General features: G+C 50.2%; 1 protein-coding gene across 2 annotated transcripts; it reads right to left on the bottom strand.

Moving 5' to 3' along the window:
- Window positions 1-13,043: 13,043 nt before the first annotated feature.
- On the bottom strand, window positions 13,044-83,570 carry HIP1 (huntingtin interacting protein 1). Of its 2 annotated transcripts, XM_032789682.2 has the most exons (31): window positions 82,985-83,570; window positions 62,537-62,600; window positions 57,998-58,140; window positions 56,742-56,798; window positions 51,742-51,822; window positions 47,744-47,820; window positions 47,309-47,370; window positions 39,711-39,851; window positions 37,227-37,284; window positions 35,959-36,034; window positions 33,134-33,268; window positions 31,548-31,645; window positions 30,175-30,247; window positions 28,427-28,610; window positions 27,935-28,023; window positions 27,505-27,621; window positions 27,133-27,234; window positions 26,602-26,796; window positions 25,941-26,088; window positions 24,027-24,113; window positions 23,184-23,291; window positions 22,958-23,094; window positions 22,483-22,593; window positions 21,776-21,834; window positions 18,978-19,071; window positions 17,750-17,850; window positions 17,321-17,426; window positions 16,575-16,698; window positions 16,251-16,312; window positions 15,911-16,022; window positions 13,044-15,213 (listed from the first exon to the last, which is right to left on the bottom strand). In XM_032789682.2, the coding sequence occupies exons 1-31, from the start codon at window positions 83,000-83,002 to the stop codon at window positions 15,203-15,205; spliced, it is 3,030 nt and encodes a 1,009-aa protein (XP_032645573.1). In that variant the 5' UTR covers window positions 83,003-83,570; the 3' UTR covers window positions 13,044-15,202. The 2 variants fall into 2 exon arrangements, with proteins under 2 accessions (XP_032645573.1, XP_032645574.1); XM_032789683.2 differs by lacking the exon at window positions 27,505-27,621.
- Between the last annotated feature and the right edge of the window lie 60,209 nt (window positions 83,571-143,779).

Consider the following 143,779-nt stretch of genomic DNA (forward strand, 5'->3'; position numbering starts at 1 on the left):
GGCCACTATCAGAGACTGAACACTGGCCTGGATGGACCATTGGTCTGACCCAGCCTGGCCGTTATATTCACCTAGGAGCGAGTCTAATGCTTCCCCATCTCGTCCCTTCTTTTCAGCCACCTTAGTTCTACACTGTAGCCCGTTGGCTTAGCAGGCACTGAGTTGAGTTTGATTCGTAAATATGGAGTGTTCCTTGCGGCCCCTCAATGGCAGGAAAGAGGGATGGTTATGACTCTTTAGGTGTTGCTGCAGAAGTGGGTTCAGACAGCTGGGGATTTCGCTGCTTCTAATGCCATAGCACCAAGCGGGGGCTGCGATGGAGCCTGCATTGCAGAGGCTGATGTCCTTGCACCACTTCATGGTCCCTCAGGGGCTGGCGTTTATGGAAGAAATACTCCGCATGGAGCCCCAGGTTCTCCTAGCTCTGCTTTGGGAATACAATCAGAGCAGTCTGGGAGGTACCAAGGCCTTGATTTCTAGGAGGGCTGAGCACCCACAGCTGGACTTGGAACAATTTACCAAGAGTCTTGGTGGGTTGTTCATCACTGGCAATTTTTCTGCCAAGAAGGGATGCTTTTCTCAGAGCTCTGCTCTAGGAATTGTGTTCAGGCAGGTCTCTGGCCTGTGCTCTACAGGAGGTCACACTAGAAGGTCACAGTGGTCCCTTTTTTCCTTGGAATGTATGAAATCGAACTGAAGCTAACGGGAACTGCTGGTTCTCGGCGTCTCTGGAAATGAGGGCACAAATGGCCAGAAACAATCCTTGGGAAGAGGTGCTCACAAGCACAGAAAAGTATTTTTTAAATTGGCCCCGAGAAGGGTTCTGATGTCTCTAAAAAACCCCAAACTGCCACTCCCGTCCCTCCAAAGCAGATTGCCAAGAGCTACAAAGGGATCTCACGAAACTGGGTGACTGGGCAACAAAATGGCAGATGAAATTCAGTGTTAAATGCACGTAGCAAAGTATAATCCCAACTATACATATAAAAATGATGGGGCCTAAATTAGCTATTACCCATCAAGAAAGAGATTGTGGAGTCACTTGCAGTACTCTGCAAATGTTTAAAAATCCTTCTCACTGCCTGTATCATCCTGAACTGCAGAATGCTCATTCTCCAGCTTCAGGAGTCTTAAAAATGATCTCCAGTCATCAATGGGACAGACACAACTGAATAGCGTAGCTATCCTTAATGTGCATCAAGACCATACCAGGGAACTAGATGAGAATAAGATTGCTGACAGTTTCATCCAGAAAGCTGGAGTGAGACATAATGTTTTAAACTGGGACGTTAGTGAAGACAGCTTGTAGGGATTGCAGTGGTTTTAATATACTGTAATTTAGGAGAACGTAATTATGCAGTTCATAACAATTTAATCATTATTAAAATAGTAAAGCTACCAATGATAGACACATTCAGTAACTAGAATATGAAAGACGTTTATAAATATACTGAAAATAGCCCCCCCAACACACACACCTCTTCAAAAGCACCCACTGGCAAAACCAAAAGTCAGTGTCTATGCAGTGACAGCGACAGTTTGCCAGCGCGCTTCTGCGCTGCTGGTCTGGCAGAGCATCAACAACAGACGCCTGGGAACCACGGAGCTTGCTGTTTCCTCTGGCTGTTCAGGAGCCGCGGTGCCTGCCGTGCTGGCTCTCCAGCTGTGGGGCTGAGGACAGGGAGACTTGAAAGAGGAACAAGCTCCCTCTGCGCTATCCGATTTCCTCCCCAGGGCTGCGGCTGCTTGCCAAACACAAGCCAGCAAGTTCAGCCACCCAATCGAGCCGTCCTAAGTTTGCCGAGAGGCAGCGGGGGCTAGCCCCTCATTCGCTGCCACTAGCACTGGCTGACGAACCGCTATCCCGAACGCAGGATGAGGAGCCACCTCCACCGCTTCGTCAGGGCACGAGGTGCAGGTTTCCCCTCAGCCTTTGCTCCTGGCCACCTCCTCGAGATCTCCCGTAGATGTGGTGCACCAGGCCTGCCGTCTCCGCATTGCTGTGGGTGTTGATGTCCCACAGCACCAGCAGCGCAAGTATTGTATTGTATATTCTAACGTTGTTGGTCATATTCAGTCACATCTTGTGTATCAGTTTTTCCCATGTCTTTAGGTTACACATGAATCACAATTAGGTGTTTAATTAGCCTACTTGATACATTAGGTGTTTTCTTACTTTGTGCTTCCTTAAATATTTGAGATATTAATTAATTTCATTCCATAATGTATTTATTTAATTGAAATATGCAATTCAAAATAACAAATTCAACATCTTCTATTTAGGCTCACAGTTTGTTTAATGCTGGTTCTGTAACTGGGGAAAAAGCAATGCCACAACTTATATATAGCGGATTCGAATGTGTTCTCAATAGGATAAAATGTGGTGTCATAAACCTCAGCCATCCCTTTCTGGGGGCCATGGCCGTTCAGGCCTGTCGGCAGCCGTTCCAGGCCCCAGGGCAGAAGGGGACCCCCAAAGCGTCGGGGAGCAATGAGACATGGCATTGATGCTGGCACACAGTCCTTGACTGTACCATCAAAATAACCCTTGGATGGTGGGTGGGGGTAGGTTGTGGAGGCAGAAGATGCTGTATATCTGGCTCTTTGCGCCCTTTGCTTCTCCCACGGGGTGGTCACGTAGGCATTGCCGATAGAAGCCCTGAGGACGTGGTCTGGGCCTCTAGGGTTGCTGGTGATTGTGACGCTGGCAGACTAGGTGCGAGCTCCTGCCAAGACCACAGGCGTTAGCTAAGAACTAACAAACTCATAGCTGGAGACCAGACCTGTTCCCCTGGATGTTAGTTTTGCTCAAAATAGGAATTCGTTTTTTAAGATTGTATTTAGTGTTTAGGCCAGGGGTCTCAAACACGTGGCTCGTGGGCCGCAGGGTGCCCATGGAGTTATTTGGTGCAGCCCGCCAAGCTCCCCTCCCTGCTGTCCCAGCATGCCGCATCCCTGCTCCTCTGCTTAACTCCAGGTGCTTCCCACCACCAAACAGCTGTTTGGCGGCGCCTAGCGCTTTCAAGTAGTGGGGGAGGAGCAGGGAGTCACGCGCTCAGGGGAGGAGGCGGAGAAGAGGCGGGGCAGGGGTGGGGATTGGGGAAGGGGTTGAATGGGGGTGGGAAAGGGGTGATAAGAGGAGGGGCAGGAGCGGGCCCTCATGGAAGGGGTGGAGTGGGGGCAGGGTCGTGGGTGTCAGTGAGTTGGTGCCCATGTGGCCCTCCTGGTGATCTGAGTTTGAGATCGGTGGTTTAGACTAGGAAATGCTTGGAAGTTGCTGCCTGCATTAATCTCACATGTAATGTCTGGATTCCAGGCTGTAAGAACATCTGTAAGTTTTGCTTTATAACTTCGAGAATGTTTGCCCTGAACTTGTGAATCCAGGAACGGGAGTCATCTTCCCCCGCCCTCCTGGCCCATCCAGAAGGATTATCAAAATCGAATGGGCCATCAAGGAACATTGCAATACAAAGGATTGGTTCTTGACCCTACCGCCCCTGGGAAATACAAGGAAGCTCATCTTGTGGACCTGGAAGCTGAATGAAGGCAAGGAAACAAAGTCACATGAACATTTTCCATCTTTCTTTATTGTTTGACTCTCACCGGGCCAAAGCCACCCAACTGCAGCCAGAGCTCCCATGGGTTGCCTTCTGGGTCCACCCTGAAGACACTTTGGATTGACAGATCACAACAACTCCCTCACTCTTAGGACTTAGATGGTAACTCACTGGTGTGTCGATGGTTGCTGGCTTGAACCTGTAAATAACTCTCTGATTTCCTTTTCCTAGTTAATAAACCTGTAGATAGTTTGTTACAGGATTGGCTACCAGCATCTTTGGTGTGAGATCTAAGGTACCGGTTGATCTGGGGTAAGTGACTGATCTCTTGGGACTGGAAACACCCTGAACGCGGGGTGATTTTGGGGGTAAGTGACCATTTATCAGTAAGTCCCGTTTGCCTGGGTGGCACGATTGGCTGGGGAGTGTAAGGGGACTGTCTGTGACTCCATGGTGAGACTGTTGGAGAGATCCAGGCGCTCACATCAGTCACTGGCTTGGTGTAATCTAATGACAGAGCACAGCACCGGCATGGGGCGTCTGCCCTGTTCGTGACAGTCTGCCCGGAGGCTGGCGCTCATGGTCGAGAGCCACTCCAGACAGTGATGTTTCCTCTGTGGGGCATGGTGTAGGTGCCCAGGGTGCAGTCAATGGCGTAAGTGCCCAGGGCTCTCGCTCTGTGGTGTTAGTCTCTGGGGGTGTTAAGATTCCAACCGTCCCCGAAGCGGCCAAGGATGTTGAGGACATGGACCTGCCTTTACACCCTACGCAGACACTGCGCTTTGATGGGATGTGGGTGTCTCCAAATCCCCAGTGACGGGAGTGGTACCTGTCTCTAGAGCTGAGGCAGGCCTGGCAGGGTGCAAACCCCGTGTGCCGGTGCACTGAGAGAGAGCCCTGAAGAGGGGGAACCTCCCTGAAAGCACAACTGTGCTGAAAGAAACGAAACCACTAAACAGAGAGCGCAGGAAATGTCCGAGTGAGCGTGGAAAGGCGGGAAGCCGTAGAACAGCAGGCACCAGGTCTCTGTCTCAAGCCGCAGGCGAGTGAGACAGGACTGAGGGGCAAAGCATGGGGAGCTCTGCCAGGGGGAGACATCGACCCGTCTCCCCCTGGCTTGGCGAAGTGAGCTAAGGACTGTGTGACACTGTGAATATGGAGCTGCTTACCTGTGTGTGGGTGGTGGGGAGAACACGGTGAGCTCAGCCATGAGGGTTTGCCCAGAAGAAGGTTCCCTTTGTTGCATGAAAGGCCAGAGGAAGGCCCTCCCCTGTCCCTCCTTTTTATGGTCCTCCCCATCCTTTGGAGAAGCACCTCCAGCTGGGAGCATGGCACCAGCCAGAGGGCGTGGAGGGGAACCCCAGGCTATTTCTTCGCTAAGAGGCTGATTTTTCGCCTGTGTCCCTTTCCTGCCAAAGAAAGGTGAGTTAGCAGGTGCTGGCCCATTGACCTTGCTTACACCTGCCTGAGGGGGCAGCTTGCCCTTTGTCTTGGAGGAGCTGGCTTGGCCACTCCCCAGACGTGGCACATTTCTTAGTAACACCGCACAGTGGAATCTTAAAACTAAGGCTCCGAGTTTGTCACGGATTCTTATGTTCTTATTCCATAACTTTCTGGGACCTGTGGGACTTCTGCAGCGGCTGGCCCAGGGGCCGCCTGAGCAGCTCGGGCAGCCCCTGGGCCAGGCGGGCTGGCTGCAGCTGGGGCCCCTGCGAGGGTAAGTTGCTCAGGGTTCAGCTTCAGCCCTGGGTGGTGGTGCTTGGAACCTCAGGCTTAAGCCCCATGTGGTGGAGCTTTGGCTTTCTGCCCTGGGCCCCAGCAAGTTTAACGCCAGCTCTGCTTGGCAGCCCCCTAAACCAGCCCACGGCCCCCTGCTCCAGAACCACTGCAGATCACTAAGGGCCTGGTAGCTCCCTCTGAGTCGTCCCTTATTTCTCCGTAAGTCCTGTCGATTTCAGCAGGACGAGTCCAGACGTTGTGCTCAAGGCGGGCGAGGGGCTCAGGGAGTGTCCCTATGGAGGAGCGGGTTTAACGCTGCTCTGTAGCCCTCACCTCACCTCTCCTGTGTGTGACATGCTCTCAGCTCTGCCCCGACCCTGTCAGCAGCAGCACCGGGGACAATCGGCCCCCAGATTTAAGGGCCCACATATGTCCTGAGGAACCCGAGTGTGACAATTTTGGTCCAGTTGTTTGGTGATTTTTTTTCTTCTCCAATAGTTGCCTTATTTAAATTAGGGATTAGGCCTGGCCAAAGTTTTTCCATTGAAACTGGTTTCTGATGGAAACTGACGCTGTCAAGTATGACACGTTTTTTGCAAACACTGTCGCTTCCCATGCGGAAAAAATTGGTTTTGGTTGAAACCCTAATCACTCAAAGGCCAAAATAATGTGATTTGGAACTGGTGCTGCTGGGCCTCCTGGGAGTTGTAGTTTTCAGTTTCCTCATGGGGGCTGGGCTCCCTGCCTACACTCCATCTCCCATGAATTTTCTTGAATTTTCACTGGGCATTTCTGCCTCCTCCTCCGGCTCCACTGGCTGCTCCCTGGTCTCAGCTCTGTAACCTGCCCCTTTCCTCTCCTTCACGCTGAGTCCACAGCCTCACTGCGCTTTCCTGCTCCTTCCGCCAGCCGCCGAGTGCGTTCAACCCTCTGCCCCTTCCCAACTGCCAAAGAAAGGGGGGAGTCCAGCCCCTGCTGCTCTGAGGCCCAGCCCCCGCCCTGCCCACCCACAGCAGAGGGGCGAACATTATCAACTGAACTGCCAGCCCCTGGCCCGGCCCAGGAGGACAGTGCTGGGCGCTGCACTGAGACTGGCTGGTAAAGCGAAGGTTCTGGAGGTGCCAGGCTGGTCTATGGGGGTATGAGACAAAGAAGGAAGGTTCTCTTAAGAACCTGTTTGTGCCTCAGTTTCCCCTAAACGCTGCATTGTTACTCAATGGGGGCGGGAAAGGGACTCGGCTCTTGCACCAGGCTAGGAGACATGGGTCTGGGTTGCACCTAGTTGGCTAGGCCTTAGTCCCCATAGCAGTGGACTGTTTGAGAAGACAATGGCGAACTCAGTCACCAGGCCTGTGCCCCCAGCACCCAATGGGGTCTGGATTTCCCTTGCTCTCCGCAGGAAGGTTGAGCAGCGCCCCCAGCTGGAGAACAAAGGACTGCAGAGGTGGGAGGAGAAGAGTTGGCTGCTGGAAGGAGGTGGGGCTCTCACACGGAGCCTGACCAAGGTCAGAGAGAGACACGGAGCTTGCAGAAAGGGGGTTGCTGCAGCCTGGCCGGGCTCTGGGCAGACCCTGCTTTACCCGTCAGAGCTCTAGGCCACCCTGAGGGCTTCTCCCGGGGCTGGGTGCTGGCTCCCTAACAAACCTGCTGCTTGAGTGTCCCTGCCAGTGCTTCCTGAGATGTGACGAAGTGGGACTGTTTTTAACGTTTCCTCTAAATACTGAGTGCCTCAGTTTCCCTTGTGCATTTCTTAAATCTCCAGCATGCATAAATTGCTGACACACTCTCTCCTGGCCTTTCCCCCCCCCGCCCGCCCGCGCAAGGGGATGGCTAAAGGTGAACAAAGAGATAAGGTGACCTCCTGCCCCGGGAAAGGAACTGAGCAGAGGAAGGGCTGGAGGGGGTGTCAGTTTGGGGCTGGCTGGGGATGAGGAGTGAAGTGCAGACGTGGGGGTCTGGCTCACGGCCCTCCAGAATGGACCTGGCCGAGGGGTCCGGTTCTCTGTACCTACAAGCTCTGTTTTAGACCATGTTCCTGTCATCGAATAAACCTCTGTATTACTGGCTGGCTGAGAGTCACATCTGACTGCGAAGTGGGGGTGCAGGACCCTGTGGCTTCCCCAGGACCCCGCTGGGATGGACCCGCTGTGAGAAGCGCATGGAGGGCAGAGGATGCTGAATGCTCCAAGGAGACACCCAGGAAGGTCGAAGCTCCGTAAGCTTCTTGCCCTGAAGACAGTCTGCTCACAGAGATGAGACTTCCCCAGAGTCCTGCTTGGCTTGGTGGGGAGCAGTTCCAGAGCATCGGCCGGGGACTCCGTGACAGGTGCATGGATCCCTGAACGGATGGGTCTCTGCAGGGCTCTGTCTGCGGGGTGAAGCGAGATGCTGACAGCCCAGAGGTGGTGAAGCCGCGTGACTGACCTTGGAGGAAGAGGGAGATGCCTGGGGGCTCTGGCACAGTGAAGGGGCCTCCCAGGGACTGTTCCAAAGCTGGGGGCAGAGCCCTGATCCTGCAGCTCCCTGACAGCAAGCACCAGCTGTTACTGTGCCCTGGTTTAAATACAGGGAACGATACAGAGCCTGCAGGGAGAAAGGAAGAAGCCAGCACCTTTCACCTGGGGAGGTTCTCACCGGCAAACCAAGCCCTTGGCTCTGTACAAGTAACAGCAGAGGGGCCCATGGGACGCAGGACACCCTGCGCTGCTGGAGGAAAATGCAAACACTGGCAAGGCCTTCACCCCCAGGACACGCGGCTCCTCGCCCTCAGCTTCTTCTGGGAGGAGAGAGGAGCAGCCCCTCTGAGGCTCCCTTGCCCTGCTGGGGGCTCCAAGCAGTGGATCCTGCTCACCTCTTCACCCCCCCACCTTGGAGATGCCCAGGCCACGAACGAGGGGTGGCACATCAGCCTCAGTAAGTGTCCTGGTCTCTGCTGCTGGCCCTTCCCCACTCGTTTAGTCCCAAGACGTTCACCCACTTCCCTGCTCTTGGGCAGGGCCAGACAGGGAGCAGGGCAGGTTGCTGGGGGTGCACAGCAGCATTGTCAGGTTCGTCTCTTTCCCAGGGGATCCTGCCCCACCCTGGGTGAAATCCTCATGATGGTACCAGGTTCAGCGAGAAGGGAGCACACAGCACCCTCAGGGAAACCAATGCCTGCAGCCAGGAGGCAACAGCCTTGTGAGCCAGACCCAGAGCTGGAAACGGGATGCAACTCAAACCCGGCACTGGTTAGGTCAGAAGGTGAAATAACGTCCCAAGCCCAAGGAAATGACCCCACTGCAGTGAACCTGCAGGCTCAAGGAGATACCTGAGCTGGAAAGAGCCCTTATGCCTCCCAGCTAATCCACTGCCAGAGGACTCCTCGCACAAGAACCCAAGAGGTGTGAGCTAAACCCCGGGAACAAGGATGCAACAGAAGAGTGAGGAAGGGACCCAGTAGTGCCGAAGTGAAAGGGAGGCACAAGGCTGGAGCTGGCTCCCCCTGACCCCCAGCTGCTGGGAGATACGGGGCCTCCTGTGTGACTGCAAGAAATGAAGCCCAGCCATTTACGCAGCAGTGGCACTGGGTTACGGCCCAGAGGCCCCTGCCCCTCGCTCATAGCTGCAGAATGCTCCCAGCAGCTGTGGCCCCCCAGGCAGGTCTGGATCCTGTTGCCAACAGAGGCAGGGAACCCCAAAGGCAATTATGCAAGGAGCTTTCCCAGAGGGGAGGCTTCCTGGCTCCGGGCAGACAGTGGGTGGCTCATACGCTAAAGGCTGCATGTTAGCAGCCTTTGAACATTTATACCTCAGCTCACAGATCTCTGGCCCTTCTCATTATCCATGTCAATGTACAGTCTGTAAGCATTGGCCATGCGGCAGTCAGTTCCACAGGTTAACGATACACTGGCTACAAATGTCCATTCAGTGGTTTTAAACACGCTACCTTTCTGGTTTTTGTATGAGCACCTTGCATGCCTGCTTCATCTCATCTTTCTCCTTCTCGCCCAGTCTTTTCCATCTCCCTTCTCATGTGCTCAGGAAATGAGGGGGCCAGGCAGGGAACATAATGACTACTTCTTAAGGGAGGCAGTGTTGCCTAGTAGGCAGAGCAACGGGCCTCAGGAAGTTGCGTTTAATGCCCAGCTCTGCCACTGGACTGCTTGCTGACCTTGGGCAAGTCACTTCCCCTGTGTCTCAGTTTCCCCATCTGTACAATGGGACTAAGCACACTGACCTCCTTTGCAATCTATGAATGAAAACTGCTATGGAAGGGCTGGATACTATTCTCACCGAGGACTTTTCATCTGCAGCAATCACAGGGCTTTACAAAGAAGGGTAGAATCCTGGTCCCCATTTTAAATATGGGGAAACTGAGGCACAGAGACATAAAGATGTTACTTGCTCAAGGTCACCCAGCAGAGCCAGGACTAGAACCCAGGTCTCCTGAATGCCAGTTGTGACGTTGTAGCCTATACAGTTTTATAAAAAGATGCTAATGAGTGAATATAACGTAACTGGAACATGCTTCATGCAAAAGGTCTTGTGTAAGGTATCATTACAAAGCTAATTGTCTACTGAGTAGGATCATCCTATGTGTATAAACGTATCATTCTTGTATCTGAAACTAGAAATATGAAACCTAACTCTTGAGGGCCTATTGTAATTATGCAAAGTGTGGGCCATTAATGGTGGCTTGGAATCTTGATGACTCCCATTAACCAGGACAATTGACTGCAGATGGCTCTGTTTTACTGGTAAGTCTTCCTGTAGGCGTGTGTGCTGGCAAGTGGGTAATGTGACATGGGATCATGTCACCTGAACTGGATCTATCTTTAATTTGGTGCTTTTCCATTGAGACGGAGGGGTGGGGTGTGAACCCAGAGAGGGACAAAGGATTCCCGCCTTATGCCATAGATATATAAAGGGGTGGAACAGAACAAAGGGGGCTGCAATCCTGGGAAATCCCCTAGCTACCAGCTGCGCTGGAACCAGGGCTGTAGCAGGGGAAAGGATTGTGCCCAGACCTGTGTCCAGTCTGAGGGGAAAAAAAAAAACATACTGAAGTATCTCTGAGGGTGAGATTCTCTATATTCAGATTGATTAGACAGATTTGCGCATTTTATTTTATTTTGCTTGGTGACTTGCTTTGATCTGTCTGTTACTACTTGGAACCACTTAAATCTACTTTCTGTATTTAATAAAATCACTTTTTACTTATTATTTAACCCAGAGTCTGTATTAATAATGGGGGGGGGGGGAAGACAGCTGTGCACATCTCTCTCTCAGTGTTATAGAGGGCGAACAATTTATGAGTTTATCCTGTATAAAACGGATTTATTTGGGTTAAGACCCCATTGGGAGTTTGGGCACCTGAGTGTTAAAGACAGGACCACTTCTGTAAGCTGCTTTCAGGTAAACCTGCAGCTGTGGGGCACGTGGTTCAGACCCTGGGTCTGTGTTGGAGCAGAGGGGCATGTCTGGCTCAGCAAGACAGGGTGCTGAAGTCCCAAGCTGGCAGGGAGGGCAGGGGCAGAAGTAGTCTGGGCACATCAGGGGGCAGTTCCCAAGGAGGGTTCTGTGATTCACCTGCTGTCACACCAGTGCACTCTCCTTTAGGCCACGCTGCCTCCCTTTGGCGACCTGCAGGCCTGGCTACAGAGCCCCTTTTTCGCTGTATTTTTTTCAGCTGTGGTGAGCAGAACAGCCCATAATATCCCATGTGACGCCACACAGAAAATGCGTCGCAGCCCGAACAAGCCACTTCAGTTGTACCCCAAACTGAACAGGATGCTGCAGAGCGACTGCCACTGCTGGGCTGAAAGATTTATTTAAAAATAGAGACACACAATCACCATCTGAGACCATGAACCCTCCCTCCGTACAATCATTAAAAGCTCTGCTGGCAGCAGCTGGCTGCCCGAGCCCTGTGCGGGCCAGACGGCGCAGTGAACTGGCAGCTGCTCCGGGACCTGCTCCCAGGGACGCTCAGTCACCCAGGCTCGGGACACTTCAGAAAGGGACGAGGGAAAGTCACTTCACTTGGAAACAAACGTTGGATTTCCCCGAGATTCATCTGAGATTCCGGTCAGCCCCCTCTGCCCCCATCCTGCCGAGAACCCGTCAGCCCCCCCCATCTCCGCCGCCCAGAACCACTCCGTCAGCCCCCCACTTCTGTCCTGCTGAGAACCCCTCCTGTCAGCCCATCTCCTCCATCCCCTAGAAACCCTCCATCTGCCCCCACTTCTATCCTGCCGAGAACCCATCAGACCCCCTCCATCACCCAGAACCCCTTCATCAACCCCCACCTGTCCTGCCAAGAACCCCTCCCATCAGCCCCCCTCCTCCTCCATCCCAGAATCCCTCCATCAGCCCCCCACCTCTCTCCTGCCAAGAACCTGTCAGCCCCCCTCCTCCTCCATCCCTCAGACCCCCTTCATCAGCCCCCCACCTCTGTCCTGCTGAGAATTCCTCAGCTCCCCTCCTCCACCATCCCCAGAACCCCTCCCATCAGCCCCCCACCTCCTCCACCCCCCAGAATCCCTCCATCAGCCTCCCACCTCTCTCCTGCTGAGAATCCATCAGCCCCCGCCCCTCCATCCCTAGAACCTCTCCATCAGCCCCACACCTCCTCCAACCCCTCTATCCCTGCTCTTCCTCCTGGCTCTGTCCCTGTGTCACCAGCCTGGAGAGCTGAGGTAGCTGGGGTTGAGCTGCCCAGGTGGGACCCCGCCCCAGCCGGGGGGAAGGGGGTGTAAGCATGCCCCCACGCCTGCCTGCTGCAGCTCCTATTGCTTCGGAGGTAGTTGCAGGCCAAGGGTGCTCCTTGGAGCTGGGGCTGCATTTGGTCTGTCGGCCTGCAGCGGGTGTGGCGTGGGGGTGGACCATGATGACATGGAGACAGTGAAAGCACCAGGCACAAAGCCCTACGGGGCTGGGCGCCCCTGCAGGGCAGGGCCATAGCACCACATGGGCTCCGTCAGGAGCAAGGGTTAGTGTTTAGTGTCTCAGAGCAGAGATCCGGGGCTGGGGCCGGCGCGTGGCGGCTTACGTGGTGAACACCCACAGATCCACATGCTGCCTGCCTGAAGGCTGGGGCTCTGTTTTCTCCTACACGGGCACAACAGGCGCCCAGACTGGCACGTGGTGCCACACGCCAGAGCCAGTGTGGACAGAGGCTGGGCTGTCCCGGCTTGTCCTGCTATGGCTTGGGCTGGGCCATGGCTGTCAGCTTAGCTGGAGGCGGCTGGGCCGTGGCCGGCTCCTGAGAGAGGGGAGCCAGTGCTGCCGGGTGACTGGCTGATTGACAAACTTCAGTCCTGTTACTGGCCAGACAGTAAGAGCGCCACTCCCAAGTCCCCAGGCATCCCGTGCAGATCCGGCTTAGACCTTCCCCAGGGCCCGGCTGCAGCCATTGCTGACAAGGGGTAACAGTCACGTCCCAAAGGGACAGACTCAGTCCCGGGGGGTGGGGGGGCAGCAATGGCTTCCATGGATCTGAACACAGACTAGGTCTGAGTTGGGCCCAACTATCGCTACTGCTTGAACCAGCTGGGTTTCAAATTAGACACTAGGGACCAACTAGGTGGCAACCCCATCCCAGCCAGAGGCATGCGAGACCGGGCACTGACCCGCAGCCACTGGCCCTGGCAGAGGAACCGGCCACACACACCCGGCACTGACCCGCAGCCCCTGACCCTGGCAGGGGAACCGACCGCACACACCGGGCACTGACCCGCAGCCCCTGACCCTGGCAGGGGGAGGGAACCGGCCACACGCACCGGGCACTGACCCGCAGCCCCTGACCCTGGCAGGGGGAGGGGAACCGGCCACAGGCACCGGGCACTGACCCGCAGCCCCTGACCCTGGCAGGGGGAGGGGAACCGGCCACACACACTGGGCAGCCACGGGCCCTGGCAGGGACAAGGGGACCAGCCACGCACACGCAAAGCCAAATTCACCTCCACATCTCACAGCAGTGGGATTCCCACGGATGGAACTGGTCGCGATTTGCATGAACTGCCCCAGTGCAGCCCAGGACTGCCCGGCTGTGGTAGCAGGGAGGGTACTTCACTGACTCCTTTGTCAGCACTGGCTGAGAGGCAGGGCCTGAAAGCCCCCTCCCTGTTAGCAGAGCAGGACGGTGTTCTGTTACTGCTAGGGAAGACTGTCCCTCCATCCCCGGTGGGGGCTGCCTGAGCAGGGACGGGGGAGGATCTCAATGATGGGGTGGTCATGTTCTGAGCAGCTGGCTGGGCTCCCAGGGAGGGGTGAGCTCAGACCCCCACACTGAGCTCCTCAAGGAGTTCAGCGGGGAGCTGAAAGGACCCCGGGTTGCCTTTGGATTCGCTGCCTCGAAAGGGGTGAAATGACACAGGCCCCCAAGCGGCTTCAGCCTCCTCTGCCCCGTCTAGAAGGGAAGGGAGGTGTTCCCCGGGGTCGCGGCTCTGCTCCCATCCCTGGCTTCCCAAGCAAACCCTACAGCAGCTCTCCAGGCCATGGGCTGCCCCCGCGGGCTCACAGTGCCCAGATGATGCCCAGCTGTGCACCAGCATGGAGGGCAGAGAGGCAGCGAAGGGGACCGTGCTTGTTCCAAATTCTAGAGCAGCCCCCGGAGGGCACCGAAGGTTAGTCCAGCACCAGCCGCCTGCAGTCTGCACCAGCCATGCTGCTCAGATCAGTGAGAACTGGCAGCTGGGTGCAGGCTGGCGGGAGCCAGAGTCCAAGTGCCCCTTTCCACTGCGCGGGGATCAGAGCCGCGTACTATCCGGGGGGGCGGCCCGGGTAACTCTCCCCACTGGCAAAGGCAGAGGCTGGGACGGAGCAGCAGGATCTCAGAGACGCCTCCTGCTTGTGCCGGGCCAAGCACCTCAGTCAGTGGTTTATTGCTGGCACTAGAACAGTGATCTGCTCCAGGCCCCAGGCTGGGACAGCTCCCTGCTCCTGGGTGGGGCTGGCCGGCTCCCAGGACCAGGTGAGGAGCTCAGCGGACCCTCTTCCATGCCGTCAGGCCGAGTCACCGGGGGCTCAGGGGCGGGCGCTGCTCTCTGCTTGGGGGAGTGTCTCCGCAGCCCATCCCCGACCGGCTGTCTAACACATGGCTTTAAGGGACCAAGCTCCCCCAGACTGCATGCCGGGGCTCTGCTGGCAGCTCGCCGCGGCTGGAGGCCGGCTGCCCTGGGACGGCCCCGTTCCAAGTGCAGTAAGACACTCGCGGATGAGGTGTTATTGTGGCACGCTGGCCCTCTTCCAGCAGTGAAAGGCACTCGTCGTCCACCCCCCGGGTGCAGCACGCCCCCCACAGGCTCTCAGCTGCATAGGCCAGCTTAGAACAGCAAGTGGGAGCGGGAGAAGGAGCGTGGGGGTGGGGAGGGCAGTGTGCCCAGCACCAAGCCCAGAGCCCGCCTAGCCTCGCCAGCAGGAGAACCGGCTTGGCTGCATTTCCATGCCCTGCCCAGCGTGACACAGGCGCCGTCTGGCGGGGGGCTGGAGAAGCACAGTGGGGTCAGAAAGCCCTAGCCCCCCCCCCCACCAGATCGGAGCTGCTGTCGCAAGGGCACAGGGTGCGTCCTGGCTCGTGTCGCCGAGGCAGAACCGGTTCAGAGTCTGTGCAAGAACGAACCAGGGCCTACAATCGGGACCCAAAGCAGCTGCACTAAACACGTGGGCAGAGTTTGTGTCCTGTGGCCGCGGGGAGCCAGCGCTGCCATGGCTGGGAGAGCCTTGCTCCGGGCACTTCAGGCCTCCGCACTTTCTACTTGCCCAGTCGAAGGTGGGGCAGCTGCCCGGCCGGGTGCGCTGGAGGAGGGTCCTTGGGAACGCAGAGGACATGTGCTTCAAGGCGGATTTTGCACCGGTTTATTTTGTATCTTCAGAAAGAGCTGCACCAAGCTGGGTCACGGCCAACTGAAGGGGTGCCCGCCGGTCGCTGATTCAGGCGTGGGAAGCTACTCTGCAGCTGGAGGGGGAGGAATGCCAGCAAGGGCAGACAGAGGGTCAGAGGGCTCTGGGACTGGGGAGAGAACAAATACTATCCCTGCCAGGCTCTAGGGACTTCTCCTCAGAGGAAATGCATGGTCTCCTCAGCCACCGTCCCTGCCCCACTCCCCACAGCACCCCCTGCTTGCAGAGGCAGGACCGGAGTAGCCAGGAGTTCCCCACAGCCAGCTCCTGCCCCGCTCCCCACAGCGCCCCCTGCTGGCAGAGGCTGGAAGGGAGTAGCCGGGAGCTCCCCCACAGCCAGCTCCTGCCCCGCTCCCCACAGCGCCCCCTGCTGGCAGAGGCTGGAAGGGAGTAGCCAGGAGTCGCCCTAGCCCAGCTCCCACAGCACCCCAAGAGGAAGTCTGTTTTGTGGTGTAATTTCGCAGTGCCATCTAGTGGGTTAAGCAAGGGACGCAGACACTCCTGGGTGCTACTCCCAGCTCAGACGCTTTGGGTGGCCCTAGGCAAACCACAACCTCTCTGCCTCAGTTTCCTCCATGAGGACTGTGGGATAATGATCCCTGACCCCCCGCATCCCGGGGCGGGAGTTTTCCGGCTGCCTGGGCTCTCGCATCTCATTGGCTTCGTGCTTGTATCAGATTTCTCCAGGGTAATCCTCCCAGCTGGTCTGCTTCCTGTATACTTCCCTGCCTCCCGCATCCCTTGGCACTTACCGTCCTCATCCCAGCCCTCCGCCACGCCCGCTAGCTTATAATGCTTCTTGCGGAGTTCTCCCAGCTTCTGGCGCTCCTTCTGCAGCTGGTTTTCCAGCTCCAACACTCGCACCTAGTGGGGAAGGGGAACGCCTTCTCATCACCTAGCCCAGCAGCTGGGCCTCCTCTGTCCCACCACACATCTCCCCATCCCCACCCCGTCCTGGCCCGAGCCCCCTCTGAGCCACCCTCAGCTCCCCAGCAGCATGTGTGTCTGTCTGCTAAACCCGCCCTCGTTAACGCCGAACAGGCCAGAAACAATGGCGCAGATGTTAGCCAGCCTGAGAGACGATGCCCCTACCTGCGAGTCCATTTCCTGGCGCTTGATCTGAGTTAGTGTCATGCTGGAGAAGTCCATACTGTCTGCAGGGGAAGAACAGACAAGTTGCAACCATTAGGAGCTGATCCCCAGCGCCCAGGACTCCCCTGGATGCTGGGCTGAGAATACCGAGCGGGCTCCCCAGCCGACAGATGAGCACACCGAGAGGAAGGATTGGCCCGATGGGCGAACAGAAGGAGACACTGAAATGGGAGGGGCTCTGATCTGCACAGCGGCTGGAGACGTGACGAGCCCTTTAGGGAAGCTGGGCAGAGATTTCCCCATCCAGATGGGCCTGGCACTCACCTTTCTCCTCAATCTGAGACTTCCCTGACTTGGTGGAGGCTACCACCCCAGCAGTGGCCTGGTTGACTCCTCGCGATGCCTGCCGGAGCTTGGCCAGGTTAGCACTGTCCTTATCCGCTTTCACCTGCCGGATCAAAGAGAAGGGTCACGCTCGCCTCACACAGGGGACGGGCCAGGAGAGGAAACAACCCGTTTGCTGGGGCCGTCTGATCACAGCACTGCATGTTCAGTGCTCCGGGGGGCTGCGCTCTGTGCCTACGGCCGCCAGGAGCCGAAAGCCACGAGAGTGGCTAGCACGCAGGGCCAGACCGAGGCCTGCACTGAGCTGCGGGGCTGGGGGGGAGTGGAAGGCATAAAGAGCCTCCTCTTTGCACAGGTGCATGGAGAATTGATCACCAAGAGCAAGGATAGTGTGGGGGTGGGACTTGTACCGCTAACTCTCCACCCAGGGGGAGGAGTCATGCTGCCAGCCCCACCCCCTGCCCCAGGGGGAGGAGCCGTGCTGCTAGCCCACAGTGAGTAGCTGAATTTGGGGAGCAGAGGGGGTTGGTGCTCTCACTTGCTTGCTCCTGCATCCATGCTCTGAGCATGGGAGCTGACCAGGGGACAGTTCACACGGGTCTCAACTGGCCACTCCTCCCACCCCCACCACTGGAGCCGCCCTATTGCAAGCAGGCCAGCCAGCCAGCACCCCACACATAAGACCAGGCTGTTTACAGAGGAGAGTGCCTGGGCAAAGCTCCTACCTTGGAGGCAGCCACCAGCTGGGCAGTGCTAGCCGCGATCTCATGAGAGCACACCATCAGCTCCTCGAATTTGCCTTTTCCTTGCACTACCAGGTCAGCGGCGTCACTGTGGAAGGCAGCAGATGGAGTGGCTGGGACCCCAATGTGCAGGCTCCACCAAAAAACCCACACTCTCACCAGCCTGGGCAAGGGGATGTCACTGTGGCACTCAGCTCCCCAGAGCCGAGGCACCAGCAGGGCACAGGCCTGTCCCCAGCTCTCTGGCAGCAGTTCACTGGGCATCACATGGGAACTCTTGGGAAGGACTCAGCCAGGACTGGCACTGCACTTCCCAGAGACTTCACACTTTCACCGCCCATCTCAGACCCCTGGTTGTCTCACTCACAGTCCCCACAATGTGAAGCCGCCGCTGCTCCAACGGGCACTTACACCATGACGGTGGCTCCCCAGCCCACGGCTTTGGATGCGGAGATCAGGCCCTCCGTCCAGCGGGAATTCCTGGCGTAGAACTCCTTGGGGGACGCCGCACCCTGTCGTTCAAAGGAGAAACACCCAAGGGTCATGCATGGGAGGCTGGGGAACGGCAGATGCAGCTTAGTCACTCTGGCCCTGCCTTGTCCCTAGCCTGCGGGGATGGTGACTGGGCTGGGGAAGAGCACCATGGTCGAGGAGGAGGAAGAGTCAGGAGCTCCCAGAGCAGCTAGGGCGGAGGTTTGTGGAAGAAGCTGAGCAGTAACCCGGGTAGGGTTTATGTCCCAGACGCACGGCCCCAGGAGTGAGGACTCCATAGACAGCAGCCCTTCCATGGCAGTGGGGAGGGGTTTACAGCCTTTGGTTCTCTGACCTGGCCTACAGTTCTGCTCTCACTCTTCCCCTCGGCCCTCCTGGCCACCCAACCCCTGGATCTGCTTCACTCCTCTTCTAAACCCCTACTTGCTTCTCGGGGGAGGTCTCTGCCCCGGCTCAGAGCAGCATGTCATCTGTCAGACCCTCAGGACCCAGTCCTGAGCACCCCACTGCCACTCACAACAGGAGACTCAGTGGAGCCAGGGAACCTCGCCCCAAATCGAAGGATGCTGCGAGCCATGGAAAGACGATGGTGTCCATTGCCAGTGGTTACCAGTGGCTGGCACTGGTGCCCCCAGCTGCTTCGGCTGCTACCGTAGGTCTCCATCACTCCCTTAACGATAAACGTCTGCTGGCTCTGTGGTCATTCCATTCAATTGCATTCAAACTCGCCACGGCTGGGGAAGCAGCTGCAGGGCAGGTCTGGACCCACACAGCTCAGGGCGGGGACAGGCTCTGACGGGCACAGCAGAGGTCTTGGCCTCGCTCTTTGGGAACCGGATCCCTCCCAAACGTCTCTGGAGCCTGAAGCTGGCCATGTTGGAAAGTGCCTCTGGGCTTCCTGGCTGGTGCCCCCCACTTCCGGTAGCTGTCTCCATAGCTACAGGGTGTGTGGAGCTCACTCCCCCAGATCTTGAGGAAACACCTCTCTCTGGCCCTCTGAATCAGTGGCCTCCAGCTACTGTGGAGACCCTAATCTGCCCCAGCTGCAAGAGAAGGCTGGGAGCTGGTGTTAGCCACGGAGTGACTGACACAGGGCTGCCAGGAGCAGCTCTCCCAGGGGATGCATGCTAGCGAGTGCCCAGCTTACCCTTCCGCTCTCCACAATCTCCCTTTGGAGGTCCTTAGAAGCCAGGACTAGCACCTGGATAGCCTGCATCAGGTCTGTGCAGGAGCCCAGAATCCTGCAAGAGAGAAAGGCAGCTCGCGAGAAGGCAGGGACCAAACAAGCTAAAGAATATTTAGCTAAGTTAGATGTAATCAAGTCGGTAGAGCCTGATGAAATTTATCCTGGGGCACTGGAGGAAACAGCTGAAGCAATTGTCGAACCATCAGGATTATTTTTGAGAACTCCTGGAGGAGAGGCCCCCCGAGGACTGGAGAAGGGCAAATATAGCATCTGGCTTTAACAAGGGGAACAAAGAAGACCAGCGGGATTATAGACCAGTCAGCCTAACTTCAATACCTAGACAGATACTGGAACAAATTATTAAACAATCCATTTGTAAGCGCCTAGAGGATACTAGGGTTATAAGGAGTAGGCAGCATGGATAAATCATGCCAAACCAATCAAATGTCCTTTTCTGACAGGGTTACTGGCCTAACAGGGATGGGGTAAGCAGTAGATGTGATACATCTCGATTTGGGTCAGGCTTTTTACATAGTCCCATGTGACATTCTCCTAAGCAAACTAGACCAGTGGTTCTCAACATACCTACCCCTTGGGGTACACAGAGGAATTCTTGATACATCAACTCCTTTAGTTATTTGCTTAGTTTTACAACAGGCCACAGAAAAAGCATGAGTAAAGTCAGTGCAAACTAGAATTTCATACAAAAAAATGAAAGTAAACGATTTGTCAGTACTGGTGTGGCTGTGACACTTTGTCTGATTTTGTAAGCAAGTAGTTTTGAAGTGAAGTGAAGTGAAACAAACCAGACTCCTGAAAGGCGTACAGTAGTCTGGAAAAGTTGAGAACCACTGACCTTGAGAAATGTGGTCTAGATGAAATTACTATAAGGTGGGTGCACAACTGGTTGAAAGATTGTACTCAAAGAGTAGTTATCAATGATTTGCTGTCAAACCGGAAAGCATATCTAGTGGGGTCCCGCAGTGGTCTGTCCTGGGTCTGGTACTATTCAATATCTGCATTAATGACTTGGATAATGGAGAGGATAATGGGGAATTATAAAACCTGCAGATGACACCACGCTGAGAGGGGTTGTAAGCGCCTCGGACAACAGGATTAGAATTCAAAACAAAATGGAAAACTGATGTGAAATGAATAAGATGAAATTCAATAGGGGCAAGTGCAAAGTACTGCACTTGGGAAGGAAAAATCAAATACACAGCTACAAACTGGGGAATAACTGGCTAGGCTGCAGGATTGCTGGGACGCACCAGTGGTTATAGTGGAGCACAAACTGAATATGAGGTAATGTGACGGAGCTGTGAAAAAGGCGAGTATCGTTCTGGGGTGGTGTATGTTAGACCGAGGAGGTAATTCTCCCTCTCTGCTCAGCACTGGGGAGGCATCAGCTGGAACACTGAGTCCAGGTCTGGGCCCTGCGCTTTAGGAAAGATGTGGACAAACTGGAGAGAGACTAGAGGACAGCAACAAAAATGCTCAAAGGTTTAGAAACCTGACGTGTGAGGAGATGTTAGAAAACTGGGCTTGTTTAGTCTGGAGAAAAGGAGACTGAGGGGGACTTGATACATTCTTCTAATACATTAAGGGCTGCTATAGAGACCAGTGCTCAGTCATTCTCCATCCACTAAAGGAACAAAAAGAAGCAATGGGCTTAGTCTGCAGCCAGGGAGACTTAGGTTCGATATTAGGAAAATCTTTCTAACTCTCAGGGTGGCTAAGCTCTGGCACAGGCTTCCCAGGGAGGCTGTGGAATCCCTGTCACTGGAGGGTGGACAAACACCTGTCAGGGCTGGTCAGTGCAGGGGGCTGCACCAGAGACCTTCCAGTCCTACATCTCTACAACTAGGTAAGAAACTAATTCTCATTCGCTAATTCCCCTCATGGCTCCACAGACTCCTCTCCCCCAGCAGCTAGACTGACAGGAAAGACAGCGCCCATGGGGCTCCTCTGCTGGGCACAGCTCTCCCAAGCACTGCCCACTTGGAGGGCGAGCACCCAGCAATGTCACCCTCCCTACACGATAGGCTCCTCAGTGCCCTCTGGCCTCAGCCCATTGTGAGGGAGAAGGGCTCCGGCCGGCAGGCGCTCCGGGGAGCGCGCTCGTTCCCTTGGGGTGCAATTCCCCATTGGGTCGAGGGTGCCCTGCATGGGGAGCAAACCCACAGCCAGTGCTGCCGGCAAACACAGGGCTCTCCCTCAAACAGCGCATGAGAGATCATGGCTACATGCCTGGCCGCGTGGGCATCGGGGCTTGGATACTGTGTGCCTCGCGGCGGTACCAGTGCTGCAACACAGGGTGCTGGGCCTGCGGGGTGGGGGGAGCACGCTGCCCCCCGACAGCCTCCCCACTTTCCCTGGAACATAGCGAGGTCGTGGGAAACCCCAAGCGCGGTTGTCTTTATTGCAAGCACCGCTGGCCCCTCCCCCCACTGTTCCTCCTGTTGTATGTAGCATCTCCCTTTGCTTTCGCTACTTGACTGTGATGTTTTAATGGTTTTACTGTGGCTCAGCATGAATCAGCCCTTGCACCGCGATCACAGGCAGGAGCCCTCCCAGCCCTACTGGGGCGCCAGGCCAGGGCCGCAATCCCTGCTTGCAGAGGCAGGCAGACAGTCCCCTCGCAAGTCAGTGGCGGGCTCGGCATTAGAACCCTGCAGTTCCTGTGCTCACGGCACCAGCCCACAGAGCCGCTCTGACTGCAGACAGCAAGCAGGGGTAGAGCTTGGCTTTGTACTAACCTCTCATTGACCTCCAGCTTGACCCCGGTGTCCCCAGCCCGAGACTTGCTGAGCATATCCTGTTTAGAGCGACAGAGCCATGCTGTGAAACTCACGGTCAGGGTGTGCACGTGCGTGGACACCCAGTTACACAGGACAAGGCAGATCCTCATCTATCACCAAGCCCACCCACAGCCCCCCTATCACCCCACATGGGGACCAGCTCCAGGCGCTGTGACTGAGAGCCCACGGCAAGGGCCTGCAAGCCGCATTTCCTCGCCCCACTGCTCTCCTGCAGCTCGACCTGCAAGCGCTCTCCTGAAGTGATGGCACCGGGCTGCACACCTGCCCAGAGCTTGAGGGGGCAGGAGATGGGTCTGGAGCAGCCCTCCAATGGCTCCAGTTCTGCCAGTGCAGCATTAGCCTGTGGTGCCCGGGCCCACAAGGGAACATACCAGATTCCAGCCTCTGACACCACCTGGCTGCAACATCTGGCTGGTCAGAGACCTCCAGTTGGTGCAGCTCCTTGAGAAAGCAGGAGTCTGGGAGGCTCCTGGTGGGTGGTGCAGCTTTCGGCTGCTCAGTGTGGGCTCTGACTGACTGGAGCCTTCCCCATGGCGTCTGTGTGACCCTGGGGTTGCTAGTCTGAGTCACTGCAGAGCAGGGGTTGCTGCGAGTGAAGCCGCACAAGGAATAGCCCCTCCCGTCCCCCCGCCCAAGCCACTCACCTCTATCCTGGCAACTGCCGTCTCGACAGCTGCTGACGTAGCTGCCATCTCCTTGTCCACCAGGTCCCCCAGCTCCTCCTGCTCAACGTCCAGGCCTTTGGGCCGAAGCTCCTGGGAGGAGAACTCGGGAGAGTGAAGGGCTGAGCAGAAAGGGGCAGCGGAGGGCTGAAAGGCAGGTCACACACACTGACACAGCCCCCAGCCTGCCAGGGCAGCCACCTCAAGTCAGAAGGTGATGGGGAACAGAGCAGGGCAGATGCCTATCCCAGGAGTTCCCCTCTTGGACCGTATCTCTTGCCTCTCTCAGAGACCCTCACCCCCACCCAGAGGGATCCTCCCAACCCCCTGCTTGCTGCCCACTGCCCACTCTGGAGCATTCAGTCTCCTATGGCCCTGTCCCAGGCCGCAGCCGCGACAGGCCCCGCTGCCCAGAGAGGGTGTGTCTCCAGCTCGTTCCAGCCCCCAGTCCTCTCACCTCTCCAAGGGCGCTGATTCGGCTCAGGCAGTTTCTGACGGCGGTGCAGTCGGCGCCCCCCAGGGAGGCCTTGTCTTTCAGGGCACCAAGGTAGTGCAGGGCCTCGCTCCCGCACTGCTTACACATCTCCGACAGCACTGAAAGCAGGCCGGGCAAGAGCCGGTGAGGAAGGCAGGAGAGCCCAGCGGGAACAGCCCCAACCCCTTGCCCCAGTGGGGATACTTACGGTCAGCAGGCTCCATAGGGACCATGTGGGAGGTGGCACTGCCCTGCAAGATGGTGTCACTGATGAGATGGGCAAACAGGGCCACGCATGGCAGCAGGCTGCTTACATCTGCGGGCAAAGGAGACAGAACGGGGAGATGGCCTCTGCCAAGTCACTGGCCACCTCAGCATTTCAACCAGCCCCATCGCTGCCCTCTCAGTGTCTCAGGCAAACAAGACTCGCAGGTTTGAGAGTCAGATTCAAAGGGAGCTGAGCAGGTACGTTCCTCACTCCCTCCAGGCACCAGAGCCAGGCGCAGACCCAGCCCTGAGCTCACTTGCTGCACCTCAGAGATCCCCTTCCCAGGACAACGTCCGCAGCAGCCGTGTGTGCACACGCTGGCAAGCATCAGGCCAGTACAGGCACGGAGGGCGTGTGCAGCCCCAGTGCACGTGGCCTCGCTGCGTCCTGGCTTTGGGAACTACAGCCCAGCCCCCCTTGACTCAGTTTCCCAGTCTGCACTGCAGCTGAGCTAGCTGCTGCCCTGCTGCGGCCAGGGGATCCTAGGGCTGCTGTTGCTTTGCTTCTTGGGTACTGCGGGAAGGGGGAAGCGTCAAGTGCATCGTGTGACATGCTGAGAGCAGGGCTCCAAGGGAGGCGGCTGGCCCGTGGGCTGCAGGGTCTGAGGCTTGGCACGTCCGGAAGGAGGGAGGGTGGGATCTTCTGGAGGGATCCCTGTGGAAGCCCCCACCGTTCGCACTGCCAGCACTCCTCAGCCCTAAGCAACCCTTGGCGATGGCGGGCAGAGAAAGGTGCATTGTGAGCCCGCAGTGAGGGGGCTCAGGGCCCCGGCAGCTCTCTCACCTGAGCGGTTAGAAAGGTATTTGCCATGCGCGCCCTGGAGCCGCTCTATGCAGTCGGAGGCAGCCAAAGTTCTGCACAGGAGATAATCTGCACACACAAGAGAGACCCAGAAGGAACTCAGTGGCCTGCGCAGAGTCTGGGGCTACACACAGACTCATCCCCTGCCCATCTGTGTGATGCCAACACTGCGTAAGGGGCTCCCACTCCTGCCCCCATGTTACAAGAAGCCCCCTGACTGAGCAGTGGAGAGTGCTGCCCAGAGGGGCTGAGCTCGGCTCTGCGATCCAGCCCCTGGTTCGCCAGTTACACAATGAAACCCCCTTAAAACCAGAGGAGAGGGAGGCAGCACGACACGGCCAGTCGGCTCCAGCTGGGTGCATGTTGCTCCTGCCACCCGCCGGAGCAGAGCACAGCACTCGGCGTGGGCGCTCTGGAGCGATGCCCTTCAGGGAGTCTGCCCAGCTCTAGGAATACTGGACTGCAGTGCACTGGGGCCCTTTCCAAAGGCAAAACATTTGCTCTCCAGAAGAGTTACTATGAGCCCTGAGGAGCTGTCGCCTCTGACAGGGCTCCCCAGTGTGGAGTAGGGGGGGCTCCATCACGGGAAGGGCGATCACCCCAACCTTCCCTGCAAGCTGGGGCAGAATATGAACAAAGGGCTCCTGGGAACCCCCAACCCACCCCTGCTCCTGGCCTCCCGATTTCGGTCCTCAGCCAAATCCCCACACTATGGCTGGAGCCCCCTCCTTTTACTCCTCAGGACATTCTGCACCAAAAAATTAAAAATTCTGTACACAATATTTTAAAATTCTGCAAGTTTTATTTGTCAATAAATAAATGCAGTGGCTCCAGCAGGGCAGTGGGGAGCAAAGGCCACTGGCTGCACGAAGATGGGAGATCACCCTACAGCCTCCCCACCCCTGGGACACAGACTCAGCGGTGAGGCTGCACCCAACCCTGACACAGCACAAGCCCTGGACCTGCCCCAAAAACACCTTGGGGTCCTGCTCTGCTGCACCAGGCCTACCAGGTGTGGGGCAAGCAGGCTCAACCAGGCAGGGCCAAGTGTGGAGGGGCTCAGTGTGGGGGGTCCACGTGTGGGGTGAGGAAATTCTGTGTGGGACAATCAGGGTGCAGGCAGCTCAGTGCAGGGGTCTAGGTGTGGGAGGATCTGGATGCACAGAGGCTTGTTGGGGGGCGGTTCCAGGCGCAGGGGCAATGGGTCTCTGCAGAGGCTTCCAGGTGAAGGTGGTTGGGGCTCAGCACAGGGGTCTAGGTATGAGGGTCTCAGCAGAAGGATCTGGGTGCTGGGGGAGTGAGACTTGGTGGGGTGGGGGTCTAGGTGCAGCTAGCTGGGGGTCAGTGGTGTGGGGAAGCAAAGAAATCTGCAGGGGACATGAATTCTGCACACACGCAGAGGTGCTGAATTACCCCAGGAGTAGCCTTTGCACTCATCTGTGCTGAAGATTTTAGGGAGGGACAGCAAATAATTCCTTGGGAAACCCCTGAATGTAACTGACTCAGTTTACTGGACACATACGAGTCTGTATGTGCACACACACTCTACTGCAACTCCAGAGGTGTGGAACACTTGGTGAGATACCCCTGAAATACCTGGCACTGGCCAAGCACCGCCTGGGTGAGGGGAGTGGGGTTATGACCCTGGAAGCTGCAGTCAGTGGCACTAGCTCTGGGCCAGCTCAGCTGCCTGGGAGCAGTCCCAAGGCTTTACCCTCAGCAGCTCCTAGGAGAGGAAAGTGGCTAGCCAAATGCTGTGACTGAATTCCAGGCCGGTGCTCCCTGAGTGGCACCCAACCCCCATTTATAAGAGCTTCCATGCCGTGTGAGAGAGCAGCTAGAGGTCAGTGCAGGTGGATACATCCAGCATAGAGAAAAGAGCCAGCCAGGCCATACCTGCAGAGCTTGTGCAGCTGATGTGGGCGGGGTCATCGAGTCGGTTCAGAGAGTCCTGCACCATCTGCTCTGCCTCCTGCACCGTGCACTGCAGCAAGGCAAACTGCTCGTCCAGGAGCCGCTGCTGGAGGGCTTGCTCATGGCTCTCCTGAGGGACACACAAAGAGAAGAGAGAGGTCAGGGCCTTCCCAAGCCCCAGCCAGGCCATCCTGGCACCCAGAAGGCCCTGGGCAAGAACGGCAAGGCCACTGACATGCAGGAGCCATGTCATCAAAAGCGCAACAGCCATCCCTGGCTGCTCTGTCCCAGTTCCTTCCAGCACGAGGAAAGGGGGCAGAGGGGGACCAAAATGCCACATCCATGGGGTGTTCCCCATATCTTTGCATTTAAGGAAGAACAGTTTGGGGGGCTATCAGTTCCTAGCGTGCAATGCTCCATCTTGACCTGAGCAACCAAGCAAGGAGGAGTCCAACCGCACGGCATGCTGGGACATGCACCTCTGCAGATCACAGCTCCACGGCATTAGCTTTACTGCATTTCACACAAGAGCTGCCCTTGGACTCCTGTCAATGCACTGGGTGAAGTCAGGGTGCCCTGGGTGCTCAGGGGATGTTGCTGTCCACCTCGGGCACCCCCAGACTGGCAGACAGGAGTACTGTACCTTCTCTCCCAGCCGGGTCTGCAGCGTCTCCAGCGATTTACTGCTGCTCTCCTTCTCGCTGTCTAGAGCGTCCTTCAGCTGCTGCAGCTCGGCCTGCAATGCCGTCACCTCCTGGCTACGCTGGGTCACTGCCACCACCAGGGTGTCCCTCTCCTGCTCCAAGCCCGCTGTCCTGGTGCTACGCTCTGCTTCCGACTGCAGGGCAAAGGGAACATAGAGAGGAACGAGGAGAGAAAAGATGAGGGTGGACAAAGCGCCCTCATTCTGGGATCCCTCCTCCCCTACTATATTCCAAAATTAAACCACCTCAGAGCCTGGTGTGCTGGGTCAGCGAGTTTCTGCCGCCCGCGATGCTGGCACTGCTCCCAGCGCAGCGTGACAGCCCATCCTGCTGGCAGGCTGAGCACAGCCAGACTTGCCAGTAGATACCCACTCACGCTGCTGCTCCACCAGCAGCACGCTTCCAGCCAGGGCGTGGGGCCGGACCGAGTCTCAGAGGCGGAGATCTCACTGCGGGAAGCACGCGCTCACCTGCAAACTGGATTGCAGAGTGCTTTGTAGGGCCTGCAGCTCCTGCTTGCTGGCTGTGAGCTCTCTCTTCAAGGTTTCCAAGACCTCTGCCTGTTCCTGAGTCTGCAGACAGAGCAGAAGTAACCCTTGAGCGTGCACATCACAGGTCTGTTCGTTACTCACTGCAGACCTTAGCTGAGAGCTCAGGATCTGATCACCTCACCAATCTGCAGCCTTCTCCCCTCACTCCTCACTTGTATCGTCCCGCGGACACAACGCCGTAGACCTGTCTACTGCACGGACTCCCTTACGCTGGGCTCTAACCCACCCAGCACCCCCAGGTGCTCCCATGCTCCAGGCCTTCCCTGCTCCGCTCTGCACACTCAGACTCACCTTCCTCTGGGCCTGCTCGCTCACGCGCTGGAAGGAGTCCTCTAACTCTTTCTTCTCCCGCTCCACATCGCCTTGGGCCTGTCTCGCTACCGTTACCTGCTTGGTGACCTCTGCGTTCTGGGGAACATCAGCAAGAACTCGTCAGCTGCGTCAGCCCCTGCTCGCCACCCACCCAGTCACTGGACAGGGCCGATGCCTCACCTCTGCCCCATCCTGATCTCAGAGCACAATCCTGTTCCCTGGTGTGGTGTAGGGGGAGGGGATCCCCACAGGGGATCTTTGCCCACTAGCCTCCGGAATAACAACAGAGCTGGCTCTCCACAGGGCACGATGGCACATGGGTCTACAGTGGCAGACCTCCTGCTACTGACCCAAAGCCGGCAGGAGGCTTGGCAGGGGTGGAATGAAGGAGAGGGGAGCTGGGCCCTACCTTGCGCAGCAGGTCAGCATGGTTCTGCACCAGCTCGCTGTACTTCTCCTTCAGCTTGGTGTACCGTTGCTCGTTAGCCTGCGCCTTCCCTGCAACACAGACACACACGGGGTGAGCAGCCTGGGAACACACATGGCAAGGACGTCTCCCGAGGAAAATCCTGTCTCACTGGGGCAAATGAGTCACCCCATTCCTACAGCCATTCCAGCTGTGAAACGTGGGTCTCCACAGCGCCCCCTACTGAGGGAGCCTGGGACTGGATGACCTGGAGCTCCGCCCACAGCCAGCCTGGCTCCCTACAGCACCCCCTGCTGAGGGAGCCTGGGACTGGATGACCTGGAGCTCCGCCCCACAGCCAGCCTGCCCCGCTCCCTGTTGATAAAGGCTGGGGCTGGAGTAGCTGCAAGCTCCCCCTACAGCCAACCCTGCAGAAGAGGCTGGGCTGGGGACTCAGGGGGCAGACCCCGAAGCAGAGCAGAGGTCTCTCCTCACTCTCAATCTCCGTCAGGCTCCTCTGTGCTTTCTCAGTGTCCTCCCACTGCTTCTTCAGCTCCTCCAGCTCAGTGCGCAGGAAATCGCTCTCGTCCAGGGCCTGCTGCTTGAGGTGCTGCTGCTCTGCTAGCTCTGCCTCCAGCTCGCTGATCCGTCCCCTCAGCTGCACTCCTAGGCGATGGCTCTGCAGGTCACCAAGGGGGAGAGATGGGCTGGGGCGGGTCAAACACCCTTCTAGCCTCAGCTGCCTCGAGGCCAGCTGCCCTTTGCAGGGGCAGTCTGAAACACAGCTCTTACAGTGCTGTAGCTAGTTAGACCTCGGCCAGCCAATCAAAGTGCCCAAGGCCCATAACTCCTACGAAACCCATTAACAAAAGCACCAGCCACTCAGCATGCAGGGATTCTGTGGTGAGTTATAAAACAACAGCACTCGTGTAATAACTGAAGGGGGGAGCTCCCTTATGGACACCCAGCCAGCCAGTCAGCTGCAAAATCCCTGGTGTCTATTTTCTGCTTGCTTTACCTGGAAAGGGTTAACAAGCCACCAGGTCAAAGGAAAGGAGTGGGCACCTCACCAAAAGAGCCAATGGGAAGGTAGAACTTTTAAAACTGGGAAAGAAACTTTCCCCTTGTCTGTTGTTCCCTGGGCTGCAGGGATGGAGCAGCAATGCTGTGTAAGGTTTGAACCAGGTATGAAAATTCATCTTCCATCCCTTGGAGAAATTATTTAAATAGGGAATGTTTAGTTAGAATATTTAGTGATTGGGTTTAGTTCTTATTTTGGCATGTGGATCTCCTTTGTGCTAACCCCAGATGCTTTTGTTTGCTTGTAACCTTTAAGCTGAACCCCCAAGAAAGCTTTTTTGGGTGCTTAATTTTTGGAATTGCTCTTCTAAAATCTAGCAAAAGCCCAAGTTCCAGATGTATTTTCTTCCTTTTTGTTTTTAATAAAATTTACTTTTTTTAAGAACAGGATTTGGATTTTGGTGTCCATGTTGTTTGATTAGCTGGTAGCCACAGGTAATTTCCTTCGCTTTCTTTCTCAGCTCTTCCCCGGTGTGTGTGTGTGAGAGAGAGGGCAGGGGCGGGGGGCTTGAAGGTACCCCACAGGGAAGAATTCCCAAGTGCTCCTTCCTGGGTTCAAAGGGTTTTTTTTGCATTTGGGTGGTGCCACCTCTTACCAAGCCAAGGTCAGAGAAAAGCTGTAACCTTGGGAGTTTAATACAAGGGTGGAGAGGCCAGTATTAATTTTTAAAATCCTTGTTGGCCCCCAGCAAGGAGAACGACACCAGTTGCGGGCCCCCACCTTCTGCACTCGAAGTGCCACAGTGGGGATTCAGCCGTGTCAACTCAGCATAAGCCAGTGCCTGACTGGCAGTTGTCTAAGCAGCTATCAGTTGACAGCACTGGTATCCCTGTGACAATGAGGAAACCCAACTCCTCCCTAAGGTGGGAGAGCAGAAATACCATCCCTGGCACAGACCCTGTGCATAGAGTAACAGCCGCAGGGTCTTGGAAAAGTGGCATCTCTGGAGCTCGGTGCTCCCTAGAGCCAGGCTGGGCCCCTGGTTCAGTGTGACCCAGCATACGCCCTGCGTGTTTCCCATCCAACGTACGGGCTAACAGCTCTGACCCTGCCCTGAGACGCAGTGATCACACCACAGAGGTGCCAGATCTGCACGTCACTGGCCGCCCAGTGCACAGCCTGCATACTGCATTAACGTGAATAATATGCGCTACATACTCACCTCTGCCTTGAAGTTCTCCAGCTCCTCCTTCAGCGCACTGATCTCCTGGTACAGCTGCTCGATCAACCGGTCCCTGGCAAGGAGAACGACACCTGTCGCTTCCTCCGTGCTGTGTCCATTAGCCCATGCCCCTGCCACCCCGCGCAGAGGTGGTTTGGGGATCAGATGGGAATTACACCAAAAATATTATGATATTATATAATATCCCTCCCCTGGGATCCTGCATGCAGCACTGGTCCCCAGGTCTCAAAGGATACTGCAGAAGAAGAGGGGGTTCAGGGACAAGCAATGGTCAGGAGCCTGGAACTCTCATATCGAGAGAGAGAAAGAACGGGATTGTTTGCCTTAGAAAGAGACAGTTCAGAGAGGACACGATGGGGTATACAAAATAATGAATGGTCTATAACACTGGTTTTCAACCTAACACATTTTGAACTGAGGTGCGGACCCCTTTGGAAATCTCAGACAGTCTGAGGACCCTCACGGGTCCGCAGATCACAGGTTGAAAATCACTGGTCTAGAGGAGGGAGACTGGGATCTTTTATTCCCTGGGTCTCATAACATGAGAGCCCGGGGGCATTCAATGGAGCTGAAAAGTGGCCAATTCAGAACTGTTCAAAGGAAGTATATTGTCCTCCAACACTGTTAGCCTGTGGAACTCACTGCTGTAAGATGGAACTGAAGGCAAGAGCTAAACAGGGTTGGACTGTTACGTGAACATAGAGAAGAGCTGTAAACACGAACAAGAGCTCTGGAAAGGATCTCAGCCTGCCTGCTTCAGGGTATGAGCAGATCTAACTACCGGGGTTAGGAGAGAATCTCCCCTGGGGGCAGCTTATCCCATCACTGCCCCCTGCAGGGTTTTAGCCTTTGCAGCAGCTGGAGCTGTGCATTGTCAGAGACAGGATACTGGGCCGAATGGACCCCAGGGCTGTTCCTAAATGACCCACCGAGGTCCCGCCCCTGCTGACTGCCAGCTCGCAGGGGCAAGTGTCTGGGGCTGGAGGAGCCTTTCCTTGCCTGTACCACCACAAGGAGCTGCACGAGGCTAAGTGCAGGGGCCATTGCCAGCTGCTGATTATGTGCTTCAGCTCCTAGCCCACTTGCCCAGGTTCCAGCCTACGGCCAGGCATCCAGCTCCTATCACAGAGCCAGCCCAGAGTCAGAGAGCTCAGCCTGCCGCTCAGCACCCTTCACAGATGAACCCTAGAGCAGGAGACCCTTCACCAGCCAACCCCAGGATGCCATTTCCAAGGGAGGCCCAGGCCTTCCCCACAGAACTGGCCTACACCCTGCCTCCGCATTCACAGCTCCTTCCCCTGACACTGAACACGCCCCACCAGCAGCTATGGGGCCCCTGAGCCAGCACTCACTTGTCATCCTTGTTCATCCCATTCTGACTGCTGAAGTTGAAAGGATCGTTACTGAATGAACTGCCAAAGATGTCATCAAACTTATTGTCAAACAAGCTCTGGAGGGGGAAACAAATACAGATCCCTGGAGTCAAACCTACTGCTGCTCTGCACATGGCCAGGGGCGCATGTACCCCACCCCTTGTCTCAGCGCCCCCCCCGCCCCCCGAGAAGATCCCTCCCCCATACACCAGGACCCCACCCCTTAGCAAGAACGGCAGCTGCCCCAGGCCCTCTAAGGGACAGCTAACCCTTCCCCTTGCAGGCAGACAGCTCCCACCAGGCATGGGCCCCTATCTTCTATGCAGCCTGACGCAGCTGAGGGCAGTTCTACTTGCTTTATTAAACACCAGGTTACTGCAGCTAGTCTAATTCAGCTGGGGTCTGACTGGGACAGACGGACAACTGCAGCAGACAGAAGGCCAGTCCTGTCTGGAACAGCAAGCAGAGCAGCTACTTACGAGGTACTTGTAGTGGTAAGAGTTAGCTGCATTTACCAGCAGGCAACCACTAGCTGCCAAAGGATTTACTGGCATGACAGAAATCCCCTGTTCTCTTCATATGAAATACCCCCATTAGCCACAACAAGAGGCAATGGGCCAAATTTGATGCCCCACAGCTGGGCAGTCATTTATCCTAGTGCAAAGTGGGTTTAAAATCCCACCATAACAGAATGGCCGTGCTCCACGCTGGTGCAGGAGAATCCTCAAGATGCAGAGACTCAAACCCAAGAGCTGCAACTAGGGCAAGCTATTGTCTGCTCCAGATGGTACAGCCTAAATAAACATCATGGGCAGGAGCGCTGACAGCTTTTTTGGTGCCCTAGGTGGCGGAAGGTCCCGCCCCTGAAACACCTCCGAAGACCAGGGCGGCCGAAGATCTGGCAGCTGCGGTCACCCCCGCCCCCCAAATGTTAGTGCCCTAGGTAATCGCCTAGGTCGCCTAATGGGTTGTGCCGGCCCTGATTAGGGGTATGTATTTACCACCCACAGCCCCAAAAGCCATTACATTAACAGGAGATGTAGGAACCACTTCACCTGCCACTGAAGTGGAGCCACCTCTGGGCTGGCGTATTAGGAAAGGACATGAAGCATGCCATGGGGATCTAGAACTGGAGGGGAAATGCAGGGGAAGCCAAATGCAGTCAACCAATCGTCACCTGGCCAGGACACCAGAATTACTCCCTGGGATTTCTTCCCTGACCCTTGGTTTCATGTCAAATTAGGCAGACAGCACCTTTAGCAGCATGGCACCCCCAAGGGCGCTGACTCGGTACTAAGCCCATGCAAATAAGCAGCGTTGATGCTGCTTCCTGTAGTGCCCAGGCTTTTCGTTTTCCATGTGTCATACAGCCAAACAGGCACCAGGCCGTGAGTATGTTAGGAGCTCTGAGGAGATCACAGCCCTGGCAGTACAGCCCCAGAGCCACGGCAGGCCATGCTAAGGCCAGGGATACTTCTTCTGGCAGCTGAAAACCTTGCCAGACATAGGCAGAGCCAGTCGCGGGCTCAAAGAGAGAGACTGACGTCAGGGGGCCAGGCGCTCACCTGTTGTGACGCTGTGTCCGTCTCCACTAGATCGGTGATGGGCTCGCTGTCTGGGGACGAGGCCTCAGCCGGGATGACCACCACGGGACTGATGTGCTCCGAAAGAGCCGAGGCCCGCAGAAAGTTGGGAGGATTCTAGGGTGGAAAGGGAGAACTTGATGGCGGGATCTTGAGAAAAGCAGCTCTGTGGGATGCAACAGGCCCAAATCCACCCTCCACACCACCGCAGGCAGCCCTAGTGCCGTCATAATGGTGCTATGAGGCAGCACTTCGCCCCCCTTCTCTAGCACCATAGGTGTGCGCATGGGGTGTGCCCAGGTACACCCTAATGCAGGGGTGGGCAAGCTCATCCTGCCCGGCTTGCCTGAGCTCCTGGCCAGGAAGGGTCCCCCCGGCCCTGCCATCCCCCATCCCCCATCCCCTCAGGGTTCCGGGTCCAGGAGCGGCCCTGGACAGAGCTGCAGCGTTGTGACTCTGGGGGGACCCGAGCTTCCTTCCGCTCAGAGCTGCGTGGTAAGAGAGCAGGGCCGTGAGCTCCAGCGGGATCCGAGCTCCTCCTGCTCGGAGCGGCGTGGTAAGGAGGCGGGGCCGTGAGCTCCAGCAGGATCCGAGCTCCTCCTGCTCGGAGCAGCGTGGTAAGGGGGCGGGGCCACGAGCTCCGGCGGGATCTGAGCTCCTCCCACTCGGAGCGGCGTGGTAAGGGGGCAAGGACATGAGCTCCAGTGGGATCTGAGCTCCTCCCACTTGGAGCCACGTGGTAAGGAGGCGGGCCGCGAGCTCCAGCGGGATCTGAGATCCTCCCACTCGGAGCAGCGTGGTATGGGGGCGGGGCCGCGAGCTCCGGCGGAATCTGAGCTCCTCCCACTCAGAGCAGCGTGGTAAGGGGGCAGGGCTGCGAGCTCCAGTGGGCCGAGTGGCAGGAGCTCAGATCCCACCAGAGCCACGCTGCTGCAGTGCTGTCCAGGGCTGCTTCTGGACGCGGCATGCTGAGGCTCTGGAAGAGGGGGGGAGGTGGGGGTAAGTGGCATGGTAAGGGGGCTGGGGCCCGAGGGGGTTGGATAAGATAAATGTCTATCAGGGATGGTCTAGACAGTATTTGGTCCTGCCATGAGGGCAGGGGACTGGACACGATGACCTCTTGAGGTCCCTTCCAGTCCTACAGTCTATGAATCTATAAGAGGCAGGGAGCCCCGGGGACAGTCAGGGGGCAGGGGGAGGAGGTGATTGGATGGGGCAGAGGTTTGGGGGGGGGCTGTCAGGGGATGGGGAACGGGGGGTTGAATCGTGGGAGTTCCGGGGTTTGTCAGGAGGTGGGGCGGGGGAGTGGATAGGGGTTGGGGCAGTCAGGGGACAGGGAACAGGGGGAGTTGGTAGGGGATGGGGTCTTGGAGTGGTGGTTGGGAGGGTGTCAGGGGGGCGGTCAGGGAACAAGGAGAAGAATGGGTTGGGGATTCTGAGGAAGGCGGTCAGGGGGGCAGGAAGTGGGTGGAGGTCAGATAGGGATCAGGGCCAGGCTGTTTGGGGAGGCACAGCCTTCCCTACCTGGCCCTTCATACAATTTTGGAACCTCAATGTAGCCCTGGGGCCAAAAAGTTTGCCCACGTCTGCCCTAATGTCTTCAAAAAAAGTGGCTTTGCGTTTTAATTTAATCGCATGATACGCTCTACATAGAAAGTCCGCGTTTGCTCGCAGCATGCGTCCTACTACTGCGACGCCGCATTGCCATTGGTCTTCTCCTCCGACTACTATTCTAGAAAATTCTTTGACCTATATAAGTGGCCGTGTCAGCCATGCCCAGCACAGTGTCTACAGTGTTTGTAATCTTTGTCGCGTGTACTCCACTGAAATAGCATAACAAGCCCGTGGCTTTACGTTTTAATTCATTCATATGATTCCCCCTTTTCATTTTAAAATATGGCTCAGTTCGTTGTTAAGATAAGAAAAGGAGCAGACAAGCTGTTCACGTGGAAGAATCTTTTGGAAACTAGCCCATGTAAAAAACAAACTAAGATGTACAGTGTCCCAACAGCGCCTCGATTCACTCATGATTTTGTACGTTGAACAAGAATTGGCTTTGTCAGTTAATTACAATGATGTGATCAAGGACTTTAAGTCCATAACACCTGGTGAGCGACGTCTCATTCTCTAAGACAGGAAGATGAAGAAACCTTAATCTGTTTTGGTCAATTTGGGTTAGCTTATTATCTGGTTAAAGATAAAGATCATGAACATTGACTGTATCTTTGTATACGCCTGCTTATCACTACGGCAAAAATTTGGTATTTTGTGTCTCATTTTTTAAGTAAAGTTTAGTTGTTAATTTTAAAAAAATTAGTTAAGTTTTAGTTTTTTCAGTGTGATGAATAAAATAATGTCCTTTATGACTGAGTATTCAATAAATGTTTGCTTTTAAAAAAGAAAAGCAGCCCTGGGTGCACACCCTAATGAAATGTGCTACACACACCTATGTCTAGCACAAACGGGGGCCAAGTTAGTGAATAGTGAAAAATCTAGTGCATTTTTCAATGAACTTATTCTTTACCAACAAAATTTCACCCAGCTCTAGCAGAGATCTCTGAAAAGCAATCCCCTGTAAGTGCAAATATGGCTTCCAGGGCTTGGCTGCAGGCACACAGCATTCAACGCTGGGGTTTAACTGACTTGCCCAGAAACCGCAGTGGAGCTGGGAATAGAATCCAGGAGTCCTGACTGCCGGGGCCCTGTTCTAACCACTAGACTCCACTGTTTAGTCACACCAATGGTCACTGCAACCCCTCCCTCTTAGTCTGTGCCCAAGGGCAAGAGAGAAGCCATTTGGGTCTCACCTCTGGGAGCTGTGGGATCTGAATCAGCCGTTTAAAGTACTGCAGGTTGCTGGAGCGATAGAACAAATCTTTCAACCTGGAAGGAAATGGGACGTAAGAGAGGGGACTCTGCCGGCTGGGGCAGAACCGGGAAGTCGCAGGATGCGGGTGGCTTCCCTGCCACACTCATTTAACAGAGCCCATCGCTTGTGGTTCCAAACCAGGCATCCCACGCAGAGAAGGAAAGGCAGCCCTTGACCTCAGCCACATGGATGTCATCTTGCCATACAACTCAAGACGGGAACCCTGGGAAGAGAGCCACCAGCTCTGCTCCGTGGGACAGTACCCAGACATCTGCCTCAAGCCAAGTGGCAAACACACTCGTAAAAGTTGAATCCAGGGGGGTGGGGCCCCTCCCCCATACACCTAGGGAGGGAGGGGCCGTCCTGTCACTGATGCAAATTGCAGCTGCGACTAGGAATGAAGGGGAAAGAATTTACCAGCTAAATCTTAGAAGAACCAACCACCAGATCCATCTCCCCTGAGTTTCCGGCTTCCCACCCCAGGGTCCGTTCAGCATATCACAACCTGCCCCTCCCTCCAGGCTGGGGAAGGCGAAGGGGAAACGAAAGCCAGAGTGTCTCGGAACAGAAAACGCTGTTCTACATTTCCAAGGGAGGAAGGATTGATGGACCCAGCAACACATGGCTGCAGCATGTGCGCACCATCAGGCTGAGGAGCCAGCCCCGGCAGTACCCTCTGGCACATAGCTGGGCTGCGGCCAAGCTTGAAAACCATTGTTAAACCCTGATTATCTTAGCCCCCAAAGGGCCTTTATACGAAATGGCTCCAAGACGCCCAGGAGAATAGGGCTGCACCTTCACATTTTCACCTCAGCGTGACGACTGCACACAGCAGCCAAACCGCAGTTCAATGGCTGGCACCTCCCATACAATGCCACTAGAGCCCGAAAGTCTCCTTGGATTTAATAAGACGATTATTATTCAGTGCCAAGGGGTTATCCCAACAGCATGGGGGCAGAGAAGAGGCCAGCTCTGCTCCAGGATAAACATTTGGGAGCTGGGGGACCCAGAAATCCGGACTTTTTTCATTTCTCAGCCACAGATGGTTCATTTCAAACCCAGGGGGCTCTTGTCAGCCACGAGCTGCCTGCAGACTAGGGCTGAGTGGCCTCAGTTACTTAACCAGTAATGAACGTTGGAATAGCCGCTGTGAGCATGCAAAGGATCAGCGCCAAAGGTGACAGGCTGGGCATTCAGGGCACTTACTTTCTGAACTGCTCCAGGAAACGGTCCCTGTGGCCCTGTAGTGTGTCAGCGGGGAGGCCTGAGGAAGAGACACAGAATGGGATGCAAAAGAAAGCTCTCAGCTCCCGGGTCTCCTCGCCCACCACATTCCTTTCCAGCCAGCCGAGCAGCACCGCACAAAGGGACCAGGCTGCACTGGGGAGCAGCTAGTGCTAGACCAGTTCATCGCTGCAGCCTCAGACTCAGGGCCTGAATTACGGAAGGGCCTGGGGGCAGGCCCCCTACTACTTTTAGGGGTTACCCCACTTCTAACTTATTGGAAGGGGTGTAGAGGGTGTGTTTTTGCCCCTTACTTCTCCCTGCGTGTCTAGAAGGGAGAACAGCGACGGCAGCCGCCACTGCTGTCCTGCGGAGGGAGTCAGGGTAACAGGCAGTCGGAGGAGGCAGTCAGGGGGAGGGGAGGAGGGGGCAGAAAGCAGGTGGGTAACGGGCAGGGGGAGGGAGCAGTCAAGGGCAGGGGAGGAGGAGGCAGAAGGCGGGTAACGGGCAGGGGGAGAGGGCAGTCGGGGAGAGGAGGAGGGGGCACAAGGCAGGGAGGGGTAAGAGCAGAGAGGAGAAGAGACTCCTTTTGCAGCTGGGCTCAGCGCAGAGGATGCCAGCACAAGAGCCACCCAAGGGGCACCCTGGCATCTCCAGGCCTGTCCGCTTTCCCTAAGGGCACCCCCACTTCTCCCGGTTATTCGAGCACTGCTCAGACGCTCCCAACAGGTGGCACTGCAGGGCAGGAGCACTGGCTCTGAGACGGCTGCCAGCTGGAGGAGCTGGGGGGACTGGGGGAGGAACCCTGGCTGGGGCAGATCCCTGGGGTTTCACTCATGGAGGGGAAAGGGCCTTCGCTTGCACTCCGCCGGGGACCTGGCAGCAGCTCTCTAAATCCAGGATCACTGAGGTGCCGCTTTCTCATACTGCAGGAATCAATTTGAAGCTATTAAGCCAACCTCGCCCAAGTCAGAGCGCCTGAAGTGATCTTTGCAGATCGGTGCACAGCTTGGATCTGTGCCTTGGGACTCGCCGAGGAAGAAATGCCACAGCTCGGCATGGCCTGGGAGCTGCGGTCTGGTGGATGCTCTCATCTGGGGTATCTAAGGTGGGGGGTGGTGGTGAACATTTCTCACTGCTCTCTGCTTTTACTCCTCCAGATGCAGAATCCCCCTTGTGGCTACAATTCCTTCAGGGCTGGACTGGCGAGGGCACAGGGTCCTGGCCTAGACGCACTGCTGAGTACCTTGGCATGGCCAGGGAGGGAGGCCAGCGCCCTTGCAGGGAAGGGGCGGGCTGGGGCATTCTGAAGGGAAATGTGCTCCTTGGGGGTAGCTTTATGAGCCATAAGCACAACTCTCCTCCGGGTGCATGCAGAGGGACCCCCCCAGGCCATCCCCCCACCCCCAATGCTTCTCGGGCTTCCACCTGCACCTGGCCAACCTCACTGACCCAGCCTCCTTGCTTCCCTTCCTCTGTGCCCTTTCCCCTCCTCCGCTCCTCCTGGCTGCTCCCTCTCTCCCCCCCATCATCTCTCTCCCTGCGTTGGCAGCTTGCTGCTGGAGCATCACTGCTCCATCCCCGCCTCCCCTCCCTCTCCCCATAGCTGGTCTCTGCCTCACTCTCCCTGCTCCCACAATCTCACCACTTCTCTGTTCAACCCCCCCGCCTGCCACTCTCCAGCTGCCAACATCTGTGGTGGGGGGAAGGGCCCCAGTGGGTAACCCACCATCCAGTCTTGGGAACAGAGGGGAAGCATGCTGGTGTTTAGACTAGCCTCCCCTGGCCCGTGGGGTCTCCTATGCCCTGCCCTGAAGGGTAGAAAGGGGATGCCTTGCTCCCTTCTCCTGGGAGGGGGCTGCCAGTCAAGCATCCCTCCTCCCCTCCCCAGGGAAGGGCACAGCTGGTGCAGCAGGGGCTTCAGCAAATGCAGGGTCCAGCCATGAAGCTAACGCGTCATTGGCCCAGACCAGGAGGTTCAGCATCAACCCACAGTTAATGTGCCACATCCCTCTCCCTGGGGACGATTCTCTCTGCACTGATCACAGAGCAGGCTGGGCTGCAGTTCGACACCTGTCAACACAGCTTCCTCATCAGCTAGAGGGAGCCACCGATCTCCAGCCTGCCCTGACTCAGTAGCACTTCCATACGCTATCAGTCAGACTACAGACAGGAGTCAAACCTGGCCTGGTCTCTGCGCATGACACAGAGCAAGCCAGTGGGCCAAGCTACTGAGCCAGCCCCCACCAGTGTTTAAAACCAGCTCTTTGCCTGGGCACCCCTTGCTCTGGGAGCAGAGGAAACACAGACAGGGCATTTCCCTGTGCTTGGCGCACCTGTCACACGCACAGCCTTGGTACAGGGCTCCGTCTCTGAAACCGTTGCTACAGAAACTTTACATCGGCTACAGCAAAACTTCTCAGGACATCCCAGCAGTGAAATGGCAGCTGCTTGCTGTGTACTTACAGGAGTGCAGCTTGAAGAGGAGTTTAACAGTGTAGTCATAGAGATGGCTGCAGTCCAGTATCACCTGTATCAGCGGGGCCAACCGGCACTGGCCAGTGGCAGTGACCGACACGGAGCGAGACATGTCCAAGGAGCTGAATACTAACAGGAGAGAGAGACAGGGCACTCAGGGCTTGTTCCATGAAACTCACTGATCTCTCTCTCACCCCCACCCCATCCCAGGGGGTTATGCTGCATAGCTGCTCATATCACTACACTGAAGCAGCCAGACTATTACGGGACACTTGTATGTCTCGGCTGTTGTACCTTTCCTCCCCTCCATGCTAGCCTAAGAGTCTATCCTCATTTCACAGGAGTGATCGGACACACCAAATTTCATTGTTTTAAACCTAAAGGAGGAAAGCGAATGAGGGAGCCGACAGAAAACCACATTAGCCCACTGTTATCCATGGCTTTGCTAAGGTAACCTGTGCACAGGGGAGCTGCATGAAACAGTCCTGTACTGTGAGTCACACGGCCATGGTCAGAGACACCTGGGAACCAGATAACAGACGTCTATAGCTAAGGGACATTCAGATAGTTCACTAGCAAAACCGGTTTTCAGTGGACAAAGCTGGTTAAGCGTTGGACACCGAGGAGGGCTCTCTCCCCCCATGTGTATATTACATAAGTTGTGATCAATTTGCTGAGAGGGGATTCACTGCTTTCCCCCTTTACTGATGGGGGGGGGGCGTAGTGCAGCAGGAGGAGGAAGTTTCCATGTCTGCTGGCAGCAGGGTTGCTCAACAGTGGGTCAGGCCAGCAGGGTCTCTTGTGGGCTGGGAGGAGTGCAGCGTTTGAAGGCAGCTGAGGGGTGATAGCTCCCGTGCAAGGAGCTGGAGCAGCTGCCCTAAGTTGGATACCTGCTGGGAGGAGCTGCTGCATTGGGACAGACAATGTGAGTGGCCCCCCAACAAGACTCACTATGGAACAGAATCCAGGCCAGGGGACCTGCAGGGCTACCTCACTGCTTATCAGAGAGCAATGAACCAAAAAGGGGCACTCCGCCCCCCAAGCCCGAGAAGTCCTAACTCTCGTGGGTGTCCCTAAAGGGCCATTCTAGGAATTACTTGGAGCCATTGAGCATAGAGCACGTGACCTCTTCTGCCTGCCCTAGTACATCACCCTTTCATTTGAGTGCCTCCTGGGACTGCCAGGTGCTAGAGCCAACAGGGCCTAGCAGCTAATATATCTTCAGTGCTTGTATTTGAATCTTGGTACATCTGGTGTGCTACCAAGAGTCTGCTGTAACACAGCACTCAGCAACCCGATCAGGTGGGACAATACACTGAGCAGGCATGCAGGTTAGTCATCAATCCCCCTTCCAATCCCAGATGCTCAGTGTATCCACCAGGGTTCAGCGGTTGCAATGTTCAAATCTTAGTTTCATGGGAGAAGCACTGAAAGCCCAATGCTAAGCCACCTGCAAACCCATGGGCTAGCAGATGTGTGCCCCACTGAAGAACCTGCCTCTGGAGATGGGTCACAAGGGGAGAAGCAGGCAGGGCCCCAAAGGTAATGGGCCAAATTCTTTCCCCATTCAGGCATATCAGGCCCAGCATAGCTGTAGCTGAGGCAAGCCTGGAGCCCAGTGTCTGGCCCATTCCAGTGCTCCAGTGGTTTAACAGACTAGCACTGTGGAGCTGGAATGTCTCATGCTCTCCCTCTTTGCCTCCCAATGATCATTTAAGTATCTACCCACAGGGGAATGCAACATTCATATGGCTCGATCCTGAAATCAGAAAATACCCAGGCTCACTCAGCAGGGGGCTCAGGCTGTGACCTGAAGCAAAGCTCTCACTTACATTAGTGGAGTTTTATTTTTTTTTCAGGGGGGAGGGAGAGCTCAGTGGTTTGAGCATTGGCCTGCTAAACTCAGGGTTGTGAGTTCAATCCTTGTGGGGGGCATTTAAGAGATTTGGGGCAAAAATCTGTCTGGGGATTGGTCCTGCTGTGAGCAGGGGGTTGGACTAGATACCTCCTGAGGCCCCTTCCAACCCTGAGATTCTACAATTCTATGCTCAGTCTCAGCCCTGAAGGGAACTGGTTCCGAATGAACAGCGCTCTGAACAGGTTGCCCCGTTAGCACCATCTGCCAATATAACTGCCAACCGGACCAGCTGCAATGACCGCTGACACCACTTGCAGAGGCTCTGACTGGCCCATGGTGCAAGGGCAGCACCGTCCTATTAGGGACAGTTACTTCCCTGAGTCAATACTGCAGACAAACCATTTTGCAGTAACTGTCTAGGACATTTCTTAGCTGTTTGTTTGTGCTCAGGTGACCTGAGCAACTTTGCTTTAAGGTGAGCTGCAAAGGAAAATCAAAGGGAATTTGGTGCTTAACTCCCTTTGAGGAGCTGGGCCAAAAGTACTGGCGCCATGTCCTTCTCTGCTCCCTCCTGAGGGGTAAAGGAGGCCCGGAAGGGATTTTACTTTTATGGAGATGTTGTTTGGTTCTGCTTGGTTTTCACTTTAGAACCACCAGGCATATCAGGCACCAACAGCTCTCTGTACAGCCTGGGTGCGCAGTCCTGGAGCCAAGCACACCCAGTCCCCTGGCACAATTCTACCATCCCCCCCTCTTTGGAAACAGTTTTGAAGGGACTAGCTGGGCTGAGGAAAGCTGGACTTTTGTTTACTGGACACAGGCTTGCTGTGGTAAATCACACCAATGGCCCATTTCATGTCCTGTCCATGTTCCAGCACTTGGACCCTGCCCTGGGCTGAGAGGTTACTGGGATGAATTTACCCTTCCATTTCAACAGGGACATAACAGGATCAATATCACTTACCATTTGCATCCCAGTCAGCATCAGGGCAGATGCTGCTTCTATGCAGAATAAAAGAATGAGGCCAGACCTCTTTCCTTTTCATCTGAAGCTCTGATCCCATCCCCAGTCCATAGCCCCTTCAGGCAGAGCATCAGTCACCCCTCACTTGTACCCAGCAATCATTCTCTGCCTGCCCTTTGTTTCTCACTGAACAGAAAGGCAAAGCATTGCACGATGTTAGGTAGGGAGGGAGCCGGTGAGGCGAGAACTGGTCACATTCTGATCACAGAAACATGTCCCTGGTCTGCAATGAGCATGCAGGCTGCTCTGGCTCAGAGATGCACCGTGCATGCTAACGTGAGGGGACTCCAGAGACATCTCAGAGCGAGCAGAATGCTGGCTCATGTCTACGCTGATTTGCAATAGACAGAGAAGAAAGACAACAGGCAAAATCCTAGGCTCACAGAAATCATAGAAAATCTATTGACTTCAGTGGGACTGGGATTATACCATATCTCTCTTCCACGTCTGCCTCCTCCAGCCTGGATCAATTGAAGGACTGGGTCCTTAGTCTGGAAGGGGAGAAAAGCATCTGTTTCCATGCTGCAGCCAGCAGGGCACAGTGCCACCACAACGGTGGCACTCCCAGGCTGCTAGAGGCAGCCAGCGCTAGATTAGCTAGGCAGAAATTAGTCGGGGTGGGCAAGGCCCTGTGTTCCCCACTGCCCTTGGCTTAATTAAATGGACAGTTGGAGAACTCTGCTGTCTATGCAGGTCTGTCCAGAGCTTCTCAAAGTGATGGCTGCCAGTGATCTCTCCAATGGCTGCATCTGCACTAAGCAAGGAGGCCACTGCAGGCGCCTTGACCGTGGTTCTCGCCTGGCTGCCGGCTCACTCTGCCAGCACACTCCGATTCCTCTCCCACGCAGCACAGCATTACATCTGGATGCAAGGGCTGTAGGGTACTTTCCAAACGCACAGCAGCTAGAGGTGCTGGCTGAAATGGAGCAGCTTTGAGCTTCGTGGCTTCCTAAGGAGTAACTGCTGCAGATGGGGGTGGGTCAGCTGGCTCTGAGTGGAAGGTACCGCTCCCCCCAGAAAAGCCAGTGCTTGAAAGCTGGGCCTGCCGCTGCGTGTGGGCACAGGGCACTGCACAGACATCCCTATCGGGGCCCAGGTCTCCTCCCTGGTCCTGTCTCATCATGCACCCAGAGCAAGTCACTCCTCTCCCCTTCCTGCTGGAGCGCTCCGGAGTCCCATATTTCCTCTTCTTTCACCCCTGCCCCTCTAGCTGCCTTTCGCACCCCCTCAGTGCCATTCTGTGGCTGGGTGGAAGGGTTGCTGTTCAGTGACTTGAGGCCTAGAACTCCCACAGGCTGGGTGCAGGGAGCTCTATGAGACATTTCCTCCTTTCCCACAGGATGAATATGCTGCTTCCAACAGCGGCCTCTGCCTGAGAGCAGCCTGCTCTCCCATGTGGCAGTGCAGAGCCACTCGGCCAATGCCAGGTAGTCAGGGTACAGCCATTCCACTCTTGTTAAGCTAGAGCAGAAATCTAGGGGCAGACATCAGCATCCCTCTGGGGATGCTAGGAAAGGGCGGGATAGACTTCATCAGTGCACCAATGGCACAAGGAAATCCTTCCGAGTGCACCAGCGCCTGGCAATGAGCATAGCTCTCCCCCTGCAACCCAGACCTGGCTGACAGGGTTAGCAAGTGCGTGCCCCTTCTGTTTCTCCATATGGGCGTCGAGCTGCTAGCTTTGGGGTCCTACATCATTCTCCATGGGGCACTCATACCTGCCGAGCCACCTGCCTGAAGGGAGAGGTCCTGTATGACATCCTCGCTATGCACATCCTCTAAACTCCTGCTGGAGAGTGGATGCCTGGAGAGATGGGAGAAGAGATAGGGAGGACCTGGAGAAAGATCCCTTTCCCCTGGTGTCTGCCCATTTACTGAGTCCAGTGCCAACGTCTCAAGAATTCACCCCAGAATCCCCGTGCTGAATGCCAGATGTGCCCCCAGCGAACGCTAGAGAGATCCTTGAGTCTGCCTACGCTGGACAGACACAACCCCTGCTCCTCTGTAATGTGTTATTCCTAAATGAGGCAGGCATCGGGTGGCACAACACAGCCTTAGGGACACACGGATCTGTCCCTGTCTCCCCCCTTGGCGGCAGGCCCCACCGACAACAACCATCCTGCTCCAGAACGAAAGGAAGGCCAAAGGACCTCATGCTGAGGAATGAACAGCTGCTGCGCTCTGGCTCAAAGGGGGCTGCACATCAGTGGTGGGTGGAATCACAAAGACCTTTGGGATCCAAGGGGAGTGCAGGACCCCAAAGGAAGATGAACAGGGATCAGCGATGGAGTTTGAAAGGCAGGCAGGCAGGGAGGCTCCACGTTTCTCCACATCCCCAACACCACCCTCTCGTGCCTCCTGCAGGCCTTGCTGCTGGGGGAAGCCGTTGACATCACACCTGCAGCCGTGCTCTATGCACAGCATCAAATAGAGACTTGCAGGCTCTTCATCTCCTTCCTTTGACAGCTGAAGCATCTACGCCCCCAAGCGGGAGCACAGGGCCTTTCCTTGGGGACCGTGCCAGCCTGTTCTCTCCTTAGCAGGGGATGCACACAATGGGACAATTAGCAATGTCACCCTCGCCCAGGCAGCAGGAGGCAGGGAGTCAGTTTGGATTTCCACCAGCTTGCCTGCCTCCTCTCCCATTCGGATAATCAAGTGACATCTCTGGTAATTAGCAGGGAAGTTGAGCAGCGATTTAAGAGTAAATCAGAAACTAAGCTACACTAATGAGATGTAAAAAGGCAGAGATGATATTAGCCCTGCTTAATTCACTTAAGCTAGCAGCAGAAAAACAAAGCCAAATTCATTACAAGGCCTCCCTCCTTCCCAGTGGGGCTATGAAGCTGATGGATCAGACGAGTACCTGCGCATGGCTGTAGAGGTGCCAGCACAGAGCCCTGTCTCACTCAGAGGCACAGCAGCATTGTACTGCTCCCTTGCAGACATGGAGGAAGGGAAAGGAGGAGGGGCACGTGCTGAAGCCCTGGACTGGCAGTCAGGAGATGGAGGCTCTGCTTCCAGGGCTGCCACAGACCTGTCTTATGGCCCTTGGGCAAGTCATTGATCAGCCTTGTGTCCCACCTTCCCCGTCTGTACAATGGGGCTAGCGAAGGGGGCTCGGTTCAGTGGTGTTCGTGAGCCATCATGGCAACGCTAGATGCTGCCTTAGTTCAGGTCAATGAGACTCTGATGTGACAAACTGTACAAATGTTACCAAAGTTTGTGAAAGAAAGAGACTCACCCTGCAGGTTTGTGTCAGGAGTGGGTATGGGCCCCCCATTATGGAGTCCCACCTTGTTTGGGCTTTGATTCCATGAGTTTAATTGTTGTTACCCTCGGTTCCCGTTCTGGTGGCAGGGTGCATATACTGGAGCATGGTGTTACCCCCAGATTGGCCCTGTGACTGCAGCCCAGCACACCAGGCCTGCCCCTCCAAGGATTACTGCATTACCCATGCGAGCCCACGACACACAAAGGCACCATCTCGCCTGCCCTTATCCTGCACTATCACCGTGCGTGAGCCAGTAACAGACATGACAGGATCACCCAGGCTACATCCCAGGGCAGACCCAGGCCACTTGCTGTCTGGAGAGACACCTGCCTCCCCCCACCACATTCCAGCACATGTGCCCAACTGCCCTGCTAGAGATGCAGTAATGCCAGTGGAGTAAAGCCTACCACAACTAGGCCCTGACAGTCCCTTGCAACAGAGCCCTTCAGCACCAGGACGCAACCGGATTCATCGGCTGGACGTGCCTTTAGCACTGCGAGACAGCTGCACCACGCTGACTCTATTAAAGCACATCCTCGGGGACCCTCCGTGCTAGGACCCAACCGTAGCACTGCTCATATGAAATGGCAGCATCCAGGAACCGCCGTACGCTGACATATGGCTTTACGCCTGCTCCAGCGCAAGCAAAGCCCTCCACTCTATTACAGCCACCGCGCCCAAAGCCCTGTGTGGCACAGCGCAAGCAGTAATCACCCTGCTCAAACTCAGCCCAACAAGCAGAATCCTACAGCACTATACGGAAGCACATGGCAGCTGAGCGGAGACTGGTTCGTTATTTTCTCTCTGCTCCACTGCAACCCGTAGGAGCACACGCCGCAGAGCCAGTTGCCCCCTCATCACAGCAAGCCCTGAAGCACACAGCATCTCTGTGATGGGTTTGCAAGGGGAAAGCTGCTCTCTCGTCATGACAGCCATAAACCCCAGAGCTAAGGGCAAAGGAAGAAATTCAAGCCTGGGAGAACTCAGAGATGGGAAGCAAACCAAGGAGAGGTACGGGGAGGAAGTGCAGCATGCCACAGGGTGGAGGTGGTTCCTGGAGGCTTGGCACAGCCGGATGGAACGGAGGGCAGACAGGCTGCGGCTGGGCAGACTGGGAGGAGCCAGGCACATTTGGTCTGACATGAAATTATTTCAGCTAATAATAACTCTGGTGGAGTGCATGGAAAACAGATGACCTCAGACGCCCTCAGCCAACTCCCTTCCTACACCTAGGCAGGACAGACGGACACACACACAGAGCGAAAGCAGCTTTAGACTGGGACCCCAAACACTCTGACACCCACCCCCATACACACTGGCCATCAGGGCTGCACTCAGCTGGGCAGAGAGGGACATCACCGCAGCAGCCGGTGAGGCTGCTCCTGCCCCACAGCTGTATGTCAACAGTGCAGAACAAGTGAGAGCCTTACCCGTCTGGAACAGGTTCAGCTCACACTCCAAATAGTCAAACATCTCCACCGTCAGCTGGAAGCTAGGAAAGAGGGCACAAGAATGTTACAAACAAAAGAGAGGTCACCCAGCCCCCTCCCCCAAAACCCTGGGGAGTGGAGGGAGTTGGCCAGCAGCCCGGGAGGAGGGGGGCATCCAGCCAACCATTACTGTGAAGTACTGTTTTATAAGGGGTGGTCAGGAGGGATGTCCCAGCCTCAGCCAATGGGCACGCACGGCACCAGGGTTCCCGTTAGCATGGCCAAGTCCTCTGCCCGTGGCTCACAGCAATGCCAGGGAGAGACCCTGATGGGGTCCTGGAGATTCCCCGTCACATCTCCTGTGGCTGGGTTCTCGGCTACGGCAGGAGTAATTCCCATCATGGACGTGCCCGGATTCATGTGCTCTGGACTTACAAGTTATTGACGTCGTTTTCTCCTGCCTCATCGAGCTGCCGGTCAGACATCTGGAGATTGCCTGGGAACCGGGGGTTCTGCACGAGGAAAGAGAGGGAGTAGTCAGAGCAAGGGGCCCCCAGGCACCCATGTGCCTTTTAAACTTGCCCTTATCACAGTGGAGACCAAGTAGCCACCTCTGATTAGAGGCAGATCCCTGATACCCCGGGGGTGTTTGAAGGAATGGCTGTGTGCGCCCGGCAGGGATCTCCAAACACCCAACGGAGGGGCTCAGGTCAGAACTGCCCTTGTCTTTGGGTCTGGAGGGATGGCTCAGAGCTGGCTCCGAGACCGTGGGGCTGTAGGTAGAGGGATTGTATTTCTCTTGCCACGTTTTGCCCAGGTGTGCAGACTCCCTCAGTGACAGTGCTCACCGCCCCCAGCCAACGTTCCCTCTCTGGATTTGAAAAGCCACCCCGCTGGCTCCCACCAAAGCGCCCAAGGGCAGCGTTCAATGCAGGAAAATGCCGCTGCAGTTTACACATACACAGTCACACAATGAGCTTCAAAGAAACTGAACAGTGACGAACGGTCACACATCCATCTAGTTTCTGCCCAGCTAGGCACAGCTGCACAGCACAACCTCATGCCGAAGTTTCACAGCAGGGCCACACTTTACGTGGCACAGCTGCTCTGACCTGGGCAGCGACTTACAGGAGAAGGGCTCTGGGGCTCCCCTGGCAGCTGCCTCCTCTCGTGCCCCACATGTACTGTGTCCCATCTGCTGCTGGCTGCGCCTACCTCCTCCAGCTGGCTACAGGCTCTGATGCAGGCTCAGAGGGTTAACTGTGCTTTGGACACCTGTTCACTCAGAGGCCACCAACTCTTCAAAGAGGCCACTGCACAGCCAGCAGGAGGCAGCAACTTTGGTTCCTATTGCCTCACTCCGCGTTCGAACCAGTGGACTAGAATCTAACAGCTCCTTATCTCATCACTACTGCCCTGAGCCCTCCAGCCTCCCCATTCTAGGCAGGGTGCCTCTATTGCTCTGCCTAGCGGCTCTGTCTCCTGGGGAAGAGCGATACGGCCATGGAGGTAGGATCAGTATCTGTAGCTGGCCTGTATGTTGGAGACTCCTGGGTTACAGTGGAAGATGATGGAGCATGTAGGACACATGATCTTCCTAGCTGCAGAGAGCCAAGCAGAGAATCTGTAACCTCATCTGTCCCAAGCACATGGGGGAGGAGATAGCTGGTAGCACTGCTCCAGAAGATGAAGCCTTTTCTACATGCCACCTTGGTAACCAAATGATCATCTCCAGGTGGTTTTCAGGGAGGGCTAAATTACAGCCCTAATTAGATTTAGATCTTGGGTAGGTAACATCGGCCTGGCATCAAGGCAGCTTTAAAATAGTTGTTTAGAGGCAATTATAATCAAGAGTCCTGAGAGAGAATGAGGCCAAACCAGCAACAACCACCCCATTGCCATCAGGTGGAGCAGTAAGCGTCTGTGTATAGGGAACACAGCTGCAGCAGGCCCCAGACTGCAGCCCCGAGAAGCAGCTGCACCCTGCCCCTGCTGCAGAGCTCACCTGCACCACAGCGCAAGATGCTCAGAAACCCACAGATGTAGGGGACACTTGTGTTTGTACAGAGCTTTAAAGCGGGAAACCACTCCAAGTACCAAGTAAGTTATAGCCAGTTATTATTCCTGTTGCTGCACTTTACGATCCAGGGATCACAGGAGCGATGTAAGTGCTCAGCATTCGTTTTTTACACACATATACAGAGACTGCACGGTACATTCTTTTACAAAAAAGACCATCCTTTATTTTAATATCACAGGCATAAGAAAGCAGCTGCCTTAACAATACGCTCAATCCACACATTCCTTCTCAGTACTATGCCAGACTCCTTCCTATAATACTCTCTCCATCACCCACTGAGATTGTTGCTAAAAAGGCTGCAGTGGTGGTGAGCTGGCTGGAGGTACAACGGCAGGCCGGAAGCTAGCAAACCTGTGAGGAGTCTCATTCTAAACAGATTCAGGAGGAGCTTGTGATGCAAACAGACCAGAAACAGGAATACCCTAGTTCGGGCTGGTTCCCCACTCTCCCACAGAGCAACCAACGTTCGCTCAGCACCTTTCAGCCCAGGAGCCCAGAGCTCACCTGCACACTCTGATTAGAAAACGATGTACAGAGATTTCTTCATCCATGCAGCCACTCACCTTAAACAGCTCACAATGCACACGAGCTTGGGACAGGCTGTGCGGCATGTGATTAGCCATTGTGTAATGGGCCAGGACAACAGGGCTATCACCCCAACTCTTGTATGAGGTGCTCTGGAATGTTTACTGAGCACAAGTGGGCAGCTGTAAAAATCTTATTGCCAGGCTGGCTTCAGGGCAGCACAACAGCCTGCATTCAAGCTGCAGCAGATTTGACCAAAACGCTATCCTCTCCCTGAAACAAAATCTAATCCACAAATCCAGCCGGGAAAAGCGATCTCGGAGCACTGAGTGGGGGTCACAGAGCCAGGCACTGCCTGCCCCTGGGGAACAAGGACTGGAGCTCAGCTCAGCTCCCCCTTGCAGAGGCACCCTGGTTGATTACAGACGGTCTGCTTAGGAGCCAGCAGACAGAGGATGCTTACTGGGAGGCTGGGCTGCTCATGCTGGGTTGAACCCCGGCCCGGAGGACGTGTTCTTGTGTTAGCTTGTACTGCTATCTGCTGATAAACAGCACCCCCCTCAAGGAAAAGCCCTGCTGACTGCACCTGGCCATTCCCACCTGCGTCTCCCGTGTTATTCATACCTGGCCACAGGCACTTGGGTTAGGTTTCACTTCCCCTTCAACACTAGAGGCCCCACACGTCTCCCTGCTTGCATGAGCCAGTCACAGAGCACGGCAGAAGAGGAGCAGTGGCTCCATGGGATGCTTCCCTAACCGCGCAGAAGGCCACACACCAGCACTCTCCACAGGTTCCAGGCTTCGCAGCTGTACAGGATACAAGGCTGCTCTCTATGGCATCAGCTCTGCACAAATCCACATGCGCTTCCTTCTGGGGACTTGCTGCCAAGCACAAGCTGCCATTGGTTCCGTGCTTGAAACTGCCCCTGGGAGGGGACTGTGGGGGCAGGGGCGGTGTCATCTCCAGAAGAAGCCACGCAGCCATGGAGTCCTAGTGTGAGTGCCCCATCTCTGCGAGAGTCCAGAGAGCTGCGACCCACCATAGCCCCAGTGGAAGGCTTCCATTTCCTGAGCCCTGTGCGGTATTCCCCGCCCATAAAGCGGTTACACCCAGGCACCTGCTAACTCAAGCTGCAAGGCCTCGTCTACATGGGGAAGTTGTTCTGATTTCATGTCAGGGGTGAATTTAAAGCAGTGCAGCTACCCCATTAAAACCCCTCTTTAGCTCATGGCACGGGAAGGGGTTAAGCTAAACTGAAGGAAGAAAAAAAAGGCTGCTCTTCTACCAGATTGCGAGTGTCCCCCCGGGGTCACCCCAGGATAACTCTACCCATGGAACTGGTACAGCTTTCCCCACTGCACCCTAGCTCCCGTCCAGCCCTGTCCACTCCCCAAAGGGCGTTCTTACTGCACTTACACTTTGAATCCAGCAGTCAGCTACCTGGCAAGGCTGGATTCACGCCGAGGAGCTGCACTGCGTAACGGGCGCCCTCACCCACACAGCACACGCTAGTCACCAGCTCCATGAGGCAAATGGGCTAAGCAGGCCTCACATTCACCAGCTGCTCAGCACTCCCGTAGGAGAATGTACCCCTGGGGGACTGAACGGGTAGAGCTGCAACAGACCCCAGCACCAGACCTCAGCTTCCTGGAATGGATCATAGAATCTCAGGGTTGGAAGGGACCTCAGGAAGTATCTAGTCCCACCCCCTGCTGCAAGCAGGTCCATTTCCCAACCAAATCAATGGATCAGATGTGGGTGGGAAGAGAATGGTCTGTTTGGAGGGGAGGAGGGAAGAAAGGAGGCGAGGATGAGAAGCGGCCTTACTTTCGTATGGAACTCCATTTTGGTTCTCAGCAGTTTGAGGTAGATGCTGCACAGCTGCCCATAGCCCTCACTCAGATGACTCTGTGGAACAGGAGAAAGCAGAAAATGAGGCACCAGGGTCTGATGCTGGTGAGACACCTGCTCTGGGATGCCAAGGTTTGCACCTTCCCTACTGGAGAGGCCGGCACTTTATGGAACTGCATGACGCCTTTAAGACGCAGGCCTACAAAATCTCCCCTTGTGCTTTATACATTCCTGTCCTCCCTCTAGTTTGGGTTTGTTTATTCACCCCAGTACACAAACGGACCACATGGCTCAGCAACTGGGTGCGTCACCCCCTGTATTTACTTAAGTTGCACATTTCAAGTCACTAATCTTTCTACACCAATAAACTATCTGCAGCCCACATTCTCTGTTTCCAGGGCTCCCTGTTTCCCAAGGCACTCACTGCAGGACAAGGTCTCTTTGCTCCCAGCTCCTGAGCTCTGCTGGCTGCCCTCCGAGCAGGGCGGCTGCTGCTTCAGTACTGGACACACACAATAGCATTTCCCCATTGTTTCCCAAGCTAGCCAGGTCACTGCATGCAACACAATTGCTGACAGTGCCAGACCAAGCCAAAATGATTGGTGCTTACCATGCTCATCTCTGTCTGCTAGACAGATCGATCAGCATGTTGTTAAAAAGCCCAGGAAAGGGGAAAAACCTCACAGCAACTAGGGAATGAATCTTTACAGCATGTGGCATACACCAGAGCATACATCACTGATTCAGAATATTCTCCCACCCACTAGGAGAACATTACCCACAAGCTGAGATGCATCTTGGCAAGAGGGCTGTTGTCACCTTTGCATATACCCTGGACTATGGCATGATAAGGCTCAGAAGAGTTAAGTTCTGATATGTGACCTCTACCCACAACATATCCCTGAAGATCTTGATACCATGTTTAAAAATCAGGGTGAACAGGCTCAGGCAGCCTCTGGGAGGGTCTCAGGATGAGGTGTGCACCAGATGTATTCACTCAGAGACTAACTGGCATGGTCCCCTTCTGCATGAAGCATTATTCAGCCAAGTTAGCTGCTGGACTGGCAGAACCCCTAGCCAGACTAGCTGGCCCTGGTACCAGCGTTGCAATTGTAAGTCTCCTGCTTCTGCAGAGCTGGGGTTTAAGCGCCACCTTGGTACAGGGGAGGGGGGGTTAAACACCTTAGATTTGTATTTGTTTTAACAATTCATACTGAAAGCAAAATTCTGAAGCTGAAGTGAGTGGAAGCTCTTCACACGCATCTGAGACTGGCTCTGGCCCCACGTGCACGCTAGGCTCTGAGAGCACGTGGTCCCCCAGCCTGCCAGGCTACAGTTCACAGTGGGCCCCCTTTGAGCATCTGTTGCTTCTGGGCTAACCTCATTGCCTGGTTCCCTAGCAGAGCTTTATGCCACCACTTCCAGGCACAAGGCTCACAGGTGTGGGCAGGGAACAAATGGCTGAACTAACTTACAAAGCGACGAGATGGCAACTCACCTGTTTCCAATGGCAGCAATTTGCACAGGGCTGGTTTAATGCTAACCAAAGCAGGCAATGAGTGCATAACACCTGCTGCCCAGGGAGGGGGATGGGAAAATATTCACAATCAAAGAAAAAGGAAAGGTGCCACATTCAGCCCCAGCAGAGAAGAGTCACTGGAGTTGCTTGGGGGTGGTGGGGAGAGGGAGGGCAAGCAGAGATGTGCTGGGAGCACACGAAATCTGCTGCCCACTGGTGAGCATCACACGAACACATCCCTGGGAGCAGAAGGGAAAACCTCAATGAATGGAACCTGTCAAAGGACAGAGCGGAACCCAAAGCAAGACAAAAAGTTGTGTGCGTGTCTGTGCACCTGGTCATGCAGGACTCTGCCTGCACGTCTCTCTGGGTGTGCACGCTGCCAATTCATTTGCCTCTTTTCGGAATTCGTAATCCTTCCTGTTTGACTCATTTTAATGACAGTCACTTAACGCCTCCCAGCTCTGGCTCTCCATTCTGCACAGAGGGTACTGGGGTTGGGGGGAGGGAGTGTTATAGCAGAACCACGGAGAACTTTTTTTTTTTTTTTGTTCCTTAGTACCGTACAGCACCCAGGAGCCTTTGTGGGGACAGGCTTAGCCTATTAGCAATAAGTGAATTCATCTCTGGCCTGTGGAAAGAGACTGGTCATCTAACTGCAGCCCATTTCTCCACAGCGTGGTATAGGAAAAGCTGTCAAAAGAAGTGGGGTTTGCTGATGACACGGACTTCCCAGACAGAGCCTAACACTGGGCTGCCTCTGCCCCATGCGCCTGTTGCTCTCTCTGGCTGCAGCGTGTGGATCCTGCTTGCTGCTTTTCATTCTTCTGACAGTTCTGCTTCATAACCCAAGTCAACCACATGCATTTTCATGGCATCAGTTGGCTCAGCACCTGCTCGGGTAGCTCCTTGGTCTTTCCTCTGAAATCTCGTCTGCCACATTAGCTTGAACGGTCAGTGGTGGGACGCCACAACAAGCCATGGAACTGGCAGCAGCCCAGCAGGCTTTCCTGCCACCCCGGCTCAGGTACCAAGGAAATCTTACAATATTAAGAAACTGTACTCAGCAGTGGGGAGAGGAATCTCCTAATGCCACCCCCTCCCAAAGAGGATCCTGCACAACCAACTGCATTTGCTACAGGACTCCTGATCTGCTCACATCAGCTTTGAACCAAACCCACCAGGACAACACACTCCTTGTGATGTGGCTAGAGAGGGCAGCAGGGCAAGCGTGGCTCATTCTAAACAGCTCCTATCTCAGCCCTTACCCCAACAGTAGGCACCATGGCTGGTGTACTGGGCCCCAGTTCTGCAATAGCGCCTATGCAGCTGACACCTATGCCCTTGTGGAGCTCCACTGACTTCCACAGGGCTCTGTTCATGCAGCCCCCTGTGCAAAGAGCCATTACTGAAGGCAATAGGTCCCCTGCAAGTTGCTGGTCAGGTTTGACTTGTTTTCCGCCAGGTAACAGAATGCCCAGTGGCTAGATTTGGCCTTCCCAAAGCACCTTAGGTTGTGAGTATAGACCAGGGGTCCCCAACTCGGTGCCTGCTGGCGGTGCAGAAATTCGGCAGTGACGCCTCTCAATGACGCCACTTGCCACCGACAAGTGACGTCATCGAGAGGCGTTGCCGCTGAAATGCTGCAGAAATTCAGCGGCATTTCGGCGAGTGCTCCACTGCCGCCAAGGTTCTTCATCTGGTGCCCGCCAGACAAAAAAGACCCTTACCCTCTCGAAACTCTGTGTTGGGTGAAATTAGCTGTTAGGATTGGAATCTTTTGTAACTGATTATTGGAGAACCCCCGCCCCCACCCCAAATGAGCAAACATCCATACTGTCCCCAGCGAGACAGGGAGTGAAGCAGAGACACTCCTGCCTTCACAGTCACTCAGGAGAGACTGCACACTGCTAGCAGATACATCAGGAATATGTCAAACCAAAATAATCGCCATTCACGTATTAAGAATGAGCTGGTGCCTTTCCCAGCCTCCTCAAAAACAACAGTCCACACCCTGTGCAGAGTCCAAACTCACCCCTTTTCTGACTGGACATGGACCCCGGGAATGAGAATTGGGATTATACAATTGTATCATCTTGATCTCTGTGTAAATTTTGGCCCAGTGCATCAGGAGGCAAAAGTTAAGGCTGGGTGGACATTGTGAAGGACAAAGAGTAAAGAACTGGGTGACCAGGTCCTTTAGCTGCCAGCATCCAGCCTGTCTAATATCTGGGTTATTAAGGGGCTGGGGTGTTTTTGTGAAGCCAGGGTAATATTTTGGGTGTTCGCTGGACTCCAGCGAAACTAACTTCAACCATAACTTGCCTTCCACATAGTTTTTGTTTATGAATTTCTTGTACTGCCCCCATCCATTTAAAACGAGCTCCCACAGCTCATCCTGAGTTTCTGTCTGACCTCTGCAGGAGAGGAGCTCTGCTCCATTTAGGATCTTTTACAAATTTTGTGAGGCTCCTCAAAGGATTTCTCTTGGCCAGATGTTCGCAAGCCCACGGGAGGTCCGCGTGAAGGCCCCTGGGCAGAGTATCAGCTTAGTGGACAGCATACAGGACAATGGTTCAGGGAAAGAGGCATCTATCCATGCTGAAAATTTTAACCCCCATGCCTTTCCTTGTCTCCCCAGGTTCCCTGCACTCACCGCCTGCCATGGCCTCTCTCACCTGCCCCATTTCATGTCCCCCATCTCCACTAGGCTACCGAGGCTCCCTGTGCCCCTCCACGTGATATGGGTAAGCACGGACTCCCGGCTACTCCAGCTGCCCTTGTGACCCTGACACTCTCCAACCCCCCTCTTGGAGGCCAGCCTCACCACCTTTCCGTTTGCTGTTTAGCGCCCCGCCTATGGCTGGGCCTAGCAGCAGGAGCTCTGTTATAAATGTTCTTCACAGTAAACTCAGCCCAATGCACTCAGGCTGGGTCCCTCCTCTTAGCAAGGCCAACCCGGCCAGACAGATCTGGCGTTTCTAGGCCAAGCCATTCTGGAGCAACGAGGAGCCAAGATTTTAGAAAGTCAAGCAGAGCTCTGATTTCCAAGCAGCGTTGACTTTAAGTCTCCGATTTCGACCCCGCCTCCTAGAGTCACAACACAAGGACACAATGATCCGAGCCTCGTCTCTCTGGGGGGAGACGCGAATCACACTGACAACGGGGAGCGAGCTTCAGCTTGAAACTGCTTCTCCGTGATACAGGCTTCCACCACTCGCAGCCGGGGGAGAGAGACACTCTGGGCAGCCTTAGGGCAGGGGAAGGAGGAAGGCAGCTGTCTGCCTAGCTTCAGTCAGGCTCTGCCTATTGCTTCATAGACAAAGTACCTGGCAAACCACCACCAGGGCTTGCTGTTCTTCCTTTAAGAGGCGCAGGGCTTCCTAGCACCACCTCCCAGCATGAGCGCCAGTTGGCATCCAGGAGGAAACTCCCCCATGGCAAGCCAGCCACTCACCCACATCCTGCTCATGTCGTTCAGCTCGTTCTTGTACCTCACAGAATCTTTGAGGACCTGGAAGGGAAAATGAGAGGAGGCCATTGGAGAGTAAAGAAGGGGCACAGAAGCTGCCAGAGAGCCAGCCATGTTCACGGGCTCCTGGCCCCAGAGGGGAAAGCTCTAGCTAGTGGGGCAAGTTTGATCTACTGATTAGAGCAAGAAATGAGGATCAGGACTCCTGGGTTCTATTCCCAGCTCTGTCCCAGACAAGTTGTGTCATCATAGGCAAGTCACTGATACTCCATGCCTCAGTTTCCCCATCTGTACAGTGGAGAGGACCATCCCATCTTACCCACCTCATACAGGGCTTTATTTTGTCACTGACTGTAACTGGCCTGAGACTCTCTGATGGAAGGGGGTGGGAGGCACAGCATTACTGTTGTTGAAATCCACATGGCTGAGGGAGTGGGCTTTCAAGGCCTCTAGCAGAGCGGAGAGGAGAGAATGAGGGTGAGCAGAGCGCTGGTTGACTGGCAGGGAATGGTGAGGGCTGCAGGGTTAGTCCTGGGGTGACTACTTGTCTCCTCCTAGGGCTCAGCTTTTGGATTAGGGGGGCAGGGGAGGCGGTGATGCATTAACCTTTTCTACTCTTGTCATTGGTCTGCTGCAGAGCTGGGCCTGACAGCACTCAGGAGTGTGCAGGGGCCACGGCACAGCAGGACAGAGAGGCTGGGGCTCATCAAACTCTAAGGAAGTAGGAGTCGGAAACATATAATGTGGGGCAGGTTAGAAAGCTGGGGGTGGGGGAACGGAGGCAATAAATGCAGACATATTCCCACTCTGTTCATCTCCCCTCACTCCCCCCACTTTCCAGTGACGAGTGCACACTGGCAACTCCAGGAGTGCACAAATCATGAGACCAGCTTAAAAATCACAATATTTTTTAATAATAAATGGTTGGAGGATTTTTTGGACCTTCCCGGCTTTGGGACCTTTAGGAATTGTGCTTTGCTCTGCAACTGGTACTTTTTTTTTTTTAAATGCAAGCTGACATTCTCATAGTCACAGGACTCCAGGAGCTGGGGCCTTAAGAAAAACACCAAAATATTGCAAAGCCCACAATAAAAGTCACAAGAGTTGGCAACATTTGGGTGGCCTCTCAGGTCTTCCTATTCCTGACCCAATAGGGGCTGAAAGCACTTGAGGCAATCACAGTATTCCTTTCCTGTGCCGCCCCCCATCTGGGACTATCAGCAACACGGCCGTGCACGTACATTTGGGTGTCCATCGCGGAGGAGCTTGTGGAACACGTGGCAGAACTTCCAACAGAGCACGGCATTGCTGGAGAGGGGCAGTCGGTTGACGACAGACCAGAAGGTCTGAGCTCCTTTCTCGTGGTGGGTTCCCAGGATGCATGGTGAGAGGAAGGCTAAGGAAAAGCCAATGCCTTAGCTCGGAGTGCACAGGAGTGACAGGGACACCAACAAAACACAATAGCCCAGAGACAATAAGGCTTGCTGGCTGTCATGGGATAAAAGGGAAGGTCCTTTCATGGCTAGAGAAATGGTTAAAAAGACAGGGAAAAAAGGGTAGGAATTAATGGTAAATTCTCAGAATGGAGAGGGGTAACTAGTGGTGTTCCCCAAGGGTCAGTCCTAGGACCAATCCTATTCAATTTATTCATAAATGATCTGGAGAAAGGGGTAAACAGTGAGTGGCAAAGTTGCTGATGATACTAAACTACTCAGATATGTTAAACCAAAGGCAGAGTGTGTGAAGAGCTTCAAAAAGATCAAACCACAAAAACTAAGTGAATTGTGGCAACAATGCAAATGAAATTTAAATGTGGATAAAATGTAAAGTAACGCACATGGAAAAAATACACCCCAAACTATATATACACAATATGATGGGGCTAATTTAGAATTACAACGAATCAGGAAAAAGATCTTGGAGTCCATCGTGGATAGTTCTCTGAAGATGTCCACTGAGTGTGCAGAGGCGGTTCAAAAAAAGCAAACAGGATGTTAGGAATCATTAAAAAGGGGAGAGAGAATAAGCTGAGAATACATTTATTGCCCTTAGTATAAATCCATGGTACGCCCCAATCTCGATACTGTGTACAGATGTGGTCTCCTTCACCTACAAAAAAGATATCTAGTACTAAGAAAAGGTTCAGAAAAGGGCAATTAAAATGACTAGGGGGTTTGGAGAGGGTCCCATCACGAGAAGATTAAGAGGCTAGGACTCTTCAGCTTTGGAAAGAGGAGACTAAGGGGGGATATGATAGAGGGTATATAAATCATGCGAGTGATGTGGAGAAAGTGGATAAGGAAAAGTTATTTACTTATTCCATAATCCAAAATAGGGTCAACCAAAGTGAATTAACAGTAGCAGATTTACGAGGAGAAATAAAAGGAAGTTCTTTTCACATAGCGCAGTCACGTGTGGAACTCCGTACCTGAGGAGTTGTGAAGGCTGGGACATAACCAATAGTTTAAAAGGACTGGATAAATTTCATGGTGGTAAGTCCATAAATGGCTATTAGCCAGGAAGGTAAAAGAATGGTGTCCCTAGCCTCTGTTTGCAGAGGATGAGATGGATCGGCAGGAAAAAGATCACTTGATCATGCCTGTTAGGTTCACTCCTCTGGGGCACCTGGCATTGGCCACTGTCGTAGACAAGATACTGGGCTGATGGACCTTTGTCTGACCTGGTTATGGCTGTTTCTTATGTCCCAAGATACCCCCTCCCATCTTCTGGATCACAAGGCAGCGTGAGGTAGAGAGCAACAAGGAAATCCCCTCCGTGGAGAGGTTTCTACACACACAATGAGGGGGAAGGATAGCTCAGTGGTTTGAGCATTCCTGCTAAACCCAGGGTTGTGAGTTCAATCCTTGAGGGGGCCACTTAGGGATCTGGGGCAAAAATCTGTCTGGGGATTGGTCCTGCTTTGAGCAGGGGGTTGGACTAGATACCTCCTGAGGTCCCTTCCAACCCTGAGATTCTATGAACCAGCACAAGTCAGCAAAAGGCACTAGGTACCTGGAGTGCACAGGCCCTGCTGTACCGGGAAAGGAAGCAGGATACTTTCAGGGCACCAGCCAACAACGTGCTTCCAAACCCAAACCAGTCAGCAGAGCTGCTGGAACCCACAGCCGCTCTTCCTCTCTCCTGGCTGCTTTCTTCCCCAGCTGTCACTGGAACTGCCCAGAAACCCCCTGCCGTACACACACCTACTATGTACCATCTGCCCCTCATCCGTCCTGGGCCTTCAGATCCCCAGCCCAGGCTGCCGAGCTGAAGCAGCAGCTGCTCCCCCCTGTGTGGGCCAGCCACTAGAGGGAGAACGTGACACACACTGCCTGTGGATTACTCAACTATTTGCTAGAGCAAAGGTGGGTGGGGCGCCACAATTCCTGGGTTTGATCCCGGCTCAGGGAAGACAGAAGGATAGCTGCAGATAGGACAGCAAAGCTCACAGATTTGGCACCGTCAGTCTAAAAAGCACCATGGTTGAGTGACTGAAATTTGGGTGTGCTAAATTAAAGATCTGGGGTCCACATCAGTTCTGCCTCCAGCGACCTTGTGCAATTTCTCAGTCAAACTGGGAGGGGCTCATCCTTGTCTGTCTCAGAAGGCAGGGGGCTGAAGCCTGGGTCAGCAATACGGGGTGTGAAATGCACAGAAGCAGAAGTAGCAGTGAATGGAAGAGATGAGACTTGGACTCACGATCCCTGGATTCCAGCCCTCTCTGCTCTCCCTTGACTACAAGCTGTTCTGCAGGGGAGGTGAAGCAGTTTCTCACTGCCCACCTCAGTAGATCAGGCATCGTGATGAAGTGTAAATACAGAACGTCCCATTAAATCTGGTACACTTGAGAGCTCTGTTTACAGGCCATGCAGGTCCTGTCATGTGAGGCCAGTGCAGACCCCTGCGTAGTGCTCTGGGGAGAAGAACAGCCATGCTAACTCTTGCTATAGACTGGGAATGCAGAAAGGGGATCGGCCTGACAGGCAGCCTGCTGCACCAACAAGCTAAGAGCCAACAGGACCACAGCGGAGCTTTATCTCCAGGCCTGGGGTCCTCGGGCACTAACAGCTTTCCCACTGAAAACAGGCCTGAGACAAAAACAAAAAGGCCCCATGCAGAATGCCAGACTAGAAACAGCCCTGCAACAGACACCCCACCGTCAGATAAATCAAGGCGGCTGCTTCTGTAAGCCGCTGGAGCTTGTTTCTCTTCAGGAAGGTGGAATGAGCATAGCCCCACCAGCTGAGCTCCCCATACAACAGCCAGCCAACCTGCAGCCCAGAGCTCAAGCCTCAGCTAGGCAGCAGAGAACTTCAAACGGCTGGGGACGTTCTGGTCTTTCCCAGTGAGGGAGAGGCGACAGGCCGTTCCCAAGTCACTGCCTAAGGCCCAAGGACACACTGTGCCATGGGGGTTCAAACCAAGCAGCCCCGCTTTCCAGCGCCACGCCCTCTCCCCTCCAAAGAGACTCCCCCCGGGAAGATCTCCCCACGCCCACACTGGGGCTGAGCCCCCAGAGTGTCTAGGAGAATTCGGTCTGCCACTGAGTCCAGGCTGGTCTGGGGCCCTGTCTCTCCAGCTAGGGGAAACATCAGCTCCCAATTCCCAGCAGTGGCAGGTATCGCTCGTCGTGAACCCTTCCATGCTTTGACAGCAATGGCCTAGGAGCTTCAGCTACACTCTCAGAGGATCCACCAGTCCCCAGAGCCTCTAGGCTGAGGTCTCGCCTGCCCCCACTTGCCTGGCCCTGGAGCTGGGATCTGGGTGATGCCGAACCTCACGGGTTCAGAAAGCGAAATGCTCCCCAGTTCTTCTCCCTACAAAGTGGAATGATTTGGAGGGCACCTGCTGCACGCTCCTGGCTACCGGTCAGCCGCAGAGCTGCCAAAATACATTCTTCTTCAGAGGGATCTGAACTATTCAGACCTTTGGGCTGTTCAGGCTTAAGCACACCTGGTATTTATAACCGCACTAAAGCTCATTAAGGTGGAGGTAACAAGCAAGGAATGACAACACCCTCCCTCTTCTTGCAACTATGGCCCCTCTGCCTGGCTAGGCCTTTCCACGCTAACATTTACCACCATTGCTACCATTGGGGCAGCTCTGGGGTTGGGGGAGAGAGGGGGGAAGGGATAGCAGTGTGGAAGCACCAAGCCTGGACACAACTTCAAGCAGCAGCTGGCATAGACCTGCTCAGAGCAAGGCTACAGCACTGGGAGAGAAAGGATAGTGCCGTGCCAGAATTACTCACCACCACCCTCCCCTGCCCACTCGGACTCTTCCGTTCAGGAATCCCACTCTTCCTCCTGCTGGGTAGAGGGGATCCCAGTGGGGTTTTGGCTCTAACCCCTCCATTTAGCAGAGGGGAACCCTGAGACATCTGTCACAGCCAATCCATGAGGGGCTCTTGCTATGATGGCTGCTCTCTGCCCAGGGCCGGCTTTAGCAGGTGTGGGGCTCAATTCGTACTCACCCGGCAGCACTCCGAGTCTTTGGTGGCACTCAAGGACTCGCCGCTGAAATGCCGCCGAAGACCCGGAGCGATTGAAGGGCCCACTGCCAAAGACCCCCCAGAGTGCTGCCGGGTAAGTAAAAATTAAAAAGGCGCCGGTGCGGGGCCCTCTTAGGCATGGGGCCCGATTCCAGGGAATTGGCCTAAAGCCGGCCCTGTCTCTGCTCACTTCCACACCTGTACCTCCACCCGGCCCCAGCTGCCTTCCAGCCAGTCTCCAGTCGACTCCCACACTCGCCTGTGCTGCGGCCAACTCTGAAAAGGATATTTCTGGCGTGTTTCTCCTTGACAGCCACTTCCTGTGTGTTAATGGCCTTATTGATGCTGACAGTCTGAAAAACAGAAAAGGGGTATGTGAGCATTAGCTGTGAAGGGCATGGGGGTGGTCAGGGTCACAGGTTGATTCAAATCCTCCCACGGCCACGTACACAGCTCCCTTTGCTTCCTGCACCTGTTGATGGCTGGTATCGATCCAGGCGCCTGTCTCTGGACGAGGCCATTCTCCCATGTCAGCTGGACTCTGCCAACTCCAGAATGCATTTCTAGGAGCGGTCACGCTCAGCTGATGCCAGGATTCATTTGCTCAGCACAATAACGAGGCAATTAAGCAGTGACTACAAAGAATAATCCCTCACACCTGCCCCTCTCCGGCAAGGGAAGGGCAAAGAGAAATGAAGCCAGTCAGACCCACTTCCCTGCCCTGGGACAATGGTCATGGAGCCAGCAGGCTCTGGCTAATGGGGGGGCAGGGGGGGCTGGGAGTCACCATGCTGTTGGTGCCAAATGCAGAGGGCAGCTGCCCAGGATAGCAAGGACCCAGTCCTAGGCATGCAGGAAACCCAGCCCTTGGATCCCTGGCACATTTGGGAGGAGACAGGCTAAGTACTCTAGTGCTGGCAATGCAGGCTTCAAAATGCAAAAGGAGAACTGTGGGGTAATGGAGCCCAGGACAGGGATGGAGGAGAGAACCCAGCTCCTGGTTGCCCACTATGCACGGGGAGATGAGGCAGGGCAGGAACCACCCCGTTAACCTTCCCCAAAGAGGGCAAGGAGGGGAGCCAATGGTGATGCTGTTGCTCAGCTTCCCCCCAAGCCTGCACAAGGAAGCAGATAAATCCTCAAACCACTGGGCAAAGTCCCCTCCTCTACACGCTGCTCACCTGGCACCTCGGGTGATCCCAAAACCAGGGAGACTCACGGGAAGGAGAGGGAGCAGCAGCAAGGGCCACCTGTCTGACTGACTCCCTCCTCCTGATCCGCCACACTCCTATAAGCTCAGAGAGCCACGCAACACATAGCTTGGCCCAAAGCCTGCAGGGCTCCTCCACTTCTAAATCTGAAAGCTCCCTGCCCTGTGCTGAGGAAGAGCCTGCACACAAAGCTGAGACAGGGCAGTGCTTTGAAGTCTGAGCCAGACCCAGTCCAACAAGGGTCCCTAGAGCAGGGGACTCAGACAGCAGAGATCCGGCAGGTCCCACTTAACCCCACTGCTATGTCTCTTGGACCGACTGCACTCCAGGGGCAGGGCTCTACTGCTCCCTGAGGAGATGAAGAGGGAACCCCTCCTGACAGAGGAATGGGTTTGGTTAGTCAATCCAAGTTCCTCTTTCCTTCACACGGTCCCATCTCTCCTGCTTTCACCCTCTCACATAGTCTGGGCAGATCCTCCTCTGAGCATTACACCCTTCCCACGCTTTCCCTCCTTGGGCCTTCCACCAGGGACTGAACTAGTCCTTGGGGCTCTGCTGCTGCCTTCGAGAGCCCAGGTCCAGCTTTGGCTCAACCCTTTGTTGGCTCCCTCCGGAGTCTCCACAAATCAGTTTCACTGCCCTGTCCCCTAGCTGTGGGAGGGAGGGCTGGAGAGCAGCCCCTGAGCCTGGCAGGGCAATGGCCATTAGACCTGCCCCAAGGGGCAGCAGGGGCTCTCTGAGCAGATACAGCTGCAGTCAGACATGCCTGCCACACGCCTCCCCCTGCCTCCCATCAGTCATATTACGGTAACACTTGGGAACCCCAATTGAGGACCAGGGCCCCACTGTGCTAGAGGCTCTATAGACGTGATGATTGAGCCAGTTCCTACCCCCAAGAGCTCCCAACCTGCATGGCAGACAGGCCACAACCCCCAGGGGAATCTGGCAAGGGGGTGAGGCAGGAGGCTGTGGTTGCGATCAGCCCAGCGGAGTTTGGCAGCAAAGTTAAGGTCTCAGTTTGCCTCACACCCAACCCATGCCCGACTGGAGTGATCGGTTGGAGGAGGTGAGCTTTACAGGAGGGATTTAAACAGGATAAGGTGGTAGCCTCCCTGCTCCAGCCCTGCCCACCTCACAGCCCCAGCTGCCAGAAGAAACTCCCCTATCTTGGGAAAGCTTCCACCTGTACAAGGCAGTGCTTCTCCCCAGTGACCACACCAGCCTAGAGGAATGTAGCCACGACACTGCTTGGGCCTGCCCATCCCTGCCTGCTAACAGAACTCAGATTGTGCTGGGCTGATGCACTCACTGGGACACAGCACAGTCCTAGTGATGTACCAACCGGGCAGCACGGCCTGGGATTTTACATCCCTCCCCAGGAACAGACAGTGACGCAACGGGGAGAGGGGCAGATTTCTTCTGGATTCAGCTGTCCCCTGACACAGTAGTACCCCTCTCAGTTCAACAGCCCCAGCTCTGTTCTGCTCCATGTGGTTTCCAAACACAAGCTGCCTGAAGAACTAGTGTCTGCCCACTGTTAAGCATGGGTGAATCTGCTCGCCATGGATCAGCGTTCATGCCATACTCCCCACCAGTACCCAGCCTGAGACAGGAAAGCTAGTGATCCGACCAGTGAGCAAATTCGGTGAGGAATCCTGAGGTGCACTGCACATACGCCAACAGGAAGAATCTGCTCCAAAGCCCAGCAGGAGCCGTGCAGGGCAGGGCAGAGAGCTCTCCCGCACCGGGAGCTATATACAGAGGAGCTGCCATGGTACTTAGTTACAGTATGTCCTCCCTCACTCGACCAGGGAGTGCAGTGCAATGTTCCCCCTAGCCTGGGGGTGCCCACAGCATCCTGAGCCCACCCCCAGGGAAGGTGAGCTTCTCAATGACATAATAGGCAAGATCAGCCTGTGAACCCTGAGAGGATCCGCTTCCACAGAGTTAGAGGAGGGGATTCCACACCTGCTCAGCTGCAGTAGTGAGAAGTATTACAGTGAACCTGGGCATCAGGACCCCTGGGTCCTTATCCCTGCTAAGTTTTATTAATCTCTTCTCATACAGAAGCAGTTCCATACCCCTAATAATTTTTGTTGCCCTTTTCTGAACCTTTTCCAATTCCATTAGATATTTTTTGAGATGGGGTGACCACATCTGCACACAGTATTCAAGCTGTAGGCGTAACATGGATTTATATAGAGGCAACATGATATTTTCCGTCTTATTTATCCCTTTCTTAATGATTCCCAACATTCTGTTTGCGTTTTTGACTCCTGCTGCACATTAAGTGGACGTATTCGGAGAACTATCCACAGTGACTCCCAGATCTCTCTCGAGTGGTAACAGCCAATTTAGACACCATCATTTTAGATGCATAGTTAGAATTATGTTTTCCAATGTGCATTACCTTGCAGCATTGAATTTCATCTGCCAATTTGATGCCCAGTCACCCAGTTTTGAGAGATCCCTTTGTAGCTCTTCGCAATCTGCCTGGGTCTTAACTATCTTGAGTAGTTTTGTAACATCTGCAAATTTTGTATAATCTGTTTACACCTTTTTCCAGATCATTTATGAATATGTTGAACAGTACAGACCCCTGGGGGACACCACTATTCACTTCTCTCCATTCTGAAAACTGACCATTTATTCCTACCCTTTGTTTCCCATCTTTTAACCAGTTACTGATCCATGAGAGACCTTCTCTCTTATTCCATGACAGCTTCCTTTGCTTAAGAGCCTTTGGTGAGGGACCTTGTCAAAGGCTTTCTGAAAATCTAAGTACACTATATCCACTGAATCCCCCTTGTCCACATGCTTGTTGACCTCCTCAAAGAATTCTAGTAGATTGGTGAGGCATAATTTCCAGTTACAAAAACCATTTTGACTTTTTCTCAACAAATTCTGTTCATCTACGTGTCTGACAATTTTGTTCTTTACTATAGTTTCAACCAGTTTGCTCAGTACTGAAGTCAGGCTCACCAGCCTGTAATTGTCGGGATCACCTCTGGAGCCGTTTTTAAAAATTGGCATCACATTAGCTATCCTCCAGTCATTTGGTACAGAAGTGGATTTAAATGATAGGTTACAGGCGACAGTCAGTAGTTCTGCAATTTCACATCTGAGTTCCTTCAGAACTCTTGGGACTTGTTACTGTTTAATTTATCAATTTATTCCAAAACTTCCTCTAATGACACCTCCATGTGCGACAGTTCCTCAGAACTGTCACCTAAAAAGAATGGCTCAGGTTTGGTAATCTCTCTAACATCCTCAGCCGTGAAGAACAATGCAAAAAATTCACTTAGTTTCTCCGCAACGGCCTTATCGTCCTTGAGCGCTCCTTTAGCGTCTCAATCGTCAAGGGGCCCTGTGGTTGTTTAGCAGGCTTCCTGCTTCTGATGTACTTAAAAGTTTTTGCTATTACTTTTTGAGTCTTTGGCTAGCTGTTCGCCAAATTCTTTTTTGGTCTTCCTAATTATATTTTTACATTTCATTTGCCAGAGTTTATGCTCCTTTCTATTTTCCTCACTAAGATTTAACTTTAAAAATGTTCCATGCAGCTTGCAGGGATTTTGGTGCTGCACCTTTTAATTTCTGTTTAACAAAGTTCCTCATTTTTGTGTAGTTTTCTTTTCTGAAATTAAATGCTACAGCGTTGGGCTGCTGTGGTGTTTTCCTTGCCACAGGGATGTTACATTTAATTATATTATAGTCACTATTATCAAGCGGTCCAACTATATTCATGTGTTGGACCTGATCCTGTGCTCCACTTAGGACTAAATCAAGATTTGCCTTTCCTCTTGTGGGTTCCAGGACTAGCTGCTCCAAGAAGAAGTCATTTAAGGTGTCAAGAAACTTTATCTCTGCATCCCATCCTGAGGTGACATGTACCTAGTCCATATGGGGATCATTGAAATCCCCTATTATTACTGATTTTTTTATTTTTATAGCCTCTCTAATCTCCCTGAGCATTTCACAGTCACTATCACCATCTGGTCAGGTGGTCAGTAGTATATCCCTACTGATATATTCTTATTATTTGAGCATGAAAGTACTATCCATAAAGATTCCATGGTACAGTTTGGTTCATTTAAGATTTTTACTTCATTTGATTCTACGCTTTCTTTCACATATAGTGCCTCTCCCCCGCCACCCGCCGCCCTCCACACAACCTGTTCTGTCATTCCGATATATTTTGTACCCTGGTATTACTGTGTCCCATTGATTATCCTCAGTCCACCAAGTTTCTGATCAATATCCTCATTTAATATGAGGCACTCTAGTTCACTCATCTTATTATTTAGTCTTCTAGCCTTTGTATATAAGCACTTTAAAAACTTGTCACTTTTTAGCTGTCTAACATTGTGTGATGTAATTGAATGGGACTCTTTTTCATTTGATTGTTTCTCATCACAACCTACCCTTATTTTATTATCTTCCATCCTCTCTTCCTTACTAGGATATAGATAATCTCCATTAATAGATCTTCCCCTAAGGGATGTCTCTGTCCGAACCACATGCTCTTCCACATCTGTCAGCTTTCCCCCAGCCCTAGTTTAAAAATTGCTCTCTGACCTTTTTAATTTTAACTGCCATTAATCCAATTCCATTTTGGTTTAGGTGGAGCCCATCATTCCTGTATAAGCTCCCCCTTTCCCAAAAGTTTCCCCAGTTTCTAATAAATCTAAACCCCTCCTCCTTACACCATCGTCTCATCCACGTATTGAGACCTTACAGTTTGCCTGTCTAACTGGCCCTGCGTGCGGCCCTGGAAGCATTTCAGAAAATGCTACTATGGAGGTCCTGGACTTCAATCTCTTACCTAGCAGTCTAAATTTGGCCTCCATTAACCTCACAGTACGTTAATGGGAGAAACAGGCTGGCTCAGCACAGTCAGGAGATAATTACTGACTCAGCCAATTAAAGTGGTGGGACTAATTCCCTCCTAATGCCTGATGTACTTATAGTCCTCCCCAAATGTTACTAACATCCTCGGTCTCAGGATGGCCCCCCCTGTGGCTTCAGCACAACAGAAAAGGACTGAGGAGAGTGCATTGGGGGCTTTAGCAGTTACACAAAACATATGTCCCAAGGCACAGCAGACAGAGACCCTTCTGCACAAGCACAGTTGGGGGGCCAAGTGCCTCCCACAGCAAACATCTCTCTGCCACTTGCAACAGCGTAGCATTTACAGGTAGCAAAAGCTCCAGTCAAAGCTGAGACGCAGTTTCCAGTTTAACCCACACTTTACAGTTACTCAAATACTGCACAGGAATTCCTTTTAGGGTTGAAATGCCCCCCACCCCACCACTGTGCAAAGGTTCTCTCCCTCCTGCATCTCATATAATGCACTCATAGGAGAACATCAGGACTGTTTATCTCAGCGAGGGAGGACAAGCAGCCAGCCTGGGAGAAGGGTGCTTCGGATTTTTAAGGCAGTACAGATTCACAGATTTGTAGATTTTAAGCCCAGAAGGGACCATCAGATCCTTTCGCCTGACCTCCTGTAGAACACAGGTCGCAGAATGTCACTCGATTCCCCCATGCAATACATTGTCAAAATGTTTAGGGTGCCTTTAAACTTGCAGAATTTGTGGGACCTGGGCAGCCACTCAGACATCCTTCAGAGGCACCTGCCTGGCTCCAGGGATGCCTTGCCCTTTACCATGTGGCCACTGTTCCCTTCTGCCTCCCCTCATGGGCTCCATAGCCGGGTACCCACCCAATCCTCCCTCGAGCATCTTTCAGTGTGGCTCAGTATTAACTTGCTTAAACTACACTGAGCTCCCTCTGGAGCAGTTCAGTGGACAGGTGATGGGAGGAACTAGTCAGCACAGGAACCGCCAAACTGGATCACACCAGGGGCCCACCTAGCTCAGTACCTGGATTGTGACAGTGGCCAGCAGCACCAGATGCTTTAGAAGCAGCTGAAAGAAACCCTGCAGTGGGGAATTATGGAATAACCTGGCTCTGGGGGAAACTTCCTCCGAGGCTGCTCAGTTTGCAGTCTGCTTATGCCCTGAGGAAGAAGAGCATAGATAGCAGGATCCAGATGGAGTCAAGAAACACCTTTAAAACACTGCTCTTCCCTTTCTACGCATCTAACTTGTATTTATAGAAAGCAACTAACTGCAAGAACTACAGGTAAAGCAACACTACGCGTGAGGGATTAGCTCAGGAGAGGTATCTCCTGCACTGGTACAAGGGGCACACAGACAGGTCACAGCCTGCATCTAACACCAGCAACAGGGTCTGAGCTTTACATTTAGCAGCAGACGACTTCATGTGTGTACACTGTCACTGCAGGAAACGGACTTCAGTGAACACAAAATTTCAACCTGCCTGTTCCAGCCTCACATTCACTGCTTTTGTATTTACTTTTCTCACTCTCCCTTTTTTAAACACCAAGACGAATGAGGAAAATAAAACCAACTTCGCAAAGGAAGGTAGCCGGTGTTTGGGTCTGACCACTGGAGCGTGAAACCTAAGGCTGTCCAATCAAATCAGAGACAGGCCAGCAAGAGTGGATCACACTCTATGTTTCCCCGAAGTGTGAGGTAAGAGTGTGCCCAGGGTTTTGGTTGGGTTAATTCAAATAGACAGACAAGGTCCTTTATCTAACTCTATGATCATTACACTTCACATTCATTCCAAGCTCTGAGCTGCAGGTGTTACTGGCTGGCTCCTGTCAACCTAAAGCGAGGTTCATAAATCCATATCTAGACACCTAAATAGTCACATTTCCAAAGTTGAGGAGGACCTGCAGCTCCCACTGACTCCCAACGGGACAAGGACAAATGTCACCCAGGAAGAGGATGGTGCTTTAACTGTAGAGGGGAGTGTGATAAAAAGGCAAGCAGTGCAGGGAGGAGAGAAGTACTGAAGAGGGGAGAAGGCAGAGCATAGGACCAGAGGGGCATGGGGTAGAGAGCTGCTCCCCTAAAATAGTTCAAACTGCGGTGAGGAGGAGCAGGAGAAATTTCAGACCAAAAGGTAATAATCAAGTATCTGAAAACAGAGTTTAGAGTGAAATCTCAACCCTGACTGCAGCATCCAGACCTCAGTACTGTAATCTCACTGTTGCCAATGTGCTACTGTTGGCAGCAAGTTTTAAGGAAAATCATAGCAGGCTTTATCATTTAAATGCCGTGCCAAAATACCCCCTTCCCCGATCTGCCACCTGATCCAATAGGAGGCACTATGAACTAGGGCTGCTTGGAGCATGAAAATCTAGGGCACTGTACGTTTCTATCTGACCCAGGGGGATTAAGTATGAAGCTGTCCAGTCAAGACCTCTGTTCAGCGCACCCTTTTCATTTCTTCAGCAACATGAGGAGCAGTGGCTGGAGAGCGTGATGCTGCTAGTTAGGGCTCCTGGCTGCCTGAGGCCACAAGCACAGCTGACAGACATAGTATCACTTTGAAAGAGCTTTGCCTGAAGGGACTCCTCGGTGCAGCTGCGCTTTGGTGAATGAGGTCTCTCTGGCTGCGTGTTGCAGAAAGCAAAAGCCAGGGAGTCTGAGGCACAGGAAGCCTCCTTTTCTTGCCTCCAAGGCAGTTCAAGAGGCGTGCTCTTTCCCGGAAGGTTAAGGAAGAATATGCATGGGACTCAGCATTCTTAAGGCCAAGAGTTTCCTGGAGCTGGGACCTTTCAACGCTCCCTGAAAGAGCAGCATTGTAAAGCACTTCCTGCTCCAGCAGCTCTGTATGAAGCTGGTTCCGGAGAGGCAATTATCAGCAGCAACACACAGGAAGGCACGCTTTATCCCACCAGCCCCTCCCACATCTCCCCAAAACAGCGTCTCTCCCAAAGAAAATGCTGAGTGTATTGCTGGGGGAAGAAGGGCACAGGAACTGTTCACTAAGTGCAGACAGAGTTCTGCACAGTCACACACCCATCCAATCTCTTGGCAAAGCCCCAAGGCCACAGCTGGTTCAAGATCACAGACTGAAGCCCTTGGAGCATTGGCCTCTCCAGTCTGCTGATGTGTGGAGAAAAGTGAGGGGGGGAGGGGGGAATCAGTGCCTCCCAAATTCCTCCCATCTTGCGCCTCACTAAGGCACCTCAGCCATCCATTCCTACAGCATGACAAGTGTCCTTGGGCCAATTTGGAAGCTAAATTTCAAGCTAAAAATTCCAGGGCTGGTTTTCCTGTTAAAGTAAGGAAGAATTTTCCATTAAAGAAAGATCTCCTAACAGATCAACAATATAGGGAAGATAGTGCAGAACTGGCAACTGACCTCCACCCTGAAGTGACACCACATGCGACCCCCCGATTGCCAGAAGCAAGGTAACAAGAAGTTCATATAATTTCAGCACTTTCCAACAGAGCTCCTGGAGGGAAAGCCTTGGGGGGAACCAGGACCCTCTGAAATGACTCCTAACAAACCTGCTGCAGGAGGACAATGCTGATTGGCAGCTCTGATGTTTGAACACAGCAGGACCAGCCATTGTCTGGCAGCAACCAGCATTTGAGGCTTCAGAGCAAGGTCCCTGATGTGGCCTTTGTTATTTTACATACTTCTATCATCTCACCTTCAGAGACCTAATTTCTGGGTGAGATGATAGAAGTATGTAAGTGCAGACAGACTGGTCCAGCCCAGGCAAAGGCCTCCAGTCTGGAGACAGAGCCAACATCAGCAGAAGCAGTCAATTACATCACATAAGGCCATACAAAGCTAGTGGAACCTTGACCTCCAGGTGAAGCTGAAGCCTATGACGTTCATACTCTCTGCCTTTAATTATCTGTGGAGTCACGAGGCTTGGTGCGTCGGGCTTTACGCATTCTGCACCTTTCAGTCAGGCTGTGGCTACATTTGCTCTTTCACTGCAGCTGTCTCCTGTACACACTGCGGGTTTCCCACTCAGCACAGAATCCCAACTCGATGCCAAATGGATTCAGAGGCCCTCAAAACCACTGGATGTTACTAATATTCATCTCTTCTAGACTCCAACTACCTTCCCAGAGAGTTCCAAAGCCAGACACTTGGCAGGAGGTATGAGCTGAATGTGTGGGGAAATGACAAAGCTGCATTTGCCAGTTTTGCAAAGAATTTATCCCAGCTCAAAGCACCACCACCAGACCATGGGGAGGACATACAGAGCTTGGGAGGAAAGCAGTTTTATTGCAGCCACCCGAGTTCAAGAGGCACACGCATTTCAAAATGCTGTCTGCCCACAGGCCCAAAGCATACCTAACTGCTTTGTGGCACTTGCAAAGGGGCTGGAGTTGCTACCTGTGGAACAGGCAGATGGGGCATCTCACAGGATGTAGCCCAAGGAGAGCACCGTGCTCGCGGCTAGCAACAGTGGTACAAAACTAGCCCTAGTGACTAGAGTTGCAAAACTAAGTTAAAAAAGGCTGAGGTATCTCATAGCAGATCTTGTTCCATCTTAAAAGCAAAATAAGCCTCCTCTCACTAGACACACAGCCTTTCGCCCAACTCCCTGACTGACAGGCCACCAGCCAGCCATCAAGGGGAAGCACATTTCAGTTGCAAGCTACCACGCTGCAAAGAGCGGGGGGCTACTTCAGGCACTGCCAGACTATGACTAAATCCCCCGCATAGTAGCACCTTTTCCTAAGAATGATGAAGGGATGCCCGCTCCACTGCCTTCGTTTTTGGGAGTGGCAGAAAGGTGCCTGGCTTTGCTCACTGATGTACAGCTGCTCCGGGCTGCCTCCCTTCACCACCACTGCTTCCCTTCTGAGAGAGTTCCCTGACTAGCTCTGTGGACCAGGAAGCTCCTTGCTCCAGTTTTAATCCTGTCATAGTTGCTAGAAGATGCTTTGCTCTCCAGGGCAACTCCAAATGTGTGTCAGATTGACTGTTAGACCGAGCTTCCTGGGGAGAGCATCTCCCCTGACCGGGCTGTTAAATACTAGATATTAATGTGGAAGGGCATTTGTGCTGGTGTCTGGGAAGCCCAAGTCTTTCTGAGTGCTCACAGGCCCCTCAGAACTGGAGCTGCTCAGTGCTTTTATTAGTGGGATGTTTACAAAAAGACCATGGGCTTCTGGCATGTGGTCAGGAATCCAGGCACAACTGGACAAAATCTAAGTCAGTTTCCTGTGAAAACCATTGCAGGGGAAAATCTGGACGTGGAAAGTCTGCTCCGCATTGCAGTAACCTGTCTGAGAGCCCTGGCAGATTGGAGGGTATCAGCAATTCTGCAGTGGGGCAGTTCTCATATCCATTGCATACCTCTCCCTTTTATGAAGGAGAGATGTTGCAAATCAGTTCCTCTTTTCAGGCAATGGTGCAAACAACTCAGAAACCCTGAAAGGAAAGAGAGAGTAGAAATCTTCTCAGCCCATGTGACTCAGGATTCATTTATGCAACACGTACAACAACTGAGCCAAGGGACAGGGTTACAGCATAGCGAGAGCTGTAATGTCATCAAAACTTAACAGCATCCCCAGAACTGAGTTATAGTCCGGTGTGAGTTCACTGTTAGGCCCAGAACACAGTAGCACTTTTAACAGTATTCTACCCAAGTCAAGGCAGGACCCTGATTGTGTCATACCTGTGATGTATATGAGGTCTCAGCATGCCAGAAGCACTGTGAAAGCTGCAGGCATGCCCAAAGCAGAATAAGGAACGGTCAATGCTACAGGTGTAGAAATTACCACCCTGCAGTGAAGAGTCCAGGCAGGAAGTCACAGGAAACAGGGTAGGAAATATTTTGTCTAAAACTCCTTGCCCTGGTGCAGCATGAGTAGAACCTGGCCAGCATGCTGTTGGGTTGCCAACGTTGCGTGCATTTGCTTCCTGTCCACTTCATTAGCATGTGTTACAGGAAGTATGTGGAAGCAGTATTCTCCCTTTCTGGGTAAATTGGTTTTGCTGTGGTTTGTTTGACAACCTCAGCCCCTCCCCATGACATTTCCAGAGTGGAGCCTTCGCAGTGACTTTTGGGAATCAGTCCTAGGACACTTCATGTTGGACACTAAAATGAAGGCATCAGAATTAGTGGACACTTAAAAATTTTGGCCTAAGAGATGTTCCCCGGGTTACACAGCAAGCTAGTGGGAGAACCCTTCGGCGGCATGCCCGTGGGAGGTCCCCGGTCCTGCGGATTTGGAGGCTTGCCTGCGGGAGGTCTGCCGGTCCCACAGCTTTGGCGTACCTGCTGCCGAATTGCCGTCGAATCCGCGGGACCGGCGGACCTCCCACAGGTGTGCCGCCGAAGGCAGCCTGACTGCCACCCTTGCAGGGACCGGCAGGGTGCCCCCTGTGGCTTGCCACCCTAGGCATGCGCTTGGAGCGCTGGTGCCTGGAGCCACTGCTGATTCTCTCCAGCCAATCAGTGCCAATGGCTCTGGGGGCCAGACAAGATGGCGGGGAATGGAGGATGCTGATTGGCTGGCTGGGGGGACAGAGAAGGGAAGTAACTAGTGGGTGTGGAAACAGAAGTGACCCAACTATTCTGCAAAACTAAAAATTATATAAAAAAAGGTAAAAACATGGTTGCCATCGCTTGAAACCAGCCCTACATAGAGGTCACGTGGATGATACACACATCCAAATCAATCATCACAGCAGGACGGAGCAGGGGACCGTGGCTGCAAGGTCAAAATGTATCTGTATCCAGCAAGGGAAACACATGAGACAAAACTCAGGAGCAATCATAATAGCTCTCGATCCATTAGTGTGACAGCAAAGACCCAGAGCCACAAGCAGGATCACAACCAATCCAGAATTGCAGCAGGATTTCTAAAATAGCTCTCTCATACACACATGCACGCACTGGCAGAGGTCTCAAATCTGCCAGGCACAACCCCACAAAAATTACAAGCTTAGTGTACTTTGAATTGCAAATCTACCACTAGACAAAGAATTGTTCCGGTCTAGCCAGTGGCTGCACGGAGATTTCTCAGGTCTCCTTTCAGTCCAAAAAGGAAATGAATGTCGACTATGGAATCCTGCACCATCACAATTGATTTGGAAACACTAAGTAAGTTCCAGGGCAAATCCTCCTAGTAATGCTCCTCATTGCTCCTCAATTCTTTTCTAAAAACGGCTTGCTAAAGGTTATGCAAACTCCCAGAAAGTTTTTTCAGCCAAGCTGCATAGCACACCACAGTATTAGGGGCCTCGAGCCATGAGAAAGATACGGTCCCACAGAAGTTCTCTATAAAACGATAATCTATGAACGAAAAGGAGACAGGACAGTTCAGTTACGGCCACACAGCTGTCTCTCTCGAATCACACTGGAGTAAGGTACCGCTAGGTGTGGAAGGGACATGTAGGAGTAAGGGCAGGTGTGTGTGTGTGGGGGGGGGGGGGTTTGGAAGGGAGGGAAAAAGGGGCTGTCTTTTTAATTGGGTATAAAGGACAATTTCTCAGATTTAAGTTTCTCTCTTTAAATAAGCAGCAAAAGGCAAAACCACACAAACACACACAGGCAGCTGTCCAAGTTAACACAGTCTCCGAAAAGGTTTTCCTCCATCGAGTGCTGAACAATCTCGGCATGATTAACAACGTGAATGGGAGTCGAATGCTCTTTTGGTACTAAGGGGGTACTCTCCCTCATCCTTTGGAAAGTAGAGTTGCTCTGCTCTGCCTGCAGTTCCTTCCTAAAAGCAATGTCTGAGCAGACTCTTCTGAAGCACGAGAGCTCTCAGCAGCACAGCCGTGATGACCTTATACAGTAGCAGCAAAAAGAGCACAGCCCTGTTCCTGTACACAATGTGAGCAGAAAGGAAATGGAGAAAGGAGTGTGCAGCCAGAGCAGACCACAGAGGCAGGTGGCATGCTGCAGATGAAGAAAAACCCACAACCTTCCAGTGAAGTTGTAACAATTACTCCCCAAGAAGAGATGGCAATAGTGAGGGACACAAAAAGGTACCATTCTTTCCTGGCCATTTCTCCTCAGGTCCCAGCCAAAGGATGAATTTGGAAATGAAAAAAAAATTGCATTCTTCCAGGACCCTCCCAGAAACCAAGCTCTGTGCACAGGAGATCTTCATAATGTGATTTTCCCTCCTCTAACTTGCCTGCTTTGATCAGCAGTGAAATAGTGAATACTGCTGACCTGTAAATAATCAACATTAGGCTTCAGAGTGAACACACCATTCAGATAAGTGGGGCACTCATGTGTCTCTCAGAGCTATAGTTTCAGGCTGCCTGAAGACTCATGGAGATATTACTGCATCGGCTGATGCTTGGCTCACAATCTGAATCTTGACTTCACAATTGCAAGGCCTGCAGATGCAAATGACAACTGATCTTCTGGAGAACAAAAATGGCAGCCTCCACAAGAGCCTGAGCACTGAGTGGCTATGAGCTGCCCCCTTTGAGCCTTGCTCCCAGCACAGAAGGCTCCAGGGACAGCTGGAACACCATCTGATTCAGGGAAGAACGTTAATGCTACTTGTGGTACCAGCTCTTGTTGCTAGCAGAGCTTAGGAGTGAGAAGAAAAAGGGAGAGGCAAATTGGGGACTGGGAAGACAGGTACATGGAAGCGAGATAAGTGCCTCCTGTCACAGGGGCAACAGAGGAGGGACCAAGTCACCTACAGGTATTTGGGCTTTGACCCTTGCCTTGGCTGCGGTGTTTTCCACACCATTGGTAGGACCCTGTCCAGCTCAGGCATATTTCTGAAGGGACTCCTGCCAGGCAGACATGCACACTGGGGGCTTGTGTCTTGGGCAGGAGTGTGCTTTCAGACAGCATTTCCAATCCGCAGTCCCCACTTCTCGCTGGTGACTCAGCAGCTGCGCTGGCACTTTGGAAGAGCTGGGACATGGCTCGTGCTTCTGCTTCATGCCAGTTGGGGCAGAGGGCTTCCCAAACCAGTGGCAAGTGTTGGAAAATATCTGGTGGTCAGATTCACTTGGGGCAAATCCTACTCTCTCCATACGAAGATGATGATGAGGTGTGTGGGTGCATGTCTCAAGAGCAGAAATACACCTAAGTGTAGCAAGGCTTGACAGAATCTTCAGAACACTGCAGAGGGAGATGGGCACTGGAACTGGGACATGTACAGCCATTGCATTTGAACTTACCCCAGGTAAAGATCTGCAAAACAAACCTGTAACTGGGTAGGCATGGCAAGGAGAACCCATCCAGCTAAAATGTGATAAGATATTGTAGATTGTGGAGAAGATATCAGGGGTTTCAGTTCTGATATCATGGTGCTTGGGAAGAGAATACTGACTTCTAAGGTTAATTAGTGAGAACAGTTTTGGTGGAGTGTGGCAGGGCAGAAATCAGGAGGGAATACAGACTGGAAGAGAACTCAAGGCAATTGTTGTTATCGGAGCACCCAGTGAATTAGAGGTGATGGGAGGGAAAGGAGATGGGTTACAGAGATAATAAAAGACAGATGCTAGACCCTAATAAATCTGAATACACAATTTAATCCATTGTGATAGTGTCTGAACCAAAATGGTTAGGGCCATTAGAGTTCTCAAATGCAACAATCCATCCAACTTACTGAAGGGTTTGCTTGGATTCTGTCCAAGTAATAGACAAGTGTCCTTACTCCAACTCATGTAATCTGGCCTCCGTTGAATGGGATTTAGGAAAAAAGACTGGAGGCAAAGCAGATTGATTTAGGTGGGATTTTGTCGTCACAGTGGGCAAAAACTTAAGATGAAGTCACAAAGGCATCATGTCCTTGCAGTCTAGGCCTCTCTTGGGAGTTTCTGTCAGAAGGGCTCAGATTTCATTGACAGTGTAGCTGAAGCCACCAGAAATGCCAGCTGAGACTGTCTAAGTGCAGCCCAAGGAAATGGGGCGAGGGTGGCTTTTAAGCCACCTTTGTGCGAGTCAAGTTCTGAGCTTCTCAGTGGGGTTGATGTGCTTCCTTGTATAAAGCAGAGCAGCCTGGGAATGCTTTATAAAGAGCAGAGTAATGAATTGATGAATAAATATGTCACAACCACATTAGAAACTTTCCCTCATGGATGCAAGAACACTGAGGAATCAGTGCAAAAGCATGGTAAGCTGCAAGCACTGCCAGACAGACCCCGACAGTGGCCAGAGATCATCCCAGCCCCAGCAGAAATAAAAAGTAAATCAAGGATGAAACTGGGATCAGACAAATAACAGGATCAACATTTTAAAGAATGGACAAATCTTGGGAATATCGCCTCTTCAAACTGGAAGGTTTCCTGGATCCAAAACGGTACTTTCCAACCTATGCAGAAAACTGAACCAGTAAGTACCCACAAAGCAAGCAGCCTGCTGAAGAGACTTCTGCTCTGTGTGAAATATCAGTACATGAAAGGTGACCTGGGATCTGAGGGAGGATGAACAGAGGGGTCTCCGGATAGGACTAGCAGGTCCAAAACCTGCTCATGGTTCTCTTGTTGAATCTTCCTCAAGACTTTGGAAAGGAAAGGGGGAAAGCTGCATCTGCCAGTGAAAAACATGCAAGTTCAGATTCCGGTTCACTCTAGAGCGGAACCCGCCTCCTTACCAGCCCTTGATCTTTTGGGTGACGCGGAATGAGCATGTGTCCCTCCATGCTCTCCATCATCTTCCCAACAGGGGTAACATCACAAGAATAAGAGGTGAGAGGAAGGAGAGCTCCAGAGCCACATTTTCTGTGGGCCATAAACTTTCTAAGGGAGGCTAAAAGGTGGTTGTAGGTCAAACAGAACATCAAGGCCACCTAGACTTGGGAGCTTCCCAGCCAGGAGGTCCTCTAGAAGCAGAAGGGTCCACCTTTACTACAAATAAAGCACATTTCTTACTTCATGCCTTGCTCCCACGGAACAGAGCCGGGTTCAAAGACACGGGAGCTCTAAACGAGAGAGAAGGAACTTTCCTGCAGCCCAAATGCCCCCAATTAGGAAACAAGTGGGACTTGACTCCAAAGACTGAGCTGGGTCCTGCAGAAGTTCTGAGTGCACAGGGCTCCCAAGGGTGAATCCAGCAAGTGATCTCTTTAGAAAACATCTCAGAAACCAGAGAATCCAGACACCTTAGATCCAAAGACAACCTTATCCTGCTCCTCTGACTTCCTAGGTTCTGCAGAAATAAACGTGCTGCGGTGTGACGATACTCCACCAGCATACTTCTAAAGCAGCAATGTTGCTCCCAGTGCCCTCAGAGTGCAGGCTGCACCTGTCTCAAGTGTGCCAGACAACGGCACTCTGATACTCCACAACCTTCAAAAAATCCTCCAAATCTGGCCTAGAGGGAGACTTCTTCCTCTTCTCAGTTGAGACACTAGAAAGGCAAGGCTGAGATTCAGATCACAGAGTCTTGGTCAAATACCAAGACTATTCAAATTTCATCCATTAAGGAAACTCAGCCCCTCCATCCCCACTTCACAAACACAAGGCATAAAAGCCATGCAAGCATGAAGGTATCAAGCTACACTTTTTATTTTTTGAACACTGCTCTTATTATGGGCTCTCTTATGGTGCTCCTCAACAGAGGCTATGAACACATCTCGGACTTTGCTAGACACATTGCAACAAATGGCCACAAACATGTATCAATACACCCCTACAACTGCCAAATACAGACTAAAACTGGTGTGTGTGGGAGACAGCGGTTCGATGACCATGAGAGCTGGCAGAAAGAGTAGAACTGAGGGATGGTTAGAAAGCAGACCCGTTTATACCCTCCATTCCAGAACAACGCAATGGTGGGAGATACAGGCATGGTCTATTCATATCTTACTACTCTCAACAGTTTGTTGTCTTGTGAGGTAAGGCTGTAACTCCTAGAAGGGGGATCTGCAGAGGTACTTTTGGCTCTGGTATCAACTCCTACTGTCACCAAACAGCAAGTCAATTAACCTCTATGGCTCAGCATCCCCACCTGTCAAGTGAAGATGACAATATTTAACTACCTCGCAGGGGCCTGTGAGCATCCGTCAGTTAACATTTCCACAGCACTTCAAATATTAGGAGTCCAACATAATTGCTAAGTATTGTTTTTACCCATCACAGCTTTGAACTTTCAGAAGTCAGCAGACAACTGAAACAAGCCAGTAAATACACAGATAAAACCTGCACCTTATTTTTGACTGGCACAAGCTAGGATATTCCCAGGCAGTGCATCCCAGGGAATTACTGCACTTCTTGAGCAGCTGTTTCCCCAGAAAAGCCCCCACTGGTCTCATTGCTTAAATACTGATATGAGTCTGATGTCACTAGCAGCCAATCAGCTAAGCTGGTGGCCCATGTTGCAGAGCCAGTTCACAAGCATGCCCAGAAGCCTTCTCTGTGTTAGCAGAGTTTTGTATTTTATGTGGGGATTTCATGCAACAATAACCTTTCACTGAACACTTCTTTGCTTAATCTCTGTGCTTGCAGGACAGAAGGTCACTGGTCCCCTGCGTTTTCTACGCACAGCGTGTAACGACAAGTCTCCCACAGCCTCCAGAATACTCTCAATATTCGATCGCATCAAGCAGCTGGAGTGTGCTGCAAAAATAAGCGTTCGGACATTCTTGGTATTTATAGGACACAACAGGAGCCAGAGTCGTTCTGGCTCTGTCCCCCGGGCTTTAGGGTGTGCACTACTGGAAAAGGCTGGAGTGGAGATCCCTCAAACTCTCCGTACCCAAGAATCTAATCTCTAGAGGAAAATTTCTGCAGCAATTTGGCATCATAATAAATCCTGCATCTTGGCAGGGGATTAGACTAGATGACACTTGCAGTCCCTTCTAACCCTGTGATTCTACCATCAAAGGAAAATTTTGCTGAGAAAGGAAATGATATTTCAGTCCTTACAGAACCTTCCACTCAGGATGAACCTTGCTCTTTGGGGTAGCCAGTCATATTCTCTCACCAAGTGCATATTCTGAAGGATGCTGCCTGAAAACACCTTTCCAAGAGGAAGGTAAAAATCGAGCGGTGCATGATGATCCGACAGTACCTTACGCTCCAATTTCGCCACACATTAGTTAAATTTCAAGCAAGTAGCTACAGATTTTCCCTTGCTAGAGAATGTGTTTCATTCATGTGGGTGAGCAGCGTGCTTGTGAATTAAGCAGGTCCTAAGCTTGAATCCAAAACAGAATAATGCAAGGTCCCAGGTGTGAAAAAACCTGACATCTAATCCAGTACACGGACAGTCAGACTGTTGAGGGTAGCAACTGGAGTTTTTGTCAAATTCCTTCCCCCCAAACTTCTGCTGAGAAGCAAACGAGACGCAGGTCTTCTTAAAAGAAAAAGGAATCCCTCACCACAGCAGGCAGATGTGAGAAAATGAGAGGAGTGTGCAATGCATACATTTATCTAATTAAGTACCAAGAACCATACAACCTAATGCCTGGCAGCTGATGGGTGCCAATATCTCAGAGCTGCAACCCTATGGAAGGCTCATGCTGGGTGATTGTGAGAGCCATGGGTCTGATCCCCAGAAGTGCCTCGGTCCTCTCTCTGTTTGGATTTTTATGATCTTGAAAGGGAGACAGATCAAGAATAGTTATTAGGACTGCACACTGTGCTCCCTCCCCCCACTCAGCTCTGCCAATGCACCGGTGTCCTGACCCACGCTGGCCCCTGCTATTCCAGCTCAGAACTACCACATCACTCTGCACATGAAAGCCTGCTTTGCAAAGATTACCATTATTACTTATTATTTGCACTATGAAAGGTTAGTGTATTAACCGAGTGCACCACCTAGTAATTACCCCACACAGCTATTTTCGAGCGGAAAGTACATTTGCATCCAGCACTTGCCTTTGCTCTGAACAAAAGGCAGGCACCATGGATCAGCTCCCCTCTTCTGTTGTACTCAAAGATCTCTCTGCAAAGCACAGAATGTGTTTGAACCTTGCCCAAATGTGCATAAGGAACTCGCAGCAGCACCATACATGGAGACTCAAGTCCCTAAGGCACAACCTGAATGGTGTTAAACTAGAAGACAGAGCAACAGGGAAAAACAAGTTCAGATGGGTGGATGTGAGTGAATCCCAATTCCCAACACTCCACTTGATTCAGGCAGAGGGGCAGAAACTCAAACACAGTAATAAGACTTCGTCTGAGGATCAATCCCAAAATAACTCCCAACCCCAGAGAGCACAATGCTTGTATTGTAACAATTGCCCCAATGCCCCCCTCCCCAAAGGCACTTCTTGTTTTCCCCACATATTAAAACAATGGGAGCCAAATTCTGGGGTCTTTAATCTAGCAGAACTCCCCATGACTCCACTGGAAAAGAGTTTTGCTTGATTAAAGCCCCAGAATGTGGTCCAGAGAAACTAAGTACCACGGAATTGGACGGTGAGATGTATTTGGGTAACTTGTAGGCAAACTCCTGAGATTTCCCTTCACAAGGCCTCCCCCCCTGCCCCATCCTTCATTTGCACTCTCACAATATCAGTCTTCTGAGTGTTCCCAAACACAATCACACACAACAGGGGCTAAATGGACAGGGCGAGGAGTGATGACAACAAAATGAACCGGACTTAAAGGGAAAAGCACCTTGAGATGCAGGTGCTCCGACAGATCCAAGAAAGGGGATTAAAATGAGCTCAGTGGGCAAACCACGGCCAGGCTAAAGGGATGCTGGAACTGGAAACATGCACTAAGAGCAACTGTTCACTTACCATCTTGCCCACCTCCATGGCCAAGGGCTGCTCCCGGCTCAGAAATCCTGAAGCTTGAAGATCACAATATCCAAGAAGAAAGAGCTCCACTTCCCCACCCCCCGTTCTCTGAATGCTCAGAGGCTCGTCCGGTTAATACGGTTCTGAAAAGCCCATGCTGGCAACCTTGCAAATCAGCAACAAGCGCCGTCCGAATGGAAATGCTGGGGCAGAGGAAGCATGCAGAGGGGACGGTATAACCCTGAAAGCAGGGCCAGCTTGCAGGCTGAGGAGTGCCCCGAACAAGGCAGAATTGAGCTGGAAGCAAAGGCAAGGTGAGGGGCAACAAAGCACCCACTCCCACGCGCTCCAAACAGCCCAGGGATGGCACAGCCCCTTCGGCAAGGAACACAGAAATTCGCTGGCTGCTCGCTCGCTGTGGATCATCCGATATCAGAAGGAGGAGAAAAAGAATCGTGTGGCTGGAGCCAGCCTGCTGCACTCAGCCACAGGCTGGAGTGTGTGATTTGAACAACAAAAGAGCTCCTCTCTCCAAGCCAGGATGGAGCTGCTATTCAGAGAGAGAGGGCGTGAGCGGGTACGTGTGTGTGGCCAGGGGACCGGGGCTACTGACAATCAGATTCAGGAAGTGGAGGCAGGGCTCTCCAAGAAGTGGGATGGATTTGGTCTCCCTCTACATAGATGCTCTCTGGTTACCACACACTCACTCGCCTGGACAAGGGCTTGCCAGGGTTAGCAGTGTCTTTCCAGGAAAACCACACGGGGGTCTACGCAATAAAACACCACCGAGACCTGCCCTTCTAAGAGCATTTATTGCTGAGTCTTCTAAGCCAAAACACATCCGTGAGGGGAGGAGAAAGTGCGGAGGAACAGCATAATGAGGAGGCTGGGTAGCCTAAGGAGGCTGATCCACACAGTCACTCCCGATGAAGTGGGCGAAAGCTTATGCTCAGATAAATGTGTTAGTCTCTAAGGTGCCACAAGGACTCCTGTTTTTTTTTGTTTTTTTTTTTTTTTTTTACAGTCGCTCCAGTCTCAATGCCGTGGCTGGGCATTCTCGGAACACGCTCCAACCCACACTTCGGTTTTTGCAAGTGGCCTGGATGTCCTCTTGTGGGGAGGACCCACAATCAAAGGTCTCTTCAGTCCAGGAGCAACCTTCACGGGAACAAAGAGGCAACTGGGCTGGCTACTAGAGTCCTAATGCTTTCGACACACTTTGCTACTGACTGGCTGCACAGTCCTCGCCCAACATTTCTGACTGGAAGGTGCATACCTCACAGGAGAAGGCTTGTGGAGCAACAAAGAGAGGAGAGAAAATGCAGTAAAGAAACAGAGAAAATATTTACCTGCCTGGGGGGGGGGGGCGAGTGACTTAATTAGTGTTCAGACAGTGCTTTGAAATCCTCAGCTGGGAGGACATTAGAGAAGGACAAAGGATTATTATTGTGCTTCCTTAAATGCCCCAAAAATAGCCTGAAAGTAGATGGGAGGAAATAAAACTCACCACTGACATGCTGCCACTGCTTTGGGGAAGGTGGGAGGTGGAGAAGAAACAGAGCAGTCATTCTGTACCCGCAGTTGCCGCTTATGGTGAAAAGAAGTTGCAGGAACAGGAAGGAAGTAAAAGGAGGGATGGTCTTGTTGGAAGAAAAATACAGCCTTGTAGTTCTGAGTCTGCCACTTACTGTGTGACCATGAGAAATCACTCAGCTCAGTGGTCCTCAGTGACCCCATCTGGAAAAGAAGAATGCCACTGCGGTCCTCCCCTGCCATGAAACTCCCTAGTGCTCGGGAGGAGCACCAGAGAAAGTGGTATGGTTAATAAGAAGGTGGTGAAGAATCCCATATCCCACTCATGCTGCAGAGAGAATCCAGGGAGGCAGAATGCAATCACCCATCCTAGCATTTAGCCCCTGATCCCCACAGTTCTGAGATCTCCAGGAGTCCTCAGGTGTTCAGGTTCTCAATTTTACAGCTAATTTGAAAACTGACTCCTCCAAGAGCGCTGTGTTCTCTAGCATCAGGGCATATAACTCTCCTTTGTATCCCTCCAGTTCAGTTAGAGGGCAACTTAGTCTGGGTGTCAAAACAGAACAGCTCAACAGCAACTGGATATTGGCACTGTACTTCACAGCTCTTTTTCACTCTAAAAAGCACAGAAGAAACTTGCAAAGGTGCTTGAGATGGTGCACGATGCCCCTTGCTCTCCCATAGCAAATGCTACATCTTCCTCTGTCCTGGCCCCAATCCCTCATTCAACGTCAGCGCAAACATAAGAATTATGGCTGTTCAAGGTGACACACGTCCCATCAAATGAAATGTCTTCTGTTCCTAGTAAGTAAATGTTGACATGTTCCTACAGACCTTCAGGAATCCACCTGAAGCACCCAGCACAGAACATTAGCAAGGAGTGGTTTTAGACAAGAAGAATTTGGCCAGACCATGAGCTAACACTGTGCCCCCATCCAGGGGAGAAGTCGCCTCATCAAGGAAAAAAGCTTCCCATACCTTGTCTCCACTTGGATTTTACAGCAAGATAGTTAACTCACATTAAGCAACAGAGAGTCCTGTGGCACCTTTAAGACTAACAGATGTATTGGAACCTAAGCTTTCGTGGGTGAATACCCACTTTGTCATACACATGACATTAGTTATCTCCCTCGAAACGCACACCTTTTTTGGCAGTGAAGTCAGTGACAGCTATAATGGGACAGCTGTCCAGTCTTTCCCACAATGAGCTGCTGTTGACATGGTCCTGCAAGTGGGATGGGTACTGACACGCACACAATTGGGCTGAGAAGTAAGATCCGTGCGTGTAGTTAACTCAACCATGTTTGACGAGCAGGTCACAACTTGGCTACAAAACTAAGGTTGTACTTCTAGTATAGACAGAACCTTAGTTTGAGGAGCAGAGCCCCTACTTTTAACTCGTGGGACCCTCATTCCATAATCCTGGCAGGAAATCAACAGAGGATTCCATAATCCTCTGCAGTCTGCAACCAGAACATGAATATGTAGCTATACTGAGATCAGTCTTGTATCTGAAGTATACATTTTGGCAGGAACTCTAAATGAGAATTCGATACTCGTTATGACTACTTGAGGTAATTGGGTTGCAGTAGCACACTACCACCAAGAGCACAGTTTTCCTTCCACTTTTGCTGGCATGAATATGGAGCTTGATTGCAAAAGGCAGCTCTGCAAAATCATTGCACAGCACCCATAATTTAGATTGCCTCTCCCTGCAGCCTACAAATGCATATATGGCACCACTCCAGGCAACGAAATCTGCATCCAACATGCCAGGGACAAAGAGGGATGCAGCAATGACAAGGAAGTCACCCCGGCTGGATCTGCCAAGAGCGTGGCAGTGTCTGTGCCTTCCATCTGAGCCTTGTTGATCATCAGAGGGACCAAGATGAGCTGTTAACTTGATGGACTATGAATAATGACACATAGTCAGGGGTGCGGGGGGGGTAAAGCTAAGTGGGCACCAGCATCAGCAGGCAGTTGGCAATTTTGGCTTAAAAAGTATAAGCAGTTTTAGCCACACACTTCTCTCTGAAGCTGCTTAGATGAGTGATTTCTAGCCAGTAAAGCAGTGGTTCTGAAACTTTCCAGGTTACTGTACCCCTTTCAGAAGTCTGATTTTTCTTGTGTACCTCAAGTTTCACTTCACTTACAAAATACTTGCTTACAAAATCAGACATAAAAACAGGAGACTGAGATAGCACACTATTACTGACAAATTGCTGACTCTCATTTTTACCATATAATTATAAAATAAATCAATTGGAATATAAATATTGTATTTACATTTCAGTGTATAGTAGATAGAGCAGTATAAACAAGTCATTGTGTGGAATTTTAGTGGGTATGGATTTCACTAGTCCTTTTTATGTAGCCTGTTGTAAAATTAGGCAAATATCTAGATGTGTTAATGTATCCCTGTGATACAGCATGGCCAGAGGGCAGCAGGAGAGGGTTAGAAGGGAGCCTTATTCCCTGTAAGGGGAAGAAAGTTTGCTATAGATTAATTAGAGCACCTGACGCCAATTAGAGCACCTGCAGTCAGTCACATGATAAAAACCCCTGCTTCAATCAGACAGTGTGGGAGCAGGAGCAGAAAGGATTGGTGCTGGAGCAGAGGACAGTTTGGAGAAGTGCTGCAGTGGGCTAAGAAGTCCTAGACCCTAGGTAAGGGGCACCTGACTTGTGCAGAGGGAGGACAGGAAGCCCCCCCACAAGCTGAAGGGCAGGAAAGGGATGTAGCCCAGGGAAAGGAACCGTCAGTTCAAGTGGTTCACCACTATCCTCAGGGCCCTTGGCTGGGACTTGGAGTAGAGAGCGGGCCCAGGTCCCTCCCTCTCCACTCCCCTCCTCTAGGACACTAGTGGGGCAATTAATATTCCAATTTAGGAGGAAGAAATGGTGCCCTGAACCCCCACCCCCCAAGAAGAGAAAACACGAGATCCAACATAATAGTGCCAGCAATTTGCCACAATCCCCTATAAGACCTCTGTGTACCCCCAGAGGTACAAGTACCCCTAGTTGAGAACCACAGCAGTAAAGCATCCCACCCATTTCACTCCAGATCTAAAACTGTGTGTATACTGTAGCTGAAAACCACTCAAGGTTTCAGAGCAGCAGCCGTGTTAGTCTGTATCTGCAAAAAGAACAGGAGTACTTGTGGCACCTTGGAGACTAACAAATTTATTTGAGCATAAGCTTTCACGGCCTACAGCCCACTTCATCAGATGCGTAGAATGGTCCCACGAAAGTTTATGTGCAAATAAATTTGTTAGTCTCTAAGGTGCCACAAGTACTCCTGTTCTTTTTTCAGATTCCATAGCCACTTGAAATTTCACATAGCCCCAGGCACATTGCGATAGATTCAGTTGCTTTGCTTTACTTTATATAGGTCACTGTTTTAGAGTGAGCCCCCCACAGAGTGCTTTTGTCCTCAAAAATCTGCTGGGAACTGGTCCAAACGTGCACAGGAAGTACAGAAGACAACCTATTAAGTTACGAGGCGATCACAGGTTTTAGAGGTAAATTCATACAAGTCTCCATTTTTAAGTTTCTTCTCACTGCAGCCTGTCTGATGACAGCCTCAGAATGGGAGAATCCCCCATCACCGATGGCTGGCAGGTAGAATATCAAAATATGGGAAATCCATTCAGTAGACTGAACTTAGAACCGGAGTATAAAGGACATCAGCTTTGGTGGTTTCTGTTCTCCCAGTTTGTACATGAACAGCTAGTCCTCCGGCCTTAATGCCCTCCTTGGCTTAGTAACTAATGTCTCTGGGTACAGAAGCATTTCAAGCTGCAAGGTGATGTCCCTGAGTTAGCTCTGACTGAGCCAGCACACTTAAAATAGAGTGCAAGTGCCAGCTCCACCATACTAGGTGTGTACTCAGGGTGGCAAGCCCCTCCTGCTGTTTGCTTCACCATAGCTACACTCTTCTTTTAGCACACTAGCTCAGTCAGAGCTAGCGCAGATCTGTCTCCTCACACTGGAATGACACCCTCAGCTTGAAGCGCAGAATTACCCTATGTAGTTTACATAATATGAATATAAATGTCTAGTTCTACCTACAACACATGTGCCAAAGGTGGCACGTGAGCCAATTTTTGACTGTATGTGGGGTGAGCTGAGCTGCTCAGCCCACCGCCGCTCTGGGGTTCCCGCTGCTGGCCCCTTGCCAGACGGGGTCCCACCAGCGGTCCCACTCAGCGCCCGCTGCTGGCCTGGGGGAAGGAACCCCAGGATGGCAGCGGTCTGTGAGCCCAGCTGACAGGAGCTGGCAGCTGAAACCCCAGAGGGGGGCTGGCAGAGATGCTCAGCCCACCCCTGAAACCCTAGAGCTGGGCGGGCTGACCCGCTCAGCCTGTTGCCGCTCTGGGGTTCCGGCTGCTGGCCTCTTACCAGCTGGGGTCCGCGCCGCAGCCCCATCACCTTGCTTCCAGCGCAGGCCCCCTGCCAGAAATGGGTCCAGGCTTCCAGCCCTGCTCAGCCCTACCAGCCGCCAGCTCCATTCACCTCAGTTGCTGATCTGGGGTTCCAGCTGCTGACCTCCTGCCAGCCAATTATCAACTCAGAAGCCTGTGTGCAGCTTAAAGTATCTAAATACATGCCACCAGACACTGGAAGACTCAGCAAGGGCAAGGCTCACACTAAACTAATAAGATCTGCATTTTAATTTAATTTTTAATAAAGCATCTGAAACATTTTGAAAACCTTGTTTACTTTACATACAACAGTAGTTTGGTTATATATTAGATTATAGAGAGACCTTCTAAAAAACGTTAAAATGTATTACCGGCACGCAAAGCCTTAAATTAGAGTGTATACATGAAGACTTGGCACACCGCTGCTGAAAGGTTGCAGACCCCTGTTCCAGTATGTGTGTATCACTGCCCTCTACTGGATAGTATGAGAACTTCTCAACTTTGTAACATAGGTCCCACACAGCTAACAGATTCTTCTTTAGCTTAATTGGTTCTATGCTTTTGGTGTAAGAGGATCCAAGTTCTGGCCCTGCTGTTGCTGTGAAAGTTCAAGAGACCATGGCATGCAGCACAGCAACTAGGGTGACCATATGTCCTGATTTTATAGGGACAGTCCTGATTTGTGGATCTTTTTCTTATATAGCCACCTATTACCCCCCACCCTCGTCCTGATTTTTCACACTTGCTGTCTGGTCACCGTAACAGCAACTAACTAGGATCACAACTTTGTTGACATGTTTAACTTATGGGTAAGCCTACGTTTTAGTCACAGGTATTTTTAGTAAAAGTCATGGACAGGTCATGGGCAGTAAACAAAAATTCATGGCTGTGACCTGTCCATGACTTGTACTATATACCCTTGACTAAAACTTGTGTGCTCTGGGGCATAGGGCTGCCTGGGGAAGCCATGGGAGGGGGTGGCCCAGGCCCTCCGCTGTTGCTGGGGGGCGGAGGTTAGCAGGCTTGCTACCCAGCTCCATGCAGCTCCCTGGACGCAGCCACATGTCCCTTGGCTCCTATGCAGAGGTGCGGCCAAGGGGCATCACATGCTGCTCCCACCCCAAATGCCCACTCCACAGCTCCCATTGGCTGGAAGCTGTGGTCATTGGGAGTTGCAGGGGTGATGCCTGCAGGTGGGGGCTGTGCACAGAGCTGCCTGGCTGTGCCTCTGACTAGGAGCCAAGGGACACGCGGCCACTTCTAGGAAGCCCCCACAAGGTAAGACCTAGAGCCTTCACCCAGTCCCGAATCCCAACCCCATGCCTCACCCCAGAGCCTTCTCCCGTGCCCAAACTCCTACCGTTGCTGTGGGGCAGGGGGCAGTGGGGGAGGGGCTCAGGCACCACCTGAGTTGCTCAGACGGCCTCGGAGCCAGCTGCACCAGCTGCTGCAGAAGTCACAGAGGTCCCAGAAAGTAACGGAATCCATGAGTTCTGTGACAGACTTGCAGCCTTACTTACGGGTTCCCATGCACAAAAGCCTTTGGGCACCTTAACAAAAAAATGTAATTGAAAGGCACAAAGAGAAGAACTTGCCCAAATTATTCTGAACAAGAACAAAAATCTCCAGCATGCCCACAACATGCAGGTTTCAATGGATGTAGGGTGGATATACATTTTTCCCCACTTTGTAAACCTGAGTGGGATAATATATATGCAGCTCTTTCATAGGAACCAAGTTATAGGATCATCTCTCTAAATACACTGACTAGCGATGCTCCAAAACCATGATGCAGCATTTTGTAATAAGTTATATGGGATGATTATCTTTAATCTAACTTTTCAAAACCAAAAGATTTCACACAAGTGGAAAGCAGAGCTGACAGGTAGGTCTATAGCTTGCGCTAATGATACACAAGGATTCAGGAGAAGAGGGCAGGGAAATTTGTACTCACCGGGATAGCAGATAACCTAGTGGAGACCAGTGTCAGTCACGAGACGCCCCTCAGAGCGGCAGCTGGGTTATTGCAAAGGCCACGCTATGCCACACATTGCCAGGGCTGAATTAATGCAGGGGCTTTAGGGGCTGCAGCCCAGCGCCCCGGATAAGGGGGGGACCCAGCACAGCAGGGCTCAGGCCAGCTGTCTGCATGCCATGGCCCCATGCCACTCCCAGAATTGGCTAACTGCTGGCACATCTCTGCGGCTTCTGGAGGTGGGGGGGGAGGCAGCCCCGCATGCTGCCCCCACCCCGAGCACCCACTTCGCAGCTCCCAGTGGCTGGGAACTGTGGCCAGTTGGAGCTGTGGGGGTGGTGCCGGCAGGTGGGGGCTGTGCACAGAGCCCCCTGGCTATGCCTCCACCTAGGAGCTGAGGGACATGTGGCTGCTTCTAGGAAGCCCCTCCCCCACACAAAAAAAGATAAGAACTGGCCAATGGGAGCTGCGGGGGCAGCGCCTGCGGGCGTGGGCAGAGCACGGAGACACACTGTCCCCCTCCCCCAGGGGGAGCACAGAGACGTGCCAGCAGCTGGCCACTTCTGGGAGCAGCATGGCGCCACGGTATGCAGGCAGGCAGCTTGCCTGAGCCTTGCTGTGCCACCGGCCGGAGCCTGCACCTCGAACCCCCTCCTACACCCCAACACCCTGCCCCAGCCTGGAGCCCCCTCCTGCACCCAAACTCCCTCCCAGAAAGAAACTAATAACAGCTGTTCTAAGGGAGGAAGTAGACTATTTTGAATTAACTATATTCTACATCTTTTAAGACTGAAATGTAACCACGGAACGGCTTTATGTTAATTAAAAGGAAAGTTTAGTATAACGTTAACAGCCTCGATGCCATAATTGTGATCATTTTGTTTTACATTAGAAAAAGGACGTGTATACAGGGGCCCCACAAATCTAATAGCCTCAGGCCCACAAGAGAGTTAATCCAGCCCTGCATATTGCCACCAGCCCTGGACTAAATTCAGGAGACCAGCATGTGCCAGAGTGAGATATCTGCCAACCCTGCATTTGTCCTCTCCACGCAGTCAGCACATTCATGTAGGAGAAGATATAGGATTGAGAATCTGCCCAATACACTGATAGGTTACTTGGCACGACTGCTTCCCGGCAGCGTGCAGGTGTGTCTTGAGCCTGGTGAAGACCATAAGAAGGGCAGGAAGGTAAAGTGCATCTCAACCTTCTGAACTGCACTCTGCTCTCCCTCTGGGCTGCTGGCGATCAAGACCTTCCACAATGATGCCCTACAGAAAGATCTGTCATCTTTATGCCCAAATGAGTTTGGGAGGGATGTATGGGAACCAGTGCTCAAATTACAGCTAGGAGCTGCTAGGGGCCACCTCACTTCTGTGGCATGGCCCAATTACTGCTCACTAGCGGCCCCTACTTCCCCCCCATAATTGGAGCACTGATGGGAATGTCCCTGCCATGGGATATGAACACTCAAACAGATGAGACAGCCTGTTACTCCCATGCACTCCCCAACACAGATATCAAAGCCGGGCTCCCAGAATCCTTAACTCTGATGCTATGATTTAGTCCCCTTCGGGGAGCCCCAGCTTCCAGCGAGTACATCGGCGAGAAAATTTGAATTCATATCCCAGCCTGCTTGGATGTGGGCTGCTGATTTACTGCTCAGCCCCCCTTTCATTTCCAGGAGCTCCAAGGGGTGGCCAGCACGTAGGATGCTTCATATGAACAGCTGGGGAAGAGGTCCCTCAGGAGATCACATCACCAATGCAATACTACTGCGAAGAAGCCCAAACCACTGCTGGCAGGGTACCTAGCAAAGGATTTGAAAGGCTGGGAACGAACACACAGTGGGGTTGTGGACGCACACTGTGTGCATACCCCAGTCATAGCTCATGGTGGTAACCTGAGAACGGCTTATATGATGAAAGGAAATTTCAAGGAGAAGGAATTTGAAAACATGAGGAAATAAGTTAGAAAACACTGTGAAAGGGAAAAAAGATTAGAAATTAAAATCCATATCACTTCCCCGCATGGAGGGTGCTTAAAATCTCTTATGAGAGAGTCAAACCAGGAACCAAAAACACAACGGAAAATAACCTATTACAATTAAAATGGCAATGTGCTAGTTTATTGAGGTCAGAAGAGTTTCTCTCTCTCCCATTCACAATGCTGAGAGAATTAAACATAGAGCTGGGCAGGAAAACTGCATGATGGAGATTTAGTGGGTCAAGAGATCTAAAGATCAAAATGGCAAAAGCCAGGGCAAAACTACATCAACTCTGGGAAGGCTGTGGGAGAGTCCGCAGAATCTGTCAGGCCACCGTGGTGTGTAATAGGGGCAATGAAAGAGAAAGAACCGGGCAGTATAGGGCATCTCTGCTCCTGGGTTACTTTTTGACAAATGAATGGTGAGGCTCTGCCAGGTACAAAAAGGGATTGAACAACCTGAGGGGTCACGACACACCAATCCCCTGGGTCTGACCCCATACATCCGCAGAGGGGAAGCCAAGGGTTATTCTAGCAGCACCACTAGATTTCAGAGGGAGGTTAATCTTCACGCCATTTGCCCCATTAAGCATTTTTTAAGTCACCTACTCCCCCTCAATAAGTCTACAAAGCACGCAGAAAGTCTAGGTAGAGGCAATGTCCAAAATGCACCTAGCAGGGCATGGTTAGTATGAGAGCCTTGGGGATGGGATGATCTCACGTACTACAGATACTGCAGCGCGGAGGCGTGAATCTCTGGGGATTTGCTGTTTTGTCAGACTATTAGCATTGTTTGGAATATGTTTTTCTCGTGGTGCTATACACACAGTGCAATTTTATACGAATGCACTAGCCTGACACATAGCACAAATCACTCTAGGCGTGTGCACTGCGTGATGGCTTGTCTAAATCTCAGTGGCAACTTACACCCACCCAGCCACCCCTTATTGCTAACCAAGTTACTGGCTCTGTTCTCTGCATACACAGATGCCCTGCACTGCTCCGTTTCCTTGAACTTTCTTCATATCACATCTACACTGTGAAACTCACTGGTGACCACGGCTCTTTTCGTTCAAAGAGCAGGTGTTGGATAGGTACCACTTCCTCGTGCGGTGCTCTGCCTCCCTCCAGTGGCTGGGCCACACACAGAGGCTACTATAGGGGAATTTGAGCAGGTTGTTTTCCCCAGCAGGGGTGGGGTGGGAGCGTAACCCACACCCACTCAGTGTGCTGCTCGTTCCCCGTCTAGTGGTAGCTGGGCCACATACAGAAGGTACAGCCTTGGCTAACAGAAGTGGGTCTTTTAACTCAAGCAGTAGAGACTCAAGGTTTTCGATCCAGAGGTCCTGGGTTCAATCTCCACTCTCAGCAACCTCTTCAGAGATGTTATGTTACTAGGGGTGTGGATTAGATAAAGATTGCCAAAGTTTTCCTGATCATTGAGGATCATATATGTAATCTGCCACATTATTTCAAGACTATGGAAAACTACTTTTCCAATAAGAGCCTTGCTCCTCCAGACAGCCCAGGCTGAGGTCCATTACGACTGGTCCTGAACTTGTCCATTCAAACCACCATTCAGAATCAGTAAGTTCTAGGCAGAGTCATTCTGCCAATCACACAAACCATGCAGCTATGGACAAGTAGGTCGAACAGTCGACGTATACACGCAGCAGATCATCAACAAAGAGGAAAGAGAACCGTGCATGAAGACAAAGATGATGCTCTGAAAAAATGTGTGACTATTCAAAAAAGGGAATGTGAGAGACAGAAAAGTAAGCAGAGATTAAAGTCAGCACAGAAAACAGAAAGGAGCAGGATCTAAACACGAGCAGTGGAATCTCCACCACAGAAAACAGGCTACATGACACACATTCCTGCAGGGCTCATTTAGAACAGCCGTGACTTGGAGGGGGAGGGAATGCCCTTATAACCCCACTGACACTGACCTATTTCCAACCAGGCCTCAGGGGCCTTTTGCCACATGCTCTTGGTCAGGGTCAGGTAGCTGAGGGGGAAGATTGTTCTCAGATCAGTGGAATAACCTTGGACCAAGTGCTGGCTGAGGGGAGGGCTGAGACACTGTGACCTCCTCTGCCCACAGGGAAAATAGGGGCAGGTTCCCTCATCCCCTACGGACACTGTAATTACATCCATGGCTCAGATGACACTGGCAGAGACAGCTGCAAAACAGCTTCACTGAAGAGAGTTGCCAGTCTTCCCCTCCAGCAATTCAAAACAGCTGCTCCTATCTTGGCACATCTGCTTTCCCTCCAGCTGAAGTGTTCGTGTTGGTCCTCATGATGTACGGTACTAACCTTTGTAATTAGCACTCCCTTCAGCAGCAGGGGTGAAGGCAATGCACATGGATTACCAACAATCCGGAAAGCACACCCTAGAAAACCATCAGCACAGGCTGAGGATGTCCTCTCCTCCAGGAACTCAAAGACTGCAGTATGGGCTCTGCCTCAGATCACTGAGCCACCCATCCAACATCCTATCTGACAATGGCCAACCAGAGGAAAGCAGAGAAGTCTTATTATGCATCTAACTACACAACTCAAACCACATGAGGAAATTTCTTCCTGCTCCCAGCAGGTGGTCAGTTTACTCCCTAAGCCTGGGGCATAGAGACTCCTTACCACATATCCCCAAAGTTCTCACCCCTCTACTATGGATTTCTTCTCCCTGATACAGATCAGTCAGTATCTTGGTCAAAAGACACAGCCCCAGCCACGTAGCAGCTGCCAAAACAAAACACTGAAAAAGAAACACCCAGAACCCTCCCACCTCTCTCCCACCCTTCACACCTCCCCTGGATAACCAACAAGATTGCAAGGGGTAAGGGAGGACACACAAAATTCTGATTGCCATTAATAAGGGCGGGGGAACGTTCAACACCTTACAGAGATCTTTGTCTCAATTACAGCCTTTGGCAGCAAGTTTGGCAAGTTAATTATACATTATTTTTAAATATTTCCTTTGATCAGTTTTACAGCTCTTGCCTCCATTTGACTGAGTGCCCCTCTGTGCCTCTCTTTATGGGATGGAATAAACTGAAAGCCCACCTGGCCTTTACTATACCATCCATCGATGACTTTCTATGCTCTGTCATCTCTGGTCTCACTTTTCACTATTCCAGATCTAAAAATAGTCCGAGGCTCCGATGGAGCCCTCCTACCTCCTAGGCGACTAATAATCTTTGTTGCCCTCTCGATCTTTGCAGTATTTCTTGAGTCTTTTTTTTGAGATGAGAGACCTGAAACTGAAGGCTGCTCCCAAGGCGAGGACATCCCATGGATCTGCAGAACAGACATTAGAATACTTTTCATATTCTTCTTTGTCCCTTTTAAATAGAGGCGAACATGTTATTTCCTGTTCTACCTCCATCATGCAGTGTGGGTGAGATTCACCTCTGCGCAAAGTTGGGCTTACACAGGATTTAGGTGGTTTGCACGCCTTGAGCTGGTCCGCGCACAGGGCGAATTTAACCTAAGCAAACCGCATCATCACAACAGGGTAAACTCAATTTTTTTGCCCTCTATAACACCGATAGAGAGATACGCACAGCTGTTTGCTCCCTCAGGTATTAACACACACTCTGAGTTAATTAATAAGTAAAAAGTGATTTTATTAAATACAGAAAGTAGAATTTAAGTGGTTCCAAGTAATAGACAGAACAAAGTGAATTACCATGTAAAATAAAATAAAACATTCAAATCTATGCCTAATGCAGTAAGAAAACTGAATACAGATAAAATCTCACCCTCAGAGATGTTTCAGTAAATTTCTTTCACAGACTGGATGCCCTCCTAGTCTGGGCACAATGCTTCCCCTGATACAGCCCTTCTTCAAGCGCAGGTGGTAGCTACGGGATTTCTCATGATGGCTGCCCCCTTTGTTCTGTTCCACTCATTTATATATCTTTTGCATAAGGCAGGAATCCTCTGTCCCTCTCTGGGTTCCCACTCCCTCCTTCTCAATGGAAAGACATCAGGTTAAAGATGGATTCCAGTTCAGGTGACATGATCCCATGTCACGGCAAGACTTCATTGCCCACTTGCCAGCACACACGTCTACAGGAAGACTTACCAGTAAAACAGAGCCATCTGCAGTCAACTGTCCTGGCTGATGGAAGCCATCAAGATTCCAAGCCACCATTAATGGCCCACACTTTGCATAATTACAATAGGCCCTCAGAGTTATGTTTCATATTTCTAGTTTCAGACACAAGAATGATACATTTATACAAATAGGATGATCCCACTCAGTAGACAATAAACTTTGTAATGATACCTTACACGAGACCTTTTGCATGAAGCATATTTTAGTTACATTATATTCACACTCATCAGCACACTTTCATAAAATCATATAGAGTGCAATGTCACTGGAGGCACTGGGGCTGCACAGGTGCAGCCTGAGAACAGGTAGAAGCAGCTGGTCCAATCCCCTCGCCAATGATGAGTGGTCATGACAGACTGCAGTCTGCCCCAGGGAAAGGGGGCTAGATGACAACTGGTAGTAGCTTCTGAGGCAAGATGGGTATAAGGGACTGGGGTTCCCCTGGTAGGGGAGACCCAGAGTATGGGGTACTGCTGTGGGCAGAACCCCAAGGTAAGGGGCACCAGGGTCCAGGAATGACATGGGGGCCTGAAGTGGGAGAGGTCTGCTGCAGAAACCCCTTTAGTGGGCCAGACACCCACAGGGTCTCACTCTTTCTTCAGGGTAGGCCACTCAGCCTCACAGCCTGAGCAACTGTGAGCACTCCGGCACTCCCATTTACACTGTGAGCTCTGCTCAGCACATCCAACAGAGATAGACTCTGGGTGGAGACTTGTCCACTGCTCAGTGACTAATGCACCCCAGCCAGTATTTGCAGTGACACCTCAAACAGCATTTTCAAAACAGAATAGGATTTTTCAGTCATGTGGAACAGTGTTAGAAGTCCTGAGGTTAGCACAAAGAAATAAAGGTTAAAGCACATTCCAGTCAGGTCAAGCCACAGTTCACCAGCCAAGCTGTAGTGAACTTTTATTTTCAGGCTCTGTTTCTCTGCGCCAGTGTCAGATCGCTTGTATAGCTGCTCTATGCCGGATGTGCGCATGAGTGCTTGTATCACCCAGGGGTATGTTTTTTTCACACCTCTGAGCGACATAAGCTTTGCCAATGTAAGTGGTAGTGTAGACATGGCCTTAGTTGCCAGGTGAGGGCTTGGCTACACCTAAAACTGCAGCGGATGGGAGGGATTCTCCCATCTCCCTGAGAGGTGGTAGCTAGGTCAACGGAAGAATTCTTCCATCACCGTAGCACTGTCTATAAGAGGACGTAGGCCTGTTAAACTATGCCAGTCAGCAGTGTGGATTGTTTACAGCCCTGTCCAACATAGTTAAACCAACTACAGCCCAGGCGCGAGAGCCCCAAGCTGCTTTTAGAGCCTACACTTATCCCTCCACTTCCCACCAGTCCCTTGTTCTCAAGCTGTGGTCTCTGCTCTGTGTCCCTGCTGAGAGATGAGGAAATCCTCCTCCCTCTGGTCGGTAGTTGGCAGGTATCAATGGCCTGCTGACTGGCCTTTCCATTGTCTTCTTGGATTTTCCATTGATATGAGTCAGCCAGTCTTTTTTTAAAATGACCCTGTCAGTCTGCTCAGACACATGGGCAACACCCACCACCTGTATTTGTTAGGCCATGTCTACACTACAGCTTATGTCAGCAGAACTAATGTTGCTCAGGGTGTGAATAAACCACCCCTCTGAGCAACAAAAGTTACGCCGACATAAGCGCTGGTGTGAACAGCAGGAGAGCTTCTCCCACCAACATAGCTACCACTGCTTGCAGGGACTGGAGTACTTAAGCTGAGCTCACTCCTGTTGGCTTAGGATATGTCTACACTACGAAATTAGGTCGATTTTATAGAAGTTGATTTTTAGAAATTGATTTTATACAGTTGATTGTGTACGTCCACACTAAGCACATTAAGTAGGCAGAGTGCGTCCTCAGTACCGTGGCTAGCATCGACTTACAGAGCGGTGCACTGTGGATAGCTATCTCACAGTCTCCGCCGCCCATTGGAATTATGGGTTAAGCTCCCAATGCCTGATGGGGCAAAAACATTGTCGCAGGTGGTTTTGGGTATATGTCATCAGTTGCCCCTCCCTCCGTGAAAGCAACGGCAGACAAACGTTTCGCACCAGACACCAGGGCAATTAGAAGAGCACATCATGGCACGCTGCACATAAGAGAGGCTTTGAAAGCCAGTTTCATGACTGGCCAGGCTTCGGTGTGACAGCTGTGTGCGTTTCTTCTTGATGCAAACCCACCTTTGTTGATTTTAATTCCCTGTAAGCCAACCACCCTCCGCCCCTTCGAAATAAAGTAACTATTGTTTTGAAACCATGCATTTTCTTTATTAATTTTAAAAAAAACAAACAAAAAAAGAGATAACAGACAAGGTATACAGAGGATGCAGCGGGGGTCTGTGCTCTTGTTGGCTTTCCTGCAACTCCAACAGACACTTCATCATGTCCGTTTGCTCCCCCAACAGATGGCTCATCATATCCGTTTGCTCCCCCATTAGCCTCAGCATTGCATCCTGCCTTTGCTCTCACTTAATTCTTTTCTGGCCTCTGCCACCGAATGTCTCCATGCATTCAGCTGTGCCCTATCAGTGCAGGAGGACTGCATGAGCTCAGAAAACATGTCACCGCGAGTGCATTTTTTTCCACCTTCTAATCTGTGATAATCTCAGAGACAGAGATGATGGGGGAGCATAGAAACATTCTACGATTCTGTGGAGACTGCATGGTCACCTGTGCTGCTGAGTTCGCCACGCTGACCAAACAGGAAATGAAATTCAAAGTTCCCAGGGCTTTTCCTATGTACCTGGCTAGCACATCGAAATTCAAAGTGCTGTCCAGAGCGGTCAGAATGGAGCACCCTGGGATAGCTCCCGGAGGCCAATACCATCAATTTGCATCTGCACTACCCCAAATTCGACCCAGCAAAGTTGATTTTAGCGCTACTCCTCTCACCTGGGAGGAGTACAAAAGCTGGTTTTTCAGAGCCCTTTAGGTCGACAGAATGGGGTTGGTTGTGTGGCCGCATTCATTTTTAAATTGACCTAACGCGGCTAAATTCGACCTAATCCCATAGTGTACAGCAGGCCTTAGACTGGCTACCTTAGAGAGCTACATTAAACTCTCTCATGCAGCCATGCCTTAATTCTGCCCTAAGAGCAAATTTAATCCCCCTTCCCTCCACTGGGTGGGTAACAAAGCAAAATATAGGGTGAAACCGAAGAACACGCAGGCTTAATAAAAACTACAACCAAAAATTCACAGGGGTCACAGGGAAAAATGGAGCAGTGTTCACTAGCTGGTTTGAATGTTATTCTTGTTACAGGTTTTGCAGCATCTTCCCTCTCTGAACTTGTCTTCTCACTTGCTTATTTTCTTGTGAATGTAACAACATTCTGAACCTCTTCCTAGTTACAACCCTTGAAACCTTTGATCAGCCCTGTCACCTTTTTCCATTTCTTCCTGAAATAAAGGACTGAAAACTGCCCCCAGGGCTCCAAACGGAGCCCCCCCCAACACACACACACCCTTTGTACACTGTTACCTCACTCGTTCCTGACCTGTATTCTAGTCCCCTGCTGTGTGACCATCTAACACTCTGGCTGTACTGAAGGCAGAGTCTGATATCACAGATTTAATTCTTCAATCTCCTCAAGATTACAGTGGTGGGTCAGCTTCACCAATGGAAATCCAAGACAGACTTAATCCTCTTGACTCACTACAGAATCAATCTGCAATGCCTCCAGACTTGTGCTAAACTAAGATTCAGCTCCAATAAGCTTGCTAGTGAGGGTCTCGGGCTTTCAAAAGAAATCCATCACCACCACCAAAGGATCTCCAAATCCACACACTCTTGTACCAATGAAAGTATCCGATGAAACAAATATTCATGAAATCTTTACACTGTCCTTGGCTTGTCGCTTCTCAGTAAAGTTTGACGGCAGACAGGATTCAGAGCCAGGCATTTGGGGCCAGGTTTGCAAAGCTGTTTAGGCACCTAGAGATGTGCATAGGTGGAATTTTCAAAAGCAGCTAGGTGCCTCACTCTCGCTGCTCCCCCTAGGAGACAGGCACCTGGACCCTGCTGAAAAGCCCACTGGATGTCAATCCACATCTTTAAGTGCCTAAAGATCTCGAAAACCTGGCCCTATTCAGGGCAGCGCTAAGCATGTGCTTACATTCTCTCCTAAATCAGGGCCCTGCGCTAAAAGGGTGCTGTTTCCCCCAGTGCAAAGGACCAGCACAAACTAGGCACCAGTTAAGTCCCCCTTACGTGCTGCCCCACTTGCAAAGCTTAAATGGGATGTAAATGAGGTGTAGGCCTGGGGCTGGCCCTCTGCCCAGGGCTGACTTCCCCCCGATGGGGCCCACGACTGACCACCAGTCTCTTTGGCCAATGGACGAGTTAAGCTGCGGTTATGTGCTAGTTAAAGCCCAGGAACTCGTCTTTCACAGACACCAAAAAGCAGAAGATAAACCCAGGCCCCAGAATTGCAAAAATGCAGAGTATTCACATCTCTTGACAGATGTAGGCAAAGATCAGTGAGCTTTTGGCTCATCTTCAGTTCTCAGTGCACCCCTCCCCAGCGTGAAGGAGTGCAGGCATAGAGCCTCACTCTGTATTAGCACAGGGTTCGGGGGAGCCTCTTGCTGCGTTGTCGATATACAGATTACTTGTTTAAATAAATAGAAGCACAGCTTGTGCTATAATTATTGATCCTCAGCTATTTTTAGCCTCCTGTTCACACCACACATTCTTCTTAGCGTCACAACACAAGCTTCATGTATAAACCACTGGAAGATAGCTTAGCGGCAAGAAGGGCCAATCCAGGGCTAGTAGAAGCCTCTGGGCAGCCAGGGTGCAAAGGGAACTGGAGGAAAAACATTTAAGAAGAAAGGGGTTAGGCAGAAAAAACAGAAAACCCACAGACTACTGCTCCTGTTGCAAGGAGACAAAGCCGCCTCCTGCTGTCTGATCGGTGGGAGACACAGCAGGAGACAGTGCTATTCACCAGAGAGGGGTTTCTCTGCAGAGTAAGCCAATGAATTGCCTGCCTAAGGGGTGAAGAGGATTTCCTTTTAAATCCCCTTGCCCACATACAAAGCAGACAGATTGTGGTTTTATAGCTTTGGGACTTCCAAGGGCTCAGGTTTTTCACGACCCAGTTCACCAGCAGTGGGTTATGTTCATTCATTTTTCAGATTGCAACTGAATTGTATTTGAGGCAGGGGAAAGGGGGCAGGGTCTCCAGCTCTGCAGACTGAAGATCTTTATTTAGCACAAAGCAGGTACGGCCACAACCAGCTGGGGAATGTAGGGACCCCAGTAATAACGGAAATACTGAGTTTGGAACAGAAGCTCGTTTATCTCATTTGATTAAAGTGGACAGATTTAGTCATGGTACAAAACTACTCATTAAAGCCACATTCAACAGCTGTTACTTTATTCTTTTTTTAGCCCTAGTCCACCCCAAACAAATAAGGCATCTCCACCCCTCCAGCTAACATAAAAGTCCCCTGCCAACATGCCTCAACCTTTCCCTGGAAGGTTACACTCCAAGAATAAGAGGGGCTCGCCGCATATTCAGTCTCCAGAGACTGTCAACAAGCAGGGTGCCATTTGTGCCAATTGCACTTGTAGTTTTCATGACGGGGAAACCCGGTTTACTTAGAACTTGACTGAGACCCACCAATTCATTCCAAATCAGGTCACTGAAGAGCCATCGGACAGCAAGAACTGTCAACCACTGTTGAATGAGAATGGGTGGTGATCTGATAGCAGAGCTCAGTATTTTCAGTCCTGGGGAATCTGGCTTGAGAACCAACTTTCAGAGGAGATCCGGCAAATACAGAGTCTGACTATCTTTAGGAAATGCTGCAAAACCTTCCTCTCTGAGGAAGCCCTCCCACCAAAGAATGGCGCTCACAATACTGGCAACCCTTTCCAGCTTTAAACTCTAACCAAGCCAAAAAATAAAAATCAAAACCAAAACCTCCAGTCTGAGCAGGGTTTTCATTCTGAAAAGACCAGAGACTCCATGAAGTCCACTAGGGAACTCACTCTTGATTTTGACTTTACACGGAAGGCACTTGAATACTATGGTGATAGGTGGCAGTATAATGTCTACACACGAGATGGAGGTCTAATTTCTGGCTGGGGTAGACATACCTGCGTAAGCTGTGATCAGCAGGACGGGTGAGGGAGGCGCTCAAGTATGCACCTAGGGTTTCAGACGGGATCGTGCTCCCTCCACTCTTATGCTTCTATTTTTAGCAGGCTAGCCTGATCACAGCCAGCATGGATATGTCCAATGAGCTGAAAATGATATTTTCAGCTCCAGTGTACACATACCCTAAGATAGCTAGATCGAAGGCGCCTATCTCACCGTCTAAGTTCCTGTTCTTCAGAGCACCAAGCCAACACTATTTTTCAGAAGCAGAATTTTTAAATGCTTTAAAATGTGTATATTGGGAGTTATTTCCACAAGAGGTGCACATTTTACCTAAAGGAAACCCACACTCACTTTCCTTAGTGCCACAGCATGAAGGCTCAGAGGGCAGCAGTGCTTGTCACCATGTATAAACTGTAAAAAGTGTAATTTCCCTGTGCTCTTAATTCCAATTGGCATTTCTCTGCTGAATGCTTGGGGCTGTCATCTTGCTCATTACTGACTCTGGAGTCGTGGGAGCCCAATGGAAGAAAGTGTGAACCAGTTTCCATGCTGTTTTAACAGGCATGAAAAACAACCTTCACATTTCTGAGCTGTGCCAAACGTGTGCAGTTTTTCTTTTATTTGTACTTCCAGGTTACAACTCCTAGCATCCAAGTGCCGGGAAAGCCTCAGCTGTACATTACTTTCACCCAGGCTCTGCCATTTCTGTCAGATGCCATACTTCTTTTCATGGGGGTTGATTTGTGAAGAAACACAAAGAATCAGGGAAATCCCTGATTTACGTGCTCAGACTGAAAGAACAGCATTTAGTAAAGAGAATTAAAAAATGAACATAACTGATGGAACTAACTCCGCACCCCTAGAAGGCTCAGAGATTGCGTACATGATCACTTGTCCATACTGGATGTTTTTCTGTATCCCTTGTTCCACACTCTTCAAGCTATTTGGAATCTGTCCTGGACTCTAGGTGCCACTTCCAGCTTTCCTGACTTCTGTAACATTCCTCCTACGAGGACTTTGTGCAGAGACAGTCCAGTCCATACTGTTCCAGTGGCGTGCTTCCTTGCAGAGTCTTTATGTACAGAAATACTACAAAATGCAAGACAAAAACAGTACCTTTAGAAGGACAAATGTGGGTTAAATATCTTCCGAGACATGTGCTTCCAAACTGCTTAGGGCTATGGGCTGATCACTGTACTCCCTGCCGAGGTGTGCACAGCGGGGAATTGGCCATTCCAGCGCTACTATGTATGCTATTTAGTTGTCCTTGTGTATTATTTCGGCAATCAGCTGCAATCATCCTGTTCCTTATATAAGCCCTGGAGGCTTACCCTGGCTAAATATGCCTGTCCAAAAATCAATGGCCTCCACTTTGGCCTCACTTTTCCACTTTGCAGGCCTTCGATAATTGGATTATTGCAATGAATTATTCAGGAAATAGTCAATACACATGGTCTCTATCAATTTCCTTTAAATTCCCTGAAACACGGCCTCAGGAGTACTTGTGCTATTTATGGGGGAGGGAAGCTGTCTCTGCAGATTTCGTATGGAGATAGGTTGAAAATGGAGAAGTGCCAGAAGCGATTTCAGCCTAACATGCTTAGGAGTCCTTCTCAAACCAAGCTCACTAAGGCCTGGTCTACACTATGAGTTTATCTCAAATTTAGCAGCGTGAAATTGAATTAACCCTGTACCCGTCCACACAACGAAGCCCTTTACTTTGACATAAAGGGCTCTTAAAATCGATTTCCGTACTCCTCCCTGACAAGGAGAGTAGCGCTGAAATCGACATTCCATTTCGAATTAGGGTTAGTGTGGCCGCAATTCAACGGTATTGACCTCCGGGAGCTATCCCACAGTGCACCATTGTGACCGCTCTGGACAGCAATCTGAACTCGGATGCACTGGCCAGGTAGACAGGAAAAGCCCCGCGAACTTTTGAATTTTATTTTCTGTTTGCCCAGTGTGGATCAGCACACGTGACCATGCAGTCCCAGAATCAAAAAAGAGCTCCAGCATGGACCGTACAGGAGATACTGAATCTGATCTCTGTATGGGGAGAATTCCAATGGGTGAGGGAGACTGCAGGAGCTATGGGATAGCTACCCACAGTGCAACGCTCCGGAAGTCAATGCTAGTCTCGGTACATGGATGCATACACCGAATTAATGTGTTTAGTGTGGCTGCATGCACTCGACTTTATACAATCTGTTTCCAAAAATCAGTTTCAGTAAAATCGGAATAATCTCGTAGTGTAGACATACCCTAAGAGCAATAACTTTGTATTCATTTTGGGGATAGATTTAAAGTCAGAGACTGTCAGAGTTGCAAAGGAGTGTAACTGTTAAGTGACAGGTTTGCTGACCCTCAAATAAGGACTCGATTGCCAGTGTTTATTTACTTACCATATGGCAGCTGCTGTGTTAAATCTAAGTGTGCATGTGTCTTTTGTACGTATCTTCCTAAAGCTGCACTGATTGTAGCTATTTCTTAATCTAATATTTAAATCTAATAGACAAAGTTGGTTTCATTTGAAACCAGTAATATGTTACTGGTCTGGCTGGAGAACAACTGCAATGGCTGCCATTGTCACTGTTGCTTCCCTCAGCATCAGGAAGCTGCGCATGAACCAGATCCCACGCTAGGCAAAGTTTGCAATTCTGAAAGCAGCATGAGAGGATGTGATGAGCTCATGGGCCGCTACGCTGGTTTATAAGATTTGAGTAACAGGAAAAATATTTATAGTAAACAAGCAACATATTTATCTGTGGATACTTTCCCGGGGTTGAAAATATGAATATACTCACAAGGACTGAATGGCTCAGCTCAGACAGACCCGTTCTGCATAGCAAGAAGCGGGAGAGAAACGAAGAAATAAGCTCCTCTGTATTGCACTGTCATGGGGAAACAAGTCCTTTCAAACCATTTTCCCCTTTGATTCCACAGACACTGTGGAGTCAGTCCCAGGTCCCAGGAGGATGGTGTGAAAAGGCGGCTCCTTGTCAGCATTTCCAAAAGAGCACTTGCAGTACCACAACAGTGCCTGCAGCCAAAATGGAGGGCTGGTTAGTTCTTTATCAAAGATCTGGGGAATGTTTGGAGAGAGACTGCCAGAACCGCTTTGCAGTGCAGGGCTTCTAAAGTAACAATAGCAACCAGATCCACAGGGCCGGCTTTAGGAAGTGCGGGGCCCAATTCGAACAGTTTCAACGAGGCCCCGGCAGGGATGACTAAAAAAAACAAACAAACAAAACAAAACAACAAACACCTGTAGAAAAACACATGGGGCTTGTATTCACCGGGCGGTGCTCTGAGTCTTCGGCGGCACTTCGGCGGTGGGTCCTTCACTCGCTCCAGGTCTTTGGCGGCACCGAAGGACCCGCCACCGAAGTGCCGCCGAAGACCCAGAGCAAGCGAAGGACCCGCCACTGAAGTGCCGCTGGAGACCCGAAGCACTGCCAGGTGAGTAAAAATTAAAAAGGCGCCTCTAGCCAGGGAAGGGATTCTCACTGGGTGCAGGGCCCTCTTAGGCGCGGGGCCCGATTCGGGGGAATTGGTGGAATTGGCCTAAAGCCGGCCCTGCAGATCCATTGCCCTCAGACTGCAGACCATAGCATACAAACATACAGCCTGCCAGCTACTTCTGATGGGCATTGGATCAGACACTGTAAGAAGGAGTTTTTGCACTGATGTCAGCGATCAGGCCTATACGTTAGCTACTCGGGCTTCAGTCACTAATTGCCCCCCCAGAGAGGCCTTCCCATGCTCTCAAGAAAGTGCTTGTGGAACTGCTGACATTTCTATAGGATAAGAAGTCCTAGTAAAAATCATGATGTCTTTGAATTGACAGTCTAGAAGGTGGGCAGGGGATAACGTATCACAGTGCATACAAGAAAAAAAGCTAGCGAAGCATGAGATCAGAAGTCAGGTCTTGGGTCTATTCTCAGCTCTGACACCAATTTACCATGTGTCCTTGGGCATGTCTCTCAACTTCTGTACCTCAGTTTTTCCATCTCTAAAATGGATAGAATGCTTACCTGTTATGTGCTCTGAGATCCTCAGATTTAAAGGGACACAAACAACTTGAACTCTAGCGAAATTCAATTTTTCAGTTAAAAATAGTTTCAGATACCACTCCTGCTCGAGTCTCCCTACAATTCTAGTGGCATTACAACGATATTTTAAGTGCTTTTCTTTCCCCTGAAGCTGTGTGAAAAACCTCACACAAACAAACAGAGGGAGAAACTGACTATACAAGGGAAAGAGTGGAACTGTCTATGCAGAATGTGCAGCCAAAGACACCAAGGAAACAAACTACAAAAACAATACAGTCATGGCAGGTGTTACAGGTAAACTACAGTAAGTAAAGAAAAGTACAGATGGAAGTCTGTCCATGGAATGAGGCAGAGGTGTGCATGAGGGTCTGAGTCTGGTGTTCAGGTAGGATTTCCTTTCGTTCTGCAAATCTGCCAAGGCTGCATGAGATTTCTGAGTCTGAGTAAAAGAAATTATTGTAATGTTTTGGTGGCGAGATTAAGAGCCACAGAAGTCAGCAGCTGGGACACTGTGAGAGGAAGTGCTGTCTGACTGAGGGTTTGAACACAGCAACTCGCTCAAGTCGGTGAGCTGTCAGCTTTAGAGTTGATTTGCTGGTTAATATCCACCCCTGCTTAAAAGGAAAAACAGGAACTACGCACATATTATAAACACACAAAAGCTAGGAAAAAATATCTCGTGTCTATTCCACTCATTTCTCTCCCAAAAGAAAATAACTCACTCCTGGAGCCCAATCTTTCCTGTTTGGAAGCAGTGACAATAACAAATAATATTTAGTATTTATATAGGCCCTGGAGGGAGGGATAGCTCAGTGGTTTGAGCATTGGCCTGCTAAACCCAGCGTTGTGAGTTCAATCCTTGAGGGGGCCACTTAGGAATCTGGGGCAAAAATCAGTACTTGGTCCCGCAAGTGAAGGCAGGAGGCTGGACTTGATCTTTCAGGGTCCCTTCCAGCTCTATGAGGTGTGTGTGTGTCTCTCTATAAATATATTTAAATCCAGTTCCCCCTGAAGTCAGTGGAAGTTTTCCAAAGGACTTCACAGAGACTGAGATTTGCCCCACAGAACATTACAAACATGATCTAATACCCTTAATAGACAGATATTAGCAGCCCAATTTTACATGTGGAGAAACAGGCAGAGAGATTAAATACACCCAAGGCAGGAGACTATACCAAAGACGGGCTCCTAATTTGCAGCGCAGTTCCTGAACTCCAGTCCCAGAGACCCTTCCTCTTCCCCTGAAACTAGCTGGCATTTTAGCTCTGGAGCATGTGAACGTCACTGTTATCAATTCCAACTAAGGAGCTCTACACTATGGGTTATATACTTCACACTACTTAGCCAGAGAATAGCTTCAGGGTGGTTTTTCCCAGCTTCCAGAGGCAGTCTAAAGCATCACAGCAGTCAGTGATCTAGGAGCTCAGTATTAGTCCTCTAGCTTCCCTGGCACTTGCAATTCAAGCCTTAAAACACATCACTCGTTCAAAGTGTCGGCCAATGGGAGTGCGATGGTTCAGGGTGAACAGCTCAGAATCTGGCTACTCAAATAATTCAGTTTCACGGTTTAGAAGAGTGATGCTAAGAGCACTCTTAGTAAGTTGGATAAACTAAATACTTCTCTAGTACAAAACTGCTCAAAGTTAAGACAGACACTAGTTCCTACATCCCAGGGTGGACAAAAAAGGGGTCTCAGCACAGTGTGAACTCTCTAACACTGCAAAGCTCAAAACAAGTGCTTTTGCAAGGCTGCACATTCCAGGGTCTCTGCATACTTCACGTAGTCATTTAATTATCCCATTCAACAGCTCAATTAAGTTATGTAAGGATCTCAGCTCTGCATTCTCAGGACTGGATGCTCTCAAAGGAGGGGGAGAAGAAAGAAGGGACATTCTGAGACAAGCAGCTTTACACTTCTGGGGTACAAATCACTCACGCAACGGGACTTTCAGTCCCATTCTGGGGGCAAGCATAGACCATCTCATCCCTGCTGCTTTTAAAAGTACTCATTTCACAAACTGGCACCTGTGAATGGCAGCTTACAAAATTAACAGATCGTTGCTTTGAACTGTGATTATTTCCGAGTTCCCAAGTAATTAGCCACCCACTTCAGAGAACACAGGTAAACACAGGTTCAGGTAAAGCTTTGCATACATGCAGAGAGAATGACCTTCCAAAGCAGAGCTGGATTGTGCCTCACTGTAAACAGAATTTTTTGGCATCACTTGGTTCACCTGACAGACTATCCCTTGTTCAATTGCTAAAAATCCTAAACACACACAGGAGGCTGCCACTGAGATAGAATCGCTACAGAGGGTGGGATACAAGGTAAATCAGGAAAACAAATGAAATGGAAAAAAATGTATAAAGGAAACTTTGTTTCAAAGCTGCTGGCTTTAAAGTCTATGAATCAGTCATGACCCCTTAAAGTTACAAGTTTAGCCCATTCTAAACTGTTTTTGACACATTATCCTTTCCCAAAAATGGAAAAATACTATTGGCCTGAAACTTACATTAGTGTTCCATTTTATTTACCAAAACTGTATGCAGCAAAAGCATCCAGTTTGAGTACCAGCTCTGGGACTTTTGCTGTAGAAAACAAAAACCCTGCTAGGGTGTGGAAAACATCCATATGCCATCCAACAGGATGTGGAAAATGGATTACAGGCACTTTGGGTGGAATGCTCGAAAGGAGTTAGGCTCCTATATATAGCATTCCACCATCTGACTTTATAAAGATGTAGATTTAAAAGTTGCTTCCACTCTACATTCTATAAAGGAACAGGAAGTAAGACCAATAAAACTGAGTGCTGGGGACCATGAGGTCTGCCTAAGACTTGCACTATTTGTAAATTACTGTGGTTTACAGAAGTGCACAAGAGAATGTCCCTCAGTTTCAACTAGCCTGAGACAGTTAATCAGATGAGTAGTAGACAAGAGATACCAAATCTGCATATATATAGTTTAATTTCCTGAAATAATCAGAGAACTAGGTTTAGACTTTTAAATACAAATGGATCATACATAGCTCCTGGGTATTTATGACTCAGGCAGCGCATGCTGGTTCTGTCACATTTCTTTTTTAATTAACTTTCCCTGCTGGAGTGAGTCTAATAGCCCCTCTCCCTAGATGGCTCTAAATCTCTCCAGAGCAGACTGAAGCAACAATCAAAGGCGCACCACCAACCCTGTAGTCACTCCGAGCTGATAACGAGCGGTATTAAGAAATTTGGTTGGGGCTATGTGAGCAAACTCAAATGTTTTATTCAAAAGTCATATTGGTATATTGCAAAGAAAACCTTCCAAATGGGACCAGACACAGTGCTGCCTGACTGAGTCTGCAGACAGACAGAAAAGTTGCCCTGAGAGATGTGATCCACCCCGTATTTTTCTCAGTGAGTGTTAACTCTGTAGTAGAGCCTGTCAGGAATTTTCTGATGAAAAATTGGTATTTTCAAAATATTTTTGAGTTGGGGGATTCATTGAAACTGTTTTAGGAAAGGCTTGGTTTTGACAAAATTTCCCATTTTGAAAAAAATTTGGGAAAACGTTTCTGAATTGTCTACTCTAAACCACCCACTTTGATATTTTCAAAACAAAGTTTTGTCTTAAAGGGAAGCAACTTTTCATCTGGAAATTTTAGTTAAGTTATACTAAAAAAGTAAACAGTATCTTTAAAAGGTCAAAATTAACATTTCAATTGACCCAATTTGAAAGTTATTTTCAATTATCGGTTTGCAAAATTTTTCAAGATTTAAACTTTTTGGCCCAATTCAAGATGGGAAACTTTTTTGAAATCATGAAAATGCTCATGGGATGAGAAAACAGTTTCCCACCTAGCTCTCCTGTGTAGTCTATGGCAATTTACATGGTAACATACACATTGCACTGCTGAAAGAAGTGACAAAGAATCCTGTGGCACCTTACAGACTAACAGACGTATTGGAGCATAAGCATTCCTGGATGAATTCCCACTTCGTCAGATTTCACTGCTGGTCATTTTAGTCAAAACCACTCAGCTACTCAGAGATTGTATGCAGAATCTGGGTGGTGCCTTCACTGCTCCTTCCCCCATTACTCACCATTTTATCTTCAACCCCGCGCAGATAGCGGTTTATTATCAGCACATTTATTCTCAACACATCATTTGCCCAGCCTAAAAGAAGCAGTTGCTAATCAGAGCTTTAAATTAGTTGCTTGGATTCATCCTCCCTAGATCACAGAATCATAGAATAATCAGGGTTGGAAGGGATCTCAGGAGGTCATCTAGTCCAATCCCCTGCTCAAAGCAGGACCAACCCAACTAAATCATCCCAGCCAGGGCTTTGTCAAGCCTGACCTTAAAAACCTCTAAGGAAGGAGATTCCACCACCTCCCGAGGGAACCGATTCCAGTGCTTCACCACCCTCCTCGTGAAATAGTGTTTCCTAATATCCAACCTGAACCTTCCCCACTGCAACTTGAGACCATTACTCCTTGTTCTGTCATCTGCCACCACTGACAACAGTCTAGCTCCATCCTCTTTGGAATCCCCTTTCAGGTAGTTGAAAGCAGCCATCAAATCCCACCTCACTCTTCTCTTTTGCAGACTAAATAAGACGAGTTCCCTCAGCCTCTCCTCATAAATCATATGCCCCAGCCCCCTAATCATTTCCGTTGCCCTCCACTGGACTCTCTCCAATTTGTCCACCTCCCTTCTGTACTGGGGGGACCAAAACTGGACACAATACTCCAGGTGAGGCCTCACCAGTGCCGAATAGAGGGGAATAATCACATCCCTCAATCTGCTGGCAATGATTCTACTAATACAGCCCAATATGCCATTGGCCTTCTTGGCAACAAGGGCACACTGTTGACTCATAGCCAGCTTCTCGCCCACTGTAATCCCCAGGTCCTTTTCTGCAGAACTGCTGCTTAGTCAGTCGGTCCGCAGCCTGTAGCAGTGCATGGGATTCTTCATTCCTAAGTGCAGGACTCTGCACTTGTCCTTGTTGAACCTCAGATTTCTTTTGGCCCAATCCTCCAATTTGTCTAGGTCACGCTGGACCCTATCCCTACCCTCCAGGATATCTAACTCTCCCCCCAGCTTAGTGTCATCTGCAAACTTCCTGAGGGTGCAATCCATCCCATCATCCAGATCATTAATAAAGATGTTGAACAAAAACAGCCCCAAGACTGACCCCTGGGGCACTTCACTTGATAACAACTGCCAACTAGACATTGAGCCGTTGACCTCTACCCACCGAGCCCAACGATATAGCCAGTTTTCTATCCAACTTATAGTCCATTCATCCAATCCATACTTTTTTAACTTGCTGGCAAGAATACTGTGGGAGACTGTAACAAAAGCTTTGCTAAAGTCAAGAGATATCATGTCCACCACTTTCCCCATTTCTACGGATCCAACTATCTCATCATAGAAGGCAATCAGCTTGGTCAGGCATGACTTGCCCTTGGTGAAGCCATGTTGACTGTTCCTGATCACCTTCCTCTCCTCCAAGTGCTTCAAAAGGGATTTCTTGAGGACCTGCTCCATGATTTTGCCAAAGACTGAAGTGAGGCTGACCAGTTTGTAGTTCCCCAAGTTCTTTTTCTTCTCTTTTTAAAATATGGGCACTATATTTGCCTTTTTCCAATCGTCCTGGACCTCTCCCAATTGCCACCAATTTTCAAAGATAATAGCCAATGGCTCTGCAATCACATCAGCCAGCTCCCTCAGCACTCTTGGATGCATTAGATCTGGACACATGGACCTGTGCATGTTCAGCTTTTCTAAACAGTCCTTAACCTGTTCTTTCACCATTGAGGGCTGCTCACTTCCTCCCCATACTGTGTTGCCTAGTGCAGCATTCTGTGAGCTGACCTTGCCTGTGAAGACTGAGGCAAAAAAAGCACTGAGTACTTCAGCTTTTTCCACATCATCTGTCATTAGGTTACCTCTCCCATTTAGTAAGGGTCCCACACTTTCCCTGTCCTCCTCGTTGCTAACATACCTGCAGAAACCCTTCTTGTTACCCTTCACATCCCTTGCTACCTGCAACTCCAATTGTGCCTTGGCCTTCCTGATTACACCTCTGCATGCTCTAGCAATATTTTTATATTCCTCCCTAGTCATCTGTCCAAATTTCCACTTCTTGTAAGCTTCCTTTTTGAGTTTAAGCTCACCGAAGATTTCGCTGTTCAGCCAAGCTGGTCACCTGCCCATATTTGATATTCCTTCTGCACACTGGGATGCAAAAGATCATGCAAAAGAGACCCTGTGTGCTCAGATCTGTTCCTGCCACCTAGAAGGAGGGGAGGGGAGGTATAGCAGGGATCTCCTAGGCATTCTACTTTTCCTGAATCCACAGAGAGACTCCATGAGATAGCAAAGGAAGGAGCGGAGAACAAGCAGTGAGGCTTGGGAAGACACTGTCTCCCCCCACCCCAAGTAACTATAGTCAGAAAAGATAGTAGAGTGGCAGGGATCCCCACGGTGCAGGTGCCCTGAGAAGTTCCCTGCTAGAGCAACTCCAGTGCAGTCATGCCTCTGGGGACGTGGGCTGTGTGGCTAGGAAGTGTCTCTGATATGGAGGCATGGCCTCCATGCAGATGGCCTTAACTCCGGCACCTTGCTGGCAATCTGGCAGGTTTGGATCCAGGGGTCCTGTGCTCTATTCCATGGAGCCACACATCCCCCCCCCCAGCCCATGCTAAATGAAATGATGGGGAGGAACTCTGTGAGGAGGCCCTTGGGGAGAGTCCTCCCCCAGAGCCATCTCTCACTGGGTGAGAGGAAGATCCAGGCCAGTGGTGGCAAGAAACCAAACTAATAAAGCTGTTTTCCCTTTGTAGGCTAGCAAAGGAAGAGTTGGTGTCAGGACAGCCCTTCCAGATGAGCTCATGGTTTTAAATCAGTTTTTGGAAAGATCATTTGTAGTGACATAGCTGGTATTCTCTGCTTTCGTTTGTTACAGAGGTGTCGCTTCAGGTATAGCATTCCCTTCTCTCGCTCTCCACATAGCCTGCTCTGGAGAGAGACAAGCACACAAGATCCCATCATGCAACACAGACAGAATCTCCTGTTCATCAGAGATTCAGCTCACTGAACAAATAAAGGGACACCACACCCAGGAGACCAATGGAGGAGATTAGAGGTCAATTCAGAAAGAAAGCAAAAGAAAGACTGTTCATGGAAACACACATTAAACAGCTCCTCTAGAAATGAAATGTAAACAGCCAGCTCACACAAGTCCTCAACTCACCATGCATTTGACTCTCGAAGCAAATCACTAGAGATACAGGGGGAACACAATCTAACACACAACAGTTCTGCTCTCCTTAGGGTGAACAAAAAAATGGATTTTAAAAATAAAAATGTTAAAATCAGATATTTGCATTTAAATCAAGCATAGTTTTGTTTTGTTTTTAAACATAAACCAATTTAAAATTAAAATTGAAATGAACAACCTATGTTAAGGCCTTAACTTACTATTAAAATCATTTCAATGAAATGCAAAAAAAAAATAATATTAAGAAATACATGTTCGCTGCTTAAAGAAAGTCAAACCACTCAACTGGTGGGAGTCACTGGCTGAGACCCGAGAACCAGAGTCTGCTGAAGTGCTAACCCAGCTTTTAACAGCAGAAGTCTCTTCTGCAGGCGCAGGGAGAATATTTTCTTCATTTCAGTTTATTCAACTAGTTCAGGTCAATGACTAGTTCATTCAAAGTTAAGGAACCAACTGGGTGTTGAAAAAGCAGTAAATTTGTTTTCCTCTTCCAATTTACAAATAAAAAGTATGTGTGAGAGGGTGAGATTTACTAGTTCTAAAATCTTGAAGGACATAGTGACCAGAAACAATCAGTTCAATTCAGTAAACACAGACAATACTGCCTTTGTTTAATAAATCAGTTTGTTTTAAATGCAAAACGTGTTTTGATTAAAAAAATGTATGTATCCATCACTTTTAAGGTAGTATTACTTAACAAAAAAATTAAAATGCTGTTTTGTGCATTTTAATTTAATTTCAATTTCCATTCAAATAGAGCTTGACACAAACTGGAAGTAAAAAAACTAATCATCTAGTAAATAAAAAATGCACCATTCACCATTTTCTAACATAATAAAAGATGTAAAAATTAAAAATTGGAATAAATGTAAGGTAAGCCGTATAGTTGCTTAAATAAATGTAAATAGACAGTGTATCCTCCTGGTTAGCAAAAAAGAAACATCACATTTAGCATAAGGGCCGTATTTAGTTACATATCAACTTGTTTCAATGGCTACCAACTAACGAGAATCAACCTTTCCTTAGGAAAATAACTAAAAGAACAAATGCAAAACAATTAAAATCAACTATTTAAATCAAAGTTTCCTGCCTGCTGATTTAAATCATGACTAAAATCTGTGATTCACATCACTGTGACTGAAATCAATCCACCTTGGCTCTCCTAAAGTGAATGCCCATTCCATGCAGTTCCCTTCCTTCTCTGTGTCTTTGGGCTCAGGCTGTGGAATGGCAGTAACTTGCCCAGCTAGTGTAGTAAATCCATTAAGTTTGCAGAGCACTTGGAAGCAAGGGTGCACAAGTAAAGCCACCTCAGGTTTTTTAGAAGGGATTATTCCATGCTCAATTGACAGATCATGTCACCACCCTCCCATGCTGCACAACTGGCCCAACATTGTGGAATTACTTGCCAAAGGAAATCACAATTGCCACTAACCTAAACGCCTACAGGACAAAATGCTCCCATTTCCCCAAATAATACTGTTATGCTGAAAGGTTCTAATGGCTACCAACAGGTGAGTCTTGGATCCAAAGAACCGTAGACCTTGTTAAAGTCCATAGATAACTCACACACTATTTCAGGCTCAACAGAAGGCGCAACAAACAGCTGGGGCTGGAGGGTTACTGCCCAAAGCACTAGATCATACAGCAGGTCAGAGCGACGCTGTGTGGACTGACAGCTTCATGGGTACAGAACTCGCTGAAGAGCAGACTTGGGAATTTCTTAGCAAGGAAACTGCCTGCTGCTGTTTCTACCAAGTTCAGAAAAACAGGACTGGGTGTATACTTTTTATTAATAAACAAGATTACATCAGTCACAGACTCATAGAAATGAGCTCAAGGGGTCACCTAGTCTCATCCCGCGGTCAGAGGCACGATTAAGTATATCTACACCAATGATACTCAGACTGAGTCTCGCAAGCAGCTCTTTAACGTGTCTCCTGCGGCTCTTTGCAGCACATGATATTAAAACACTGTATGATTTAATTGTTAACCAATCTAAGTTATTAACCGATCAGGATGCTTTTACTATGTTATTAATCAATTGTAGTTTGTATAATAATAATACTGAGTCATTTTGTTGTGAGAATATTATATACACACACAAAAGAATATTATATAATATAATATTACATACATCACACACACACATAAATAGATACACACTAAATATTTCCCCTGTCAAACTGTTATATATACGAATACAGCGGAACCCCGATTATCCAATCTAATTGGGACCAGAGCCGGATCGAATAACCAAAAATCTGGATAAACCAGGGAATGGGCAGCAGGACTCCTGCTGTCAGGCCCGCATGGCAGGACTCCCGCTGCCCAGGGCTGACAACCCGAGCCTCAGCTGCTGTCAGCCTTGGGTGGCTGGTGGTTTGGTTAACACGGAAAGCCGGATAAAGCAGGCTTGGTGAAACAGGGTTTTACAGTGTACAGTACTATATAAAAATGAAACAATGAATTCACACTACTGGGGCTCTTTTGCATAATGCTGATCACTAATTTAGCTCCTGAACCAGTAAGGTCAGAGTATCACTGACCTAGAGCATCAAGAATATGCTTGACCCATATCCCCAATTTCTCCTCCTAATAGAAACAACCCTGCAAGGTCCTGAACTTCAACTAACACCTCAAGTCAAAGGGACAACAATATTTTTAAATTCCCACTGATGAGGGTAAAGAGAAGAAGAAGAAAAAGAGATCCTTGTGTGAATACATTTGAAAATTTGTACGGTACCTAGATACCCCAGTGAAGAATGCACTGTACACTAGGCAGAACTTAAGTGTTACCAGCCAGCCACTAGTGTAGCAGAGAAAGCAGTTGTTTAGTTTTACACACACACACACAAAGTCTAAAAACTGCATAATCTCATTTCCTTGCTTCAGGAACGCTGAGGACACAATAGCACACAAGGACTAATTGAGACTCAGACGCTTCACCTTGGCACTACCAGAGTGTGTCTAATCTGCAATATCATACTCTCTCCTTAACAAGTAAAATCAACATGGGCATTCTAACAACTGATCCTTTCACATGCTGTTTCTCCTTCAGTGAAGAATACAACTAAAACCTGGAGTGATGGAAGACGTTTCTTTCACACAGAAAAGCATCTTACTACACTGATGACGCGTCCCAAGATGGATTTATACTAGTTTTGTACTGAGGTTCTTTTAACCAGTGCTCTATTCCTGCTGCACAGTATATTGGCGTATTTTGCAGTTATATGACAAGGGTTTTGGATCACTCACTGCTGTGTCTACACTAAGCTTTATCTTCAAGCCTCCCAATAGTGCCGCAGCCCGAGTAACTCCACTGGTGCTCCACACTGCTTAGGAGTGGAATGCTAAGCATAGAAATGTTAACAACTTGCAGGCAGGGCCGGTGCAAGGATATTTTGCGCCTCCCCGCCCTTTCCCTTCCCCCGGAGGATCGCTTCTTATAAACTTTCAAAAATGAATACTGCAGAATGTGGCATTGTTCATGTATACTTCCTTCCTTCATATCAAAATCTACTACATTTTATTCTACCTTTAGAATATCCAATTATTGTTATTAATAAAAGTTATAAAATTAGAATGGTGGAGACGCCGTCATACAACAACAACTGACAATATCAATATGACAAATTTCAACAACCTACCCACGCATAGTCACACATGATAAACATATACACTCAAATACTTAACATACACACACAATTGACACAAAGTATTAGCAAAATGATGCAGCAGCAATTGCCAGAGTCTTAGATCTGAAACAACTCAACAAAAAATAGTTAGCCTCAGTCGACAACCTCCAAAAACTGGTAAACTTAGCATTATAAACAGCATGTCAGAAAGGGTAACGGCTGCACGCAACGAGAAAAATGACGTCACTGCCACTTTGTACTGTAGTGAAGCAGTACGCTTATGCCCACAATGCAGAGCTGGCGTAGGCTATAGCTGTAATGTAAAAGAGAAGAACAAGTTAAAATGCAAGTTCAACAACGTTTCTCTCTTCTTTATTCGTTCGTTTTCCAGCAAGTGTAAAAAAAATTTGGGGCACTGCTTTTCGGAGCCCCCAAATCTTGGCGCCCTTGGCCTCCTAGTTTGCCTAGTGGTTACACTGGCCCTGCTTGTAGGATTGGAAAGGAATCCAAAACGAGAGTATTGTGGTAATGAGCTCTAGTCATGTCTGATCTGTGCAATGTGGAAGCAGAATGAAGATTTCCCATACCAACTCCACACAGAGCTTTTGCTACTTTACAGAATAAGAAATTTACTGCTCCACTCAAGAGGCAGGAGTGAAATATGTTCCACTTCACTCACTCTTGTGTACATGGAAGCAAACTCAGCAACTTAATCCTCAGCAAGCCAAGGCTGGAAAGCCTCACTTTCTAAATATGCCCATTGATATGGGAATCAGCAGGAGTCACATTTTTCTGTCTGCAGATGGCAAGAGACACTAGACAGATAGAAAATGGAAGTTTCCGGGCTTACAGGATGCTAACTGTAAGAGAAGAAAATCTCTTAGACATTAAACAAGGACCCATGTGTTTTGGTTTTTTTAAATAGAATTAAATATGAAAGTGAACTCTGCAATCAGCTCAGCCTCCTATGGGATTTTTATCTGTTTATTAATTTCAGTTTATTTTATGGTGCCTCCACATGGTGAATCCGCCAGGTGCTGCAGATTTCTATAATGGTGATGTTTGACTGCACTGGAAAAGAAGTCTGTTAGCGTTCCTTTCAGCTTCCCCCATCAGAGGACAATTCTCTTTCCCTCCCCTGGGCACATGAGTTTTGGGGCCTGAACTCCTAGTTCTTCCCGCAGACAAACCTTACCAGCAATCAGCTGCTTCAACTGTCCCCACCCCAATCTCTGCATCTGCAGTAAATAAGGATGGCATGTGCGCTGAACACTTCTGCTAACAATGATCAGCAGTGAAATAGTTAATGCTGACATGTGCATTATCATTATTAGGCCAGCACCCCCCCTCACCCCTTCCCCCCAAGCAGATGGAAGCAATTCATCTCTTGATAGAGCTACTGTTTCAGGCTCTTTGCCGACATGGTTTTCTTTGCGACCACAAGGACCAGACACTTCAGTTTTTTTAAAAGGATGTGGAGCACAATTCTATGGCAAAGTTTGAGGCCGAGGCTGTGGTAAAGAAAGGGTTCTGATCATAGTCCATGCCCTGGAAAGGCAGGATACGTCCCTGGAGAGAGGATATAGATGCAGTTTACAAGGGACCTAAGCCAAAGATCAAGAAGCGTCCCCCACTCTCACTCCAAGCAGACCTCTCCCATCTGTTGCTGTTTAAGAAGGGGTGGGGGAACCAACACAATCTTCCTTCATTACTGTCCTCATCTCAGCAAAGGGCCTTCAATGAACCTTCCTATCCAGTGAACAAACACACACAGCTCTGACAAGACTGACACAGCAGATAATTTCACATTATTTCTGCTGGGTGGATGAGGCTGGGACAATGCAGGCTAGAAAACATTTAGTGCCTCTCAGATGGCTTCAAAACACACTCCAATCCCAGTGAGTAGTGAGGAAACTGAAGAAGAAAGAAAATCTGATTAAATTAGGAAAGATATGTTATATGCCTTTCCTAACTAGGCATTTGTAGCAGTGGATTCTTGTGGGCGCTTTAGTCATTTCAAAGTTGGACAGGCCTGGTTTATAAAAATATTTGTGTCTGGGATATACAAGTCAAATGCATTGCTATTGCTAGATATAAAATACCAGAATATTTGGCCTTCTCGTAATTTAGGTAGTGAGACATTTCTTTTTTGATTTATAAAAAGAGCCCAAATAGCACTGCAATAACTATGCAGGAAAGGAGAAAACTTGGAACAAGAGAAGAGCATACACTACATCTTAAAAATCAGCAAATATGACCTTTTTTGGGTCAGCTAGGTACATGAATTCTAGAGTCAAGAGCTGAGAATACTCCACTAGATTAAATCCAGGGAAGCTTCAACTTCTGTATCTGCACGCCAGTGAGGTACAGTAAGGGATCTCGCCCATAGCTGGGTCCCAAATCATTTAGGGCTTTATAGAACAAAGTTAACAACTTGACTTGCGCCCAATGCAATTGGTGAAAAATCAGTGTAACAGGTTCTCTGAGGATAATGTTGGCATATTTGGGATCAAATATGGCCCAGAGTGGTGTTCATGTGAAGCACCATGTGAAGCGCAATGAGATTTAATCCGCAAACCACAAAGTCACAGACCACAGCCAAGGGGGAAAAAAGAGAGAAAGAGATGCTTCTGGCTACCTACACCACTGGCAACTCCAGATGCAGATGGCATCTTGTAATTCCATCCAAATCACAAAGCTCTTAGAAGATGGGTAGCTAAGACCCCTCAATAAATGGAATCTGGAACACCGCCCGTCCTTCCCCAACCCATTAGCATTTACCTCTGTTTTATCCAGATTAAGCTTTAGCCAGCTTGCTTTCATGATGTTCCAATCTTGGCTCGGCACTTTGACAGCAAAGGCAGTGCACCAGCTAGGTCTGATGAAAGTGAGGCAGAGCTGTGTGTCATCAGCACACTGATGGCTCCATGGCCCAAGTTATCTCCTACAACAGCTTCCCATACACATTGAACAGAAGGGTGGCAAAAATACTGCCCCATGACCTCCTGCATGGGGGAAAGAGCCTTTAACAGAACGAGTGCCCAAAACCTTAAAGCTCCTTGAAGCAGTGTCTGTTCTCAAGTGTTTGGAAAGTGCCAAGTACATAATGGAAACAAATAATTATAAACCACCTTCTAAGACTTCTTAGCCTATTCCAGTATGGTTGCATTCTTTCTATGGATTCCCCAACTCAGGGCTGCAGGTGAGTCAACAAAACGTTATAATCAGTGGTATCTGATCTAAAAGAATGTGACCTTTGTACATCAGGAGATTACTGGCCAACCAGACCTATACTGTCTCCATGCCATAGCCAGGCCAAAAGACAAAGCAAAAGGGATCAAGGAAAGCTGTTGATTCCAGATGGCTCCAAAGTTGTTTCATTTCCACTTTCTCAATTAACCACCCACAATAGGGAAGCGTAGAAACAGAGTGATAACTGTAAGAACTAGCAGCATCCAGAGATAGATTCTTGTGCAAGGGTATTAACAATACACCGAGCAACTCCCAACTGGATCACACTCTAGCCAACCAGAGCCAATATCCAAACTACATATCACAGGACAAAGTGACCCTAGAAAATACAGCACAACAACAAAGCTGCCCTGAACTCAGAAGTATCCAACTTTGCCCTTTCCAGACATGGATCTGCCTCTACAAAAGCAGTTAAACCCTGCAAATTCAGCAGGAACATGATTGTTTCTGCTTGTGAAGTAAACAGAAAATTCCTCACAGCGTAAAAGATCCAAATTTTTCCAAGTGGTGCCAGGCTGCCATACAACACATGAGATTTTTTCAAACACTATGGTAAGAAAAGAAGAAATCTTTCTTTGCCACCACTTAACACAGGGCTTCCAAAAATGTTTACGTTACCATGAAACAGTGTGATTTTTGCTATCAGCACACTTGTTGCAGGTCATCCTGTATATCAATGTGACACGCAAGAATAATTAGTCAGCACACATAACTGGACATGGAGCCACATTATCAACGGTTAATGACAAAAGGGGGTGATCATAATGTCCTCAGGTCATCAATAGAGGGGGCAATCACAAAGCCACTCCACCAGCCACATGCATGAGATTTAAAAATACTTAACCGAGTTGGAGTCAAGTACTGTCCGATTTCTTACTTTATTTCCCACATTGCAGGGACACAAACTTTGCCCAGTTAAGAATCAAATCGGGAACTTGCCAGGAACCCTATGACTACCTCAAATTTGCATAAGAGGAGGCATATCAATCCCGGCCTTTTTAGTACATAAATTCAGTCCAGAAGCAATTCAGTCCAGAGAGATTATGGATTTCAATGCACAATGCTCCTTATAGTATGAGTGGCCAAGCTGTTCAGACTATGATGGAGCACTCCCGGCAGGAACCTTCAGTCTCCATGGGCTACATCTCAACCGTGACGAGGAGACTGTGGGCTGTGGGTTACATTATACATAGGGCCCTACCAAATTCACAGTCCATTTTGGACAATTTCATGGTCATAGCATTTCAAAAATCGCAAATTTCATGATTTCAGCTATTTCAATTTGAAATTTCGTGGTGTTATAATTGTAGGGGTTGGTCCTGACACAAAAAGGAGTTGTGGAGGAGTGGCAAGGTTAGTGTGTGTGTGTGGGGGGAGGGGATGTTTGCGATACTGCTACCCTTACTTCTGCGCTGCTGCTGGCAGCAGCGCTGCCTTGAGAACTGGGCAGCTAGAGAGTGGAGGCTGCTGGCTGGGAGCCCAGCTCTGATGGCAGAGCCTCTGCAAGCAGCAGTGCAGAAGTAAGGATGGCATGGTGTGGTACTGCCCCCTTACTTCTGCTCTGCTGCCTTCAGAGCTGGACCTTTGGTCAGCAGCCGCCACTCTCTGGCCACCCAGCTCTAAAGGCAGTCCAGAAGGAAGGGCAGCCCCCCTAAAATATTCTTGTGGCCCCCCACAGAATGCCATTTGGGTCAGAACCCCCAATCTGAGAGACTAGGGTTGCCAACTTTCTACTCACACAAAATTGAACACCCTTGCCACGCCCCTTCTCCGAGGCCTTGCCCCCGCTCACTCCATCCCCGCTTCCCTCTATCACTCGCTCTCCCCACCCTCACTCATTCGCTCATTTTCACTGAGTTGGCTCAGGAGGCTGGGGTGCAGGAGGGGGTGAGGGTTCCGGTTGGGGAGTGCGGGCAGAAATGAGGAATTCAGAGTGCAGGAGTGGGATGGGGAGTGCGGGCAGAAATGAGGAATTCAGAGTGCAGGAGTGGGATGGGATATGAGAGACGGTGAGGGCTCCGGGCTGGTGGTGCGAGCTCTGTGGTGGGGCCAGTGATGAGGTGTTTGGGGTGCAGGAATGGGCTCTGAGGTGGAGCCAAGGAGTTTGGAGTATGGGAGTGGGCTCCAGGCTGGGGCAGGGGGTTGAGGTGCAGGGGTGTGTGTGAGGGCTCCGGCTGGGGCTGCAGGCTCTGGGATGGGGTTGGGATGAGGAGTTTGGGATGCAGGAGGGTGCTCTGGGCTGGGACCGAGGGGTTCAGGGGGAGGGCGGGAATCAGGGCTGGGACAGGAGGATGCAGGCTCCAGGCAGCACTTACCTCAAGTAGCTCCTGGAAAAAGCGGCATGTCCCCTCTCCGGCTCCTACACAGAGGTGTGGCCAGGCAGCTCTGCATGCTGCCCCGTCTGCAGGCACCACCCCCACAGCTGCCATTAGCCATGGCTCCCAGCCAATGAGAGCTGTAGCGGTGGTGCTTGGGATGGAGGCAGCGTGTGGAGCCTCCTGGCTGCCGCTATGCATAGGAGCCAGGATCCCTTTTCAACCAGGTGTTACAGTGGAAAACCGGACACCTGGTCACCCTATGGGAGACCAGATTTCATGGTCTGTGACATGTTTTTCATGGCCGTGAATTTGGTAGGGCCCTAATCATACACTGAGCATCAGCATTTTCACACCACTGTATTTAAATTTAACCAGACTATGGGTGGCTATCCCATACTGAAAATGTGAAATGCAACACTGTGGTACATTTAACAACCAATGAACATAACTGATGTTTCCTGTAAACAGTGGCCAGTGTATGCACATTTACCCACCCCTGCTATACCGTTACAAGCACCTTCAGACACCATTAGGGTTCAAAATACCCCAAGCTCTTGTCAATTTTAACGTGAAAATGATGTCTTAGAAACCCTTATTTCCCAGCCAACATCTGAAAAGTAAAATTAAAAACAATGCCACCCACTCTGAGCAGGGGGTTGGACTAGATACCTCCTGAGGTCCCCTCCAACCCTGATATTCTATGATTCTACAGAGCTCCAAGCTGCTTGTATAGAATAAAAAAACCCACTAACAATCAATAGAAAGTTGCTAGCGTGGCCCTGATGAGAGAATTCCATCTCTCCAATGGATCCCTTTGTTTGCTGTGACTTGCCTTGTTTCTGTATGGTAAATATTTAATGTGCCATCTTCCGCTGCAGAGAAATTGAGGCTGCTGACAACAGCTGCCGGAATAATAGAGCTATTCGCACAGTGGCCTGCAGCTTCAGTTTTTATGGGCTGCAGCCTTACTACAAAGGAATTAGGTCACTCTGCAAAGGGAGAACCAGGCAGTGAAAGCTCTACTCTGAGACAGCCCCTGAAGAACAGCAAACCAGAATGCAGCACCCTTTACAGAGGATTCACTGCAGCAGGATCAGCAGCCACCCATGTTCTGGGAGGATCTGGCAAGACCACAGAGCGAAATGGCTTACAGCAGAGTTGCCACTCAGTTGTGGTCTTATTGTAACTGTTTGAAACTGAGCTAACAACCAGAGAGCATGCAAAAGTACAGCCTGAGGCTATGAAACTCCTAGGCCAATTACAGAAACCACAAACCTTTCACTCAGATCTGCAACTAGAAATCAAGTTTAACAATGAACCAGGGCTTTTTGTTTGTGTGTTTAAAAAAACAAAAACAAAAACCAAACAAACCCCAACTTCCCACTTCAGTTTGGAGGGGAACTCTTTGCATACCTGTTTGACAGTCTCTGATTACGTCACAAATGACACTGGTGTTTTAGCCACCATGTTCTCTAGACCTGCCTGTGCAGGGTTAGACAACATGGTAGTTACAGTGGCAGCAGCCAGGCCACATGACAGCTCTCCATGCTGCTAGCGCCAAAAGACCAGCACTGGTGGTAGCAACGGTGGGAAATTTTAAGAAAAAAGTCTCCCGCATATAAACTCCACAAGGAAGGAATGAAGTCTAGCAATTAAAGCAGAGAGCTGCACATCTTTAGACACAAAACTGACTGACTCCAGATGTGGTTTTTGGCAAGTCATTTAACATCACTGCTCTATTTACACTAGGGACATTTTCTAAAAATTCCTTCTGATGTTGGCAACATTAGGATCAGCCTCGCACAGATCCTGCTGACCTGGTGCAAATGGTACTGCGGTAGGAGCAGTAGCCTGGTACCCAGGAGATCCAGTGTCAAACCCCTGTTCCACCAGATTTCCAGAGTGCTCTTGAGCAAGTAACTTAGGACTTGTCTCCATGGAGGGTTAAACCAGATAGATTTGATGCGCATGCAAATGCAAGCTGCACTGACAATGTGCACATGGGATGGCTATGCCCTCTTTCAGTCTGGATCACTGTGTATACATGGTGGCAGCTTGCTTTGTACTAAGCATGAGCCATTCTTGGAGGGTATCCCATGATCCTTTGCTTTGCTGCTGAGTGTGCGCATTCTGGGATTTTTCTCGCTGTGTATTGTGGGATACATAGTGGAAACCAGAGACACGAGGTGGGTGAGATAATATCTTTTATTGGACCAACTTTTGCTGGTGAGAGACAAGCTTCCGAGCCACAAAGAGCTCTTCCTCGAGTCTGGGAAAGGTACTCCCAGTGTCACACCTAAATGGAAGTCTGGAACAAATTGTTTATCTTAAGAAGTTAGCACATACTGTAAAGGACCATTCAAGGCAGAGTGGCCCGTTAATGCGTCTGCAGTCATGGGACAAAAGAGGGGGTTAGTGGGTTCCAAATTGTTGTAATATGTCATAAATCCAGTGTTTCTGTTCAGTCTTTTATTTTTAGCGTCGAGCAGAGTAATGAATTTAAGCTCTCTGCCTCACTTTCGAAAGTGTTGTGCGGAGAATAAGGACTGAGAGGTCTGACAGAGGATCGCTTTGTGGCTTAACACCTGTGAAAAGTGTTCGGGTGTTTTTGTCTTCTCATTTTCCTGTGAGAGTTCATTCGAAAGCATAGCGAGTGACTGGTTTTGCCCACATAGTTGTTGTTGGGGCATTTAGTGCACAGGATGAGGTACACCCTATATTGTGATAGGCATGTGTGGGACCTGTGGATCTTGAAAAGGTGCGTTGTGGGGTGTGTTGATAATTGCAGCAGTGGAGATATGTCTGCAGGTTTCGCATCTGTTATTCTGGCAGGGCCTGGCACTGCTTTGAGTTGGTATGTCCTGGTCTGTGGGGAGCTTGCTTGGGGAATGACCATCCAAATACCCCAAGACAGTCTGTTTCAATACAGCAATGAAACCTCTCTCTGATTGCACATACCTATTTGTCACCTACTATCTCACACTAGAACCCATATGGGGTATCATCAAATAACTACAGCCCATACTCAATGGGGACCCCATCCTGAAAGAAATCTTTCCTGAAACCTCATTTATGGCCTTCAAACAATCCTGAAACCTCTCCAGGCTGATCATCACAAGCAAGCGTAACCCACACAAGCTCCCCATAGACTGGGACATAACTCAAAGCGGCATCAGACCCTGCCAGAACAACAGATAAAAAAATCTGCAAACATATCTCTACTGCTCCAACGATCAACACCCCCCCTCCCCCAACACACCTTTCAAGATCCACGGGTCCTACACATGCCTATCACAATATAGGGTGTACCTCATCCAGTGCACTAAATACCCCCAACAACATCTATGTGGGTGAAACCAATCACTACGCTTTTGAATGAACTTACACAGGAAAATGATATAAGACAAAAACACATGGGAGTGAACACTTCATACAGGGATCACTCTAGGTCTGACCTCTCAGTCCTCATCCTCAAAAGAAACCTGCACAACACTTTCAAAAGGTAAGCCTGGAAGCTTAAATTTGTAACTCTGATAGACACTTAAAATCATAGCCTGAACAGAGAGACTGGATTTATGGCTTATTACAAAAATCCGTAACCCACTAACTCCTTCCTTTCTCCTATGACTGCAGAGGCCACTCTGCCTTGAATGGTCCCTTACATTATGTGCTAACTATTTATGCTAAACAATCTGTTCCACCTTGCCTTTAGCTGTGACACTGGGGCCTTGTCTACACTAGAGGGTTAAGTCAATGTAAGTTATGCAACTCAAGTTGATATAGTTTACATCGACTTAACGCTCTCCTGTTGACACAGCTTCCTCCTCTTGTTGAGTATCGAAGTCGATGGGAGAGCATTCTCCCACTGACTTATTGCGTCTTCACCAGACCTGCTAAATCAGCACTGCTGCGTCGATTGCAGCAGTGCCAATTTACCCCGTAGTGAAGACAAGCCCTGGGAGGACCTTTCCCAGACCAGAAGAAGAGCCTGTGCAGCTCGAAAGCTTGTCTCTCTCACCAACAGAAGTTGGTCCAATAGAAGATATTACCTGACCCACCTTGTCTCTCTAATATGCTGGGACCAACACAGCTACAATTACACTGCATACAAGAGTGGAAATCAAGCAGGATAGTGCCATTTTCAAATTGCTTTCAGCCAGCAGCTCTTCACACCACTACGCTGACAACCATGTATATGCAGAGACTGGTTGGGCTGTATTTCAGCTCTCAAAGGCAGGTGATTCAGTTTGAGACTTTGCCCACTGCACCATGAGCAGATGATGTGGCAGCAGCAGTAGCAGGAGTTTCGGCAGCAGCAGAGGAAGCAGAATGAAGACGAGGAAGAGGCCGACACTGAGCAACTACTACTACAGGAGCTGTTCCTGGAGCAGCTTCACACCATGCAACAACGTCTCTGATTTGGGAAACCAGCATCAGTAGGTGAAAAAGGACCATTCTGCAGAGCTGTGATGATCAGCAGTGATGAGAGAATTTCAGGATGGTGAAGGCATACATGCAGCCCTGGAGCTACAGTGGCATCGTACTACATGTGGTGCTCCATAACCACTGAGAAGCGGGTCGCCATTGCCAGCTGGAAGCTGGCCACCACGACATTAGCTGGGCAGGACAGATGAAGGAAATGAAAGGAAAAATATGTATATGGGCATGTGTCCACTGAAGCATGGGCTTAAACACAGTTGATAGTCAGGGCTTTAGCATAAGAGAGAGGCCAATTGCTTGGACAGAGCAGCTGCATTTTAAAGACGGAGTTGGGGAGCAAACAGATTGTTTGGGCTTTGAGAGGGAGGAGGGCAGGGGCTGGAGACTCAGAAAAGCTTCTACATCACATCCACTTAAAATGGCTGTGGCCATGGGACACCCAGACAGAAGCTAGCAGAGCAGTGTAGCATAATAACAAGAAATTTTAAAGATAACTGACATGACGAGGTTCCCTTGACAGGATCTGACCCTTCAGTCCCAGCCTGGGATTCTGGCCAGGAATTGGGACCCCTTCTTGGGGTCGGTAGTGGTGTCACTGAGTTTTAATGTACATTCTACTGAGCTGTTTGCTCTTCATCCTGTACAGTTGGTGTCCTGGTTGCGTCCTCATGGACAACTGCTTTGCAGTATCCACAGAACGATCTTTATTCTGGTGGCTGGCTTCTCCCCAGATGGTGATGAGATCTAGGGTCTCAGCATGGCTCCAAGCAGCTTCTCAAGGCATGCTGTACAGCTTCTGGAGTAGTGTCGCAGCAATGTTGATATACTCAAATCCAGGAGCACAAGAACAAATTCTGACCCCACACCAGTTTTTAAAATGGGGAGAGGACATCCAGTCACTTGCCACCAGAGCAGCATAGGGCACACAGCAGGTACACAGACGGGTCAGTACCAGATGCCCACAAAGCAGCATGGGACAGCAGTTGGAAGACTACAAAGTAGTGAGCAACAGCATTGTGTGCACACAAACAATAGACCAAAGTCGCTTTGAAAGAGGACTTCAGAGTTCATGACAAATGTGGAGTGAGTACGCTATATGAATTGCATTGTGTGTATGCAAGCATCTTCAAACCAGATTAACTCAACTTAATCCAGTTTAGCCCCCCATTCCACCCACTGCACGGACTAGCCCTTGGATCCTCTGTGCCTCATTCTCCATCTTCAAACAGACAACAGCAGCTCCCTAGCTCAGAAGGGTCGTATGAGGACAAGTGCATTAAAAATAGTGAGATATTCAGATACTGCAGCAATGTGTGGGGAGGAGGCCGGGGGGAGGTGGTATCAGATAAGTACCAATGATGGATGGATGGAGTAATCGAAGAGCAGTCTGCCCTAGGACTCTCATCATTACCAATACTGAGCAATGAGGACATCTATGAGCACATTGCACAGGGGATGCAGAAGAGGGACAACACAGGGATCAGCAGCAGTGCTGCATGAAAGCAAAGGAACTGCAGCAGGCATATCAGGAACCCAAATCAATCCAATGCCAAGCTGCAGACCTACTGCTTTTACAAAGAGCTGCATGCACAGCTGGCGGAGCTTCCATGCCCATGCTCTCTCCACAGTGTGAATACTCAGGAGGAGCCTGAGGCACTGACCCATGCTGTGAACAGTGAGGATGAGGAAGAGGTGGAAGATGCGGGACATGAAACTGGTGGATCCATCTATGCAGCGAGCCAGAATCCATTTGAGACTTCCCCACAGTCCAGTCAGTGGAGCATGGGTGAGCCCGACACAGAGGAAGGAACCTCAGGTATGTGTATTTCCCATTACAATGATGTACTGATGGTGTCCCCAACTTCATGGGACACAACTATTGACTTTTCATTAATTTACTACTACTAGACGAGGCAGTGGGACAACACAGAGAGGCAGTTCCCCTGCACAGTTAGACAGGAGAAGCCAAGCAGAGCAATTTGTTTATCCGCACAGGAATGTCCCTTGAATCCTCCTGATATTCTCAATGGAACATTCATGGAGGTACTCTGCAATCCCCTCCCCACAGCTTCTAGGGAAGGCAGCCTTACTTCTTCCTCTGCAGTAGGACACTGTCCCATGCCACTCTGCGATAACTTTTATAGGCATCATTGCAGTGCACAGGCTACCAGCATACGGGCCCACCCAGCTTCAGCACAGCAGCAGCAGCAGCTGGGCTCTCTGTGCCTTTGTCTCCCTCAAGAGTGAGATATCAGCTAAAATCACCACTGTTTGTGGAAAATGGTGCCAGTATTCAGTGCCACTGCCTGAATAGCTCATAGTTTCATGCAACTGAGCAATTTCCCTAGCCTTTGGCAGGCCGTACTCACCACAGCTGTGCTGTGAGTGGTGCTGTGCATAAGCATTCCAAAGCAGAAGTGTCAATCAGCATGTCTGGTTTAAAACTTTAGGGGAGCAAGGGATGGAAGTTCTGAATCTTAACTTTTGCTTCCTGTTGTGACTCAAACAAACAGAGTAGAGTTGTCAGTATTGTCTGAGGCTGGTGTCATTGTGGCCTTGAGGGGTTCCCCCTCCATACCCATGGCACGCGTGAGCCAGATAAGGAGGAGAAATAAGAGGACTCAGGATTATATGTTCAGTGAGATCCTGCAAGTGTCAGTGCTGCATCAGATTGTGAGCACAAAGCCCCGGGGATCAATACTGCAGACAACCTGGTGAAGAGAAGAGCAGACAGGAGAAGGAGTCCCAACAGCTAAAGGAGAGGGAGATGCACCAAGATATAATGGGGCTTCTCTAGCAGCACACACAGATGCTGCACACGCTTGTGAATCTACAGGTTCAACAATCACAGACTCGCCTCCCTTTGCAGTCCATGGAGAACTCCATTATGGCACCTCCCCACGCTCCCCCCCCTCAACATTAAACATGGCAACAGGGGCTGCATCTCCATTCCTACCACTCCACCCCAGTGGACACTGAGGACAACCACAGCTTCACATACAGCAACCATGACACTCACAGGTCAGTGTATGCGCAGATAAAATGGACATGAATGTTCCTTCCCTCTGCTAACTTCTGTTCCATTAATTTATTACGTTTTTTATGTATTTGCTTTTAAGTGGCACAGTCTTTTCTTTGCATTGATTTTATAACTCAAAATTCTAATCTTTGGAAAACAAGCCATTATTAGTTCCCAACATACACTGCAGAGTCCCTAGCAGTAGTGAAAACACCCAGTTACTTGGGTCACACTGTGCAATAACAACACATAGGATCAGTGACAAACTCAGTGTAATAATCATAAATGTACAACAAGCACCACAAAACTAATAGGTGCATTGTTAGTGTTATATTCATAGATGTACAGCAAGCACCACACAATTCTTAACAGGCCCCCAAACAGCAGGGTTAGGTAGAACACAGCACACCACGACACAGTATTGTGACTCACTGAAAGAGAACTTTAACAAAGCCTCCCTGAGCTGCATAACTCCATGTTGAGCTTTTCTAATAGCAATTGTGTCTAGCTCTTCAAACTCAGTAGAGAGTCACTCCACCTCCGCCCTGGCAGAAATGTCCCCCCCGTGCTTCACAGATATTATACAGGACACAGCAGGCAGCTATAACCACTAGGTGTTTTTCCACAGAGATTCAATCTTGTGAGTAAACAATGCCAGCGTCCTGTCAATCCACTAAAAGCACATTCAACTGTCATTCTGCACCTGCTAAGCTGGTAGTTGAGTCATTTCTTGGTGCTGTCCAGGTAGCTGGTATACAAGAGAGCAAAGGGCAGGATGGGTCCTGGAGGATGACTACTGGCATTTCAACACTCCCAATGGCAATCTACCAGTGGGGAAAGAAAGTCCCTGCTTATAGCTTTCTATACAGTCCTGTGTTCCTGAAGATGCGAGTGTCATGCACCTTCCCTGACCAGCCCACACTGATGTTGGTGAAGTGCCCACAATGGCCCTCTAATGCTTGCATAACCACAGAAGTGTAGCTCTTTCTTTTGATGTACTCTATGACAAGGAGGGCTGGTGCCAAAATAGGGATATGTATGCCACCTACTGCTCCACTGGAGTACGTGAATCCCACTTCAGCAAATCCATCAACTAAGGCCTGCACACTGCTGAGAGTCCCAGTGCTGCAGAGCAGGAGACAACTAATGGCCCTGCACATCTGCATGACAACGGCGCTCACAGTGGATTTTCCAACTCCAACACAATTTCCCACTGACCAGCAGCAGTCCAGCACTGCAAGTTTGCCACTTGCTTCTCCACTGTCCCTGCAGCTCTCAATCTGCCACCCCAGCACTGGAGGGCTGGAGTGAATTCAGCACAAAAATCCAGGAATGCAGTCTTGCACATCTGAAAGTTCTGCAGCTGCCGCTTATCATCCCAAACCTGCATTACGATGCAATCCCACCAGTCGGTGCTTGTTTGTTGGGCCCAAAAGCAGCATTCCACCATTTGCAGCTGCTCCATGAATGCCAACAACCTTCAATGGATTCTCACTATGTCCCAGAACAATCTGTTCTCCAAAAAATTGTCACGTTCCCCTTGACTTGGTTCTTTTTGTAGCTCTGCAAATACCAGAGGATGGTGGGTCCTGTGCTTGCAACACTCATGACAACAGCACAGAGCTGTGCAGGTTCCATGCTTCAGTCAGTGAGGGAGAACAGCAACAAGGCCCACGCAGTTTGAGGGATTTTTTATAAAAGGCATAAAAATTACAGGATATAGATGACATTACAGAAAGGAGACAGCTGCATGCAGGGAAGTTGAGCCCTTGCTCCCAGTCACCCAGCGTGACTCGTTTCTGCAGCATCACGCAGTGGCAGGTTGCCCACTGGGCACCGCACTGTGCAATGACATAAGCACTCCTAGTGAGCACGTGCAGTGCTGATGCAAGGAGCCAAGCGATATACAGGCAGTTCTCGGACTTACGACACAATTGGTCCTGAAAATTGTGCCGTAAGTCAAAACGTCGTAACTTGGAACCGCAATTCACTCCATTGCGGGACGGAGCATCATAAAGTCAAAACCATTGTCGTAAATCCAATCAGAGTGTCAATTGAGAAACGCTGTAAGTGCTGTTCACTGTAAGTCGAATGTTGTAAAGTCGAGGACTCCCTGCATTAACTGCGGCACCTTTATGCCAATATAACTTGTGTCAGGAAAAGTTTATAGTGTAGACATGGCCTTAGATACCTACCAGGGTGATGAGTCAGTATAAACGCCTAGATTAGAATCTAGCCCAGAAGGGACTGGAACAGCAGGAGATACTGGAAGTCAGGACTGAGTTACACTGGCAGATTTGCATAAGATAAATGTGCATAAAACCTACACTGTATTGTGCGTGGCTTTAACCAGTGCTCCCTACCTTCAGGGAATGATAAATAAACCAAGTTTTTCAGCTAAGGCCATGTCTACACTAGCGAGTTTACAGTGGCACAGCTGTACTGACGCAACTGCCCCACTGTACTCATGTAGCTGCTCTATGTCAGTGGGAGAGAGCTCTCCCGTTAACATCATAAAACCACCTCCATGAACAGCAGTAGCTGCGTCGACAGGAGAAGCTCTCCTGCCATCTTAGTGCTGTCCACACCGGCGCTTCTGACAGTGTAACTTATGTAGCTCAGGAGGGTGTTTTTCACACACACACCCAGCAGCATCAGTTAAACTGACAGAAGTGGTAATGTAGACATGGCCTAATACTGTAACAAAAACTTTCCAGAGACTGAATTTGTTGTGGTCAAGAGCCTGGCTGTTGGTGGATTTTCTGTAACTTGAAGTCTAAATCAAGACTTGAGGACTTCAGAAACTCAGCCAGAGTTGTTGGGCCTACTACAGGAATGGGTGGATGAGGTTCTGTGGCCTGCAATGTGCAGGAGGTCAGACTAGATGATCACGATAGTCTCTTCTGGCTTTAAAGTCTGAGTCTACGAAGGATGGAATAGCAGCTTTGACTTGTGCCTTCTTCTTTTCTGTATCTTTGAAATATTTAAAGTCAGATATTTACCAATGCAAGAAAAAGAAAAAGAAAAAGAAAAATCTAATCTAAACACATTGTTCCTTAAGTCAATTTACAGTCTTAAGGAATGTTCAAAAAGAAAGAGGATTCTAAAGGAAACTAATACTACCTGCACTCCAGCTTCATGAGCAGTGCTGCTTTGGTTACAGTGCCCAATGGCACCCTCACACCCTCCATTGCACCTACTCGGCTAACACTGCCCAGGCAATGGAATAATGGCTAAAATGGTGCCCTCTATCAGTGTTTCGCCTTGGCTGGGAAACACGCAAGCAAACCCATGATTACACACTAGGAACTCTCCCTCAGACACACAAAGAGACCCACAGCTACAGGAACTGGAAACACAATACCCTTCTCTGACAATGTTTCATCTCACTGGAACTGCTGGTCCCAATACCTGAGGGGCCCACACTGTCTCCCCAAGAGTCCCAAATACAGTGATAGGTCCAACCCCTGTAGTTGGAAACTCAGTAACCAGTGCAAATATGTAACTTAACACTTAGCAGAACAAACCCTGGAAGTTTCAACCCACACAAGAAGAGGCTGAAATCTGAAACAGCTCCAAGGGTCAAAGAATGCGACTTAATATGACCAATTTATTGCATGCAGATCTTCAGGGACTCCACCCATCACTGAACCGTTCATTACTCCTTGTTGGATTTCCTAGCCAGGTATGTATCCATGTTGTAACAGTTTCATCCCATTCCCATTCCTTTGATTTCCTGTGTCCCCTGGAACTGCCCAGGGACTATCTGAAAAGTCAAAGGTTAAGGACTAAATGTCCCAAATGTGTTTCATGTGTTTGCTTTAGCTATCGCTGTTAAAGAACCTCACAGTATATTTTGCAGGATCTGTTCAACTGTCTGCATTGGAGAGAACATACAGATAGCGGTTTCCAGTTCCACAGCAGTCAAAATCAGCTACCCTGAATTCTAGCAGACTCCTTGTCCTGTAAGAGTTGTTTTTATCTGACATTGCTCTTGCCATGGCTCCAAAGAGATGCTAAAATGCTCAGATCAGCAGGCAACTTAGCTGTGGGGCACTGTAGCGGTGCACTTCACCACTCCTCTCAAAAACCAACCGGAGCCCTCTCTGTGCAAACACCAGTGCCCTTTTATTTTCAGTGTTTGTGCCCGCCACTTTTATATATAGTTCAATTCAGTTCAGGTAGCCCCTTGGGGGACAGTTAGCTTCTGCAGCTAGCTGGAAACTCCACCCTAGGGCACCTCTCTTTCCTTGTCGTCGTCGTCGTCATCCCCCCCCCCACACCCACCACTTCCTGCTTCCTTCCTGTGAGCTTTATACAGCACCCAGCTCATAAAACCCACAGCTGTTTCTTCTTTAGCCCAGCAATGAGCCACACCCTGCCAGCTCCACTTAATTCCCCTTAATGGGAGCTGGCACTAACAGGGGCCTGACCAGGTCTCCTGACCAGCACCATGTTACAGGCACAATCTCATTCCTGCATGAGTCCAGGTGTAGTGGGGGAAGGGGTACCCCATAGGCAGATACAACTGACAGCAGTCATGCAGAGGAAGAGCAGAGTTTGTCACAAGCGTTGTTAATACAGGTTGGTCAGGACAACACGAGAAACTGTTTATTTCCTATATAAAAACTACCTGTAGTTCCCTCTCATCCTGGGCTCCCAGTGACCAGGCACATCACATCCTTTGTGGCTGATGCACTCACTAGAATCAATGTGTATATTTTAACTCTCTCCTCCTTTTACCACTGAATATTGCTTTCCATTCCCTGCCTGGCAATAAATCCCTGCAGCCTTGGCAAACCCTGAAGAGCAAATGGCATCTTCCGCTTCAGAGAGACCTTGAGAAAAATAATGTAGTCTAGTTTGCAAGACTGAACTATCACTAAAAATGGACAACAAGCAGGTTGCTACCAAGATTTAGAAGAAATAGAGGGAATTCCTATTTTCATTAAACCAGTGAAATACTCACTGGAAAATCCTTTACTTGAATACAGAATCCATCCAATTTAAACTGGTCACCGTTAGAATGTTTTATATTGATCCCCACTTTATCAGAACCTCAGGCTCATTTAAAACATTGCTGAACTCTACGATAAAGCTTTTTCACAACTGCAGACTTCCCTTGGCCTCAGGAGGTCACTGTCATTTTGCAGACCCCTGTATTCACCTCCGTCTGTTACCAGATGGCTTGAAATTCACTCAGCTACAGACACATCACATGCCCTACTATAGCAGCACTAATCAAACAACAGCCGGAAAATACAGGACCCAGTCCTGCGCCCACTGAAATCAGTGGCAAAATGCCCTTGACTTCAGGAAGAGCAGGATCAGACCCGTGATTTTCACAGCAAGTGTTAGTTTCCAGAGTGCATTATTATGTAAAAATTTCATCGTGATCTCTGCACATATATATAACAGCGGCCACTACCCAAAAGCACAGGAAAAGGGTATGAAGCCACATGTATTTTCATTCATGTTAGTGAAACCATTGGGATATAAATAAATCTTTAACAGGGACTCAAGACAGACCAGATGACTCATGTTCATTAGCTACGGAAGCCAACTACAATTCCAGTCCTAAGCACCCCCAATACCTATTTAAGTCACTGGAAATTGAGGGCATTCAGCTCATTTTTCCAAAGGTGAAAGTCTAGTGAACTAATCCACTGTATCACCTACTCCCTTAGGATGGGTTCATCTGGCTTAATTTGTCACTTTCCACAGACAAGAGCTATTTTTTCCCTTGTTCTCTGCAAGTGTCAACACAATTCTTTAAATATCTGCTTGCAAAGGCTATATATAGTAACACTCTGGCACTTTAAAAGAAGCCTCATTTCCTGTGTAAGAGTTGATGTTCTTAGCAAAACTGATGGATGGCTACAGCATCTGAACCACTGAGAAAGTAACAGGTTTTTAAAATGTTCTGCTAGCAGTAAACTAGTATTTCCCATCATGCCTATGACTGGGCCCATTCTGTGCCAATGTACCTCTTCCACACAAGTCCACTCCAATTAACAGGGCTGCTCAGGGGCCCTGTGGGAAGACAATTTGGCTCATTATGCATACGAGATGAGAAAGAGGAGGGGCAGGGGAGACAGTAATCTCCCCCCATACAGTATTTTATTAAATATTATTGTTTTTGGCTGCAAAGGCAACTAAGGACAGCACTCTCCAGCCCAGCTATTGTGCTTTGCAGTGAGCTGCTTTCCAATTTTTTACTAAAGAAATTGAAGTTAGACCACCAACTTAAAAAAAGAAATCACACTTCCATTTCATAAGATTTTACATTCTGTGGTTATAAGTAACACCTCCGATTATTAATACATACAAAAAATCACAAATATTCTCTTTTTATTCTGTTTACTTAGTGCTTTTGTTATCACTTTGGGTCTAGTCAGGTTCCCACTTTCTCCAGTGCAGTCAGTCTGTTTATGCTGTTTGTGAGGGTCTTTTGCACAGCACCAGAGAAATTTTTTTTTTTTAAATATAGGGAAATGTGACTGACAAACTGGAGATGTTGGCAGAAGGACTCAGGGGCAGGCATGGTACCTAAAACTACTTTCAAATCTTTTTGTCTGGATAGTTTTCACATTCATGTGTACCTTGAAATTGGGAGATTCCAAATCAGCTTTTTAAGTGCAGTTTTCTCTTAATGCAGCCCATTAACTGCATGGTGCCAAAGCTGGACTTGGAGGACACATCAGGGAGATGCACACGTACAGGATATTCATGGTTATGGAGTACAGTCTCCCCCCCCCCACACACTTCCATTTACTACCCACTAGCTCCACTGAAATCCATGGGCAAACATGTTCTGCTCACTGTGAGTAAGGATGGCAAAATGTGGCCTTTTGGAATGAAGACATGAAGACAGTATGTCTATTTAAGTTTCGTACACTGTGCCAACCCCACTACACTTTAGAGAAATTTCTGCCTTTCTCCCTTAGCTTGGTCAGCAAGCGGTGGAGGAAGATGGATCTCTGAAACTGGACATTCACTAGAAAAGGGGAACATTCAGGAGTGACAGGTTTCAGAGCTGTAGCCATGTTAGTCTGTATCGGCAAAAATAATGAGGAGTCCCTGCGGCACCTTAGAGACTAACAAATTTATTTGAGCATCAGCTTTGGTGAGCTAAAACCCACTTCATCAGATGCATGGAGTGGAAAAATACAGTAGGCAGGTATAAATACACAGTACATGAAAAAATTGGAGTTGCCTTACCAAGTGGGGGGGTCAGTGCTAACGAGTCAATTCAATTCAGGTGAAAATGAGATATTCTCAACAGTAGAATACCAAGGGAGAAAAAATCAGGGTAATGAGGCCAATATAATCAGGATGGCCCATTTCAAACAGCTGACAAGAAAACTAATTTCCCCCTACTGATATTCATACCTTCTTGTCAACTGTTTGACCACATCCCTCTCTGGGACTCCAAAGGCCCACATCCTCTGAACTGCAGAACAGGAAGAGGCTTCTCTGCTGCAGGCTCTGAAACAGAGTTGCTCCTGGTAGAGGAATAGTTCTGGTTCTCTAAAGGAGAATTCGTAGCTTAGAAGAAGTGAAGCTCTCCAGATACCTGAGCCAGTCAATCAGCAATGATGCTACTTCTATGCATTACAGTTGTGTTACCAGGTGTTTAAAGTGATCAACAGACTTAAAACACAGAACAAAGCTCTTACACTTTCTAGTCCTTCAGTCTATGCCATTTTCACTTAAAAAGAATCAGCAAAGACTGGATAGGTCAAGAGACAGGAAAGGGGATACTTGGCTTCCACCTCTCCTTCACCAGCTTGAACCACACCCACATCAGTAACACCAAATGTTACCACCATCCAACGGCTGTCAAGTGACTATGTGAAGCAAGCTAGTGATCTAAGTCCATTGACTAACAGAAAGGTACCAGCCTTCCCTCCCTCTACAAAAACAAAGAAAAAAACATGGGCTGTTGGAACTCTAAGAAGATATCCCCAAACCAAAATGGTCACAGATACTGAACACTCCTTCTTGGCCTTAATCAAGCACTGGCAATGGGACACTTTCACAAGCACTCAGCAACAAACCACATGTGACAAATATTAGTCATGCATGACCGGAAGGTGCTCAAACACCGTGTCTCAAAGTTCCCCTATCCAATGCAACTTACATTCACATTCAGAGCACATCAGCTCTTACAGTGACAAAGCAGGCTCTCTTTACAGGAACAGTTCTTCATCCTCACTCCAGTTCCAGTCAACCACGTTCTTACTCTATGTTCTCTAAGGATCACACCAAGATATCTTCTCTCTTACATTCCCTGTAAAATGAATTATGTTGCAAGATGGGCACATTAAACTCTTGTCCCAGCAATTAATGTTGTATGCACGTCTGCTCCCTCTTTCCTAAACCAGATGCCAGATTGACATTTGATGCAGTATATCATTATTTATGTAGTGCCATAAGCGCACAAAGTGATGTACAACACGCGAACTGAGCCAACCAAAGACCTTCCCGTCTAAGGGGAATAAACATTTGTTTACATGATTTTGCTCAGTGAGGGGTAGCCTTATGAGAGGCACATCTTGTCTTCTCAAGGATCCCAGGGGGACAGCAGTCAAACAATACATTGTAAAGAGAGAAACAGGCCAGGGACAGAGAAAATGCACTTCAGTATGTCTTCTAAATGGAAATTAAAACTTTAAGGTTGTGTCTACACTGCAATCAGGAGGTGTGACTGCAGCACCTGTAGACATACCTGAGCTAGCTTTGGTCTACCAAAGTACAACCCTACCCAAGAACATAATGCAGCATCAGTTGTGCCACCGTGCATGCTGCTGTGGTGAAACCGTTACTTATTCAAGCTAGCTTGGATCTAGCTGAGGCTGCAATCACACCACCTGCCCACAGTGCAGACAAAGGGCACGACGACACGGTGGGTGCACCAGCAGTGGTTCTATTGCTATGCCATAGTAGAGCCATAGTGCAGATGCTTGCTACAGCAACGGAGGGGGGTTTTCTGTTGCTGTTGATAATCCACCTCTCCAAGAGGTGGTATTTAGGTCAACACAGCACATCTACAGCGGGGTTAGGTTGACTTAACTACAGCGCTCTGGGGTGTGAATTTTTCACACCCCCGATCATTGTAGCTATGTCAAATTAAGTGTAGATCAGGCCATACTCAGGGATTCAACTGTACTTCTAGCCTGGAGATGCATTACTGACAGCTGACTGGACTCCTGAAATTCACATAGGGTCAGATGTTAATCTGCTAGCCAATTTTCTCTTAAAGTAAACAGACCCTAGTGACTACATATGCAATGGTAGCTACTTTGCAACCCAGAAAAGTTCCTCACTTCTCAGCAGAGCTTTCAGTCTGCAGGCCCAGTCACCATTATCCTATGTCTTGCGCAGTGATTTACACCAATGCACAGTGAGTGCACAGGGGGAGAAAAACTTTACTGTTCCAATTTGGCAGCATTTTACAACCACAGTGCACCAGCATAAACATGGTGCAGGGCAATGGTGAAACAAGCTCTGAAGTGGTCCACAAGCTCAGCGAAGGTCTTCTAGATTTGTCTCTCATCCAAAATTGTCAACAGCCATTAGTGCTGATTATTGTTGTCTGTACTGTAGTAGAGCCTAGGAGCTCTAGTTACGGATCAGGGCCCCACCGTGCTGGGCACTGCACTGCACATCCACAAAACAAAAAGAGGTCCCTGCCCCAAACAGCATACAACCCACTCTGTCTGTCCCTCTACTATTCCGTGCCTTTCCTATATATATCCTGAGGGAAGGCCTGAAATCCCATTTTTCCAGACATCTGGAGGAAGGCTTGCCTTGGAGAAGTAGTATCTTTTCCCACTGCTTCCTTCCCTACTTGACTGGTATTAAGGCTAGACAGGAAGAACAACTGGGAGCGGGTGTCTGTCCTTATTTCACCTAGGGCTTGCAGCATGCTTTTGTTTAAAAGGGCCAGCCTGAATCATGTGGAGTAAGGCTCTGCCTTCATTAGCTGTATTTTCCTAAAGTTTCCCATGGTTGTGATACAGAGAAGGAAATCTTCAGAACGTGGGTGTAGTGTGGACAAAGCCTATGATCCTGCTTCTCCTCAGTAGGCTTGTCTACACTAGACAGCTACACTACTGGAACATTCATTGGTGTGTCTGAACTGGTGCAAGTGACAACAGTGATGTATTCATATCATGCACTGGGCGCATACGGGGCACCAAGACCATACACAATACCTGCAGCATGTATTCCAGGGATTGTTACCCTACAACGCCCTGCACAGCTCCCAGGGGCTGATACATAGCATATCTTTCCAATCGTAAGTGCCTCAATGCACCTGTATGGACAAAAGACACAAGGTGGGTGAGGTAATATTTCTTCCTGTCTCTCTCATATCCTGGGACTAAGACAGCTGCAGCAACACTGCGAACACCAGTGTAGACAAGGCTTTTGTGATTAGAGTGGCGTGCTGAGGTTTAAACAGTCTGTGTAGAAATGCAGTGCTCCTGTAACAGAACACAAATCCTTCAGAAAACCACTGCTTTGAAGGACAGATCATTTAAATGTAGGCAAAAAGCAGACCATGTTTTGAAGTTGGTCTGTCAAGTGAAGTTGCTATTCTGAGTGCACATTTCCCCCTCCTCACTTACATTATCTCCTTATATCCATTTTCCTTCGAGAGTAATTGGTACCATCCTGAGAGAAGCACCTGGAGCCTTCTGTGATCCTTTATTGCTCTGTGGTATATCTCAGAATGTAATACCATCTGCATGCATCTTACTCACCACACATGCATCCTTCTTCTATTTTCACTCATTCACTCTTTTTTTTTTTTTTGTTAAATATTTGGCTTATCCAACAGCTGAACATCTTGTCTCTGCTAGTTTGCTAGGCAAAAATTCAGTTAGTACAGAGCATGAATCACTTCTCTGTCCCCACCATCACAACTGCATCCCCTGAGGACAAATGCAATGGAAGGGAGACGGGAAATCAAAGTGGATTAGATTGCAGTGCTATGCCTAACCTAACCAAGGAGATTCCAGACCTCTGGCTTCAAACTTTGCCGCTAGAGCTTTAACCCTGACAAGCATTTTAAAGGTTCATCCACAATAGTTACTACTGTAGCAGACTTCTTGACAGCAAAAGAATCATTTCCAAAGGATACAGATGTCAGACTAAATTAAATGCTACAGGAAACACAAGTAACAACATTTCTAACAACATATGTCATGATTCATTATTTTTTTGTTGGTCCCCTTCCACAGCCAGTGTTGCTGCTCAGCTCTTAAAATTTGTTCCATTTCAGCCAATGTAACAAGCACTAGCAGATCCAAACAAGTGATACAGAGGTTAAACTAGGCAGTCATTTTAAAAGCCCTCACATCCACATGCAATTATAAATTCCTATCTGGTTTTGTATCTGTAAGACAGCAGGATCTATAGGATCTCAATGTCTCTACTGCTCAGCTTTTCCATTAAAAACCGTCTGTGTTGATGGCTGAAGAAAAGCAGAGCCATTACGGGTATCTAAAAAGCAACAGCAGGCAGTCTAATCTCAGCTGCTCTAGGAAAGGTTTTCATCCAGCAGGAAGTCCATCAAGAGTTGGCAAACGCACCGAAACAGTGTAAAAATAAAGTTATTTGGATCTATCTTTATGTTTGTGTCACAAAGCAACCTGAGGAACTCACCTACCAAAGCCAGGGAAACGGAGACAGCAAGTCTGCCACTATAAAGTTCATTCTCATCTGGCCCAAAAGCAACAAATTAGCTTTGTCAGAGAAAAAACTATTAAATTCAGGATCCTTGTGTAGAATCTAATAAACAGTCTCGTCGTATTCGCAGAGTACCCCAATACCGATCTCACACCACATAGGACAGTGTTTCTCCAACTGGGGTAGCCACTTGTATAGGGAAAGCCCCTGGCGGGCCGGGCTGGTTTGTTTACCTGCCCCGTCCGCAGGTCCGTCCGATTGCGGCTCCCACTGGTTGTGGTTTGCCACTCCAGGCCAATGGGAGCTGCTGGAAACGGCGCGGTCCGATGGCCTTACTGGCTGCCGCTTCCAGCAGCTCCCATTGGCCTAGAGCAGCAAACCGTGGCCAATGGGAGCCGCAATCGGCTGGACCTGTGGACGGGGCAGGTAAACAAACCGGCCTGGCCCACCAGGGGCTTTCCCTACACAAGCAGCGACTTCAGTTTGAGAAACACTGACATAGGATGAGTCATGACAAGAAACAGATGTCGGTCATCCAACAGGACAGAATAACCGTTTTGACATGGCTTTTTCACTTTGGATACTCCTCTGGCACGGGACATTCCTCTTCATAAATGTTCAGTATCTGCCTGGTCTTCTGGCAGCAGAAGTACACTGGGAATGGGCTAGGGATACAAAAATACAGGTAAACTTTGATTTTATAAAGGTCTTGGGAATCAGATGAAACTTCCGTATTAAAAAAAAATCACTATTTCAAACAAATGCATATCAGATTCTATGCAAAATCTGGAGGCACAGATCAGAAAAGTGTTGAATAACCGGTGTTTAGAAAAATCATAGTTAACCTCTAGTCACCTTGGCATATCTCAGAGACTTCACCATAAACTGGAATGGGATCATGCATCCTGTGAAGGAGTTAAAGAGTCTCCATCACA

Source organism: Chelonoidis abingdonii, chromosome 20, assembly GCF_003597395.2.
Source record: "Chelonoidis abingdonii isolate Lonesome George chromosome 20, CheloAbing_2.0, whole genome shotgun sequence".
Classification (NCBI taxonomy): Eukaryota; Metazoa; Chordata; order Testudines; family Testudinidae; genus Chelonoidis; species Chelonoidis abingdonii.

What these genes read in the sequence shown, in the direction of transcription:
- HIP1 (XM_032789682.2), bottom strand. An exon ending in CTCTGCAATCCAGTTTGCAG is followed by an intron (nt 26,797 to 27,132) that starts GTGAGCGCGTGC and finishes TTTGCCCTGCAG; the next exon opens with TCGGAAGCAGAGCGTAGCAC. An exon ending in CAGCTGCACAAGCTCTGCAG is followed by an intron (nt 24,114 to 25,940) that starts GTATGGCCTGGC and finishes TTGTGTGTGCAG; the next exon opens with ATTATCTCCTGTGCAGAACT.